Below are 144,179 nucleotides of genomic sequence, written 5' to 3'. Positions count from 1 at the left end.
ATCTGAAAATTGTGATGAAGTACTTTATGAAGCGATTCACGATAGATCTTTGAATAAAAAGCATGATTGCAATGATTTTATTATAAATTCTATTGGTTTAAATTATGCTAATAATATGCAAAACCCTAAGCTTGGGGATTCTAGTTTACCTATGTCCTCTACTTGTTGCAATGATCATGATTGGGGTGATTCTTCTTACGATCTTGAAAATTTACTTAAGCCCCATGATGTATATGAGATTGATAATAGGGTTTGCAATAGTATTGAAAGTGGGTTTGGAAGAGTGTCAACTTTAGATCCCAAATATTTGGAGAATGTTCAATCTTATGGTATTTTTGATAAAAGTGGGTTTGGAGAGGTCATGACTTTAGTTAATGATAATCCCACTATTTTGGAAGAGTGTCAACTTCGCATGCATGTGGATCGTGTTGAGAATATGTTATGTGATAGCTATATTGTTGAATTTGCTTATGATCCTACATGTAATTATTATGAGAGAGGAAAATATGGTTGTAGAAATTTTCATGTTACTAAATTACCTCTCGTAATGTTGAGATTGCTATTGTTTCTTTCCTCTTCCTTGCATATGCTAGTTTTTGCTTGCTATGATAATTTGTTTGCCTATAAGATGCCTATGCATAGGAAGTATGTTAGAATTAGATGTGTTTGTCACGTGTTTTATGATGCTCTCTTTGTGCTTCAATTCTTGTCTTTCATGTGAGCATCATTGAAATCTCTATGCCTAGCTAGGGGCGTTAAACGATAGCGCTTGTTGGGAGGCAACCCAATTTTATTTTTAGTTTTTTTCTTTTTGCTTCTGTTTAGGAATAAATATTTGATATAGACTCTTGTTAGATTTGTTTTTATGTTTTAATTAGTGTTTGTGCCAAGTTAAACCTATAGGATCTTCTTGGATGATAGTTATTTGATCTTGCTGAAAATTCCAGAAACTTTATGTTCATGAAAACAATTGTTAAAAATCACCAGAACGTGATAAAATATTGATTCCAATTGAAGAAGATCAATAAACAAATTGTCTAGGTCTTACTATTTTGGTAGATTTTTTGGAGTTCCAGAAGTTTGTGTTAGTTACAGATTACTACAGACTGTTCTGTTTCTGACAGATTCTGTTTTTCGTGTGTTGTTTGCTTATTTTGATGAATCTATGGCTAGTAAAATAGTTTATAAACCATAGAGAAGTTGGAATACAGTAGGTTTAACACCAATATAAATAAAGAATGAGTTCATTACAGTACCTTGAAGTGGTGTTTTCTTTTCTTTCGCTAACGGAGCTCACGAGATTTTCTGCTAAGTTTTGTGTTGTGAAGTTTTCAAGTTTTGGGTAAAAGATTTGATGGATTATGGAACAAGGAGTGGCAAGAGCCTAAGCTTTGGGATGCCCATGGCACCCCAAGATAATCTAAGAACACCAAAAAGCCAAAGCTTGGGGATGCCCCGGAAGGCATCCCCTCTTTCGTCTACTTCCATCGGTAACTTTACTTGGAGCTATATTTTTATTCACCACATGATATGTGTTTTGCTTGGAGCGTCTTGTATGATTTGAGTCTTTGCTTTTTAGTTTACCACAATCATCTTTTCTGTACACACCTTTTGAGAGACACACACATGATTCGTAATTTATTAGAATACTCTATGCGCTTCACTTATATCTTTTAGAGCACGGCGGTGGTTTTGTTTTATAGAAACTATTATTCTCTCATGCTTCACTTATATTATTTTGAGAGTCTTAAACAGCATGGTGATTTGCTTAAATTGGGAAATTAATCCTAATATGTTAGGTATTCAAAACTAGTAAAAACTTTCTTATGAGTGTGTTGAATACTAAGAGAAGTTTGATGCTTGATGATTGTTTTGAGATATGGAGGTAGTGATATTAAAGTTGTGCTAGTTGAGTAGTTGTGAAATTGAGAAATACTTGTGTTGAAGTTTGCAGGTCCCGTAGCATGCACGTATGGTAAATGTTATGTAAAAAATTTGAAACATGAGGTATTCTTTGATTGTCTTCCTTATGAGTGGCGGTCGGGGACGAGCGATGGTCTTTTCCTACCAATCTATCCCCCTAGGAGCATGCGCGTAGTGCTTGGTTTTTGATGACTTGTAGATTTTTGCAATAAGTATGTGAGTTCTTTATGACTAATGTTGAGTCCATGGATTATACGCACTCTTACCCTTCCATCATTGCTAGCCTCTTCGGTACCGTGCATTGTGTTGGGGAACGTAGTAATTTCAAAAAAATTCCTACGCACACGCAAGATCATGGTGATGCATAGCAACGAGAGGGGAGAGTGTTGTCCACGTACCCTCGTAGACCGACAGCGGAAGCGTTATCACAACGCGGTTGATGTAGTCGTACGTCTTCACGATCCGACCGATCAAGTACCGAACGCACGGCACCTCCGAGTTCTACACACGTTCAGCTCGATGACGTCCCTCGAACTCCGATCCAGATGAGTGTTGAGGGAGAGTTTCGTCAGCACGACGGCGTGGTGACGATGATGATGTTACACCGACGCAGGGCTTCGCCTAAGCTCCGCAACGGTATTATCGAGGTGTAATATGGTGGAGGGGGGCACCGCACACGGCTAAGAGATCTCAAGGATCAATTGTTGTGTCTCTGGGATGCCCCCCTGCCCCCGTATATAAAGGAGCAAGGGGGAGGCAGCCGGCCAAGGGGAGAGGCGCGCCATAGGGGGGAGTCCTACTCCCACCGGGAGTAGGACTCCTCCTTTCCTTGTAGGAGTAGGAGAAGGGAAGGGGGAAGGAGAAAGAAGGAAGGGTGCGCCCCCCTTCCCTAGTCCAATTCGGACCAGACCATGGGGAGGGGTGCGGCCACCTTTTGAGGCCTTTCTCTCCTTTCCCGTATGGCCCATTAAGGCCCAATACAAATTCCCGTAACTCTCCGGTACTCCGAAAAATACCCGAATCACTCGGAACCTTTCCGAAGTCCGAATATAGTCGTCCAATATATTGATTTTTACGTCTCGGCCATTTAGAGACTCCTCGTCATATCCCCGATCTCATCCGGGACTCCGAACTCCTTCGGTACATCAAAACTCAATAAAACTGTCATCGTAACGTTAAGCGTGCGGACCCTTCGGGTTCGAGAACTATGTAGACATGACCGAGACACCTCTCCGGTCAATAACCAATAGCGGGACCTGGATGCCCATATTGGCTCCCACATATTCTACGAAGATCTTTATCGGTCAGACCGCATAACAACATACGTTGTTCCCTTTGTCATCGGTATGTTACTTGCCCGAGATTCGATCGTCGGTATCTCGATACCTAGTTCAATCTCGTTACCGGCAAGTCTCTTTACTCGTTCCGTAATACATCATCCCGTAACTAACTCATTAGTCACAATGCTTGCAAGGCTTATAGTGATGTGCATTACCGAGTGGGCCCAGAGATACCTCTTCGACAATCGGAGTGACAAATCCTAATCTCGAAATACGCCAACCCAACAAGTACCTTTGGAGACACCTGTAGAGCACCTTTATAATCACCCAGTTACGTTGTGAAGTTTGGTAGCACACAAAGTGTTCCTCCGGTAAACGGGAGTTGCATAATCTCATAGTCATAGGAACATGTATAAGTCATGAAGAAAGCAATAGCAACATACTAAACGATCGGGTGCTAAGCTAATGTAATGGGTCATGTCAATCACGTCATTCTCCTAATGAGGTGATCCCGTTAATCAAATGACAACTCATGTCTATGGCTAGGAAACATAACCATCTTTGATTAACGAGCTAGTCAAGTAGAGGCATACTAGTGACACTTTGTTTGTCTATGTATTCACACATGTATTATGTTTCCGGTTAATACAATTCTAGCATGAATAATAAACATTTATCATGATATAAGGAAATATATAATACTTTATTATTGCCTCTAGGGCATATTTCCTTCAGTCTCCCACTTGCACTAGAGTCAATAATCTAGTTCACATCGCCATGTGATTTAACATCAATAATTCACATCACCATGTGATTAACACCCATAGTTCACATCTCTATGTGACCAACACTCAAAGGGTTTACTAGAGTCAATAATCTAGTTCACATCGCTATGTGATTAACACCCAAAGAGTACTAAGGTGTGATCATGTTTTGATTGTGAGATAATTTTAGTCAACGGGTCTGTCACATCCAGATCCGTAAGTATTTTGCAAATTTCTATGTCTACAATGCTCTGCACGGAGCTACTCTAGCTAATTGCTCCCACTTTCAATATGTATCTAGACCGAGACTTAGAGTCATCTAGATTAGTGTCAAAACTTGCATCGACGTAACCCTTTACGACGAACCTTTTATCACTTCCATAATCGAGAAACATATCCTTATTCCACTAAGGATAATTTTGACCGCTGTCCAGTGATCTACTCCTAGATCACTATTGTACTCCCTTGCCAAAATCAGTGTAGGGTATACAATAGATCTGGTACACAGCATGGCATACTTTATAGAACCTATGGCCAAGGCATAGGGAATGACTTTCATTCTCTTTCTATCTTCTGCCGTGGTCGGGCTTTGAGTCTTACTCAATTTCACACCTTGTAACACAGGCAAGAACTTTTTCTTTGACTGTTCTATTTTGAACTACTTCAAAATCTTGTTAAGGTATGTACTCATTGAAAAAACTTATCAAGCGTTTTGATCTATCTCTATAGATCTTGATGCTCAATATGTAAGCAGCTTCACCGAGGTCTATCTTTGAAAAACTTCTTTCAAACACTCCTTTATGCTTTGCAGAATAATTCTACATTATTTCTGATCAACAATATGTCATTCACATATACTTATCAGAAATGCTGTAGTGCTCCCACTCACTTTCTTGTAAATACAGGCTTCACCGCAAGTCTGTATAACACTATATTCTTTGATAAACTTATCAAAGTATATATTCCAACTCCGAGATGCTTGCACCAGTCCATAGATGGATCGGTGGAGCTTGCATATTTTGTTAGCACCTTTAGGATTGACAAAACCTTCTGGTTGCATCATATACAACTCTTCTTTAATAAATCCATTAAGAAATGTAGTTTTGTTTATCCATTTGCCATATTTCATAAAATGCGGCAATTGCTAACATGATTCAGACAGACTTAAGCATAGATACGAGTGAGAAACTCCCATCGTAGTCAACATCTTGAACTTGTCGAAAACCTTTTTTGCGACATTTCTAGCTTTGTAGATAGTGACACTACTATCAACATCCGTCTTCCTCTTGAAGATCCATTTATTCTCAATGACTCGCCGATCATTGGGCAAGTCAATCAAAGTCCATACTTTGTTCTTGTACATGGATCTCATCTCAGATTTCATGGCCTCAAGCCATTTTGCGGAATCTGGGCTCATCATCGCTTCCTCATAGTTCGTAGGTTCGACATGGTCTAGTAACATAACCTCCAGAAGAGGATTACTGTACCACTCTGGTGCGGATCTTACTCTGCTTTACCTACGAGGTTTGGTAGTAACTTGATCTGAAGTTACATGATCATCATCATTAACTTCCTCACTAATTGGTGTAGGAGTCACAGGAACAGATTTCTGTGATGAACTACTTTCCAATAAGGGAGCAGGTACAGTTACCTCATCAAGTTCTACTTTCCTCCCACTCACATCTTTCGAGAGAAACTCCTTCTCCAGAAAGGATCCATACTAAGCAACGAATGTCTTGCCTTCGGATCTGTGATAGAAGGTGTACCCAATTGTCTCCTTTGGGTATCCTATGAAGATACATTTCTCCGATTTGGGTTTGAGCTTATCAGGATGAAACTTTTTCACATAAGCATCACAACCCCAAACTTTAAGAAACGACAACTTTGGTTTCTTGCCAAACCACAGTTCATAAGGCGTCGTCTCAACGGATTTTGATGGTGCCCTATTTAACGTGAATGTAGCTGTCTCTAATGCATAACCCCAAAACGATAGTGGTAAATTGGTAAGAGACATCATAGATTGCACTATATCCAATAAAGTACGGTTATGACGTTTCGGACACACCATTATGCTGTGGTGTTCCAGGTGGCGTGAGTAGTGAAACTATTTCACATTGTTTTAACTGAAGGCCAAACTCGTAACTAAGATACTCTTCTCCACGATCAAATCGTAGAAACTTTATTTTCTTGTTACGATGATTTTCGCTTCACTCTGAAATTATATGAACTTTTCAAATGTTTCAGACTTCTGTTTCATTAAGTAGATATACCCATATCTGCTCAAATCATCTGTGAAGGTCAGAAAATAATGATACCTGCTACGAGCCTCAATATTCATCGGACCACATACATCCGTATGTATGATTTCCAACAAATCTGTTGCTCTCTCCATAGTTCCGGAGAACGGCGTTTTAGTCATCTTGCCCATGAGGCACGGTTCGCAAGCATCAAGTGATTCATAATCAAGTGATTCCAAAATCCCATCAGTATGGAGTTTCTTCATGCGCTTTACACCAATATGACCTAAACGACAGTGCCACAAATAAGCTGCACTATCATTATTAACTTTGCATCTTTTGGCTTCAATATTATGAATGTGTGTATCACTACGATCGAGATCCAACAAACCATTTTCGTTGGTGTGTATGACCATAGAAGGTTTTATTCATGTAAACAGAACAACAATTGTTCTCTAACTTAAATGAATAACCGTATTGCAATAAACATGATCAAATCATATTCATGCTCAACGCAAACACCAAATAACACTTATTTAGTTTCAACACTAATCCCGAAAGTACAGGGAGTGTGCGATGATGATCATATCAATTTTGGAACTAGTTCCAACACATATCGTCACCTCGCCTTTTACTAGTCTCTGTTTATTCTGCAACCCCCATTTTCGAGTTACTACTCTTTAGCAACTGAACCAGTATCAATTACCGAGGGGTTGCTATAAACACTAGTAAAGTACACATCAATAATCTGTATATCAAATATACCTTTGTTCACTTTGCCCATCCTTCTTATCCACCAAATAGTTGGGGTAGTTCCGCTTCCAGTGACCAGTTCCTTTGCAGTACAAGCACTTAGTCTCAGGCTTAGGACCAGACTTAGGCTTCTTCACTTGAGCAGCAACTTGCTTGCCGTTCTTCTTGATGTTCCCTTTCTTCCCTTTGCCCTTTTCTTGAAACTAGTGGTCTCGTCAACCATCAACACTTGATGTTTTTCTTGATTTCTACCTTCGTCGATTTCAGCATCACGAAGAGCTCGGGAATTACTTTCGTCATCCCTTGCATACTATAGTTCATCACGAAGTTCTACTAACTTGGTGATGGTGACTAGAGAATTCTGTCAATCACTATTTTATCTGGAAGATTAACTCCCACTTGATTCAAGCGATTGTAGTACCCAGACAATCTGAGCACATGCTCACTAGTTGAGCGATTCTCCTCCATCTTTTAGCTATAGAACTTGTTGGAGACTTCATATCTCTCAACTCGGGTATTTGCTTGAAATATTAACTTCAACTCCTGGAACATCTCATATGGTCCAGGACGTTCAAAACGTCTTTGAAGTCCCGATTCTAAGCCGTTAAGCATGGTGCACTAAACTATCAAGTAGTCATCATATTGAGCTAGCCAAACGTTCATAACGTCTGCATCTGCTCCTGCAATAGGTCTGTCACCTAGCGGTGCATCAAGGACATAATTTTTTCTGTGCAGCAATGAGGATAATCCTCAGATCACGGATCCAATCCGCATCATTGCTACTAACATCTTTCAACATAATTTTTCTCTAGGAACATATCAAAAATAAACACAGGGAAGCAACAACGCGAGCTATTGATCTATAACATAATTTGCAAAATACTATCAGGACTAAGTTCATGATAAATTTAAGTTCAATTAATCATATTACTTAAGAACTCCCACTTAGATAGACATCTCTCTAATCATCTAAGTGATTACGTGATCCAAAGCAACTAAACCATGTCCGATTAACACGTGAGATGGAGTAGTTTCAATGGTGAACATCACTATGTTGATCATATCTACTATATGATTCACGCTCGACCTTTCGGTCTCTGTGTTCCGAGGCCATATCTGTACATATGCTAGGCTCGTCAAGTTTAACCTGAGTATTCCGCGTGTGCAACTGTTTTGCACCCGTTGTATTTGAACGTAGAGCCTATCACACCCGATTAACACGTAGTGTCTCAGCATGAAGAACTTTCACAACGGTGCATACTCAGGGAGAACACTTTTGTCTTGAAATTTTAGTGAGAGATCATCTTATAATGCTACCGTCAAACAAAGCAAGATAAGATGCATAAAGGATTAACATCACATGCAATCAATATAAGTGATATGATATGGCCATCATCATCTTGTGCTTGTGATCTCCATCTCCGAAGCACCGTCATGATCACCATCGTCACCGGCGCGACACCTTGATCTCCATCGTAGCATCTTTGTCGTCTCGCCAACTTATTGCTTTTACGACTATCGCTACCGCTTAGTGATAAAGTAAAACTATTACATGGCGATTGCATTTCATACAATAAAGCGACAACCATATGGCTCCTGCCAGTTGCCGATAACTCGGTTACAAAACATGATCATCTCATACAACACATTTTATCACATCATGTCTTGACCATATCACATCACAACATGCCCTGCAAAAACAAGTTAGACGTCCTCTACTTTGTTGTTGCATGTTTTACGTGGCTGCTACGGGCTTAGCAAGAACCGTTCTTACCTACGCATCAAAACCACAACGATAGTTTGTCAAGTTGGTGCTGTTTTAACCTTCGCAAGGACCGGGCGTAGCCACACTCGGTTCAACTAAAGTGAGAGAGACAGACACCCGCCAGTCACCTTTAAGCAACGAGTGCTCCGAACGGTGAAACCAGTCTCGCGTAAGCGTACGCGTAATGTCGGTCCGGGCCGCTTCATCTCACAATACCGCTGAACCAAAGTATGACATGCTGGTAAGCAGTATGACTTATATCGCCCACAACTCACTTGTGTTCTACTCGTGCATAGCATCAACGCATAAAACCAGGCTCGGATGCCACTGTTGGGGAACGTAGTAATTTCAAAAAAATTCCTGCGCACACACAAGATCATGGTGATGCATAGCAACGAGAGGGGAGAGTATTGTCCACGTACCCTCGTAGACCGACAGCGGAAGCGTTATCACAACGCGGTTGATGTAGTCGTACGTCTTCACGATCCGACCGATCAAGTACCGAACGCACGGCACCTCCGAGTTCTACACACGTTCAGCTCGATGACGTCCCTCGAACTCCGATCCAGCCGAGTGTTGAGGGAGAGTTTCGTCAGCACGACGGCGTGGTGACGATGATGATGTTCCACCGACGCAGGGCTTCGCCTAAGCTCCGCAATGGTATTATCGAGGTGTAATATGGTGGAGGGGGGCACCGCACACGGCTAAGAGATCTCAAGGATCAATTGTTGTGTCTATGGGGTGCCCCCCTGCCCCCGTATATAAAGGAGCAAGGAGGAGGCAGCCGGCCAAGGGAGAGGCGCGCCAAAGGGGGGAGTCCTACTCCCACTGGGAGTAGGACTCCTCCTTTCCTTGTGGGAGTAGGAGAAGGGAAGGGGGAAGGAGAAAGAAGGAAGGGGGCGCCCCCCTTCCCTAGTCCAATTCGGACTAGCCCATGGGGAGGGGTGCGGCCACCCTTTGGGGTCTTTCTCTCCTTTCCCGTATGGCCCATTAAGGCCCAATACGAATTCCCGTAACTCTCCGGTACTCCGAAAAATACCCGAATCACTCGGAACCTTTCCGAAGTCCGAATATAGTCGTCCAATATATCGATCTTTACGTCTCGGCTATTTCGAGACTCCTCGTCATGTCCCCGATCTCATCCGGGACTCCGAACTCCTTCGGTACATCAAAACTCAATAAAACTGTCATCGTAACGTTAAGCGTGCGGACCCTTCGGGTTCGAGAACTATGTAGACATGACCGAGACACCTCTCCGGTCAATAACCAATAGCGGGACCTGGATGCCCATACTGGCTCCCACATATTCTACGAAGATCTTTATCGGTCAGACCGCATAACAACATACGTTGTTCCCTTTGTCATCGGTATGTTACTTGCCCGAGATTCGATCGTCGGTATCTCGATACCTAGTTCAATCTCGTTACCGGCAAGTCTCTTTACTCGTTCCGTAATACATCATCCCGTAACTAACTCATTAGTCACAATGCTTGCAAGGCTTATAGTGATGTGCATTACCGAGTGGGCCCAGAGATACCTCTCCGACAATCGGAGTGACAAATCCTAATCTCGAAATACGCCAACCCAACAAGTACCTTTGGAGACACCTGTAGAGCACCTTTATAATCACCCAGTTATGTTGTGACGTTTGGTAGCACACAGAGTGTTCCTCCGGTAAACGGGAGTTGCATAATCTCATAGTCATAGGAACATGTATAAGTCATGAAGAAAGCAATAGCAACATACTAAACGATCGGGTGCTAAGCTAATGTAATGGGTCATGTCAATCACGTCATTCTCCTAATGAGGTGATCCCGTTAATCAAATGACAACTCATGTCTATGGCTAGGAAACATAACCATCTTTGATTAACGAGCTAGTCAAGTAGAGGCATACTAGTGACACTTTGTTTGTCTATGTATTCACACATGTATTATGTTTCCGGTTAATACAATTCTAGCATGAATAATAAACATTTATCATGATATAAGGAAATATATAATACTTTATTATTGCCTCTAGGGCATATTTCCTTTACATTGCCCTTTCTCACATTGAGAGTTGGTGCAAACTTCGCCGGTGCATCCAAACCCCATGATATGATACGCTCTATCACACATAAACCTCCTTATATCTTCCTAAAAATAGCCACCATACCTACCTATTATGGCATTTCCATAGCCATTCTGAGATATATTGCCATGCAACTTTCCACCGTTCCGTTTATCATGACACGTTCATCATTGTCATATTGCTTTGCATGATCATGTAGTTGACATCGTATTTGTGGCAAAGCCACCATTCATAATTTTTCATACATGTCACTCTTGATTCATTGCCTATCCTGGTATACCGCCGGAGGCATTCATATAGAGTCGTACTTTGTTCTAGTATCGAGTTGTAATCATTGAGTTGTAAATAAATAGAAGTGTGATGATCATCATTCATAGAGCATTGTCCCAATAAGAAAAAGAGAAAGGCCAAAAAAAAGAGAAGGCCCCCAAAAAAAGGGACAATGCTACTATCCTTTTTTCCACACTTATGCTTCAAAGTAGCACCATGATCTTCGTGATAGAGAGTCTCTTGTTTTGTCACTTTCATATACTAGTGCGAATTTTTCATTATAGAACTTGGCTTGTATATTCCAACAATGGGCTTCCTCAAATGCCCTAGGTCTTCGTGAGCAAGCAAGTTGGATGCACACCCACTTAGCTTCTTTTGTTGAGCTTTCATGCATTTATAGCTCTAGTGCATCCGTTGCATGGCAATCCCTACTCCTTGCATTAACATCAATCGATGGGCATCTCCATAGCTCATTGATTAGCCGCGTTGATGTGAGGCTTTCTCCTTTTTGTCTTCTCCACATAACCCCCATCGTTATATTCTATTCCACCCATAGTGCTATATCCATGGCTCACGCTCATGTATTGCGTGAAGGTTGAAAAAGTTTGAGATTACTAAAGTATGAAAAAATTGCTTGGCTTGTCATCGGGGTTGTGCATGATGAGAGCATTCTTGTGTGACGAAAATGGAGCATGACTAAACTATATGATTTTGTAGGGATGAACTTTCTTTGGCCATGTTATTTTGAGAAGACATAATTGCTTAGTTAGTATGCTTGAAGTATTATTACTTCTATGTCAATATTAAACTTTTATCTTGAATCTTTCGGATCTGAATATTCATACCACAATTAAGAGGGTTACATTAAAAATTATGCCAAGTAGCATTCCGCATCAAAAATTCTGTTTTTATCATTTACCTACTCGAGGACGAGCAGGAAATAAGCTTGGGGATGCTTGATACGTCTCCAACGTATCTATAATTTTTGATTGCTTCATGCTATATTATATTCTGTTTTGGATGATTAATGGGCTTTGTTATACACTTTTATATTATTTTTGGGACTAACCTTTTAAATGGAGGCTCAACCCAGAATTGCTATTTTTTGCCTATTTCAGAGTTTCGCAAAAAAGAATATCAAACGGAGTCCAAATGGAATGAAACCTTCGGGAACGTGATTTTCGGAACGAACGTGATCCAGAGGACTTGGACCCTACGTCAAGAAAGCAACCAGGAGAGCACGAGGTAGGGGGCGCGCCTACCCCCCTAGGCGCGCCCTCCACCCTCGTGGGACCCACGTTGCTCCACCGACATACTTCTTCCTCCTATATATACCTACGTACCCCCAAACCAACAGAAGCATCCACGAAAACCTAATTCCACCGCCGCAACCTTCTATACCCGTGAGATCCCATCTTGGGGCCTTTTCCGGCGTCCTGCCGGAGGGGGCATTGATCATGGAGGGCTTCTACATCAACACCATAGCCTCTCCGATGATGTGTGAGTAGTTTACCTCAGACCTTCGGGTCCATAGTTATTAGCTAGATGGCTTCTTCTCTCTCTTTGGATCTCAATACAAAGTTCTCCATGATTCTCGTGGAGATCTATTCGATGTAATCTTCTTTTGCGGTGTGTTTGTTGAGACCGACGAATTGTGGGTTTATGATCAAGTTTATCTATGAACAATATTTGAATCTTCTCTGAATTCTTTTATGTATGATTGGTTATCTTTGCAAGTCTCTTCGAATTATCAGTTTGGTTTGGCCTACTAGATTGATCTTTCTTGCGATGGGAGAAGTGCTTAGCTTTGGGTTCAATCTTGCGGTGTCCTTTCCCAGTGACAGCAGGGGCAGCATGGCAAGTATTGTATTGTTGCCATCGAGGATAACAAGATGGGGTTTATATCATATTGCATGAGTTTATCCCTCTACATCATGTCATCTTGCTTAAAGCGTTACTCCGTTCTTATAAACTTAATACTCTAGATGCATGCTGGATAGCGTTCAATGTATGGAGTAATAGTAGTAGATGCAGGCAGGAGTCGGTCTACTTGTCACAGACGTGATGCCTATATACATGAGCATACCTAGATATTCTCATAACTATGCTCAATTCTATCAATTGCTCAACAGTAATTTGTTCACGCACCATAATACTTATGCTCTTGAGAGAAGCCACTAGTGAAACCTATGGCCCCCGGGTCTATTTTCCATCATATTAATCTTGCAACACTTAGCTATTTTTATTGCCTTTTCTTTTACTTTGCGTCTTTATTATAAAAATACCAAAAATATTATCTTATCATATCTATCAGATCTCACTTTCGTAAGTGACCGTGAAGGGATTGACAACCCCTTTATTGCGTTGGTTGCAAGGTTTTTATTTGTTTGTGTAGGTGCGAGGGACTCTTGCGTGACCTCCTACTGGATTGATACCTTGGTTCTCAAAAACTAAGGTAAATACTTACGCTACTTTGCTGCATCACCCTTTCCTCTTCAAGGGAAAACCAACGCAGTGCTCAAGAGGTAGCAGTGCACCGTGCGTGCACCTCTTCTCTTCGTGCACGTCCCCCACCTACGTGGGTGTGTGTGAGATATACAAACCTAGACAAATGGCTTGTGCGTTCGTGAGTGTTTTTTTGTTTTGGGGGGGGGGAGGTTGATTTTGTGAATGTATTTGTGGGAATATGTGTCGATGACATCTCAAACAAAATTTTGCATGCAATGTGTGTGAAATGGAGGCTTATCCATATCATATATAGAGGGTCGGGCGATCCACGAGAAGAGAGGGAGGGGTCATAGATATCGATAGAGTCGAAGAGAGGATCAAGTGGGTGGGTGCGAGATCGATGAAGAGAGCCATCAAAATTGTGTGTGTGTGCAAGTCAAAGATATAGGGCGACTGACCTAGCTACCGGAACGTCAGAGGGCATAGGTCAAGTTTGTGTGTGGCAGGGAGACATGACTAGAGCGCTCGATGTATCTCTGTGTGTGTGTGGGAGGAGGTGGGGGGAGGGGTAGGCAGAGGCCTAATATAGAGGTAGAACGACTCGTATATGTGTTGAGAAGGAGAGACCTAGCTATGTCTTGAGGGAGATCGGTCGACATCCATACATAACTGAAGGACGGGAAATAGGATGGGACAGAGAGAGAGAGAGAGAGAGAGGAGAGAGAGAGGGAGGGAGAGGGGTAGAGTGCTAGATGGGTGATGGAGTTGCTTCTCGAAGATGGTGGGAGAGGCCTACTAGACAAACCGAGGGTGGTACTGCAATATTATGAATAAGAGCGGGGATGTGTTTCTGTGTGTGCCTGTGCGTGATAGATCTGTCGGGACACATCCATGGATGATGAAGGGGAACCATGTGTTTGGTAAGCAAACCTATCTAGATCGGTAGATCAATTGTTGTTTGTCGGAGGAAGGGAGAGACATAACTAATGAGGTAGATCTATCGACGCGTGGGGAAAAACGAGTTATAAGGACCTAGCTAGCTATATGTATAGCGGGAGATCGATCGGTGTACATACATTTGTTAGAGGCAAATAAGGCCCGGCGAGACGGATAGACAGAGAGAATGGAGCTAGGAGGTGGTGCGAGAGGCCCAGCTACTAGCTAGATAGGGGGAGGAGTGTGCGGTTGTGAGATTGATGAAAAGAGGGACGAGAGTTTACACATGTGTGGGACCGTATGAGAGACACGAGGCAAGGACACATAAAGGAGGAGATTGAAGGTGCGTGTGTATGTTGTAGGCAGACATCGCTGGAGAGGTTTATCAATCGATGTGTGTCGGAAAGGAGTTGTGGAGACTATGGGAGAACGACCTAAAGAAAAAAATGAATGTGCGCGATGGATAGAATGATGAGGGAGGGGGAGGGCGAGGAGGGCATGTGCATGCACGAGAGAAAGTTAGTGGTAGCTACAAAGGTTAGAGGATTGTGTGGGTGTAAGAGACTAACAAAGATCATAATTTGATATGAAAGTGGATTCATATATTTGAATAGGAGATCATAGTGTTTTAAACATATGCATGCATGAATATAGCGGTGATACGCGTGTTGTGGTTTTGCACATGTTATACCATAATGTGATAATGCATGGCGTTTGCAACTCACAACTAAATGTCGAACAATCTAAACCATACTATACATCGAACAATCTCACATTTTATTTGAATTTGTGATAATGTGTGGCGTTTGCAGCTTACAACTAAATATCGAACAATCTAAACAATACTAAATATCGAACATTCTCACATTTTATTTGAATTTGTGGTAATGTGTGGTGTTTGCAACTCACATCTAAATACTTGTAGGCATAGGGGGCGGGGCACCATACATAATGTGATAAACACATTATACATATGAGACATGGTTTAGTTTGTGAAGATCTAGCTAGAGCTTGAAATGTACTATGATTTGAAATCAACATAAAGTGGATTCAAAAAATCGAGTTCGAGTTCATATAGTACACATAGTTCATATGTAACTCGAGACTAATCATGTGGTGTGCTGTGAAGATAATACACAAATGATGGTTTAACTTGACAATAATGACGATTGTAGATCTTATTAAAACAGAGAAACGAATTCAAATGCTTTGACTTCACAACAATCATTATTGTAGATCTTATTCAAATAGAGAAACAAATTCAAATTTAGTTCATATTGAAGCGGTAGTATATACGTTTGGAATGCACTAAAACGTTCATTTGAGTACTAGGTTGCATGCATTATACACGTAGCGAAATATTTTAATTGAACATAACATGAATTCAAAGTTTTGAATGACATTTGTAGTGCAAATTGATTTGGTACAGTACATGTTAGGCTTGTCCGGAAATTTCAACCCGCGCCTTGTTAGCCCGAAATATTTAAGATATATCTTTGTCTCGTTGTGCTCCAACAACTCCCTCCATCTCAACCCGCGCCTTGCTATTCCAAAATTACAACGCGCGCGAAAACTCCCACCTCCTGTGAAATCCCGACACGTGAAATGCCCGTGATACCCCTGAACCGAAAGAACCGCCTCAAATCGGTGGGGGTACTTTCATAACTTACCCCACATTTCGGACAAGCGCGTCCCTAAGCCATGGTTCCCCACTCCCATCCCATCCGCCCACCCATTCATACACCGAGGCCGAGAAAACCCGCGAAGCCCCACACCCTCCTCTGTCCGCCACCCAGCCGGAGCCTCTTCCCCGATGACGTCGTCCACAGCAACACCTCGACGTCCCTCATCCACCGTACTAGATGAGGATCCGTCATCGATCTAGTCGTCCCGCCGGTTCAGCCACTCCGTCCTCCACCTCCAAGGAGCTGCCCCGACGTTCCCCTCGTCTTTCGCGCCACCTCCATTCCCACACTGCCGTCTTCACCTGCACTACCGGAAGAGCATCATCATCATCGTTTCCTCGGATGAAGATGCGGCCCAATTGGTGCCACCAAAGAGGTTGTACACTAATCGCCACATTTTCTTCTTGATTCGATCTCACGGTGCTGCCGGCGCTCGGACCCGAGCCGACACGGCGCGGCTCCATCCACGGCGGCATCGCCGGCCACTTCCTCCACGGCATCGCTCCCTCAGCGGTGACGTCCACATCAGTAGGAGCTGCTGCTGCTTTAGCTCTCACTCGCGCTACTGCTCTGCTCTTGCTCTCAGTCCCCTGCCTGGTCTGCTCTTGCTCGCGCTGCTGCTCTCGCTCTTGCTTGCGATGCTGCTCCGATTTAGCTACACTTCAGTCGACTCAATCAAATTTTGGGTCAGTCGATTTTCAGGGGGTGTGGGGGGGGGGCTCGCCGGAGTTAAGGAAGAACCAGCCGCAGCGGGGAGGGGGCTCGCCTGAGAGGTACCCCACTATCTATCTTAGGGTTCAGGGTGGGGGCGGTGGTCGCCGGCGGTGGTGGGGCGGTGGCGTGGGGATCGCCGGAGAAAAAGCTCGGCACGGGGGGGGGGGGGGGGCTAGAGGGATGGCCGGGGCAGCGGCGGACCGGCGGTGGGGAGTGTTTTTGGGGCGGGCGGGGCGGCGCACCACCGGCCGCGGGCGGCGGGGGGGGGGTTGTTTGGCCGGTGGTGGCTGGCGGCTCAGGGGGGTGGAGGTTGAAGATGAACTGCAGGCCCTTGATTTCGTATCCAACGGCTGCAAAATCGACTGGCCAAAGATGAAAAAGTCAGTCAACTGACGTGTAGCCTCACCTCTGGTGCGTTCAGTTTCGACAGTAAAATTTAGTTTTGACAGGAAAATTCAGTTTCGACAGTTAAGTTCAGAAATGAGCGGCTGATGTATACATCTAGCACTTTGTGGTTATGTATTTTACGTCATCTATTGGAGATGCTATTAGAATTCCACTCAGGTTAACGTTGTCTCTCTTGTCCCGCTTCAGCCCCGGCGTCGTACAACTCACCGGAGCTGCTCCAACGACGAAACCCTCCATCACAGCGGAGCAGTACCTCGGGCTCCATCTCCAGACACCTAAGATCTTCTTCCCCTCCTCCGACAGCCAAGTTAGCCGGAGCATCCTCACCGGCCAACCCAATCACGCTGAGATCGACATGGCTTTGCCAAAGAGGTTGTACAGTTCTTGTGGTTTGACTTAATCTCACCATGCTTCTTTGCATCCTGTGATCTTCCAATTCTTGTGAACCAAACACCCAGATTGGCAGAAATCCTGTGTTTTTAAATTCTCTGTTTTGCACGTGCATTCCTATCCTATTCCTGTCTATTTCCTATCCCTGCATTGTTAGAATCCTCAAATTCAAACAAGCCCTTACACAATTAATTCTGTTACAGATATGTGTCAAAGAAAACCTTGTGTGGTTTGTCCTGCTCCTGCGGTGCTGTGTTCCACCCCAGCTCAGCTGCTCCAACGACGGAAGGGTTCACCACAGCAGGGATCCGCTCTCCAGACTGTCTTTGCCGCCTCAGATCTTCTTCCCCGCCGCCGGCAGCCATGACAACTGGATTACCATCATCAACTAAGCAGATGACCTTGAGGATTACACGGGTCCGCAAGAGAGGTCGCACTTTTCCGTGTCTGCTTACGTTATGCATCACTTAATATGATGACATGCTACTTTATCGTCGTGTTCACCTATTAGACTCCGAGTCAGGTCCAAACTTATGTTGAAACTTGAGTTTTTAAATGGTTGTGGGGTACATATTGGGGAAGCAATCAGTACTATCTGTCTACTATCTGGTTAATCTCGGGTGTCCACTATGAGTTTCATGTTGGGTGCAAACAAACATTAAAGGAGCCATTATCTGTATTTTTTAACTAAAGCTATTATCTGCCTGCTATCATTGGTTTTGGGTCTATCCATAGTTTGCTACCTTCACTTTGGATTTGTGCATGCACTCCTTACATAATCTCACTATGTTTTATTCCTATGCATGTCAGTTATTATACACAATGGAACTGAACATGTAGAGCAAAAGAGATGAGCCTTGCGTGGCAATAAAATTTCATGCAGACGTCGCTCCATTTCAGATCGTAATCAAGAGGAAGATAAATGTTCTGAGGGGGATTCAGAAGCAGAAGACCACTCCTATTTACCCCATGATGTCTTCGCTCTAACTTGGCATGCTGATGTTGTTAATATCATGCATATGGTGCCTTGCATTGCTTACTGTATACATCAAAGATGTCATCTGCTTAGTTTAGACATGCTTTGTGTCAATGCCATCTGTTTAGTTTCTTTATCGTATATGTGAATCATGCAATGCCATCTTGTTTAGCCAGGCATCATATATGTGAATTTTGCAATGCCACCCTGGTTAGCCAGTCATCTTATATGTGAATTATATCATGACATCATTTTTATATTACGTGTTAAATTTGTCAACAATTTTAGTACATTCAATTACTCTTCTTGTGCATCAGCCATTCGGCATGGTCATGGAAAAATCTGGAGTGGAAACAAGGTCTTCCGAGCAGACAATGCTATCTGACGAAGCGCATGTCTTGCTGGTTACAGATAGCTCCTCAGAGGAGGATTCAGAGACAGATGACCAGTCCTATTCCCCCCCGAGGTGCATGCTCTAACTTGGCAGGGTTATGTTGCTCATATCATGCGTATGGTATCTTGCATTGCTATGTCATTTGCTTAGTTTAGACATGATTTGTGTGAATGCCACCTGTTTAGTGTCTAATTACCATATATGTGAATTATGCAATGCCATCTTGTTGCAAGACTGTCGGAGTAAATGGCCACGGGTAGCCTAACCGACTACCCCTAGCTCTTCAGAAAATTTATCAGGCCTTTGGGCCTTCAAGAACTCCAAGCATTTGGGCCGCCTTCCCTGGCCGGCTACCTCTAAAGCCGACTCCCGGAAGGCGACCCAGCCTCACCGACTCCTCCCCAGGACGACTACAGGGTGGCCGACTCCAAGAAGCCGACCAGGAAGGACGCCGACTCCTAGGGGCCGGCCAAGATCACAACCACCCCTCCATAACGGTGACGTGACCGGGTGTGGCCACAGTGCGGCCCATGACCCCCGAAGCCCGAGGCGGGCATGGCTACAGGAGGCCGTACGGGAGGGACGTCTCCCGTGCGGCTCGGCACTGTAGCCACGCTAGCCTCGACGTCATCCGCGACCCACTCCTGTACGGCCTGAGGACTGCGGGCCCCTTCAGCCAGAGAGAGGCGCGAGGGGGGCCCGGCTTTTCCTAGTCGGCCAAGAGTATAGCCGGCCTCCAGAAGCCGGCTACTCCCTTCCTCGAAGCGGGAGCCCCGTTAAGGAGACAAGACGAGGTGAGGCTACCGTGATAGCCCCCGAGGCGGCCCATTGTAGCCATGCTTGCCTCGACAAAGCCCTCATCATCAGAGGCGCGGCTACAGTAAGCAGCCGCCGACAAGACCCTAGGCGGTGGGACCGGCCTGTCGACCAAGTAGCCGGCAGCCGGCGGGACCCAGCAGCCGGCGGAGAAGCCGGCGAGCGTAGACACTGACGGCTGGGACCAGTTCCTAGTCGGATTACCGTTGTACCCCCGGGGGTAGGCTTATATAAACCCCCCGGGGCACCCATGCAAAGGGTGGGCTTCTGGGTTGGCCACTGAGCATAGTTGGCTTCTAGGTTAACACCCACGCATAGCACACACACCATAGATAGAGAGAAGCAAGAGCTAGCCTTGTTCTTCTTCTCCCTTGATCTCAACAGCTCTAGGAGCGATTGTAGCTACCCCTTATCGATCTAGTGATCATGCGGAGACCCCGCAGAGCAGGACTAGGGGTGTTATCTCCTTGGAGAGCCCCGAACCTGGGTAAGATTCGCCGGCGTGCATGTCTTCGCCTCATCCCGTTTCCGGGCACCGGCGACGTTTTATTGGCTCCCACAATGATAAGCCATCCCTTGGCATATGTCGCACCAACCACCCGACATTTGGCGCCCACCATGGGGCCAGGTGCACCGTCGTCCGGAGACCTGTTCTGGACAGGAACCCTCTTCCTTCCCCGTGAGCGCAGCCAGCCTGCTGCGCCCGATGGCGTTTGCCCCGACGCGCTGCAAGGCATCGACGACGCCTGCGCAGCGAGCCGCCTCGCCGATCTGCTCGGCGAGACTCGCATCTCCGACGAGCCTGCGTCCGACGCAGGCATCGATTACCCCGAGAGCCGCCTCGTCAGCCTCCTCGACCAACTTCACGTCTCCAGCAAGCCTGCTGCGGACATGGAGTCTGTCGGCTCCACCGACCCGATGCTCATCGACTCCGACACCGCGTCGCTCGACGCCTACCCCTCCGACGTGGTGGTCTTCGACGACCCCCTCCCTCGAGCTGACAGCGGCAGCAGCGCTGTCACCGAAGTGCTGGTCATCAGCCACGTCTCCAACTCGGGCGAGAATGCCCGCGACGCTCAGCAAGCGGCGATGCACGACCTCTCTGTCCCCATCCCGGCCGACGCCGACGCCGAGACCCTGGAGGCACGCCGCCTTGCCCTCATCGCGGAGGGCAAGAAGATAGCCTCGATGAGATGCCTCACCGAGGCCCACCAGCGCGAAGTCGACCACGCCGCCTTCGGCACGCCGCCGCCTAGCGGCCCGAGCCGAGCCGGCTTCGTCCAGAAGCGCGGCGCAGCCGTTGCCAGCATGCTGAGCGCAGATCGCCCCGTCTACGCCACCCCGCTCGAGAATCTGCGAGCCGCTCAGGCGGCTGCAGAGGAACTCAATAGGCTGGGAGCCGACGAGCTCCCCTACATGACAAGACGGATCCAGCAGCTGATCGACGCGGCTACAGAACGACACGAAGCCGGCGCCCGAGCTGATAGCCATCCCCCGCGCCGGGAGCACGCCTCGACATCCCGCTCGCCGACTGCGAGCGGCGCGCGCCAAAAGAAAGACAAGGAGTCGGCTGCCAGCCGCAGCCGGACTCGCATTACCATCGAGCGCGACGCGGATGGCCGCCCTCGAGCTGTAGAGCACCAGGGAAGCCTGCCTCCTCGCCCACCTCGAAGAGAAAGACGCCTCACTCCACCGCCTATCACCCATCCGACTCTTGGCGACCGACTCGGCCGCCGAGAAGGAGTCGGCAAGAACGACGCCCGCCACAGGATCGACCGCCTTGCTCGATCCTTGGCGCTAGAAGAAGAAGACGATGTCGGCCCGCCATGCTTTGGCCCCCGCATCCGCGACGAGCCCTTCCCCAAAGGGTTCTCGCTCCCCAGAGACACGCCCAAGTACAACGGCTCGGTGAAGCCGGAAGATTGGCTCATCGACTACTCCACAGCCGTCAGCATCGCCAACGGCAATCGGCGCGTCGCTGTGAAGTACGTCCCCTTGATGCTGCAAGGCACGGCGCGCACGTGGCTCAACAGCCTCAAGCCCTACAGCATCAACAGCTGGCTGGACTTCACCGAAGTTTTCGTCCGCAACTTCACCAGCACCTACAAGCGGCCTCCCAAGCCTCGCCAACTCTCCCTCTGCGTCCAAGGGCCCAACGAGTCGACCCGCGACTACCTCACGCGATGGGCCGAGCTCCGCAACTCCTGCGAGGGAGTGCACGAGGTCCAGTCCATCGAGTATTTCACCGCCGGGTGCCGAGAGGGCACCCTCCTCAAGCACCGACTCCTCTGCGACGAGCCGGCTATCCTCGATGAGTTGCTGATCACCGCCGACAAGTATGCCACTGTCGACTCCTCCATGAAGACCGAGCTCCGAGTGGACGCCTCGGGGAAAGTAGTTGCTCCGGCTCCAAAGACGCCGGCTGGCGACCCTAACCGGCGCCCCTACCAGAACGACCACAAGCGCAAGGGCCCCATGCCGACTTCCTCCAGTTGGCAGGTGGCCACCATTGAAGACGAGCAGCCCGAAGAGCGGCCCGCTCCCAAGAAGAAGGGTGGCCGGCCGCCTTGGCAGCCGTCTTTCTCCTATGAACAAGCACTCGATGCTCCCTGCAAGTTCCACAGCGGCGCGAAGCCGTCCAACCATACGACACGGAAATGCCACTGGCTCACCCGCATCACCAAGGGCGAAGGGATGGTGCCGCCTCCGCCTCCTGGCCCGCCGCCTCCAGCTCCCCAGCAGCCGGCGGCCCGGCCGGCAGTCGGCGCCATCCAAGACGAGTTCCCCGAAGCGCACGACGCCTACGTCGTCTTCACAAGTCAAGTCGACGACAAGCACAGCCGACGCCGGCAGCACCAAGAAGTAAACGCAGTCGCCTCTGGCACCGCCGAGTTCATGCACTGGTCGGAAAAGCCCATCAGTTGGAGCCAGGCAGACCACCCAGAGGTGATGCCTTCGCCAGGCTCCTATGCTATGGTCTTGGACGTCACCCTTGCGACGGAGAGGCGAGCTGCCAGATTTTCCCGCGTCCTGATAGACGGCGGAAGCAGTATCAACATACTGTACCGCGATACCATGGACAAGCTGAACATCAAAGCAAAGCAGCTCTGGCCGAGCCACACCGTCTTCCATGGTATCGTACCCGGCCTATCTTGCTCTCCAATCGGCAAGATCAAAATGGATGTTCTCTTCGGAGACAAAGATCACTTTCGCCGGGAAGCAATATGGTTCGAGGTGGTGGATCTGGAGAGCCCCTATCATGCACTACTTGGCCGACCTGCTTTGGCCAAGTTCATGGCTGCGCCCCACTATGCCTACCTGAAGATGAAGATGCCTAGCTCGAAGGGGATCATCACGGTAGCCGGCGACTACAAGAAGTCCATCGAGTGTGCCATGGCCAGCAGCCGGCTGGCCGAGTCCCTCGTGGTGGCAGAAGAGAAGAAGATGTTGGAACGGGTTGTAGCCATGGCCGGCAAGCAGCCGGCCTTGTCCCCCAACCCCAAGGACTGTGATGCGCAAGGCTCCTTCCAGCCTGCCAAAGAGACGAAGAAGATACCTCTAGACCCGGAGCACCCGGAGAGGTTCGACGTGATTGGGGCGAACTTGGACAGTAAATAGGAAGGCGAGCTCGCCGACTTCCTCCGTGAGAATTGAGACATCTTTGCATGGTCCCCAAAGGACATGCCGGGTGTCCCGAAGGATTTCGCCGAGCACAAATTACATGTCCAAGCTGATGCGAAGCCGGTCAAGCAACCCCTCCGCCGACTATCAGAAGAGAAGCGAAGAATCGTGGGAGAAGAGATAGCCCGACTCCTTGCAGCCGGCTTCATCATGGAAGTGTTCTTTCCAGAATGGCTTGCCAATCCAGTTCTGGTTTTGAAGAAGAATAACAAGTGGCGCATGTGTATAGACTACACAAGTTTGAACAAGGCCTGCCCAAAGGATCCGTTTGCTTTGCCATGGATTGACCAAGTGATAGACTCCACAGCCGGATGCGAGCTGTTAAGTTTTTTGGATGCATACTCAGGGTATCATCAGATCAAGTTGGACCCGGCTGACCGCCTGAAGACTGCCTTCATCACACCCTTTGGAGCTTTCTGCTACCTGACAATGACATTCGGCTTGAGAAACGCCGGTGCCACTTTTCAGCGTTGCATGCAGAAATGTCTCTTGAAACAACTCGGCAGAAATGCCCACGTCTACGTAGACGACATTGTGGTGAAGACAGAGAAGTGCGGTACCTTGCTGGAAGACCTGAAGGAAACATTTGCCAACTTGCGCCGATTCCAGATCAAGCTCAACCCCGAGAAGTGCGTGTTCGGAGTGCCAGCCGGCCAGCTGCTAGGCTTCCTGGTCTCCGAACGCGGCATTGAGTGCAACCCTGTCAAGATCAAAGCCATCGAGAGGATGGAGATTCCCACCAAGCTGCGAGATGTGCAGAAGTTCACTGGCTGCTTAGCCTCCCTGAACCGTTTTATCAGCCGACTAGGAGAGAAGGCTCTCCCCCTGTACCGACTCATGAAGAAGTCCACTCACTTTGAGTGGAATGATCAAGCCGACCAAGCCTTCCATGAGTTGAAGAAAATGTTGACCACTCCGCCTGTCCTGGCTGCGCCGACTGAGAAGGAGCCCATGCTCCTCTACATCGCCGCGACAAGCCAAGTCGTCAGCACTGTTGTTGTGGTCCAGCGCCCGGAGGAAGGCCGGGCCCAGCTGGTCCAGAGGCCGGTCTACTATCTCAGCGAAGTACTGTCCAGCTCAAAGCAAAACTACCCGCACTACCAGAAGATGTGCTATGGGGTGTACTTCGCTGCCAAGAAATTGAAGCCCTACTTCCAAGAGCACCCCATCACGGTCGTGTGCACTGCCCCGCTCGCCGAGATCATAGGCAGCCGGGATGCATCCGGCCGGGTGGCCAAATGGGCCATTGCCTTGGCGCCCTACACGATTTTCTATCAACCCCGCACCACCATCAAGTCGCAAGCATTGGCCGACTTCCTCGTCGACTGGGCCGAGACCCAGTACTTACCGCCGGCTCCCGACTCTACCCATTGGCGGATGCACTTTGACGGGTCCAAGATGCGCACCGGCTTGGGAGCCGGCATCGTCCTCACCTCTCCCAAAGGCGACAAGCTCAAGTACACGCTGCAGATCCACTTCGCCGCCTCCAACAACGTGGCCGAGTACGAGGCGCTCGTACATGGGCTCCGGCTAGCCAAAGAACTCGGCATACGCCGGATCCTGTGCTACGGCGACTCAGACTTGGTGGTCCAGCAATCATCTGGCGACTGGGACGCCAAGGACGCAAACATGGCAAGCTACCGTTTCCTCGTCCAGCAGATGAGCGGATACTTCGAAGGGTGCGAGTTCCTTCACGTGCCAAGGGCCGACAACGACCAAGCGGATGCCCTAGCACTGATCGGCTCCACCCGACAAACCATACCGACTGGCGTCTCCCTCCAGCGCCTCCCCAAGCCGTCCATCAAGCCGTCTCCAGAGTCGGATTCCATCTTCGTACCGCCTGCGCCAGAAACAGCCGGATCCGGCTCAAGAAATCCCGTAGGTGGCACGGGGACTTCGACGACTGCCCCGGGGACTGACGTAGTCGCACCCGGCCCAGGGACTTCAGAACCCGGCCCGGGGACTGCAGCAGTCGGCCCGGGGACTGCAACGACACAAGAAGCGGTGGTCGACTCCAATGCAACACCCAACCCACCCACCCGAGTCATGGTGGCCACATTAACAGCAGAAGAAGTCACAGCTCCCTCATGGGCCCAGCCCATCCTCAAGTTCCTAGTCAGCAGAGAGCTGCCGGCTGATGAGATCGCAGCAAGACTAGTGCAACGACGAGCCGCAGCATACACAATAATCAACAGGGAGCTTGTGAAGCGCAGCGTCACTGGAGTCTTCCAGCGTTGCGTCGAGCCAGAAAAAGGAGTGGCAATCCTCAAATACATCCACCAAGGCGAATGCGGCCATCACGCCGCCTCAAGATCCCTCGTGGCCAAGGATTTCCGCCATGGGTTCTTCTGGCCGACTGCCTTGGAGGATGCTAAAGAAATAGTCAAGAGCTGCAGAGGATGTCAAGTCTTCAGTTCCAAACAACACCTGCCGGCTTCTGCCCTCAAGACCATTCCCCTCACCTGGCCTTTTGCCGTCTGGGGACTGGACATGGTGGGCCCTTTCAAGACAGCCCGCGGTGGCTTGACACATCTACTCGTTGCTGTGGACAAGTTCACAAAGTGGATTGAAGCCAAGCCAATTAAGAAGCTGAACGGGCCGACTGCCGTGACATTCATCACCGACATCACTACTCGGTACGGCGTGCCGCACAGCATCATCACCGACAACGGCACGAACTTCGCCAAAGGCGCACTGGCACGTTTCTGCGCGACACAGGGCATCCGACTGGACTTAGCATCCGTTGCCCACCCGCAGTCAAATGGCCAGGTCGAGCGAGCAAATGGACTTATCCTCTCCGGCATCAAGCCCCGACTGGTTGTACCACTGGAGCGATCGGCCGGCTGCTGGCTCGAAGAGCTGCCGGCTGTCCTCTGGAGTCTGCGCACTACACCCAACAAGTCAACCGGCTTCACTCCATTCTTCCTTGTGTACGGTGCCGAGGCTGTCATCCCAACAGACATCGAGTTCGACTCGCCTCGGATCACCATGTACACGGAGGAGGAAGCCAAAGAAGCAAGAGAAGACGGCGTCGACCTACTGGAAGAAGGCCGGCTGTTAGCCCTCAGCCGGTCCGCCATCTACCAGCAAGGCCTGCGCCGCTACTACAACCGCAAGGTCAAGCCAAGATCCTTCCAAGAGGGCGACCTTGTGCTCCGGCCGATCCAGCGAACAGCCGGCCAGCACAAGCTCTCGGCCCCTTGGGAAGGCCCCTTCGTCGTCAGCAAGGCACTCGGCAATGACTCCTACTACTTGATCGACGCGCAAAAGCCAAGAGCACGCAAGAGAGACGACTCCGGCAAGGAGTCGGAGCGACCATGGAACGCAAACCTCCTAAGACGATTTTACAGCTGAAAAGCAGTATGTATCACGCTACCCCTTTTGTATTAAGTTACAAACCAACAGGCCCCCCGAACAGTACTCGGGGACTGCCTTTTATTTATCTATGAATGACAAGTGTCATATCCATGAATGTATTATTACATTTTGAATTCTTGTCCGGCACCGGGTCCGACTAGTCGGCCCGGGGACTGGCCGCCTTGAGCTATATTCTAAGTTCTTCCCGAAGTCAGCAAAGTAGTGCGCCGGCTCCCAAGTCCTCTCTTGTTGAAAGTCGCAGCTCAAAGAACTGACTGTCCGACTAGCAAGAGAGAAGACAGAAAGGACGCCCACACGAAAAACGGCTAAGGAACAACTAACCTATATAGCAAAAAGACGGCCTCCATATATGCCTGCCGGCTGTCATAGCAGCCGGCTGGCCGGCTTCCTAAAAAACTTAGCTTAAGTCCGGCAGAGCTAAAAGTACTTCCCCCTCCCCAATCGGCCAGGCACTCCCCGGCTACAGATTGCAGAGCAACTGTTTGACTAGGGAGGCGGCAACCAAGGGAGGGCGGCAAAGGAAAAAAGCAGAAGGACAAAAAGCGAAAGTACAAGGAAAGACCGATTGCATAACTTATATACATAAAGCCGCCCACAGGCCGGCAACAGACTTAAGTTTGAATACACCCAGTGGGTGGAATTGTGCAGACTTAACCAAACATTGTTCAAAAGTAACAAGACAGGAAAACAAAAGAAAGAAGACTAAGGCGCGACTTGGAGGCCGAGCTGGTCGGTGAAGGCAGCTCGCCGGCTGAAGGAGTGGCCGCCTAGCTGGTCCCGGCTTGACCACCTCCCGCGGCAGGAGACGCACTCGCACGCGACGTAGTGCTGGAGGCGCGGTCAGGCTGGCTGGCTACTCCACCAGCCGGCTCGGCGTCTTCACCCTCCTCCTCCTCCTCTTCGCCCTCATCGCTGGAGTCGATCTCCTCCGCCGAGTCCTCGCCGTACGCGGGGTCCAGCCCGAACTAATCTTTCGGCTGGGCGACTCCATTGTCGTCCACCTCGGGGGCGAAGACGTTGGTGTCGGTGTAGTCGGCGATCGCTGAAGCCCGCCGAATGATGGCCGGCCGCGCCGGCTCCAGCTCCGTGTCGGCTTGCTGCCGCCAGGTCGCCAGCTGGTCCAGGTTCAGGCCAGGATACCAGGCCTTGACGAACTCCAGCGCCCGCCTGGCGCCGGAGCGAGCCGCTGACGCCTTCCAAGCCTCGAAGCGGCCGACTGCCACCTCCAGCCAGTCGGCGGTCTGACTGGGGGTGCGAGGGACCACTTGGCCGGGCCAGAGGGTGGCCAAGACCTGCGATCCCGCGCGCTGAAGCCGGCGGAGCAGCCTGTGAGCCGGCTGGATGCGAGCCTGGATCTCCAGGAGCTGTTCCTCCAGCGAGCGGCCGGCGGTTGGCGAGATCTCGAAGCCGGCTTGCCTCTTCGCCTGGCGACGGGCTTCGATGGCCTGGTTGGCAGCAGTGGAATAGCCGGGGAAGTACTCTGCGCGAAGAAGAAAAGGAAAGAAAAACACCAAAATCAGAAAGACAAGTCAAAATGGCAGATGGCAAGAAAGGACGAAGGGGTAGACGACTTACCGTCAACCAGATCCTCGATCTGGCCATAGCCGGAGACCAGAGTCTGCCTGGCCTCTGCCCAGCCGGCCGCCTCCGTCTCGAACTCGGCCTGGAGGGTGGCTTCGCGATCCTGCGCAGCCTTCAGCGCCGCCTGGTGGCCTTCCTCCTGGTCGGCCAACTTCTTGACCAGGCGGTCGCGCTCCTGCCCCAAGGCGGCGAGCTCCGCGTCCTTGGCACGAAGAGCAGTCTGGGACTCCCCCAGCTGTGCCCTCAGACTGGCGTTGGCCGCTGCAGAGATAGAAGAAGAAGAAGAACAATGAGAAATCATCAAGGAAGATCCGAGCCGACTGCTCAGCAGTCGGCCCGAATCTCGGGGACTACACCCAGTGGGTGCGCTGACGCGCCCCCACATGACATAAAGATCAAGTCACATACCTCGGCTTTCAGTGAGATCGGCGGTCTTCTGAGTCAGCTCCCGAGCCTAGGAGTTGAAGGCGGCCGCTCGGAGGTTGTGGTAGTCCTGCAAGACGGACAGAAGACCGAAGTGAGAACAAAAGCAGCAAAAACAAAATCTCCAAGAAGTTCCAAGCCGCCTGCTCAGCAGCCGACTCGGAACTCGGGGACTACACCCAGTGGGTGCGCTGACGCGCCCCCACGAGAGAAATCAAGATCAAGAAAGAACAAGATGAGAATACTAACCCGGATGGCTGCCCGCGTGGCGAGGAATTCGTCGGTGAACTGCCTGAGCGCCGCGGCTTGGCTTTGCAGCCGGGTCCGGACGTCTTGTGCAGCGACGTTCACCACGGCTGTCCCTCCGCCCGGCGTCCACCCCGAGGTAGCGCTGGCCGCCTCCGCGTCTCGGGCCGACGAGCTGGAGCCCACGGCCGGCTGTGGCTCCGACGCAGCCTTCTGCGGTTCAGACGCGGCCTTCCCTGCACGCCGGCTTGGCGGAACCCGGACCGCCACCTCAGCCCCCGCGGCCGGCTCGCCCTCCGCCGATTGTGCGGGCGCAGGCTCAGGCTGGCAGCCTTGGGTCGCCCTAGTCGGAGGAGTCGGCCCCGGCGCCTCCCCCAAGATGACGACGTCGTCGCCGCTTCCTCCCAGCCCCGGCTAGGAACCGCTGGCTCCCCCTGGCGAGGGATCCACGTCCCCGGGCGCCATGGTGCGCAGGGGGGTGACCATCAAAGCCTCCCCTGCTGCCGCTTTGGCCTCGGCCTCTGCCTGGGCCTTGGCTGCGGCCTCGGCGAGCGCCTTCGCCGCCTCCTCCTCCCGAGCTGCTTGGGCGGCGGCTGCCCTCCGTGCCTCTGCCTCCCGCGCTTCCTGCTCCTCCCGCACCTCCCGCACATTCCTTTCCGTCGCCTCCAGGAGGGCGGCGCGGGGATCTACGCGGCGGGTGGTGCTCCCAGAGCCCCCTGGCGACTCGACGACGGAGCCGGCAGCCGCCCGCTCAAGTGACAGCGGAGCTCTGACCATTGAAAAAGAAGACGAAGGTTCAAGAACCACCAAAGGAAAGAAAGAAGGACAGTACATAGAAAGAGAGAACTTACGCCGACACAGTCTGCGGCTGCTTCACCACTTTGCGGAAGCGAGCCGCCTTCGCGGCCGCCTCTTCCCGCCTGGTGGCTGCCGCCCCACCCCTGGGCTTCTTCGTCCGGCTACCGAACATGCCCTGGGTGGCGCGACGTTTCTGGCCTCTACCCCAAGCAGGCTGCGCGCCGGAGGAGCCCGCGCCGCGTCCGGATGCCGGCTGGCGATGCGGGACGGCTTCGGCTTCGTCCTCGTCCGGCCAGTCGTCGAAGGTAGCGGTGAACCCGGAGCCGCCTGCTTCGCCGCCGGCTTGGCCACCGGCCGGCTCGACGGCATCCTCCATATGGACCGCCCCCAGGTCGGGGTCCTCCTGGTCGTGTTCGGTCCGGTCGGGGACGAAGCGGCGCTCCACGTCTGCCCCGCCGGCCGGCCGAAGCAGAGGACTCTGTCAAAAGAGCAAGCCGACTGGGTTAGAGTCGGCCCAGAGGAACTCGGCGACAAAGCCGAGAGAGAGAGAGAGAAAAAGAGACGAGGGGAGCGTACCGTAGGCGGAGGATTGGCATAGCTGTATGGCTCCTTGCCGAATTGCCAGTCTTCGGAAAGTTGGCAGTTGGCGAGGTAATTCACCATGTCGGCGGCGTCGGGCTGCGGCATCTCCTTGGTGCACATCCGGCTCGGATCGAGCTGGCCGCTCATCTGACAGATCAGATGAGGCCGGCTCTGGAGCGGAAGGACCCGGCGCGTGACGAACGCGGCTAGGAGGTCGGGCCCCGTCAGGCCCTCCGACTGGACCATCACCCGCAGGCGGGCGATGGTGGCGTTTCCTCCCTGCGACAGCGTCACGGCCCGGAAGGACCACTGGGGCAGCCTGCCCGCCGGTGGGCCGGCTATGTAGGCCGGCAGGTTGAGGTAGTCGCCCCGGGGAGCGATGCTCCGCACGTAGAAGTATGACTTCTGCCACTTCTTCACCGATTGGATCAGCGTGATGATGGGGAAGGGGTTGTCGGCGCCTGATCTCCGCGACGCGATGAAGGCGCCGGTCTGAGCCGGCACGCCCCGCACGCGCGTGCCCAGCTTCGACTGGAAGAACTCCCCCCAGAGCTCGAGGGTGGGGAGGATGCCAAGATAGCCCTCGCACAGGGTGACGAAGGCCGACAGCAGCACCACCGCGTTGGGGGTGAGGTGGTGTGGCTGGAGCTGATAGAATTCCAGCCAGGAGCGGAAGAAGGAGCTCACTGGCAAGCCGAAGCCGCGCAGGAAGTGCGAGCGGAAGACCACCCGCTCGCCCTCCCGCGGCGCCGGCCTGACTTCCTTCTCCGGCGCGAGGCGGACCTCCACTTTGTCCACGCTGGGCAGACGCCGGGTGTCGCGGAGGAAGTCGATGTGGTCGTTATGGACGATGGAGCCATCCCAATCCCCGCCAAGCTGCTCTACGTGGGGAGGCATAGCGGAAGCTAGCACAGCGGCGGACGAGCGTGCGGAGGAAGCGCGTGGCGGCGAGGCGCTGTCGCGAGAACGAGCAAGGCAAGAAGACGGTGGAAGTAGGAGGAGCGTGCGAGGGCCTGCCGCCCTCCACCTCCCCCTACTTATAGCCTCACGCGGCCGAAGAGGCCGGACATGGGGGGAGACGTGGGATTAACTGTGCCCACTCCCCCCACGTCTCGCGTTTATTACGCATAAGTGCGAGCCGAAACTGCCGCACGGAACGTGCGGGCGGTTTCGGGATACAAAGGATCCGCGCCTGGGCCGGGGCGCGGACGTGGCGGGCCCCCTCCCTGCGGCGACGTCCCGTCACGCGTGTGGGCTGGCAGGCTTTTCCGGCCACGTGGCACGCCAACGGCCCGAGGCCGGCCCGCGGCCCGGTGCACGTACCTGCGGGTTCCGGCCCCCGACTCCAGAAGAATTCGACTAAGGCGGCGCGCCTGACCAAGGCCGGCTCCCAGCTGCCGGCTTGTCACGATAGGAAGCCGATCGAGCTTCTTGAACCCCACTCCACCTCGAAGCCCAATCAGCTTCGGGGACTACTGTCGGAGTAAATGGCCACGGGTAGCCTAAACGACTACCCCTGGCTTTTCAGAAAATTTATCAGGCCTTTGGGCCTTCAAGCACTCCAAGCATTTGGGCCGCCTTCCCCGGCCGGCTACCTCTAAAGCCGACTCCCGGAAGGCGACCCAGCCTCACCGACTCCTCCCCAGGACGACTACGGGGTGGCCGACTCGAAGAAGCCGACCAGGAAGGACGTCGACTCCTAGGGGCCGGCCAAGATCACAACCACCCCTCCATAACGGCGACGTGACCGGGTGTGGCCACAGTGCGGCCCATGACCCCCGAAGCCCGAGGCGGGCATGGCTACAGGAGGCCGTACGGGAGGGACGTCTCCCGTGCGGCTCGGCACTGTAGCCACGCTAGCCTCGACGTCATCCGCGACCCACTCCTGTACGGCCTGAGGACTGCGGGCCCCTTCAGCCAGAGAGAGGCGCGAGGGGGGCCCGGCTTTTCCTAGTCGGCCAAGAGTATAGCCGGCCTCCAGAAGCCGGCTACTCCCTTCCTCGAAGCGGGAGCCCCGTTAAGGAGACAAGACGAGGTGAGGCTACCGTGATAGCCCCCGAGGCGGCCCACTATAGCCATGCTTGCCTCGACAAAGCCCTCATCATCAGAGGCGCGGCTACAGTAAGCAGCCGCCGACAAGACCCTAGGCGGTGGGACCGGCCTGTCGACCAAGTAGCCAGCAGCCGGCGGGACCCACCAGCCGGCGGGACCCAGCAGCCGGCGGAGAAGCCGGCGAGCGTAGACACTGACGTCTGGGACCAGTTCCCAGTCGGATTACCGTCGTACCCCCGGGGGGTAGGCCTATATAAACCCCCCCGGGCACCCATGCAAAGGGTGGGCTTCTGGGTTGGCCACTGAGCATAGTTGGCTTCTAGGTTAACACCCACGCATAGCACACACACCATAGATAGAGAGAAGCAAGAGCTAGCCTTGTTCTTCTTCTCCCTTGATCTCAACAGCTCTAGGAGCGATTGTAGCTACCCCTTATCGATCTAGTGATCATGCGGAGACCCCGCAGAGCAGGACTAGGGGTGTTATCTCCTCGGAGAGCCCCGAACCTGGGTAAGATTCGCCGGCGTGCATGTCTTCGCCTCATCCCGTTTCCGGGCACCGGCGACGTTTTATTGGCTCCCACAATGATAAGCCATCCCTTGGCATATGTCGCACCAATCACCCGACAAAGACATTATATATGTGAATTATGCAATGCTATCTTGTTGCAAGGCATTATATATGTGAATTATGCAATGCCATGCTGTTTAGCCAAGTGTCATATATGTGAATTATATCATGTCGTCCTTTTTTTGTATTTCTCATTGCTTTTGTCGACAATGTTTGTATATTCAACTGCTCTTCTTGTGCATCAGCCATTTGAATTGGTGATGGAGAATTCTGGAGTGAAAACAAGGTCTTCAGAGCAGACAATGCTACCTGCTGAAGCAGATATCTTGCTGGTTACACATAGCTCTTCAGAGGAGGATTCAGAGGCAGATGACCAGTCCTATTATCCGCCTGAGGTGTATGCTCAAACTTGGCAGGGTTATATTACTCATATCATGCATATGTTGTATTGCAATGCTTAGTTTTTACATCATATACACGATATTGAATGCCATCTCCTTAGTTGACACATCATATATGCGATTGCCCTCTGCTCACTTCCTTAGTATATAAATCATATATTTGAATTATATCATGCCATGATGTTTACATCGACAGCATGTATCTGAATTATGGCATGCCAACCCATTTTCTAAAGACATAATATAGTTATATCATCTCATCATGTTTACATAGTCATCATATTTTGAATTATGTCATTCTATCCGTGAATTATATCATGCCATCATGTTTCCATCGACGGCATGTTTGTGATTTATGGCATGCCAACCACTTTAATAGATACATCGTATAGTTATATCATGTCATCCTGTTTACATAGTCATCATATTTTGAAGTATGTCATTCTATCCTGTTTAGTTAGCCATCATACATGTGAAATTGCGTCATGCTATCCTGTTTAATTAGCCATCATATATGTGAAATTATGTCCTGCTATTCTGTTTGGTTAGACAACATAAATGTGAATTATTTCATGCCCTATTTTCTTCCCTACTATCCATTGCACCTGTCTATCTTACAATGTCTGTACATTCAATTACTTTTCTTGTTTATCAGCCATTTCAATTGGAGGGGGTGATGGCAGTATCTGTGGGAGTAAAAACACGGTCTTCAGAAAAGATCGTGCTACCTGTCGATGGAGATAGAACCACGGTTGTACTTGCCCAAGAACCAGCCCCACCACACATAACCCAGACTCACGCAGATTGTACCCCTACCCAGTTGGACAGAGAACCAGCTACACCTCTTCTAACCCCAACCCCAGCAGATAGTAAACCAGTTCCCGTTGACACAACACCGTCTCCACCACAGAGCACCCAAACACGATCAGTTAGTAAGGCAACTGCAGTGCCCAAAGCACGAGGACCACCACTCCGAACCCCAAGTCAACGCTTAAAGCAGAATAAGAATTGTTCTCAGGTCAGGTTCCGTAGCTATGGTTCATACTACTTTGCTCTTGCATCACTATATTTACTCATACCAACTAATTTCAAATTTGAAGGATGCAATTGAAACTCCAATGGCGCAACAGGTATGTTTTAATCCTGTTTCTTTAACGTGTTTGCTGTTGTAACTTGCTCTATGTTGATTTCAGTTTCAATTGAATAAACAATTATGTTCTCATGCCATGCACATTACAAGTGTTGTTATTGCTGTGTAGTTTCCCACACTTATATTCTGTCTATGCTGCTTTGTCTTAAATAGATATGATTCGAACTGTATCTATCTTGATTTGGCAACATAAACTAGAATGATATAGACCATACAGTGACCATACTACATACATATATGTTTATTTCATGCTGTTATCCTGTCCACCTTACTATTGAACTGGTTTACCAAAATGAGTTTCATATACTACATTGTAAACCTGTGATGTGTTTGTTTGTTTCTCTTTTAGAACGCAGATAAAATATTGGAGAAGAGTACCCCGTTATGCAATGGTAAAGGAAGTAATGCAGATAAGGTTCAAGATAGTGAGACATCCCTGTTGTTCTCCAAGAAAGCTGATAAAAACTATATTGAAGACACTGAGACAACCCCAAAGTCATGTCTTGATGTAGTGTTCGAGTTACTGGCTACTACTGCTGGCACCAGCTCTTTGAACTCTGCCTAAATCAGTTCGACTTCTTGAGTCTCAACTTCAAGTTGAAAGACATCGATCAGATGTTATGCGACAGGAAGCCGAAGGACTGAGGAAGTCCCTGCAGAATTCATATGCATATTTTATGGTGCAATAGCAAGTGCTGGAGGATTTAAGCGCCAAACAAGAGAAAGTTAATAAGCTTGCTAAGCATCTTGCCAGCATTATGGGTACCCAGGATATTGTTCCTTGAGCTCTTCTGAAGTGGTTTTCAGTTCTGGACTTGTTTTGCTGCGGCGTTTATATGCTGCTTTGTTCCCTATATTTGCACTTGTGGCGAACTTTGATGCACAATGGATGTAATATGTGTAATAGCCGTGATAGCCTAGCGTAAGTTGCTTGCTTATTTATTTCCTTATTGTCTTGTTTATTTGTTTTCTTGTAGTTAGTGCAGTTCTTTTTCCGCGGTTTGCTAGTGGCCGCAATAACCTATTTTTTAAGACTAGGCCACATTAACAATGGGCTACATATTTACTATAGTTAACATGGGCCTCCTACGGGCCGTAGAAACAATGGGCCTTCTAAGGGCCGTAGAAACAATGGGCCTTCTATGGGCGTAGACATAATGGACCTTCTACGGGCCGTATCATCAATGGGCCTTCTATGGGCCGTATGATCGGTTGGCCAAACATGGGCCAATAACAGTTCACATTATGGCTGTAAATGGGCTAGAGTTGAAATCGTCGGTTCATGGGCCGACCATAACGGGCCGTCGTTAATCGGCCATATTTGATGACGCTATGAAAATGGCCCAACGTATTAACGGGCCACAAACGGGCCGACTGTAACCACGGGCTGAATTTGGCCCACAAGCAGAAAATGATAGTAACGGGCCGAAAGTAAACGAATGCTGGAAATGAGCCCAAGAATAAATGGGCCCTGAGAAGGCCGAAAGATAACATGGGCTGGAAACGGCCCAACGGAATAAATGGTTGTTAATGGTTATAAAGTGATACACTGTTCATTACGGGCCAGTTTTACCACGGGCCGTTAATGGGCCGAGGGTTACTAAGGGCCTCATATGTGCCAAAAGACGTCATGGGCCATACATGGGCCGGAAGTTAAAACGGGCTGGAATTATATTGGACGGCCCAGATGACGCTACTGGGCCTAATTCGGATAGGCCGTAAACGGGCCCTGGGTTAGCGGGCTGTAAATGGGCTATATGCGAACAGGCCGTTAACAGGCTTGCCGTGGGCCGGCCCGCCACCTTTTGACCAAGTCAAACGGGCCGGCCTTTTCACAGGAATGGGCCTCTGTTGGGCCATGCCACGTGTTGACGTATCGGTCACCCTTGACGAAAGCACTTCTGTGACGCGCGATTTATCGTCATGGAAGTGGACACTCCCGTGATGATAATTATGGTAATGTCATGGAACACTTCTACGACAACACAGGTATGACTATCTTGATTCTATCATAAACTTGTCATGGATGTACATGCATGACAGAAAACGTGACCTACTGTGACAAACACGTATCATCACGGAAGTGTATTTTTTTGTAGTGCTTGGAACGACGCGGCAATAACTTTCACCGCGGGCGACGAACCAAGGGCCCAATCAGTCCGTGCACCAGCCGCCTTGGTCTTAAACCCAATTGTGGATGGGTTTCGACTCACCAGAGTGCTCATGGACGGCGGCATCAGACTTAACCTCATCTACGAGGACATGCTCGACAAAATACAAATTGACAAGGCCCGCATTGAGCAAAGCCGTACCACCTTTCGAGGAATCATCCCCAGTCGAGAAGCATGCTGTTCGGGGAAAATCGAACTCGATGTAGTGTTCGGCACGCCGGAGAATTATAGGTCCGAAGAGTTGCTCTTCCACGTGCCCCCCTTCAACAGCGGACACCACGCCCTTTTGGGGCGGGACGCCTTCTCACGCTTCCAAGCCATACCCCATTACGGGTACATGAAGCTTAAAATGCCGGGGCCTAATTGAATAATCACAGTTACAAGTGATCCAGATAAAGAAGTCCGCGCCAAAAACAAAACTGCATCCTTAGCCCTCGAGGCACTATCCAAAGCCCTTGCGGCCGAAGAACTAACCACCCTGCGATCCACGGTGGATAAAGATGATGTGATCCTCGATAAGAGGTCCAAATCAACCTCTTTCAAACCAGCAGATGAAATAGTTAAATTTCAAGTGCACCCGACGGATCCCAACAAAACAGCATCCATTGGAGCATAGCTGGATCCGACAGTCGATGGCGCCCTACGAGTGTTCCTGCGCCAAAATTTGGACATCTTCGCCTGGCACCCTTCGAACATGCCCGGGATCCCACACAGTCTGGCCAAACATAGCCTCAACATAATCAAGGGGTTCAAACTAATCAAGCAAACGCTACGGCGATTTTCCGAACCCAAAAGACAAGCTATGGGGGAGGAGCTAGCTAAACTACTCGAGGTCGGGTTCATTAGAGAAATCAAGCACCCGGACTGGCTAGCCAACTTGGTCATGGTACCAAAGAGGATAAATCCTGGCGCCTTTGTGTCAATTTCAAAGACCTCAATAAGGCTTGCCCCAAGGACCCTTTCCCTTTGCCCCGCATTGACTAGATTATCGACACAACCGCGGGACACGACTCATTATGTGTCCTCGATGCTTACTCCGGATACCATCAGATTAAGATGAAGGAGTCCGACCAGGCCCAACGGCGTTTATTACACCGTACGACCCCTTTTGTTTCAACACTATGCCTTTCGGGCTTAAGAACGCGGGTGCCACTTACCAACGCATGATTCAAACATGTTTGGAAAAACAAATCGGCAAGATAGTGGAAGCATATGTGGACGACATGGTCATCAAGACTAAACACGTCGAAACATTGGTGGACGATCTCCGCCTCACATTTGACAACCTCCGAACATATGACATATGGCTTAATCTAGAAAAATGTGTTTTCAGCATTCAGCCAAACAACTGCTAGGGTTCATTGTCTCCAATAGAGGAATTGAAGCGAACCCATCCAAAATCCGAGCCTTGTCACAATTGGCCATGCCAACAGACTTAAAGCAGGTCCAAAACTAGCAGGGTGCGTGGCAGCTTTGAGCCGCTTCATCTCCAGATTAGGAGAAAAGGCATTACCACTTTATCGACTGCTCTGACGCACTGACCATTTTGAATGGACGGATGCGGCTACAGCCGGATTGGAAGAAATAAAAACCTTACTAGCAGGCAACCCAATCCTAGCCGCCCCAAGTGTTGGCGAGCCTATGTTGCTTTATATATCCGCGACTCACCCGGCAGTGAGCGTCGTACTTGTCGTCGAGCGAGAGGAAGAGGGACATAAATTCCCCATCCAGAAACCAGTATACTATGTATCGGCGGTCCTTACACCATGCAAATCCCGATACCCTGACTATCAAAAGATAGCTTACGCGGTCTTTATGGCATCCCGCAAGCTCCGGCACTATTTTTAAGAGTGTTCGATCACTGTGGCATCTGAAGTACCACTCAATGACGTTATAAACAACAGGGATGCCACCAGCCGCATAGCTAAATGAGCCATTGAGCTCTTACCATTTGAAATAACATACAAGCCGCGCCGAGCTATCAAATCTCAGGTGCTGGCCAATTTCATCCCTGAGTGGATGGAAGCCGAGCTCCCTAAAGAGTACAGTTCGTATTCCAATTAGATCATGTACTTTGACGGCTCTAAAATGCTAGCCGGACTGGGGGCTGGTGTCATCTTGACATCTCCTACAGGGGACACAGTCCGCTACGTGCTGCAAATCATGTATACGGACTCCAATAACACAGCCGAATACGAGGCACTTCTACATGGTCTCCGAATGGTTGTCTCCATGGGCATACAATGCCTAGAGGCGCGTGGTGATTCAGATCTCGCAATTCCCAAATAAATGGAGAGTTTGATGCAAAAGATCCAAAAATGGCGGCGTATTGAAACGCCGTACTAAAATTATCGGCTCGATTTGAGGGGCTCGAGTTTCATCATATTGCTCGAGACAGCAACCAGAAAGCAGACATCCTTGCTCGAATGGGCGCCAGGCGCGACCCCGTCCCGCCCAATACCTTTGTGGAAAGGCTCTTCAAGCCATCCGTGGTGTGGCAGGACGAGAGCGGAAACATTAGTCCAGAACTGACCATGCCCCCAGCATTCGAACACGATACGGATATCATCGGGGGTTCGGGTACCGCAATAACACCCTCCGCCCATGAAATCATGGCCGTTATTGCTCCATGGACCGAGCCTTTCTTGGCCTACCTTAATAGGCAGGAGCTCCCTGATGATCAAAATGAGGCCCGTCGCATAGTTCGACGTTCTAAAGCCTATAAAGTTCAAGAAGGTGAGTTGTACAAGAAAAGCACTACTGGAGTCCTCCAAAGGTGCTTCTCTGAAAAGGAGGGACGACAACTCCTGGCTAAAATACATGCTGGTCTAGGCGGCCATCACGCTGCAGCTCGAGCCCTCGTAAGCAAGGCTTTCCGTACATGTTTCTTTTGGCCAACGGCCCGAGCAGACGCACAAGCCCTTGTGCAACGCTGCGTGGGATGTCAGCTTTTCGCCAATCAAAGTCATATGCCTCCCACGGCCTTAAAAACAATCCCCATCACTTGGCTTTTCGCGGTCTGGGGGCTAGATATGGTCGGACCCCTTAAAGGGGGAAGCCACAAGAATAAGTATTTACTGGTTATGGTGGATAAATTCACTAAGTGGATAGAGGCCAAACCAGTAAAAACAGCTGAAGCAGGGCCACTGATCGCCTTTATATTCGGCGTGGTACACTATTATGGTGTCCTGCACAGCATCTGATACGTCTCCAACTTATCTATAATTTTTGATTGTTCCATGCTATTATATTATCTGTTTTGGATGTTTTATATGCATTAATATGCTATTTTATATGTTTTTTGGGACTAACCTATTAACCTAGAGCCCAGTGCAAGTTTCTGTTTTTTCCTTGTTCTAGTGTTTCGCAGAAAAGGAATACCAAACGGAGTCCAAACGGAATAAAACTTTCACGATGATTTTTCTTGGACCAGAAGACACCCAGGAGACTTGGAGTGCAAGTCAGAAGAGCCACGAGGTGGCCACAAGGGCGGAGGGCGCGCCCCCCGACCTTGTGGGCCCCTCGTAGACCCCCTGGCCTAGTTCTTCCTCCTATATATACTCTTACCTCCTAAAAACATCCAGGGGAGCCACAAAACCACTTTTCCATCGCCGCAACCTTATGTACCCGTGAGATCCCATCTTGGCCTTTTTCGGCATCCTGCCGGAGGGGGAATCGATCACGGAGAGCTTCTACATCAACACTATTGCCTCTCCGATGAAGCGTGAGTAGTTTACTTCAGACCTACAGGTCCATAGCTAGTAGCTAGATGGCTTCTTCTCTCTCTTTGATTCTCAATACAAAGTTCTCCTCGATGTTCTTGGAGATCTATTCGATGTAATACTCTTTTGTGGTGTGTTTGCCGAGATCCTATGAATTTTGGATTTATGATCAGCTTATCTGTGAATATTATTTGATATCTTATATGCATGATTTGATATCTTTGCAAGTCTCTTCGAACTATCGATTTGGTTTGGCCAACTAGATTGGTTTTTCTTGCAATGGGAGAAGTGCTTAGCTTTGGGTTCAATCTTGCGGTGCTCGATCCTAGTGATAGAAGGGGAACCGACACGTATTGTAGTGTTGCCATCAAGGATAAAAAGATGGGGTTTTCATCATATTGCTTGAGTTAATTCCTCTACATCATGTCATCTTGCTTAAGGCGTTACTCCGTTCTTTATGAACTTAATGCTCTAGATGCATGCTGGATAGCGGTCGATGTGTGGAGTAATAGTAGTAGATGTAGAATCATTTCGGTCTACTTGACACGGACGTGATGCCTATGTTCATGATCATTGCCTTAGATATCGTCATAACTTTGCGCTTTTCTATCAATTGCTCGACAGTAATTTGTTCACCCACCATAATAATTTCTATCTCGAGAGAAGCCTCTAGTGAAACCTATGGCCCCCGGGTCTATTTTCCATCATATAAGTTTCCGATCTACAATTCTAGTTTCCTATTTACTTTCTTTTGCAATTTTTACTATCCGTTCCATAAACCAAAAATACCAAAAATATTACTTTACCATTTATCCATCTCTATCAGATCTCACTTTGCGAATAACCGTGAAGGGATTGACAACCCCTTTGTCGCGTTGGTGTTTGTTTGTGCAGGTATTTGGTGGCTTGTTGCGTTGTCTCCTACTGGATTGATACCTTGGTTCTCAAAACTGAGGGAAATACTTACGCTAATTTGCTGCATCACCCTTTCCTCTACAAGGGAAAAACCAACGCAAGCTCAAGAGGTAGCAAGAAGGATTTCTCCACCGTTGCCGGGGAGATCTTCGCCAAGCCAAGACATACCAAGTACCCATCATAAACTCTCATCCCTCGCATTACATTATTCGCCATTCGCCTCTCATTTTCCTCTCCCCCACTTCTAAAATGATTTTCGAAAAGATTCTCCTTTTCTTTGCCCCTCTTCCGTTCTTCTTCTTTGCTTGCTTTTTGTGTGCTCATGTGTTGGATTGCTTGCTTTGTCGCGATGGCTCAAGATAATACCAAATTGTGTGACTTTTGCAGTACCAACAACAATGATTTTATTAGTACTCCTATTGCTCCCGATGCTAATGCGGAATCTTGTGAGATTAATACTACTTTGCTGAATCTTGTTATGAAAGATCAATTTTCCGGCCTTCCCAATGAAGATGCCGCATCCCATCTAATAATTTCGTTGATTTGTGCGATATGCAAAAGAAAAAAGATGTGGATAATGATATTGTTAAGTTGAAGCTATTTCCGTTCTCGCATAGGGATCACGCTAAAACTTGGTTTTCATCTTTGCCTAAAAGTAGTATTGATTCATGGAATAAGTGTAAAGATGCTTTTATTTCCAAGTATTTTCCTCCCACTAAGATCATCTCCCTTAGGAATGATATTATGAATTTTAAGCAACTTGATCATGTACATGTTGCACAATCTTGGGAGAGGATGAAATTGATGATCAGAAATTGCCCTACTCATGGTTTGAATTTGTGGATGTTATACAAAAATTTTATGCGGGGTTGAATTTTGCTTCTAGAAATCTTTTAGATTCAGTCGCGGGAGGCACTTTTATGGAAATTACTTTAGGATAAGCTACTAAACTCCTAGATAATATTATGGTTAATTATTCTCAATGGCATACCGAAAGATCTTCCAGTAGTAAAAAAAGTGCATGCAATTGAAGAAATAAATGTTTTGAGTGGAAAGATGGATGAGCTTATGAAATTGTTTGCTAATAAGAGTGCTCCTATTGATCCCAATGATATTCCTTTGTCTACTTTGATTGAAAACAATAATGAATCTATGGATGTGAATTTTGTTGGTAGGAACAATTTTGGTAATAACGCGTATAGAGGTAATTTTAATCCTAGGCCGTTTCCTAGTAATTCCTCTAATGATTATGGTAATTCCTACAACAATTCTTATGGAAATTATAATAATATGCCCTCTGAATTTTAGAATAGTGTTAAAGAATTTATTAGTTCGCAAAATAATTTCAATGCTTTGATTGAAGAAAAATTGCTCAAGATTGATGATTTGGCTAGGAACGTGCATAGAATTTCTCTTGATGTTGATCTTTGAAACTTAGATCTATCCCACATAAACATGATATCAATGAGTCTCTCAAAGCCATGAGAATTTCCATTGATGAGTGCAAAGAATGAACCGCTAAGATGCGTGCTAAGAAAGATTGGTTTATAAAAGCGTGTTCTTCTAGTTTCCATGAAAATAATGATGATCTAAAAGTGATTGATGTGACTCCTATTGAATCTTTGTTTTCCAATGTGAATCCTGATAAGGATGGGACTGGAGATGATTCAACTTTAGTTAGAAGTCATCCCAATGATTCAGAGTTTTTAGATCTTGATGCAAAAATTGATAAAAGTGGGATTGGAGAGGTCAAAACTTTAAGTAGCAATGAACCCACTCTTTTGGATTTCAAGGAATTTAATTATGATAATTGCTCTTTAATTGATTTTATTTCCTTGTTGCAATCCATGTTAAATTCTCCTCATGTTTATAATCAAAACAAAGCTTTTACTAAACATATCGTTGATGCTATGATGCAATCTTTTGAAGAAAAGCTTGAATTGGAAGTTTCTATCCCTAGAAAACTTTATGATGAGTGGGAACCTACTATTAAGATTAAGTTTAAAGATTATGAGTGCTATGCTTAGTGTGATTTGGGTGCTAGTGTTTCCATGATTCCGAAAACTTTATGTGATGTGTTAGGTTTCCGTGAATTTGATGATTGTTCCTTAAATTTGCATCTTGCGGATTCCACTATTAAGAAACCAATGGGAAGAATTAATGATGCCCTTAGATTTAATTGTTCTTGATATAGATTGCAATCCTACATGTCCTATTATTCTTGGTAGACCTTTCCTTAGAACGATTGGGGCAATTATTGGTATGAAAGAAGGAAACATTAGATTTCAATTTCTGTTAAGGAAAGACATGGAACACTTTCCAAGAAAGAAAATTAAATTGCCTTATGAATCTATTATGAGATCCACCTATGGATTTCATGCCAAAGATGATAATACTTAGATCTATTCATGTTTTTATGCCTAGCTAAGGGCGTTAAACAATAGCGCTAGTTGGGAGGCAACCCAATTTTATTTTTGTTCTTGCTTTTTAGGTCCTGTTTAGCAATAAATAAATCATCTAGCCTCTTGTTAGATGTGGTTTTGTGTTTTAATTAGTGTTTGTGCCACGTAAGACCTATGGGATAACCTACGGTGATAGTTAATTTGATCTTGCTAAAAAACAGAAACTTTTGCGCTCACGAAAACAATTCTTATTTCTAGCTGGAGTGTGATTTTAGTTGATTGTTTTTTGCAGAAGATTAATAAAAAAATTATCTAGGACTTCCAATTTTCTCAGGATTTTTGGAGTTACAAATATATTCAAAATATCCAGATTGCTACAGACTGTTCTGTTTTTGACAGATTCTATTTTTCACGTGTTGTTTGCTTATTTTTGGAGTTACAGAAGTATTCAAAATATCCAGATTGCTACAGACTGTTCTGTTTTTGACAGATTCTGTTTTTCACGTGTTGTTTGCTTATTTTGATGTATCTATGGCTAGTATCGGGCGGTATGAACCATGGAAAAGTTGGAATATAGTAGACATTACACCAATATAAATAAAGAATGAGTTCACAATAGTACCAAAAGTGGTGATTTATTTTCTTATACTAACGGAGCTTACGAGATTTTCTGTTGGAGTTTTGTGTTGTGAAGTTTTCAAGTTTTGGGTAAGGATTTGATGGATTATGGAATAAGGAGCGGCAAAAACCTAAGCTTGGGGATGCCCAAGGCACCCCAAGGTAATATTCAAGGATGTCAAAAAGCCTAAGCTTGGGGATGCCCCGGGAAGGCATCCCCTCTTTCGTCTTCGTCTATCGGTAACTTTACTTGAGGCTATATTTTTATTCACCACATGATATGTGTTTTGCTTGGAGCGTCCTGTATGATTTGAGTCTTTGCTTTTTAGTTTGCCACAATCATCCTTGTTGTACACACCTTTTGAGAGAGACACGCATGAATCGTGATTTATCATAATGCTCTATGTGCTTCACTTATATCTTTTGAGCTAGGTAATTTTGCTCTAGTCATTCACTTATATCTTTTTAGAGAACGGCCGTGGTTTTATTTTATAGAAATTGATGAAATCTCGTACTTCACTTATATTATTTTGACAGTCTTTAGAACAGCATGGTAATTTGCTCTGGTTATAAAATTAGTCCTAATATGATAGGCATCCAAGAGGGATATGATAAAAACTTTCATATAAAGTGCATTGAATACTATGGGAAGTTTGATTCTGTATGTTTGTTTTGAGATATGAAGATGGTGATATTAGAGTCATGCTAGTAAGTAGTTGTGAATTTGAGAAATACTTGTGTCAAGGTTTGTGAGTCCTGTAGCATGCACGTATGGTGAACCGTTATGTAACGAAGTTGGAGCATGAGATGTTTTTTGATTGTCTTCCTTATGAGTGGCGGTCGGGGACGAGCGATGGTCTTTTCCTACCAATCTATCCCCCTAGGAGCATGCGCTTAGTACTTTGTTTCGATGACTAATAGATTTTTGCGATATGTATGCGAGTTCTTTATGACTAATGTTGAGTCCATGGATTATACGCACTCTCACCTTTCCGCCATTGCTAGCCTCTCTAGTACCACACAACTTTCGAGGGCCGTCGTTTTCAGCAAGCTCACGAAACATATCCTTGTCTCTGGTCATATGATCAATACATCCACTATCAAGGCCCATTCCTTTCCTCCAGCCATGTAGCCACGAAGACTGGCCATAAGACCAAAGTGTCTCATCGCATCATCAAGATCATAGTCACTATCATCATCCTCATCATAGTATCCATATTCAACATCGTCTTGTGATTGATCAATTCCTAGAGAGGGTAATTCATTAGATAAATGATCATCACAATGGTCATCTTTATGAATTCTAATAGCTTCGGAGATGATATTGCTAATGATTCCAACATCTCCTTTGGCACGCATGAGATCGCGAAGCTCAAATAGACAATCATCAAACTTAGGATCACTAGTACTCATCTTACTCAAGGCAATAGACTTATGAAGAATTTCGTCTAGATTTTTCAAGGAATAATTTGGGAATAGTTCCTCAAGAAATCTCCATATAGTGTAGGCACAATCAAGAGTAGGTAAGCTAGCAATCAAATTTTTGGGCAATCCTCTAATGATAAGATTGATAGTTCTAAGATTGCGAATCATGTCAAGATTCTCATCGGGAGAGGGATGCAAGGGATCACTAGGGGAAATGCAAGGACTAGTAATGTACTTTTCAAATGATATTCATTGAAAATCTCAAGCATCTCATTTTTTCACTCATGAAAGTAGTCTCCATCAAGTATAGGCACTCTATGTCTAAGACTCCCTAATGTCGACACATCCATCTTCCTCCAATGGTGATTAAACCAAAGCAATGGAGACCAAAGCTCTGTTACCAATTGAAAGGATCGAGAAGAGGTGTCTAGAGGGGGGTCAATAGACTCTTAGCAAGAAAAGTTGCAGTTTTTAAATTCTTTAAGTTGATGTGGAGTTTTAGCGCAAGTTCAAACATTCACAATACATATCAAGCAAGCATGACAAGAGTATATGAGCAGCGGAAAGTAAATCATGCATGTTGCAAGAATGTAAAGGGATGGGATTGGAGTGTGCAAAAGCAATAGGAGACACAGATGTTTTTGTCGTGGTTCCGATAGGTGGTGCTATCGTACATGCACGTTGATGGAGACTTCAACCCACGAAGGGTAACGGTTGCGCGAGTCCACAGAGGTCTTGAGGGAGTCCTGGATTAGGGGGTCCTCGGACTGCCGGACTATATACTTTGGCCGGACTGTTGGACTATGAAGATACAAGATTGAAGACTTTGTCCCGTGTCCGGATGGGACTCTCCTTTGCATGGAAGGCAAGCTTGGCAATTCGGATATGTAGATCTCCTCCCTTGGAACCGACTCTATGTAACCCTAGCCCCCTCCGGTGTCTATATAAACCGGAGGGTTTAGTCCGCAGGAGACAACCAATCATAATCATAGGCTAGCTTCTAGGGTTTAGCCTCTACGATCTCGTGGTAGATCAACTCTTGTAATACTCATATCATCAAGATGAATCAAGAAGGAAGTAGGGTATTACCTCCATCGAGAGGGCCCGAACCTGGGTAAACATTGTGTCCCCGCCTCCTGTTACCATCCGCCTTAGACGCACAGTTCGGGACCCCCTACCCGAGATCCACCGGTTTTGACACCGACATTGGTGCTTTCATTGAGAGTTCCACTGTGCCATCACCATAAGGCTTGATGGCTCCTTCGATCATCGACAACGATGCGATCCAGGGTGAGGTTTTTCTCCCCAGACAAATCTTCGTATTCGGCGGCTTCGTACTGCGGGCCAACTCGCTTGGCCATCTGGAGCAGATCGAAAGCTACGCCCCTGGCCGTCAGGTCAGGTTTGGAAGCTTAAATTTACTGCCGACATCCGCGGAGACTCGATCTTCGACGGATTAGAGCCCATGTCAGGTGCGCCGCACAGTCACGACGAGCATGACTTAGCTCCGCCGTCGGACGGTGTTCGGAAGATCACACCTGTGGCTACTCCGGCCCTCGATCCGGAGCCGATTGCGCCATCCGAGGACGGGTGGATGGACCCCGCCTCGGAGGCCGCACACTCAGTGGCGATAGAGCCAAATACTAACTTCACCTCCTATGAGACCTGTGTTGCCGGATCCTTGGATTCGTCCCCGGCCACAGGCTCCGAACCGCCTGCGTCCATGCCTATCGAATCTGATTGGGCGCCGATCATGGAGTTTACCTCCGTGGATATCTTTCAGCACTCGCCCTTGGGTGATGTGCTAAATTCATTAAGGTCTCTCTCCTTGTTAGGAGGCCCTTGGCCGAACTATGTCCGGCTCGAGCGGGAAGCGGACGACGAAGAAATTCGTTCCCTACCCACCACCCACTTAATTGCCACTGTCGACGACTTAACCGACATGCTCGATTTTGACTCCGAAGACATCGACGCTATGGACGACGATGCAGGAGAGGAACAGGAATCACCGCCCACAGGGCGCTGGACAGCCACTTCATCACACGATATATATATGGTGGATACACCTGTCGGATGTGGGGTTCCGGCAAACCCTTAAGGTTCGAACACTGGGGTGCGTGCGAAGTGTTTCCCCCCTACCGATCTACGCTCTAGCTTGCTAAGATCTCGCGGACGAACTCGACAAACTCGCAACACAGAAAGACACAAGGTTTATACTGGTTCGGGCCACCGTTGTGGTGTAATACCCTACTCTAGTGTGGTGGTGGTGGATTGCCTCTTGGGCTGATGATGAACAGTACAAGGGAAGAATAGCCTCCTGAGGTTGAGGTGTTCTTGTGGGTAGGCTCTCGATCGGGTTGGATCAAGCTAAGATGAGATGCCTCTATTATGGTGGCTAGCTCTACTTATATATGCCCTGGTCCTCTTCACAAATATCGAGCGGGAAGGGAGCCAACAACGGCTGGCAAATTTGAAGGGGGACAGCTAGTACAAGCTATCCTGACAAAAGCGGTCTTCGCCTGCGAAAAGCTCTGGTGGTGACGTTGCCTTGGGCTCCACCATGACCTCCATCTTGCCGTCCTCCTGGTCTTGGTCTCGTTGCACCAATATAGCAACCTTTGCCTGATGCCTCGGTACTCTTCGCCTGCGCTGGCCTCCTTAGCACCAAAGAGGAAATAAGGACGCTGCGCGCGCTGGCGCCCGCCTGGCACCTGCCTGGTGTTGTTTGTCATGGCTCACGTCACGAGAGCCTCGTGAGGTTTGCCCTGCCTTGATATCTCCGCTCTTTGTGAGCCTGCCTGGCTAGGCCACTCCAGAGGAGGTCTTGCGTCGTCCCCCTCGCGAGGCTTGGACCCTCGCGAGGGTCTTGGATGCCTTGTTGATGAAGATGGGCCATACGGCCTGCTGGCTTAGCCACGCTGTGGGCCGCAGGCAGGCAAGTCTGGGGACCCCCGTTCCCAGAATGCCGACAGTAGCCCCCGGGCCCAAGGTGCTCTCGGGCTTGGCTTCGCGGCGAAGCCAAGGGTCATGTTTGGAGCACCGCGAGCCCCAAAAGCCTGCGGCCTCGGTTGATGCGTGGCGGTTGATTGGACGTGGGCGTCTCCGCTTCCCCACGCTGCCTTTGAATCTGCCTAGCTATGCGGCCCCCGCGGCCTACACAGTTATTCCTCCGTCGCCTGCGCCTCGCTTCCCCAATCCCCCTGCTTCCTTGAGACTCTGCTTCCCTTCTCCGATCTGACCTGCCCTCCCCCTGCCTTGTTGCCATGGCGCCAAAACAAGCGGACAAGGGGAAGAAGCCGATGTCTCCGTCAGGCGCACCTCCAGCTGTTGAGCCGGCGCTAGGCCGATCCCGGGTGCTCAACTATGAGGCCATGGACAAGGTGCGTCCGATGCTCGCTTCCAGCTTCAGCGAGTGGGGGGAGACGGTGGCTTGGCCTGCGTCTCGCACTGCATGGCTCGGGCAGCCACCGAGATCCCAATCTTCATAGATGCCCTCTGGGCTGGCCTGATTCCTCCCTTCTCTGCCTTCCTCAACGCGGTGCTGGAGCATTACCAGATCCACATGCTGCATCTTGACCCCCAATCGGTGACTCTTCCTGATGTCTTCGCCTTCATGTGCGAAGCCATGGTGGGCATCGCTCCTTCCGTGGCCCTCCTCCGTCACTTCTTCTCATTGCACCTGGCCGACCCTCAGCAATGCTCGGGGTGCGTGAGCTTCCAGGCCGTAGCTGCGACCGCGGGCGCGGGGATTGACTTCGAGCTCCCTTCATCCACGAGCGAGTTTCGTACGCGATGGGTGTTTGTCGATGCTGGCGTGCTCAGCCCCCCTGCTTCATCTCCCGACGGGGCCTGCTGTTCCAAACTCTGGCTGGAGCCACCAGAAGCTCTCGAGCCCCCGCCTTGCTCTCGTCTGGGCCAGGTTGAGGCTGCTGAAGGACCGCGGCGAGACCGCGCCGATGGTGGTGAAGGAGTTCGTCAAACGCCGGGTTGCTCCGCTTCAGCGCCACTCTCGCCCAATGTGGACCTTGCTCAACAGTCAAGACCACATGAGGTTCTAGGAGTCTGGGCTCCCTCTTGGGATGCGGCAAACAGTGCTCAAGGTCTTGACGGGTGTCCCCTTGCCGGCCGAAATGCCTGGGAAGAATTGTCTGTTGTATCGCTGCAAGAACAAGGATGAGTTTGCAGCGAGCATGCCTTCCTTCGACGAATGGGGGTTGCGGCCGATTGGACTGGTGGGGCCTCGCGAGAACCCTGTCGTCGTGGTTCCCTTCTTCGCCGCCGGCGCCGAGCTCGCCCCAGGTGAAGGTGCGGGAGAGCGAGCTCCGACGGGGGCCGGTGGCCCAAGTCCTGAGGAACACATGCCGAATGGTGATCCTGGGGCGTCGTCTTCGGGGGCCTGCGACCCCCCTCTTGAGGTGCCGATTATTGAAGAGGCGCACCATGCGGCTCCCGAGGCCAAGGCTCCAGGGGCCTCGGGAGGTTGTGGTGAGACGGTGCCCGGCTGTTTGCCGCAACCGGGCACCCCTGAGGATATCCTTCCAGGCTCTTCTTCGGCCCCTCTGCGCACCAGCCGTCACGTCCAGCGTTTCGGTCGTCTTTGTGTGGACTTCGGGGAGCTCCGCAAGAGGAAAGGATCCCCTAGCGGTAGCAGCATCTTCGGGCCGTTGAAGCGGCGAAAGTACATCGCCATTGACGCGTAAGTACCTTGTTGTCACGGCTTCCTACGTGTCGCCTTCTTGTCCTGACGTCAGTTCTCCAGGGCTCCTTCCATTGAAGCTGTTGCGTCTCCCGAGAAGCGGCCTCCTCCTTCATCAACTCCCCCATCCGCCTTGAGCGTTTCTGGTCTTCCTACCGCCCTTGGAGCTGGGTCGGTCGGGGGAGCATCTTTGCCTCCGCGGCGCGCTGAGCCCGCTGCTTGGCCATCCCTCCCCCATGGTCTGGTGTGGAGCTTATCGGGCGTGCCCAAGGCTCCTCCTTCGCTCATAGGCAGCAGCTGGCTGGCTTCGATCTTTGGTTCCTCTTCAAGCAGCGAACCTCAGCCAGCTTGGGATTCTAGCAAGGACGGGCTGGCGTTAGGTGCGGCGTCAGCCCCCAACCCCCTGCCGGGGGGTGGTGCGCCGCTTGGCGTCCCGCCCGCAGCCCCCGTGGTGGAGGACAAGGAGGGTCGAGCGTTCGAGCTCGAGCGCGGGCGGAGCGTGGTTCGCCACAAGCTCTTCCAGGAGGCGATGGGCGCGATGAGCCGACTTGGTGAAGAGCTCGCGGGTGTTGACTCGCGCCTTGAGGCTGAGGGTCTCCGGCTGGTGGAGGAGCGGCGCAAGCTGAGGGTGGCCATTAACCTCGGTCGCTACCAGCGCGACCTTGAGAATGCGAAGGCCGAGGCGTCCCTCAAGGTTGCCCATGAAGCCCGCTCGCGAGCCTTGGAAGAGGCTCGCGAGGCTGACCGCCATCGCGAGGCTGCGGAGGAACGCGCGTGGGAGCTTCAGGCCTGGAGCACATCCCTTGAGCAGCAGGTGGAGGCGTGCAGGGCCGCTCTTGCATCGCTGAGGGGGACGCCCGCGGAGGATGAGGAGGTCCGGAAGCACGGTGAGACACTGGCCCTGGAAGTCGTGGAGTGCAGCCTCGAGCTCGAGCGACTGGAGACGAGGGAACGTCAAGTTGCTCAAGCAGAAGATGCCGTCGGGGCTCGCGAGGCCAGAGTCGAGGAGGAGGTGAACCGCCGGGTGGCCGAGGTTCGCGCGGACCTGGAGGGTAGGTACGACCTGAAGCTGAAGCTCGCGGGTACGGAGGATGCGGGCAGGGCCGCTGCCCTCAGGCCCAGGCTGGATGAGGCTGGGAGGCGCGCGGAGGCCATGACCGCCGCCCTGGTTACGGCGCAGGCGGACTTGGCCTCCGCCCGCGCCGAGCTAAACTCCCTTCGCAGGCGGGTTCATGACGCTGAGGCGTTGCACGGCAGAGCACGGAGGAAGTGCTCCAACGACGAACGCTGGAGCGCGAGCATGCTCCTATGCTTCAGGATCTTCGGAACAGGGCCAACACCGCCCTGGGCCATATTTGCGATGTGGAGGTGCCGGCCCCTCACTCGAATGACTATGCCAGCCATCTGATCTTCTTCACTGAGGTGGTGACGCGCCTGGAGGCTCGATCTGCCAGAGCTCGCCAGCTTGTGGAGGAAAGGGGGCGTGGCCTGCTTGAGCGCGCTTTCTCCCGTGTCTTCAGCCACCTTCTGAATGCCGACCCCAACTTTGATTTCGACGCCGCCATCGCCCCCGTTCCAACGGTCGTCCGGGGTGACCTGGCGCGTTGGGTTGAAGACAACATGGACGCGTTGGTCAGGGCCTTCACTACGGAAGATGACGGGGTAGTGGTCGCCGCAGACGAAGGCGACGTGGTTGACGACGGTGTTGGGGGCGTTGCCGGCGGTGGCGACGTTGCCGATGAAGATGATGATGATGCGAGTGACACATCCGCGGGTGATGTAGCGAGTGACATTTCTGGCTGATCCATGTTCTCCTATTGTTTCATCCTGCACACGAAGCTCGGGCATGGCCCTTGGGAAACTTGTAAGAGCATTTTGGGAGGGGGAGCCCCTCATGTAAGCAAATTGCAGTTTTTACTCTCCTATGCGATGTGAGTTTGTGTTCTCGTGAACCCGTGAATCCGGATGCGAGTTCTCTGTCGTGATTTACCTTTGCCAGCGCCAGCTTTGAGCTGGGTCGTGATGCGTCGAGTTTCTGAGAACCCTGCGGAGCTCATCGCCCTGTCAGAAGGGGCCCCACAAGAGGTGAGCACCAGTTGTAGTGCTAGTGCGCACTGGGCGTGCACGCTTCGCGCTGTCCCGCTCGCGAGGAGCTCGTGAGGGGAAGGCGACGGACATGAGCCCCAGGCAAAACGAGATCCAGAAGTCAAGAAATTGCTCGAACGAGAAAAGGCTCCCCCCGCGCGCATCGATAAAAACTCAGCTTCAACTCAAATCCAGATCCAGAAAGCAAAGCTACAAAGAGAGAGATCCAAAGCAAAAGGCCGCGTCCGACACCTAATCTAGTCTTCTGGTCTTCTAGTCTTCTCACCAGCGCGGAGCTAGGTGCTACCACTAGGTGTGGGAGGGAGCCCCAGGGCCTGAGCCCGGCACCCCTGAGACTCCGGGGCGTGTACAGCCCCAACTCATTATTACGTGAGAGTGTCACGGGCGGCGAGCTTCACAGGCACTGGGCCTTCTTCATAGGTACCGGCCTTGCTTCATATCGCCAGACGAGGGCCCTGCCTTGCGCCACCCTTGACCTCCTTTGAGCCAACAGGTCACCGGGACGACACAAAGGAGGGAAAGAGGACGCCAGCGGTGCCCCCGGCGACCACAGGTCCTCTGCCGGGAGAAGGGTCGTCGAGGCCTCCCCGGTAGAGGGCCTACCTCCGGGTGTCGCCAGGCGTCGCGCGCTGCGGGGAGGGGTCTTGCTCCTGACCCCCTCCCGGCGGCCCCCAGCGTGTCTCCCTTGTTGGAACGGGTGCCGCCGTGCCAGGGTCGTCGATCGACGCTGCAACCCGATTCATCTGCAGCCCATGGTTAGCATAAGCCTGTTCCTGAGAGATTAGCGGTACCCTGTAGTTGTCGTTGCCGGCGCGACCGTCGTGGTTCTCCGTTGGTTCTTGGAAGGCTTCGGCTCCTAGCGCCCCCTCTCCCCAATCTTCTCCAATGAATGAGCCGAGGTCGTCCTCTGGTGCGTACTCTTGGTCCATCATGCGGGGCACGTAGGCTTCCGGGGCCGTCACCCCAAGCACCTCACCGTGGTGCCCCACACTCCATGTTGCTCGGCCCAGGGTGGCGTCCTGAGGATGATAGCGTGGCATCCGGCTGGGACCATGGAGGGCGACGGTTGTGCTCGTGGTTGTCGCGGGCGGCATGGGGGAGTCGGAGCCCCCTACGCCGCTGGCCGTGCTGATGTTGATGAAGCCCCCTGGCGTAGTTGATGGCGCGCGGATGTGGTGAGGTTCACCGCGCGGCCCTGCTGTGGCCTGAGGAGGAAGTCGATAGCAGAAGGGTGGTGCTCCCGACGCCGCTGCATCCAGCAGCTCAGCAACATGCTCCAGCAGTGTATCCCGGCCGCTTTCCATCAGCCTGCATCGCAGCAGCTCCCTTGCCATGGTGAGCGTTGCCCGTATGTTTGCTTGCTCCCGTCGTGAGTGCAGCGCCGTTGCTGCAGCGTGGCTCGCTGCTCTTGCGGCGGCCCGTACTTGCTGTGGGGTGAGGGTGGACGACGCCTGGCCGCGCTGCCCGCGTCCGGTGGAGTTTGGCGGCGCTCGCGCCGCCTGGAGTGCAGGGTCAAGATCTTCATGGGCAGGCGGCGCTGCCCGGGCTGGCCAGGCTGCCCAGCGGTCAGAGCCGACCCTTGAGTCGCCGGACATCGTGGCTGGGGAGCGTCGGCGAGCTGGTTGGTGGAGGAGAAGCTCCGGCGCACCCCTACCTAGTGCGCCAAATGTCGGATGTGGGGTTCCGGCAAACCCTTATGGTTCGAACACTGGGGCGCGCGCGAAGTCTTTCCCCCTACCGATCTACGCTCTAGCTCGCTAAGATCTCGCGGACGAACTCGACGAACTCGCAAGACAGAAAGACACGAGGTTTATACTGGTTCGGGCCACCGTTGTGGTGTAATACCCTACTCCACTGTGGTGGTGGTGCATTGCCTCTTGGGCTGATGATGAACAGTACAAGGGAAGAACAACCTCCTGAGGTTGAGGTGTTCTTGTGGGTAGGCTCTCGATCGGGTTGGATCAAGCTAAGATGAGATGCCTCTACTATGGTGGCTAGCTCTACTTATATAGGCCCTGGTCCTCTTCCCAAATATCGAGCGGGAAGGGAGCCAACAACGGCGGGCAAATTTGAGGGGGGACAGCTAGTACAAGCTATCCTGACAAAAGCGGTCTTCGCCTGCGAAAAGCTCTGGTGGTGACGCTGCCTTGGGCTCCACGATGACCTCCGTCTTGCCGTCCTCCTGGTCTTGGTCTCGTTGCACCAATATAGCAACCTTTGCCTGATGCCTCAGTACTCTTCGCCTGTGCTGGCCTCCTTAGCACCAAAGAGGAAATAAGGATGCTGCGCGCACTGGCGCCCGCCTGGCGCATGCCTGGTGTTGTTCGTCATGGCTCACGTCACGAGAGCCTCGTGAGGTTTGCCCTGCCTTGATATCTCCGCTCCTCGTGAACCTGCCTGGCTAGGCCACTCCAGAGGAGATCTTGCATCGTCCCCCTCACGAGGGTTGGACCCTCGCGAGGGTCTTGCATGCCTTGTTGATGAAGATGGGCCGTACGGCCTGCTGGCTTAGCCACGTTGTGGGCCGCAGGCAGGCAAGTCTGGGGACCCCCGTTCCCAGAACGCCGACAACACCCAAAGAAAACAATGACGAGGAACGGAAGGATGCAACAAAGGATAGTTCCCTCGAGAAGCAACCAAGGCGACGTCGTAGGCACCGCTCCAAATCCCGCCTCGGCAAAAACAGCGATAACAGCGCAAGAAAAAACAATACCCCTGTCGACTCTAGAGGAAACAACGACCACATGGACCCAGCGACAGAGCAGGACGAGCCAGCGGACGGCAAACATAGTACGGAGCCGCTGTCCGACAACGGTGACGCCGAGGGTAAAGCTAATCAACCCGTCTCCGGAGAGGAGAACAGTCCGGACGACGATGCACACATCATCCTGGAAAGGCACTTGGAGCAAGAGAACTTCCATAGAAGGCTTCTTGGCACCGCGAGGAGTCTAAAGAAGCAGAAGCAAAGGCTTAAGGCCGCGCAAAATACACTCAACAGTAGATGGAACAAAGTGCTCGACACTGTAGAAAAGTACGGTGGCAGCCGCCACACAAAGAGCTATCCAAAGCGCAAGCTGTTGCCTGAATTCGATGACGAGGCTTTAGAGCCTATACAGCCAAAAAATAAAACGGCTGATCAGCCGGATCGACCACACGTGGCCGCGATAGGGCGGCTAACAATGTCGGTATTACCAGGTCCATCTACGGACCTAGGAAGCGCGCTCCGACACAGAATCAAAACCGAACACTACAACCGTCAGAATGCCACGACACATCCAAATACAGGGGTGCCGCGCACCCCCTATGCTTCACCGATGAGGTGCTGTATCACGAATTTCCAGAGGGATTCAAACCTGTGAACATAGAGGCATACGGCGGAACGATAGACCCTGGGGTCTGGATCGAGGACTTTATCTCCATATCCATATGGCTCGCGGAGATGACCTCCACGCCATCAAATACTTGCCCCTCAAGTTGAAAGGACCAGCCATGCACTGGCTGAAGAGCCTCCCCGAAAATTCAATCGGAAGTTGGGAAGAGCTTAAGGATGCTTTTAGGGCTAATTTTCAAGGGACCTATGTCCGACCTCCGGATGCAGATGATTTAAGTCATATAATTCAACAGCCCGGAGAGTCAGCCCGAAAGCTTTGGAACAGATTCCTCACTAAGAAGAATCAGATTGTCGATTGTCCGGACGCTGAAGCCTTAGCAGCTTTCAAACACAGTGTCCGGGACGAATGGCTCGCCAGGCACCTCGGCCAGAAAAACCGAGGACAATGGCAGCCTTAACAAGCCTTATGGCCCGCTTTTGCGCGGGCGGAGATAGTTGGCTGGCCCGTAGCAGCACCAGCGACCCAGGCACATCCGAAGTCAGGGATGGTAATGGAAAACCACGACGCAATAAAAGTAAGCGTCGAAACAATGAAGACAGCCCAGACAACACGGCGGTAAACGCCGGATTCAGGGGCTCTCGACCCGGTCAACGGAAAAAGCCATTTAAAGGCAGTAGAGATGGACTGTCCAGCCTAAACAAAATTCTAGACAGATTATGTCAGATTCATGGCACCTCCGACAAACCTGCGAATCACACCAACAGAGAATGTTGGGTTTTTAAGAAGGCCGGTAAGCTAAACGCCAAACACAGGGGGAGGGAGACACCAAGTGAAGACGAGGATGAGCCTCGCCAGCAAAACACTGGGGGACAGAAAAAATTCCCACCAGAGGTCAAAACAGTGAACATGATTCACGTAACGAAGAGGAGGAGCAAACACGCACTCCGAGACGTATGCGCCGTAGAGCCCGTCACCCCCAAGTTCAACCGTTGGTCGGCCTGCCCGATCACTTTTGATCGCAGGGATAACCCGACCAGTATCCGGCACGGAGGATCGGCTGCCTTGGTACTAGACCCAATAATCAACGGATACCATCTCACCCGAGTCCTTATGGACGGCGGCAGTAGTCTTAATCTTTTATATCAGGACACAGTTCGCAAAATGGGGATAGACCCAATGAGAATTAGCCAAAGCAATACTACCTTTAAAGGAGTAATACCAGGCCCAGAGGCCCGCTGCACGAGCTCTCTCGTACTAGAGGTTGTATTCGGTTCTCCCGACAACTTCCGAAGTGAAAAGTTAACCTTCCACATCGCTCCATTCCGAAGTGGCTATCAAGCACTACTCGGAAGAACGGCCTTCACTCGTTTTAATGCAGTACCGCATTATGCTTATCTTAAGCTTAAGATGCCCGGTCCACGCGACATCATCATAGTTAGCGGAAACACTGAGCATTCCTTACGCGCGGAAGAATGTGTGGTGGCTTTAGAAGCCGAGCACTAAACGGCCTCTCCAACTAGAATAAACGATCAGTCGTCAAGACCGCGGACACGGCTAGACGAGTCCGGCGCACCACTAGCTGTAACAGCTTAGATAAACCTGAGATGGGGTTTTTAAATATACCCCCATGGATGGTGCTAGGGGCTTCCCGCATGTAAAAAAGGCTACAGTTCGGCTTGACCTTATTTAGATTGAATTTTAATGATGTATTTAGATTAATTAATTTTTTGCATGAAGACTTTCACCTAAGGTTTTCTCTTTTACAGATGAAAATCGTGCTACACCCTTCCAGGATACGGCACAACAGAGACACATGCGCAGATGTGCAGTAGGGCCCCGCTCAAAGGTTTCTTTTTAGATTAAGACCCTGTGTAAACCTTTCTTACTATCTCTTGTTGCTTTACACCCCCCGGATACTCAGCACAACCGAGAGGGATGCTGGCATTATTGGCATTTCGCCACGTCAGGCTAATGCACGTACTTGGAACTTCAGGGTTCATTATCAAAGGCGTTACTCCGCCCGGTATACTTGGTAAAGTCCGAATACCTTAGGGAGTGTTCGGCGTCGCGAATTTGGCCTTATATGCATCAGCTCCGAATCATGTCTTTGGTCAATAGTTGGGTTTGCCCGGCTCCCGTGTTTTGCTAGCTTATGTTCCGCTCTATCAGCTAAGGAGGCACCGGGAGAACTACTGCGATTGTGCCCTGGTTCATCCGGATGAGCACCTCAGTAGAGAAAGCCGAAAACTGACTGTCATGATAAAGCGCGAGACTGGTCAACCACTCGATGACTCAGCGGAATCTTCGCGATTCCTCCACATTAACGAAGGGCCGGTTTCCCCGGTCAGGTATGTACGCGCCCCGTACTCGGACGAGCGCGGAAGTACCAGGGGCTATATAGTAGCCCCACTGTCAAACTCCTATGGCTAAGTGAAAGTGTTAAAGCAATATAGTCTGATTGCCTTGTTCGCCGTGCTATCACCTCCTTAATGGACCAAGACGTTGGATCAAGTGTGAACACGCGCTTTTCCCAACACCCCCGCATTATATGCGTGGGGGCTGAAGCCGACGACTGCAAACTTTCAGGTTATATACATACATAAACAACCACACAGGAGGCATCATAATACTTTCAGGCAAAAGTATAAACACAACCTTTATAATCATAATAGCATTGTTTTTACAATTTGGATACATGTCACTAGAACATGGTACTCTTCGAGCACTGAGCCTCTATTAAACGAGCGCCTTCTAGGACTTCTTCAAAACAGTGCTCGGCTGATACCCGGCCTACGGCTGAACTCTGGGTTGCAATAGCGGTGTCCTCCATCTCTGCCCAGTATGTCTTAACACGGGCGAGAGCCATCCGCGCACCCTCTATGCACGCTGACCTCTTTGCAGCGTCGATATGCGGCACAGCACCAAGGAATCGTTGCACTAAACCAAAATAACTATTCGGCGTTGGTCCTTTTGGCCAAAGATGATCCACAACAGACCTCATGGCAAGCCCGGACAACCTATGGAGCTCAGCCCACTCGGCCATTTGCTCATTTAACAACATCGGACGCGTTGGAGCACTGAACTGCGACCAGAACAACTTTTCCACTTCGTGATCTTTGAAAAACTCGGTCGCATCAGCAGCACTCGCTGCCAAATCCAAGTACGCATCTGCAGAACTCCATAATTGATCCAGAAGGGCATACTTAGGATCTCCAAACTTCGTCTGCAACAAAAAGGGCTTCCCAGCCGTGATATCTCCGGCTTGACGTAGCTCCTCCTTCGCCGCTCTAACTTTAGAGTGGGTTTCCTTGGTGGCTTCCTTAGCTTTCTTCAAGTCCGCCGCTTGTGCTTCGCTTTCCTTTTCAAGAAGCTCATATCGGTCGGCGGCATCCTTCAGCTCAACAGCCATCTTGGCTATTTTTTCTTCGCTCTGGCGATGAGCAGCCTGTTCGGCTCCTAACTCTTCGGCCGCCTTTAGCGCGGCCGCATCACTTCTCCTGGCTTGTTCCTTGGCTAGGGCAAGTTCCGCCCGAAGGGTCTCCACGGCAGCAGCTCCATCTGCAGTAACACCATATTATAGATACTAGCATTATGCTCCTCTTAATATCTGTTGACCACCAGAGAATACATACCCTGTGCCTCGTCAAGCCGCTTGTCTACAAGCACGATGTCGGCATCTGCCGCATCAAGTTGCCGCCTCAGTTCGGCAAATTCACCAGTCCGGCTAGCCACCGGACCCTCAGCCGCCTGCACATGAAAGCAGCATTATCATTACCTAGGACTATGATCCTCTGTTTGCCGCCTTTCGACAGCAACCAGAGTCTCAGGGGTTACTATCTGCATAGGGCACACCTAGCGTGTGCGGGACCGCCAAAAAAATATATTACTTTGCGTACCTCAAAGCCCCTCAGCAGGCTCATAAAAGCTTCATGCAACCTGCTTTCGGCGGACGACATCCTCTCAACCACCGTACCCATTAAAGTACGATGCGCTTCTGAGATAGCCGGTTGCTCCAAAAGACTCATCAGTGCGTCCGGTCATGCACCGGACAGTCCCGGACTCTTTCTGTTGCTCTCCTTAGGAGCCGAATACTCCAGACTTCGGGTGGCTGAAGGGTTACCTTCTGGCCTTGGTGGATCAGGAGAAATCCTCTGTGACGATACCTCAGGGTCGTCCACCTCATGAGGCGGGGAGGCACGGGGAGGCATTTCGCTCTCCATCATCTCTGAAAGAAGATCCCCCAAAGAAGAACTATGTCGAGAAGGGCTACGATCCGAACTGCAAGACATACGTCTCGGTTATTGTCCTCAGAGATGAAGCAGGATATATTTACTATAAAGTACTTTTGTTTACTTACAACTCGGTGGAGGGCTGAGCCCCTTGTGGGCACTGTGTGGTAAGGATGCCCTCAGGGGCAGGGCCCCCTGGCGAAGGTTTCTTCCCTTGTCTGGAAACCATTGTTTCCAAGTCTTCAGAGGCGGTCCTCTTCCTTCCTTGGGGAGAGGGAATTTTAGATTCTTCTCCCCGGTTATACTCCTTCGCGGAGGCACTAATTCCCCTGGTTTGGATGAGTAATGCGTGAGGCCCGCTTTCGGCTTCTTTATTCCTCCCTTTATCTTCCCCTGATGGTGCTTGATAAGGCGCAAGCTCAAGCATTCTGGCTAGTACAGGATCCAGTGAGCCTTCGGGAAGGGGGGCAGAACACCTGATCATCTTCGCCTTTTTTATCCAGTCCTGGTCAAAGAGCGATTTTTCAGAACGATGTTGTGACAAATTAAAAGACGGCGTGTTCGGCCGTAGAATTACTTACCTGGGTATCTGGACGGTTGCAGTTTAGACCCGCATCCTCGGTGGTGTCCGGACACTTTATTCGTGGTCTGAAGAACAATCCATACATCCCTTCGAGCGTCACACCAAAGAATTGCTGAATAGTTCGCGGTCCTTCCGGGTTGAACTCCCACATACGGAGAGGTCGACGTTGGCATGGCAGGACCCGACGAACTAGCATGACTTGCATTACCTTGACAAGGCTGACATCTCTCTCGAGGAGATCTCGGATGCGACTCTGCAGTGTCGGCACGTCATTAACTGGCCCCCAGTCCAGCCCCTTGTTGACCCACGACGCCAGTTGGGGCGGGGGGCCCGAACGGAAGGCAGGGGCAGCTGCCCACTTAGTACTTCGGGGAGCCGTGATGTAAAACCACTCCCGCTTCCATAAGTTGGACATCTCCGGGAAGGAACCCTCTGGCCATGGAGCATCGGCGCCTTTGCTTATTATGGCACCTCCGCACTCTGTGTGTCGCCCATCGATCATCCTCGGCTTCACATTGAAGGTCTTGAGCCATAAGCCGAAGTGTGGGGTGACGCGGAGGAAGGCTTCACACACGACGATGAACGACGAGATGTGAATGATGGAATCCGGAGCCAGATCATGGAAATCGAGCCCGTAGTAGAACATAAGCCCTCTAACAAAGGGATCAAGACTAAAACCTAGCCCTCGGAGGAAGTGGGAAACAAATATGACACTCTCGTTGGGTTCGCGAGTATGGATGACCTGCCCTTTAGCAGGCAGCCTGTGCGAGATTTCGGCGGTCAGATACCTGGCTTCTCTTAGCTTCTTGATGTCCTCCTCTGTGACGAAGGAGGCCATCCACCGGCCTTGAAGGTTGGATCCGGACATGATTGAAGGTCCGAAGTGCTTAGCCTCCTCCTTGGGTGTTGGAATTTGGGGTGGGGGAAGGGAAGGATCGAGCGCGAGAAGAAAAGGACAGGCCTTGGCCCCTTTATAAAGAGGGTGAATATCAAGCGTCCTCCGCGCGGCCGTCTGGAACTTGCCTAAAATCGAGGAGTCATACCAGCGGGCACGATTGGCTTACCCACACCCGTATTGATGAGAATCCCGTGATAAGAGGAACACGATCTCTGCTTTGACAAAGACGTGCCAATAAAACCGCGTCGCAACAAGTGCAGTGGCAGGCTGGGAAAAAGGGTTCGTCATGACCAAACCACGGCAGAACGTCACGCTATGAAAAGTTGTCAGCATATTGGATTTGTGGAAATATTATACTCCCTATGATGGTATGTGGAATTTGTTTTGCAGAGCCGGACACGATCCTCCTGTTCAAAATCTTCTACGGAGTATTCAGAGGAAGAACCCGCCTTGCAATGCCGAAGACAATCTGCGTGTCGGACTCGTCGTCATTGAAGCCTGGTTCAGGGGCAACTGAGGGAGTCCTGGATTAGGGGGTCCTCGGACTGCCGGACTATATACTTTGGCTGGACTGTTGGACTATGAAGATACAAGATTGAAGACTTCATCCCGTGTCCGGATGGGACTCTCGTTTGCGTGGAAGGCAAGCTTGGCAATTCGGATATGTAGATCTCCTCCCTTGTAACCGACTCTGTGTAACCCTAGCCCCCTCCGGTGTCTATATAAACCAGAGGGTTTAGTCCGCACGAGACAAAAAATCATAATCATAGGTTAGCTTCTAGGGTTTAGCCTCTACGATCTCGTGGTAGATCAACTCTTGTAATACTCATATCATCAAGATCAATCAAGCAGGAAGTAGGGTATTACCTCCATCGAGAGGGCCCGAACCTGGGTAAACATTGTGTCCCCCGCCTCCTGTTACCATCCGCCTTAGACGCACAGTTCGGGACCCCCTACCCGAGATCCGCCGGTTTTGACACCGACAGGGCTCCACCCACGAAGGTTCCACGAAGAAGCAACCTTGTCTATCCCACCATGGCCATCGCCCACGAAGGACTTGCCTCACTAGGGTAGATCTTCACGAAGTAGGCGATCTCCTTGCCCGTACAAACTCCTTGGTTCAACTCCACAATCTTGACAGAGGCTCCCAAGTGACACCTAACCAATCTAGGAGACACCACTCTCCAAGAGGTAATAGATGGTGTGTTGATGATGAACTCCTTGCTCTTGTGCTTCAAATGATAGTCTCCCCAACACTCAACTCACTCTCATAGGATTGGATTTGGTGGAAGGATGATTTGAGTGGAAAGCAACTTGGGGAAGGCTAGAGATCAAGATTTATGTGGTTGGAATGGAATATCTTGGTCTCAACACATGAGTAGGTGGCTCTCTCAGAAAATGGGTAATGGAAGTGTAGGCACGTTCTGATGGCTCTCTCCACGAATGAAGAGTGGGTGGAGGGGTATATATAGCCTCCACACAAAATCTAACCATTACACACAAATCACCAAACTCGGTGTGACCGAATCCGAAAACTCGGTCAGACCGATTTTGGTTCAAAATGTGAACGGTAGGATTTTCGGTGGGACCGACATGATCAACTCAGTGGGACCGATGTGCTAGGGTTAGGGTAAAGCCTTATCTCGGTTGGACCGATTACACAAACTCGGTGGGACCGATTTGGGTAATAAGCATAACAGAGAGTTGGCCAAGAAAACTCGGTGGTACCGATTTCATATTTCGGTGAGACCGAAATTAATGCAATAGGCAACAGAGAGTTTGCAAGCCCATCTCGGTGAGACCGAGATCCCATCGGTGAGACCGAATTGATTAGGGTTTCTGGCAGTGGCTATGTCAATGTAATGCCCACGATGCGGCTATATCTCCCACGTGTCGAGGCACGACTTAGAGGCATAACCGCATTGTGGTTTTGTCGCAAGAAGGGTCATCTTCACTCAATCCCATGTAATGAACAAGAATGGGATAACGAGAGTTGGCTTACAATCGCCACTTCAGACAATACATAAATATAATCCATACATCATCCAAAATACACACATAGACCGACTACGGTCAAAAACCATATGAAAATAAGATAACCCCAAATGCTAGATCCCCGATCGTCCCAACTGGGCTCCGCTACTGATCATCAGGAAAAGACACATAGTAACGACCACGTTCCTCATCGAACTCCCACTTGAGGTCGATCCCATCATCTGCAATGGCATCGTCAGCACCTGCAACTGTTTTGGTAGAATATGTGAGTCACGAGGACTCAGCAATCTCACACCCGTGAGATCAAGACTATTTAAGCTTATAGGAAAGGATGGTGTAATGAGGTGGAGCTGCAGCAGGCACTAAGCATATTTAGTGGCTAACATACGCAAATGAGAGCGAGACGAGAAGCAACGGAACGGTCGTCAACTAGTAATGACCAAGAAGTGATCTTGAACTCCTACTTACGTCAATGCATAACTCAAACCGTGTTCGCTTCCCGGACTCCGCCGAGAAGAGACCATCACGGCTACACACACAATTGATGTATTTTAATTGGGTCAAGTGACAAGTTCTCTACAACCGGGCATTAACAAATTCCCATCTGCCTCATAACCGCGGGCACGGCTTTCGAAAGATAATACCCTGCAGGGGTGTCCCAACTTAGCCCATTATAAGCTCTCACGGTCAACGAAGGATAAACCTTCTCCCGGAAAGACCCGATCAGTCTCGGAATCCCGGTTTACAAGACATTTTGACAATGGTAAAACAAGACCAGCAAAGCCGCCCGAATGTGCCGACAAATCCCGACAGGAGCTGCACATATCTCGTTCTCAGGGCACACCGGATGAACACTACGTACAACTAAAACCAATCCTCGAGTTTCCCCAAGGTGGCGCTGCAAGTGGCTCTAGTTTGGACCAGCACTCAGAGGAACACTGGCCCGGGGGTTTAAATAAAGATGACCCTCGGGCTCGCGAAAACCCGGGGGAAAAGGCTTAGGTGGCAAATGGTAAAACCAAGGTTCGGCCTTGCTGGAGGAGTTTTATTCAAGGCGAACTGTCAAGGGGGTCCCATAAATCACCCAACTGCGTAAGAGATGCAAACTCAAGGAACATAAAACCGGTATGATGGGAACTAGGGCGGTAAGAGTGGAACAAAACACCAGGCATAAGGCCGAGCCTTCCACCCTTTACCAAATATATAGATGCATTAATTAAATAAGAGATATTGTGATATCCCAACATATCTGTCGTGGAATTGTCACGGCAGATGTCCTCATGCAAGGACTTAGTCATGGAGACATCGTAGCTAGGAAGCTTAAAGGGGTTAAACAGGACAAGGAACACGAGGGTTATACTGGTTCGGCCCCTTACGGTGAAGGCAAAAGCCTACGTCCAGTTGAGGTGGTATTACTTAGGGTTTCGATGACCAGGGAGCTTAATCGCTATGCCCGGCTCTCGATCTGTTGTCCCTCGTCCTGAACCGCCGCCGGGTCGTCCCTTTATATAGAGAGGTTGACGCCCCGCGGCTCTCAGATTCCTGGCCGGCTTATAACAGTATCCGGCTCGGACTCTTAACTACTCTTGCCTTACATTACAAGTCTTGCCATAACGATGGTTTATCACTACGGGCCTTAAGCCGCCTCCGGGTCTTAAGCCCACTATTGATCCGCCATCTTCTGGCCTAGTACTGGGCTTCACGTGATGATCATTATAACGTAACCCGGCCCCTCCTGGGCGGGTGACTCTAATGGTTATATCCTCAACATTAGGCCCCAGATTGATTTGAACCGGTTCATGTCAATCTTCAATCCTTTTAAGAGAAAATCTTCCGGCTTCTGCTCGTGCGAAGGCTATAACCCGCCGTGACGTCATCTTCTGGGTTCCTGGTAACCCGCCATGACGTCATCTTCCACTAAATTCATTTTTTATTCTGTCATATCCCAACGGATCTTATCTTTTAATGACCATCCCGAAAATCAAGGCGCTTCTGTGGCAAGATAATCATGTCTTCGGTCTCCTCGTTTCTCGCGCCCATTTATCAGCCGCCCCCTATAAATAGGCCCGGCTCATAAGCCTTCGTCACTCTCCCCTTCCATCGTCTTCCTCCTCTGACGCTCCAGAGCCCGAGCTCCAGCCGCCGCCGCCGCGCCCCTTGTCTTCCTCGACCTCGGCCGCTGCATCACCCTGAACTGGTCCAGAGAAACGGCGGCCACCTCCGCATCTCATCAGCGCCAGTAAGTACTCGCCACTCCATACAGTAGGTTTGCATTAGGGTTCTGTCGTTCTTCCCTTGTTCTTCGTAGTTCATCCCGAGTTCTTCACAGTTCTTCCACCGCGGCCTTTTTTGATCCGGAAAGTAGGATAAAGCTCCTGCGGTAGTGGTTTCGCACGCATTTCTAGTACTAGCAGATCCCTCCTGCTTGCAAAAAGGCCTATTGGAACTTATGAACTTCTCTGTGCCAGTTTTTAGGTCTAGAAAAATTTCCTTTCTAGACGACCGTTTGATCCAAAATAATTACTGCAATCTGTGAAACCTGTTTGTGCCACACTTAGTCAAAAATTGCATCTGTTAGCTATGGCGGCTCATATCGCCGGCTTAAAGGAGGCCATACGCTGTGAAATTTCTGGCTCATTCATGATAGAGTTTTAAACAACTTGAATTACTTATGACATCCACAGCGGCTTAGATAACCCGACACAATTAGCCATATATCATTAGTCCCCTTCATAAGCCGCCATCTTGAATGCTAAACTGGAAACTTCCTCCGGCTTTTATTTGAACCGGACATTTTCTTTTGTCATAGGCTTTCGTCTTTCACAATGCCTCCCAAGGCTCCTAAGGCACCCATTACGTGCAACTGGGTGAGATCCAACGTTACTGATGATACCTTAGATGATTTCGTGAAGATGGGTTACCTGCCTAAGAAGGAGGTTATGTCCTATCGTGCCCCTGACCCGTCCGAAGAAAGACCTCAACCAAGAGATGGAGAGGTTGTGATATTTGCTGATCACATGAGCCGGGGCTTTGCTCCCCCTGGCTCAAAATTCTTCAGAGATGTTCTAAACTTTTTTGATCTGCGACCTCAAGACATCAAACCCAATTCCGTGTCGAATATTTGTAACTTTCAAGTATTCTGTGAGGTATATCTCGGAGAAGAGCCCAACCTACTGCTCTTTAGGGAGCTATTTTATCTGAACCGCCAGAACGAGTGTGCCAACGGGCCTAGCTTGGAACTTGGCGGAATTTCAATCCAACGACGAAGAGATTGCCTCTTTCCTTATGCTGAGCCGCCAAGCCACCCAAAGGACTGGAATCAAACATGGTTCTACTGCCAGGATACTTCTCCGGCTGATGAGAACCCTCTGCCCGGCTTTCGCGCCCTGCGTCTGGAGTCAAATCACCCCCTACCAGACAAATTATCTCAAGCTGAGCGACAACCGCTTATCCCCACCATCAACAAGATTAAAGCTCTTCTGGGAAACAGCCTTAACAGTGTTGATCTAGTCCGGGTCTGGATTGCTTGGCGGGTGATTCCCTTGAGCCGCCGCTCCGGCTTAATGTGTGATTACACGGGCCGGAAGGATGATCCTCTTCGGCACAGCCCCAATGACTTACCTGAAGACGTCATTGATGACATGACCAAGTCCCTTCTGAACGAGAGCTTAGCAGACTGCGGGAGGACCGGCTTAAATCCCTTCTGCAAAGCTAACCCGGCTCCGGCGGTAAGCTACTGATCTCAGCACTTTACTTTCCATTTTAACAATTTTCGTCTTAACTTCAAGAAATCTTTGTTGTATTTTTCAGGCTAATGATAAGTTCTGGAAGGTCAGGTATGACCATGAGGCCGCCAAAAAAGCCAGGAAGGCTAAAAAGGCCGCCAGGAGAGCCGCTCCCCGCAAGAAGGGGAGTAAGCCTAGTGCCTCAGAGCTGCTTCAGCTGGATGACTCCTCCGAGTTAGAGGTAACCCTTCATTCTTACGCTCTTCTCTTGTTTTTTGTTTGTTCTTAACCACCTTATTGACATTGATTATCAGCAGGAGGACACCGGAGCAAGTAACCCGGTGATTGAAGAGGTAACTATACTTTCCTCCGACTCGGACCCCTTGCCAAGGCTGAAAGTCCGAAGAGTAACCCGGAAAGTAAGATTTTCCCATCCTTTAGCTTATCAAGATCCTCAATTTCTTTTGAAGCAACAGATTCATGAGAGCCGGAGGCAAACCCGGGCCAGCAAGGATGCAGACCTCTCCTCCGGCTTACCCGAAGCATCAAGGAAGTGCCGGACCGAGGTTATCTCCAACTTATATCCTTTTCATCCTTTGGCGGGCATCACTCGTCAACTGCTCAATTCTTCTAATTCAGACTATCAGGAAACCTCACCTTCCTCTGGGGACATCATGCAATCTAACTTGCCGGCTTTCAAGACCGCACCCGGGTAATGATGATCAGCTTATGTTATGCTTATCTTTCTCATGTTTTTGCACTAACCTTTTGACTTTCAGTGCCCAAGCAAAGCTCAGCAAGAGGGAAAAGAAAAGTAACCAGGTCGAAGACCCGGTCTTGACTGAACCCAACGCCTCTGCTTCTGAGCCGCTGTCTGTACCAGCTCCAGAAACCACCGCTCCAAATGAACAACAAGCCACGGAAAGTTCTGACAACCCAGAGATCCCCAGCTCAGCTCAACCGGCCGATGACCCGGATGTGGTGATTACCCGGACCGAATATGTTGAGCCGGGAAGACCCACTGTGCTGGCCAGATGCTCTGCTAAAGAAGAGCTGCTGGAGCGCCGCAGGGCCAGACTGGATATCACTGACTATGCTAATTTGATCATTGGAGACATTGTTTCTGGTTATATTGGTCAAGTGCACAACAGCCGGGACCTGGAGATTGACATGGTGAAGCAGATACCGCAAAAATCTGAGGTACAACTCTCTTGCTTACTCCATAGTCATCCTTACCATGCTAGCCCCCAAGTCTATTACTTATGATAGAATATGTTGTAGACTTAACTTCCGGCTTACCTTCATGAACCGGTACTTATAAATAGAATCTTTCAGCATACATTAGCCCCCAAGTGCCAAGTGTCTTTGCTTGCAAAGTGTTGGGACTTTAATGTTGCATGATAACCACTCAAACTGTAACCCGGAATTTGTACAGGCTGCCTGCAAGAAGTTTGAATCGGAAATCTCTGAGCTAAAGAACCGCCTGAAGACTCAGGAAACTGAGACCCGGAAGGCCAATGCCAAGTTTGAGTTCAGTGTTGCTGCACAAGAAAAACTGAAGAAAAAAATTTGAAACAGAAAGAAAAACTTGGGCCGACGAGAAGACTGCCTTGCTCAGCCGGGCCGAACAAGCGGAGGCTGCCCTTACTGAAAGAACCGCCGAACTCTCCGCCTTAAAACACCATGTGTCACAGATGGTCTCCGCAATCTTCGGTAAGTTATTCTGTAAGCTTTTAACAAGTTCACATTCTTTATGTCTCATAAGTCCCATCGTTGCCATCAGCTCACCTGACGTTATTATGCAGGTCCCAGAAGCTCCAATCTGAATCAGAACGTGCTGACCAAGCTGAAAGCGGTTTACACCTTGGTGGAGCAACTCTACACCGGGTCACAACGTGCTTTAGCCGTTGTGGCCCTGTCCAATGAGGTTCCCACTCACCTGGCAGACGTACTCAGGCGGCTTGCCGTACTTCCTCAGCGCTTCCAAGAGCTGAGACGGGCTTCTGCAAGAGCCGGAGCTATAGCTGCTCTGAGCCGGGCCAAGGCGTTTCTCCCGAAGCTAGACCCGGCCGACATCGCTCTCGGATACCCCAGCCTGAAGGAAGACGGTACTCCCTTTGACCAAAAAGACTTCGCCGCCTGTGTGAAGAGCGTGCGCCCAGTGGCTACCTTGATCGGGAATGACACAGACCTTACCAAGTATCAGCCGGGCTATGACGCGGAAAATCAGAGGATCCCAACTCCACGCAATGAAGCAATCAGCCTGATCCCTCCGACTCGTAAGCACACCTTCGCCCCAGAAGTTGACCCGGCCGGGTTAATTGATGATGAGGCTCAATTCGAAGCTTTGAGCGGCATTGACTAGAAATCATCAACCTTCCAGGTCATGGAAACAGCCGGAGGAGCGGAGAGGGATGAGCCGGGAGCTTCAACCCAACAAGCACCTTGATTTCTTAGGCGGCTCATGGTTGTACCTTAAAAACAATGCCTCACCTTTTGGACTCGGGGAGTCCTATAATAGAGTAGGACAAACACTTAATTTTGTCGTGCCATCGTGCACGTTCAGAGTGCTTAACTCCTTTGAAGCTGCTCCTTTATATTCCTCCGGGTTATGTGCGATCATCTACTTTCCTTAAGTTAAAAAGTTGTCTTTAACTGTCCTGCATAGAAAACAAATCACAAGTTTCTGAGCGCTTACCGCACTGAGAGTCATATACTTTACATATAACCTGAAATATGAACCAAAGTCACCAAAGACCGGCCCTCAATTATATCCTCGAGGTAACCATAATAGCATACTTAAAGCCTTCCAGTATACTTCCGGTTTATGTAACCCGAATAATGAGGTTGAGAACTCAACTCCGGTTCACCAGCATCGATAATGCTTATTGTGTGTTATCAACATTGTTAATCAAAATAAGCCGGCGGAGTAAGAACCGCCCTTGCACACTGTTGATATGATCAAAACAACTTGTTGCAAACCAAAAGATCAAAACATAGGGGCTTCTGATTCGAATACGACCAGAGAACCGTCCCAAAGGGGTTAAGCTAAGATCCGAATGCGATCATATAGCCCCCAGTGGCTTTGGTGTTGCCGATCAAGAGGGTACCGACAGCTATGTTCTCTTTGGTTCGAATACGACCTATGTTTGAACAGGAAGCCCCCAAATGACCTTGAGAGTTGTTTAACGACGCTGATTCGAATACATTCCACGTCGGTTCCCAAAGGGGGTTGAGCTATGATTCAAATATGATCAAGAAAAACTCCCCAATGAGCTCAACAATTTGCCAATCAAGTGGGTATCGACAGCTATGTTCTCTTTGGTTCGAATACGACCTATGTTTGAACAGGAAGCCCCCAGGTGATCATATTGTTAACGGCTAGATTCGAATACGATCGTAAGCCGGATCCACCTCCAAGTGATCATGTAATGTTGTAATGGAAATAACACATTTACCTTTGGAGGAGAAAAGGACAGAGGTCCTGCTTTATTATTTATCAGAATATATACATGGCTATAGAAATATGTACATTCTGAGAGCCGGTGGCTCAAGTGTAATAAGGCCGAAGCTGAGCTATGTTCCACGGCCGACGGGTCTCTTCCTCCGACTTACGTGAATCTTTGTGCTCCCGAACATCGATAAGGTAGTATGACCCGTTGTGCAAGTTCTTGCTGACCACAAAGGGCCCTTCCCAAGGCGGGGATAACTTGTGTGCATCTGTTTGATCTTGGATGAGCCGGAGCACCAGATCACCTTCCTGGAAGACCCTGGACTTAACCCGACGGCTGTGATAGCGGCGCAGGTCTTGTTGGTAAATTGCCGAACGAGCTGCTGCCACATCACGCTGTTCGTCCAACAAGTCAAGAGCATCTTGGCGCGCCCGCTCATTATCCGCCTCAACATAAGCCGCCACTCGAGGCGAGTCATGACGGATGTCGCTAGGGAGGACTGCTTCCGCTCCATAAACCATGAAGAAAGGCATGTAACCCGTAGACCTGTTAGGAGTAGTATTGATGCTCCATAACACGGAGGGTAACTCCTCCACCCAACAACCCAGCGTCCGTTGCAAAGGGACCAAAAGCCGGGGCTTGATGCCCTTCAAAATCTCCTGATTAGCTCTCTCAGCTTGACCATTGGATTGAGGGTGAGCCACTGATGAAACACCAAGTCGAATATGCTCTCGTTGACAAAACTCCTCCATGGCACCTTTAGACAGATTGGTACCATTGTCAGTTATAATGCTATGTGGAAAACCAAAGCGAAATATCACCCTTTTCATGAACTGAACTGCTGTGGTTGCATCACACTTACTAACTGGCTCTGCTTCAACCCACTTTGTGAACTTGTCGACCGCCACCAAGAGGTGAGTCTTCTTATCCTTGGATCTTTTAAAAGGCCCAACCATATCAAGCCCCCAGACCGCAAATGGCCAAGTAATTGGAATCATCCTCAGCTCCTGAGCCGGCACATGAGCCCGTCGCGAGAACCTCTGACAACCGTCACATTTACTGACCAAGTCCTCCGCATCAGCATGAGCCGTCAGCCAATAAAAACCATGACGAAAATCCTTGGCCACAAGGGATTTTGAGCCGACATGATGGCCACAATCCCCCTCGTGAATCTCACGTAAAATTTCTTGACCTTCCTCAGGGGAAACACAACGCTGGAAAGTTCCAGTGACACTGCGACGATGCAGCTCGCCATTGATTTATCATTGACTTAGACCGCCGGGTTATTTGTCTGGCCAAAGTTTCATCCTCAGGCAATTCTCCCCAGGTCATGTAAGCCAAGTATGGTACTGTCCAGTCTGGGGTAATGTGGAGAGCCGCCACCAACTGTGCCTCCGGGTCAGGAACAACTAGGTCTTCCTCTGTAGGCAACTTGACAGAAGGGTTATGAAAGACGTCCAGGAAAGTATTAGGCGGCACCGGCTTTCGCTGGGAGCCCAGCCGGCTTAATGCATCAGCCGCCTCGTTCTTCCTACGATCGATGTGCTCTACTTGGTAACCCTGAAAATGTCCAGCAATGGCATCGACTTCGCGACGATAAGCCGCCATGAGAGGGTCCTTGGAATCCCACTTGCCTGACACTTGTTGGGCCACTAAGTCTGAGTCGCCAAAGCACCTTACCCGGCTTAAGCTCATCTCTTTAGCCATCCGAAGACCATGGAGCAAGGCCTCGTACTCAGCTGCATTGTTAGTACAGGGAAACATCAACCGTAGCACATAGCAAAACTTGTCACCTCGAGGGGAAGCTAATACAACTCCAGCCCCCGAGCCCTCCAATTGCCTAGACCCGTCGAAGTGAATAGTCCAGTATGTATTATCTGGTTTCTCTTCAGGCACCTGCAGCTCTGTCCAATCGTTGATGAAATCCACCAATGCTTGAGATTTGATAGCTGTGCGTGGCACGTATTTCAGACCATGAGGCCCAAGTTCTATAGCCCACTTAGCCACTCTCCCTGTGGCTTCCCTGTTTTGGATGATATCTCCTAGGGGAGCAGAACTAACCACAGTGATAGGGTGACCTTGGAAGTAGTGCTTAAGCTTCCAGCTTGCCATGAATACCCCATAAACAAGCTTCTGCCAATGTGGATACCGTTGTTTGGACTCAATGAGTACTTCGCTGACATAGTAAACCGGCCACTGAACCGGATACTCCTTACCCTCTTCCTTGCGCTCCACCACCACAGCCACACTGACGGCTCGTGTGTTAGCGGCTACATACAGCAATAAGGGCTCCTTGTCAACAGGAGCAGCAAGAACTGGGGGCTCAGCCAGCTGTCTCTTCAAATCCTCAAAAGCAGCATTAGCAGCATCATTCCAGACAAAGTCATCTGTTTTCTTCATCAATTGGTACAGTGGCATGCCCTTTTCACCCAAACGGCTTATAAATCGGCTCAAAGCTGCAATGCGGCCCGCCAGATGCTGTACGTCGTTTATGCACGCCGGCTTAGCCAGAGAGGTGATTGCCTTGATCTTTTCCGGGTTAGCCTCAATGCCTCTGTGAGAAACTAGAAAACCCAAGAGCTTGCCTGCGGGAACACCAAAAACACACTTGGCCGGGTTAAGCATCATCTTGTAAACCCGGAGATTATCAAAGGTTTCTCTAAGATCATCTACCAGGGTCTCCTTCTCCTTGGATTTAACCACGATATCATCCACATAGGCATGAACATTGCGCCCAATCTGGTTATGAAGACAATTCTGCACACAACGCTGGTAAGTCGCCTGTGCACTCTTGAGCCCAAAAGGCATAGACACATAACAGAAGGCCCCAAAGGGAGTGATGAACGCCGTCTTCTCCTGGTCCTTCACTGCCATTTTAATCTGATGGTATCCAGAATAAGCATCCAAAAAACTCAAGCATTCACAACCCGCCGTAGCATCAATAATTTGATCAATACGGGGGAGAGCAAAAGGATCAGCCGGACAAGCTTTGTTTAAATCCGTGTAGTCCACACACATCCGCCAGGTGCCGTTCTTCTTGAGCACGAGCACCGGGTTAGCTAACCATTCTGGATGAAAAACTTCAACAATAAACCCAGCCGCCAAGAGCCGGGCTACCTCCTCACCAATGGCTTTCCGCCTCTCCTCATTAAACCGCCGAAGGAATTGCCTGACCGGCTTAAATTTTGGATCAATATTGAGAGTGTGCTCAGCGAGTTCTCTAGGTACACCTGGCATGTCAGAAGGTTTCTGTCGTGGAATTGTCACGGCAGATGTCCTCGAGCTAGGACTTAGTCGTGGAGCCATCGCAGCTAGGAAGCTTGAAGGGGTTAAACGGGACAAGGAACACGAGGGTTATACTGGTTCGGCCCCTTACGGTGAAGGTAAAAGCCTACGTCGAGTTGAGGTGGTATTGATTAGGGTTTCGATGACCAGGGAGCTTAATTGCTATGCCTGGCTCTCGACGAGATCTTTCTTGCCCCTAAACCGCTTCCGGGTCGTCCCTTTATATAGAGAGGTTGACGCCCAGCAGCTCTCAGAGTCCCGGCCGGCTCATAAAAGTGTCCGGCTCGGACTCTCAACTATTCTTGCCTTACACTACAAGTTCTACCATAACGGCGGTTGTAACTACGGGCCTTAAGCCATCTCCGGGTCTTAAGCCCATCTGTGGCCCGCCGTCTTCAAGCTTGGCGCCGGGCTTCAGGCGATGACCTTTATGAGTAACCCGGCCCCTCAGGGCGGGTGACTCTAAGGTTTATATCCTCAACATTAGGCCCCAGATTGATTTGAGCCGGCTCATGTCAATCTTCAATCCTTTCAACAGAAAATCTCCGGCTTACAATTGTGTGAAGGCTATAACCCGTCGTGACGTCATCTTCTAGATTCCGGGTAACCCGCCGTGATGTCATCTTCCATTAAGTCCATTTTTTACTCCATCATATCCGCGACGGATCTTATCTTTACTGCCATCCCAAAAATCGAGGCGTTTTATGGTGAGATAACCGCGCCATGGCCTCCTTGTTTCTCGCGCCCACTTATGAGTCTCACCCTTATAAATAGCCCGGCCCAATGAGCCTCCAGCCACTTCGCCACCTCCATCTTCTTACTCTCGCCACTGTGCTGCGCTCGAGCTCCACAGCCGCCGCCGCCGCGGGTCTTCTTGTCTTCACCAACTCCGGCTGCTGCATCAACCTGACGTGACCAGATAAACGGCGGCGATCTCCGCAGCTCTCCAACACCCGTAAGTCCCTGTTACTCTGTAGAATAGATCCGCATTAGGGTTCTTGCTGTTCTTCCCGTGTTCGTCGCCATTCCTTGCGAGTTCTTGGTAGATTTCATTTTTACCACCTTTCTTGATCTTTAGACTATAGAACTGTTGCGGTAGTTGTTTCTCGCCCGTTTCCAATGGACATAAGTCCCTTCTCATTGCATAAAGGCTCCGTTCAAACTTATGAACTTCTTCTGCCTCTGTTTTAGGTCTAGAAACTTTTCCTTTTAGTCGACCATTTTGATCCAAAATATTCACTGTGATCTGTGAAACCTGTTTTCACCACACTTAGTAAAAAACTGCATCTGCTGAGCTATGGCGGCTTACACTTCCGGCTCAAAAGAAGCCATGCGCCGTAAAAAAATTCCGGCTCATTTATGATAAAGCCGTAGACAATTGAATTACTCTCAATTCCTCCAGCGGCTTAGATAACCCGATGCACTTAGCTATATGTCATTAGGCCCCTTCATAAGCCGCCATTTTAAACATTGAACTGTAAACTTCCTCCGGCTTATAATTGAACCGTACATTTCCTTTTATCATAAGCTTCCGACTTTCACCATGCCTCCCAAAGCTCCCAAAGCACCCATCACGTGCAACTGGATGAGGTCCAACGTCACTGATGACACCTTAGCGGATTTTGTTAAGACGGGTTACCTGCCCAAGAAGGATGTCATGTCTTACCGCGCCCCTGACCCGTCAGAGGAGAGACCACAGCCAAGGGACGGGGAGGTGGTAATATTTGCGGACCACATGAGCCGGGGCTTCACACCACCCGGCTCAAAGTTCTTTAGAGATGTGCTGAATTTCTTTGATCTGCGGCCACAAGACATAGGACCCAATTCCGTGTCAAACATATGCAACTTCCAAGTATTCTGCGAAGTCTACCTTGGAGAGGAGCCCAACCTTCTTCTCTTTAGAGAGCTATTCTACTTGAACCTCCAGAATGAGTGCGCCAATGGACCAAGCCTGGAACTTGGTGGAATCTCCATTCAACGCCGGAGAGACTGCCTTTTTCCTTACTCCGAGCCGCCAAGCCACCCAAAAGACTGGAACCAGACGTGGTTCTACTGCCAGGACACTTCACCGGCTGACGAGAGCCCGCTGCCCGGCTTTTGTCCCTCGCGTCTGGAGCCAACTCACCCTCTGTCAGACAAGTTATCTCAGGCGGAGCGCCAACCTCTGATCCCCACCATCAACAAAATCAAGGCTCTTCTGGGAAATGGCCTCAACGGCATTGATCTGGTCCGGGTCTGGATCTTGTGGCAGGTGATCCCCTTATGCCGCCGCCCCGGCTTAATGTGTGATTACACGGGCCGGAAAGATGACCCCCTGCGACACAGCCGCAACGATCTTCCTGAAGACGTTGCTGAAGACATGACCAAGGCCCTCTTGAATGAGAGCTTGGCAGACTGTGGGAGGACCGGCTTAAGCCCCTTCTGCAAGACCAACCCGGCCCCAGCGGTAAGCCGCTGATCTAAACATCTTATTTTTCCTTAGATAGTTTTCATCTGAACCTTAAGAGGGTTTCATTGTATTTTTCAGGCTGATGATAAATTCTGGAAGGTCAAGTATGACCACGAGGCGGCCAAGAAGGCCGGGAAGGCTAAGAAAGCCGCCAAGAGAGCCGCTCCCCGCAAGAAGGGAAGCAGGCCTACTGCTTCAGAGTTGCTGCAACTAAGCGATAGCTCCGAGTCAGAGGTAACCCCTGAACCTGTAAGCTCTTGTTGTATTTCTTGTTTACTCCTGTCCACCTTATTGACACTGATCATCAGCAGGATGACACCGGAGCAAGTAACCCGATGATTGAAGAGGTAATGACACTTTCCTCCGACTCGCAGCCCTTGCCAAGGCTGAAAGTCCGAAGAGTAACCCGGAAAGTAAGATTTTCACATCCTTTAGCTTATCAAGATCCTCAATTTCTTTTGAAGCAACAGATTCATGAGAGCCAGCAGCACACTCGGACCAACAAGAATGCTGATCTCTCCTCCGGTTTACCTGAGGCGTCAAGGAAGCGCCGGACCGAGGTTATCTCCAACTTGTATCCTTTTCATCCTTTGGCGGGTGTTATACGTCAACCGCTCAATTCTTCTGATTCGATTTATCAGGAAACTTCACCCTCCTTTGGCGACTCTATGCAATCGAACCTGCCGGCTTTCAAGACCGTACCCGGGTAATGATGATCTTCTCTTGTTGCGCTTATCTTTACTCATACTTTTGTACTAACCTCGTGTCCTTTCAGCGCTCAAGCAAAGCTCAGTAAAAGAGAAAAGAAGAATAAGCCGGTTGAAGAGACGGTCTTACCTGAGCTGGAGGTTTCAGCTCAAGAGCCGCAAGCTGCTTCTGCTCCTGAAGCCACCACTCCAACTGATGAGCCAATCATAGAAACTTCTGCTAATCCGGAGACCTCCAGCCCGGCTCAGCCGGCCGATGAACCGGACGTGGTAATCACCCGGACGGAGTTTGTTGAGCCGGGGAGACCCACTGCACTGGCCAAGTGCACCGCCAAGGAGGAGTTGCTAGAGCGCCGCCGGGCCAAGCTGGACCTCACCAACTATGCCAACTTGAGCATCGGAGAGATCGTCTCCGGTTATGTCAGCTAGGTGCACAGCAGCCGGGACTTGGAGATCGACATGGTGAATCAGATACAGCAGAAATCTGAGGTACCACTCTATTACTTACTGCATAGTTATCTTTACCATACTCTAGCCCCCAAGTCTACTGCTTATGATAGAATATGTTGTAGACTTATCTTCCGGCTTACTCTCATGAACCGGTAATTTTGTAGACAGAAACTTTCAACATGCATTAGCCCCCAAGTGCCAAGTGCCTTTGCTTGGAAAGCGCTTGGGACTTTAAAATTGCATAGTAACTGTTCATACTATAACCCGGAAATTGTGCAGGCTGCGTGCAAGAAGTTTGAGGCTGACATCTCTGATCTGAAGAGCCGCCTGAAGACTCAGGAAACTGAGACCTGGAAGGCCAATGCCAAATTTGAATCCAGCATTGCTGCTCAAGAGACGCTAAAGAAAAAGTTTGAAGCTGAAAGGAAGACTTGGGCCGAAGAGAAGGCTGCTCTTGTAAGCCGGGCCGAACAGGCGGAGAAGGCTCTGTCGGAGAGAACCGCCAAACTCTCCGGCTTAAAACGCCATGTGTCACAAATGGTCGCCGCAATCTTCGGTAAGTCCTTCTGCCGGCTTTGAGCTAGTTACAGTCTTTATTTCTCATAACTCCCATCATCGCCAGCGGCTTATCTTACTTTGTTAAACAGGTCCAAGAAGCGCCAACCTCAATCAAAATGCGCTGACCAAGTTGAAGGCCGTGTACACTCTGGTGGAGCAGCTCTACACTAGGTCACAGCGCGCCTTGGCCGTGGTGGCCCGATCCAATGAGGTTCCGACTCACCTGGCGAAAGTACTGCGCCGGCTGGCCGTTCTTCCTCAGCGTGTCCAAGAGCTGCGATGGGCCTCTGCAAGAGCCGGAGCCATCGCTGCTCTGAGCCGGGCCAAGGCTTTCCTTCCAGAGCTAGACCCGGCGGACATTGTGTCGGGTGGTTGGTGCGACATATGCCAGGGGATGGCTTATCATTGTGGGAGCCAATAAAACGTCGCCGGTGCCCGGAAACGGGATGAGGCGAAGACATGCACGCCGGTGAATCTTACCCAGGTTCGGGGCTCTCCGAGGAGATAACACCCCTAGTCCTGCTCTGCGGGGTCTCCGCATGATCACTAGATCGATAAGGGGTAGCTACAATCGCTCCTAGAGCTGTTGAGATCAAGGGAGAAGAAGAACAAGGCTAGCTCTTGCTTCTCTCTATCTATGGTGTGTGTGCTATGCGTGGGTGTTAACCTAGAAGCCAACTATGCTCAGTGGCCAACCCAGAAGCGAACCCTTTGCATGGGTGCTCCGGGGGGTTTATATAGGCCTACCCCCGGGGGTACAATGGTAATCCGACTGGGAACTGGTCCCAGCCGTCAGTATCTATGCTCGCCGGCTTCTCCGCCGGCTGGTGGGTCCCGCCGGCTGCCGGCTACTTGGTCGACAGGCCGGTCCCACCGCCTAGGGTCTTGTCGACGGCTGCTCACTGTAGCCGCGCCTCTGATGATGAGGGCTTTGTCGAGGTGAGCGTGGCTACAGTGGGCCGCCTCGGGGGCTATCACTGTAGCCTCACCTCGTCTTGTCTCCTTAATGGGGCTCCTGCTTCGAGGAAGGGAGTAGCCGGCTTCTGGAGGCCGACTATACTCTTGGCCGACTAGGAAAAGCCGGGCCGCCTTCACGCCTCTCTCTGGCTGAAGGGGCCCGCAGTCCTTGGGCCATACAGGAGTGGGTCGTGGACGACGTCGAGGCTAGCGTGGCTACAGTGCCGAGCCGCACGGGAGACGTCCCTCCCGTACGGCCTCCTGTAGCCATGCCCGCCTCGGGCTTCGGGGGTCATGGGCCGCACTGTGGTCACACCCGGTCACGTCGCCGTTATGGAGGGGTGGTTGTGATCTTGGCAGGCCCCTAGGAGTCGGCGTCCTTCCTGGTCGGCTTCTTGGAGTCGGCCACCCCGTAGTCGTCCTGGGGAGGAGTCGGTGAGGCTGGGTCGCCTTCCGGGAGTCGGCTTTAGTGGTAGCCGGCCGGGGAAGGCGGCCCAAATGCTTGGAGTGCTTGAAGGCCCAAAGGCCTGATAAATTTTCTGAAGAGCCAGGGGTAGTTGGTTAGGCTATCCGTGGCCATTTACTCCGACAGTAGTCCCCGAAGCTGATTGGGCTTCGAGGTGGAGTGGGGTTCAAGAAGCTCGATCAGCTTCCTATCGTGACAAGCCGGCAGCTGGGAGCCGGCCTTGGTCAGGCGCGCCGCCTTAGTCGAATTCTTCTGGAGTCGGGGGGCGGGAACCCGCAGGTACGTGCACCGGGCCGCGGGCCGGCCTCGAGCCGTTGGCGTGCCACGTGGCCGGAAAGCCTGCCAGCCCACGCGCGTGACGGGACGTCGCCGCAGGGAGGGGGCCCGCCACGTCCGCGCCCCGGCCTAGGCGCGGATCCTTTGTATCCCGAAACCGCCCGCACGTTCCGTGCGGCAGTTTCAGCTCGCACTTATGCGTAATAAACGCGAGATGTGGGGGGAGTGGGCGCAGTTAATCCCACGTCTCCCCCCACGTCCGGCCTCTTCGGCCGCGTGAGGCTATAAGTAGGGGGAGGTGGAGGGCGGCAGGCCCTCGCACGCTCCTCCTACTTCCACCGTCTTCTTGCCTTGCTCGTTCTCGCGACAGCGCCTCGCTGCCGCGCTCTTCCTCCGCACGCTCCTCCGCTGCCGTGCTAGCTTCCGCTATGCCTCCCCACGTAGAGCAGCTTGGCGGGGATTGGGATGGCTCCATCGTCCATAACAACCACATCGACTTCCTCCGCGACACCCGGCGTCTGCCCAGCGCGGACAAAGTGGAGGTCCGCCTCGCGCCGGAGAAGGAAGTCAGGCCGGCGCCGCGGGAGGGCGAGCGGGTAGTCTTCTGCTCGCACTTCCTGCGCGGCTTCGGCCTGCCAGTGAGCGCCTTCTTCCGCTCCTGGCTGGAATTCTATCAGCTCCAGCCGCACCACCTCACCCCCAACGCGGTGGTGCTGCTGTCGGCCTTCGTCACCCTGTGCGAGGGCTATCTTGGCGTCCTCCCCACCCTCGAGCTCTGGGGGGAGTTCTTCCAGTCGAAGCTGGGCACGCGCGTGCGGGGCGTGCCGGCTCAGACCGGCGCCTTCATCGCGTCGCGGAGATCAGGCGCCGACAACCCCTTCCCCATCATCACGCTGATCCAATCGGTGAAGAAGTGGCAGAAGTCATACTTCTACGTGCGGAGCATCGCTCCCCGAGGCGACTACCTCAACCTGCCGGCCTACGTAGCCGGCCCACCGGCGGGCAGGCTGCCCCAGTGGTCCTTTCGGGCCGTGACGCTGTCGCAGGGAGGAAACGCCGCCATCGCCCGCCTACGGGTGATGGTCCAGTCGGAGGGCCTGACGGGGCCCGACCTCCTGGCTGTGTTCGTCACACGCCGGGTCCTTCCGCTCCAGAGCCGGCCTCATCTGATCTGTCAGATGAGCGGCCAGCTCGATCCGAGCCGGATGTGCACCAAGGAGATGCCGTAGCCCGACGCCGCCGACATGGTGAATTACCTCGCCAACTGCCAACTTTCCGAAGACTGGCAATTTGGCAAGGAGCCATACAGCCGTGCCAATCCCCTCGTCTCTTTTTTTTCTCTCTCTCTCTCTCTCGGCTTTGTCGCCGAGTTCCTCTGGGCCGACTCTAACCTAGTCGGCTTGCTCTTTTGACAGAGTCCTCTGCTTCGGCCGGCCGGCGGGGCAAACGTGGAGCGGCGCTTCGTCCCCGACCGGACCGAACACGACCAGGAGGACCCCGACCTGGGGGCGGTCCATATGGAGGATGCCGCCGAGCCGGCCGGCGGCCAAGCCGGCGGCGAAGCAGGCGGCTCCGGGTTCACCGCTACCTTTGACGACTGGCCAGACGAGGAAGAAGCCGAAGCCGTCCCGCATCGCCAGCCGGCATCCGGACGCGGCGTGGGCTCCTCTGGTGCGCAGCCTGCTCGGGGTAGAGGCCAGAAACGTCGCGCCACCCAGGGCATGTTTGGTAGCCGGACGAAGAAGCCCAGGGGTGGGGCGGCGGCCATCAGGCGGGAAGAGGCGGCCGCGAAGGCGGCTCGCTTCCGCGAAGTGGTGAAGCAGCCGCAGACTGTGTCGGCGTAAGTTCACTCTTTCTATGTACTGTCCTTCTTTCTTTCCTTTGGTGGTTGTTGAACCTTCGTCTTCTTTTTCAATGATCAGAGCTCCGCTGTCACTTGAGCGGGCGGCTGCCGGCTCTGTCGTCGAGTCGCCAGGGGGCTCTGGGAGCACCACCCGCCGCGTAGATCCCCGCGCCGCCCTCCTGGAGGCGACGGAAAGGAACGCACGGGAGGTGCGGGAGGAGCAGGAAGCGCGGGAGTCGGAGGCACGGAGGGCAGCCGCCGCCCAGGCAGCTCGGGAGGAGGAGGCGGCGAAGGCGCTCGCCGAGGCCGCAGCCAAGGCCCAGGCAGAGGCCGAGGCCGAAGCGGCGGCAGGGGAGGCTTTGATGGTCACCCCCCTGCGCACGATGGCGCCCGGGGACGTGGATCCCTCGCCAGGGGGAGCCAGCGGTTCCCAGCCGGGGCTGGGAGGAAGCGGCGACGACGTCGTCATCTTGGGGGAGGCGCCGGGGCCGACTCCTCCGACTAGGGCGACCCAAGGCCGCCAGCCTGAGCCTGCGCCTGCACAGTCGGCGGAGGGCGAGCCGGCCGCGGGGGCTGAGGTGGCGGTCCGGGTTCCGCCAAGCCGGCGTGCAGGGAGGGCCGCGTCTGAACCGCAGAAGGCTGCGTCGGAGCCACAGCCGGCCCTGGGCTCCAGCTCGTCGTCCCGAGATGCGGAGGCGGCCAGCGCTACCTTGGGGTGGACGCCAGGCGGAGGGACAGCCGTGGTGAACGTCGCTGCACAAGACGTCCGGACCCGGCTGCAAAGCCAAGCCGCGGCGCTGAGGCAGTTCACCGACGAATTCCTCGCCACGCGGGCAGCCATCCGGGTTAGTATTCTCATCTTGTTCTTTCTTGATCTTGATTTCTCTCGCGGGGGCGCGTCAGCACACCCACTGGGTGTAGTCCCCGAGTTCCGAGTCGGCTGCTGAGCAGGCGGCTTAGAACTTATTGGAGATTTTGTTTTTGCTGCTTTTGTTCTCACTTCGGTCTTCTGTCCGTCTTGCAGGACTACCACAACCTCCGAGCAGCTGCCTTCAACTCCCAGGCTCGGGAGCTGACTCAGAAGACCGCCAATCTCACTGAAAGCCGAGGTATGTGACTTGATCTTTATCTCATGTGGGGGCGCGTCAGTGCACCCACTGGGTGTAGTCCCCGAGATTTGGGCCGACTGCTGAGCAGTCGGCTCGGATCTTCCTTGATGATTTCTCATTGTTCTTCTTCTTCTTCTATCTCTGCAGCGGCCAACGCCAGTCTGAGGGCACAGCTGGGGGAGTCCCAGACTGCTCTTCGTGCCAAGGACGCGGAGCTCGCCGCCTTGGTGCAGGAGCGCGACCGCCTGGTCAAGAAGTTGGCCGACCAGGAGGAAGGCCACCAGGCGGCGCTGAAGGCTGCGCAGGATCGCGAAGCCACCCTCCAGGCCGAGTTCGAGACGGAGGCGGCCGGCTGGGCAAAGGCCAGGCAGACTCTGGTCTCCGGCTATGGCCAGATCGAGGATCTGGTTGACGGTAAGTCGTCTACCCCTTCGTCCTTTCTTGCCATCTGCCATTTTGACTTGTTTTTTTTCTGATTTTGATGTTTTTCTTTCCTTTTCTTCTTCGCGCAGAGTACTTCCCCGGCTATTCCACTGCCGCCAACCAGGCCATCGAAGCCCGTCGCCAGGCGAAGAGGCAAGCCGGCTTCGAGATCTCGCCAACCGCCGGCCGCTCGCTGGAGGAACAGCTCCTGGCGATCCAGGCTCGCATCCAGCCGGCTCACAGGCTGCTCCGTCAGCTTCAGCGCGCGGGATCGCAGGTCTTGGCCACCCTCTGGCCCGGCCAAGTGGTCCCTCGCACCCCCAGTCAGACCGCCGACTGGCTGGAGGTGGCAGTCGGCAGCTTCGAGGCTTGGAAGGCGTCAGCGGCTCGCTCCGGCGCCAGGCGGGCGCTGGAGTTCGTCAAGGCCTGGTATCCCGGCCTGAACCTGGACCAGCTGGCGACCTGGCGGCAGCAAGCCGACACGGAGCTGGAGCCGGCGCGGCCGGCCATCATTCGGCGGGCTTCAGCGATCGCCGATTACACCGACACCAACGTCTTCGCCCCGAGGTGGACGACAATGGAGTCGCCCAGCCGGAAGATTGGTTCGGGCTGGACCCGGCGTATGGCGAGGACTCGGCGGAGGAGATCGACTCCAGCGACGAGGGCAAAGAGGAGGAGGAGGAGGGTGAAGACGCCGAGCCGGCTGGTGGAGTAGCCGGCCAGCCTGACCGCGCCTCCAGCACTACGTCGCGTGCGAGTGCGTCTCCTACCGCTGGAGGTGGTCAAGCCGGGACCAGCTAGGCGGCCACTCCTTCAGCCGGCGAGCTGCCTTCACCGACCAGCTCGGCCTCCAAGTCGCGCCTTAGTCTTCTTTCTTTTGTTTTCCTGTCTTGTTACTTTTGAACAATGTTTGGTTAAGTCTGCACAATTCCACCCACTGGGTGTATTCAAACTTAAGTCTGTTGCCGGCCTGTGGGCGGCTTTATGTATATAAGTTATGCAATCGGTCTTTCCTTGTACTTTCGCTTTTTGTCCTTCTACTTTTTTCCTTTGCCGCCCTCCCTTGGTTGCCGCCTCCCTAGTCAAACAGTTGCTCTGCAATCTGTAGCCGGGGAGTGCCTGGCCGATTGGGGAGGGGGAAGTACTTTTAGCTCTGCCGGACTTAAGCTAAGTTTTTTAGGAAGCCGGCCAGCCGGCTGCTGTGACAGCCGGCAGGCATATATGGAGGCCATCTTTTTGCTATATAGGTTAGTTGTTCCTTAGCCGTTTTTCGTGTGGGCGTCCTTTCTGTCTTCTCTCTTGCTAGTCGGACAGTCAGTTCTTTGAGCTGCGACATTCAACAAGAGAGGACTTGGGAGCCGGCGCACTACTTTGCTGACTTCGGGAAGAACTTAGAATATAGCTCAAGGCGGCCAGTCCCCGGGCCGACTAGTCAGACCCGGTGCCGGACAAGAATTCAAAATGTAATAATACATTCATGGATATGACACTCGTCATTCATAGATAAATAAAAGGCAGTCCCCGAGTACTGTTCGGGGGCCTGTTGGTTTGTAACTTAATACAAAAGGGGTAGCGTGATACATACTGCTTTTCAGCTGTAAAATCGTCTTAGGAGGTTTGCGTTCCATGGTCGCTCCGACTCCTTGCCGGAGTCGTCTCTCTTGCGTGCTCTTGGCTTTTGCGCGTTGATCAAGTAGTAGGAGTCGTTGCCGAGTGCCTTGCTGACGACGAAGGGGCCTTCCCAAGGGGCCGAGAGCTTGTGCTGGCCGGCTGTTCGCTGGATCAGCCGGAGCACAAGGTCGCCCTCTTGGAAGGATCTTGGCTTGACCTTGCGGTTGTAGTAGCGGCGCAGGCCTTGCTGGTAGATGGCGGACCGGCTGAGGGCTAACAGCCGGCCTTCTTCCAGTAGGTCGACGCCGTCTTCTCTTGCTTCTTTGGCTTCCTCCTCCGTGTACATGGTGATCCGAGGCGAGTCGAACTCGATGTCTGTTGGGATGACAGCCTCGGCACCATACACAAGGAAGAATGGAGTGAAGCCGGTTGACTTGTTGGGTGTAGTGCGCAGACTCCAGAGGACAGCCGGCAGCTCTACGAGCCAGCAGCCGGCCGATCGCTCCAGTGGTACAACCAGTCGGGGCTTGATGCTGGAGAGGATAAGTCCATTTGCTCGCTCGACCTGGCCGTTTGACTGCGGGTGGGCAACGGACGCTAAGTCCAGTCGGATGCCCTGTGTCGCGCAGAAACGTGCCAGTGCGCCTTTGGCGAAGTTCGTGCCGTTGTCGGTGATGATGCTGTGCGGCACGCCGTACCGACTAGTGATGTCGGTGATGAATGTCACGGCAGTCGGCCCGTTCAGCTTCTTAATTGGCTTGGCTTCAATCCACTTTGTGAACTTGTCCACAGCAACGAGTAGATGTGTCAAGCCACCGCGGGCTGTCTTGAAAGGGCCCACCATGTCCAGTCCCCAGACGGCAAAAGGCCAAGTGAGGGGAATGGTCTTGAGGGCAGAAGCCGGCAGGTGTTGTTTGGAACTGAAGACTTGACATCCTCTGCAGCTCTTGACTATTTCTTTAGCATCCTCCAAGGCAGTCGGCCAGAAGAACCCATGGCGGAAAGCCTTGGCCACGAGGGATCTTGAGGCGGCGTGATGGCCGCATTCGCCTTGGTGGATGTATTTGAGGATTGCCACTCCTTTTTCTGGCTCGACGCAACGCTGGAAGACTCCAGTGACGCTGCGCTTCACAAGCTCCCTGTTGATTATTGTGTATGCTGCGGCTCGTCGTTGCACTAGTCTTGCTGCGATCTCATCAGCCGGCAGCTCTCTGCTGACTAGGAACTTGAGGATGGGCTGGGCCCATGAGGGAGCTGTGACTTCTTCTGCTGTTAATGTGGCCACCATGACTCGGGTGGGTGGGTTGGGTGTTGCATTGGAGTCGACCACCGCTTCTTGTGTCGTTGCAGTCCCCGGGCCGACTGCTGCAGTCCCCGGGCCGGGTTCTGAAGTCCCTGGGCCGGGTGCGACTACGTCAGTCCCCGGGGCAGTCGTCGAAGTCCCCGTGCCACCTACGGGATTTCTTGAGCCGGATCCGGCTGTTTCTGGCGCAGGCGGTACGAAGATGGAATCCGACTCTGGAGACGGCTTGATGGACGGCTTGGGGAGGCGCTGGAGGGAGACGCCAGTCGGTATGGTTTGTCGGGTGGAGCCGATCAGTGCTAGGGCATCCGCTTGGTCGTTGTCGGCCCTTGGCACGTGAAGGAACTCGCACCCTTCGAAGTATCCGCTCATCTGCTGGACGAGGAAACGGTAGCTTGCCATGTTTGCGTCCTTGGCGTCCCAGTCGCCAGATGATTGCTGGACCACCAAGTCTGAGTCGCCGTAGCACAGGATCCGGCGTATGCCGAGTTCTTTGGCTAGCCGGAGCCCATGTACGAGCGCCTCGTACTCGGCCACGTTGTTGGAGGCGGCGAAGTGGATCTGCAGCGTGTACTTGAGCTTGTCACCTTTGGGAGAGGTGAGGACGATGCCGGCTCCCAAGCCGGTGCGCATCTTGGACCCGTCAAAGTGCATCGGCCAATGGGTAGAGTCGGGAGCCGGCGGTAAGTACTGGGTCTCGGCCCAGTCGACGAGGAAGTCGGCCAATGCTTGCGACTTGATGGCGGTGCGGGGTTGATAGAAAATCGTGTAGGGCGCCAAGGCAATGGCCCATTTGGCCACCCGGCCGGATGCATCCCGGCTGCCTATGATCTCGGCGAGCGGGGCAGTGCACACGACCGTGATGGGGTGCTCTTGGAAGTAGGGCTTCAATTTCTTGGCAGCGAAGTACACCCCATAGCACATCTTCTGGTAGTGCGGGTAGTTTTGCTTTGAGCTGGACAGTACTTCGCTGAGATAGTAGACCGGCCTCTGGACCAGCTGGGCTCGGCCTTCCTCCGGGCGCTGGACCACAACAACAGTGCTGACGACTCGGCTTGTCGCGGCGATGTAGAGGAGCATGGGGTCCTTCTCAGTCGGCGCAGCCAGGACAGGCGGAGTGGTCAACATTTTCTTCAACTCATAGAAGGCTTGGTCGGCTTGATCATTCCACTCAAAGTGAGTGGACTTCTTCATGAGTCGGTACAGGGGGAGAGCCTTCTCTCCTAGTCGGCTGATAAAACGGTTCAGGGAGGCTAAGCAGCCAGTGAACTTCTGCACATCTCGCAGCTTGGTGGGAATCTCCATCCTCTCGATGGCTTTGATCTTGACAGGGTTGCACTCAATGCCGCGTTCGGAGACCAGGAAGCCTAGCAGCTGGCCGGCTGGCACTCCGAACACGCACTTCTCGGGGTTGAGCTTGATCTGGAATCGGCGCAAGTTGGCAAATGTTTCCTTCAAGTCTTCCAGCAAGGTACCGCGCTTCTCTGTCTTCACCACAATGTCGTCTACGTAGACGTGGGCATTTCTGCCAAGTTGTTTCAAGAGACATTTCTGCATGCAACGCTGAAAAGTGGCACCGACGTTTCTCAAGCCGAATGTCATTGTCAGGTAGCAGAAAGCTCCAAAGGGTGTGATGTAGGCAGTCTTCAGGCGGTCAGCCGGGTCCAACTTGATCTTATGATACCCTGAGTATGCATCCAAAAAACTTAACAGCTCGCATCCGGCTGTGGAGTCTATCACTTGGTCAATCCGTGGCAAAGCAAACGGATCCTTTGGGCAGGCCTTGTTCAAACTTGTGTAGTCTATACACATGCGCCACTTGTTATTCTTCTTCAAAACCAGAACTGGATTGGCGAGCCATTCTGGAAAGAACACTTCCATGATGAAGCCGGCTGCAAGGAGCCGGGCTATCTCTTCTCCCACGATTCTTTGCTTCTCTTGTGATAGTCGGCGGAGGGGTTGCTTGACCGGCTTCGCATCAGCTCGGACATGTAATTTGTGCTCGGCGAAATCCTTCGGGACACCCGGCATGTCCTTTGGGGACCATGCAAAGATGTCTCGATTCTCACGGAGGAAGTCGGCGAGCTCGCCTTCCTATTTACTGTCCAAGTTCGCCCCAATCACGGCGAACCTCTCCGGGTGCTCCGGGTCTAGAGGTATCTTCTTCGTCTCTTTGGCAGGCTGGAAGGAGCCCTGCGCATCACAGTCCTTGGGGTTGGGGGACAAGGCCGGTTGCTTGCCGGCCATGGCCACAACCCGTTCCAACATCTTCTTCTCTTCTGCCACCACGAGGGACTCGGCCAGCCGGCTGCTGGCCATGGCACACTCGATGGACTTCTTGTAGTCGCCGGCTACCGTGATGATCCCCTTCGAGCTAGGCATCTTCATCTTCAGGTAGGCATAGTGGGGCACAGCCATGAACTTGGCCAAAGCAGGTCGGCCAAGTAGTGCATGATAGGGGCTCTCCAAATCCACCACCTCGAACCATATTGCTTCCCAGCGAAAGTGATCTTTGTCTCCGAAGAGAACATCCATTTTGATCTTGCCGATTGGAGAGCAAGATAGGCCGGGTACGATACCATGGAAGACGGTGCGGCTCGGCATGAGCTGCTTTGCTTTGATGTTCAGCTTGTCCATGGTATCGCGGTACAGTATGTTGATACTGCTTCCGCCGTCTATCAGGACGCGGGAAAATCTGGCAGCTCGCCTCTCCGTCGCAAGGGTGACGTCCAAGACCATAGCATAGGAGCCAGGCGAAGGCATCACCTCTGGGTGGTCGGCCTGGCTCCAGCTGATGGGCTTTTCCGACCAGTGCATGAACTCGGCGGTGCTAGAGGCGACTGCGCTTGTCGTCGACTTGACTTGTGAAGACGACGTAGGCGTCGTCCGCTTCGGGGAACTCGTCTTGGATGGCACCGACTGCCGGCCGGGCCGCCGGCTGCTGGGGAGCTGGAGGCGGCGGGCCGGGAGGCGGAGGCGGCACCATCCCTTCGCCCTTGGTGATGCGGGTGAGCCAGTGGCATTTCCGTGTCGTATGGTTGGACGGCTTCGCGCCGCTGTGGAACTTGCAGGGAGCATCAAGTGCTTGTTCGTAGGAGAAAGACGGCTGCCAAGGCGGCCGGCCACCCTTCTTCTTGGGAGCGGGCCGCTCTTCGGGCTGCTCGTCTTCAATGGTGGCCACCTGCCGATTGGAGGAAGTCGGCATGGGGCCCTTGCGCTTGTGGTCGTTCTGGTAGGGGCGCCGGTTAGGGTCGCCAGCCGGCGTCTTGGGAGCCGGAGCAACTACTTTCCCCGAGGCGTCCACTCGGAGCTCGGTCTTCATGGAGGAGTCGGCAGTGGCATACTTGTCGGCGGTGATCAGCAACTCATCGAGGGTAGCCGGCTCGTCGCAAAGGAGTCGGTGCTTGAGGAGGGTGCCCTCTCGGCACCCGGCGGTGAAATACTCGATGGCCTGGACCTCGTGCACTCCCTCGCAGGAGTTGCGGAGCTCGGCCCATCGCGTGAGGTAGTCGCAGGTCGACTCGTTGGGCCCTTGGACGCAGAGAGAGAGCTGGCGAGGCTTGGGAGGCCGCTTGTAGGTGCTGGTGAAGTTGCGGACGAAAACTTCGGTGAAGTCCAGCCAGCTGTTGATGCTGTAGGCTTGAGGCTGTTGAGCCACGTGCGCGCCGTGCCTTGCAGCATCAAGGGGACGTACTTCACGGCGACGCGCCGATTGCCGTTGGCGATGCTGACGGCTGTGGAGTAGTTGATGAGCCAATCTTCCGGCTTCACTGAGCTGTTGTACTTGGGTGTGTCTCTGGGGAGCGAGAACCCCTTGGGGAAGGGCTCGTCGCAGATGCGGGGGCCAAAGCATGGCGGGCCGACATCGTCTTCTTCTTCTAACGCCAAGGATCGAGCAAGGCGGTCGATCCTGTGGCGGGCGTCATTCTCGCCGACTCCCTCTCAGCGGCCGAGTCGGTCGCCAAGAGTCGGATGGGTGACAGGCGGTGGAGTGAGGCGTCTTTCTCTTCGAGGCGGGGGGGGGGAGGTAGGTTTCCCTGGTGCTCTACAGCTCGAGGGTGGCCATCCGCGGCGCGCTCGATGGTAATGCGAGTCCGGCTGCGGCTGGCAGCCGGCTCCTTGTCTTTCTTCTGGCGTGCACCGCTCGCGGTCGGCGAGCGGGACGTCGCAGCATGCTCCCGGTGCGGGGGATGGCTATCAGCTCGGGCGCCGGCTTCGTGCCGTTCTGCAGCCGAGTCGATCAGCTGCTGGATCCGTCTTGTCATGTAGGGGAGCTCATCGGCTCCCAGCCCATTGAGCTCCTCTGCAGCCGCCTGAGCGGCTCGCAGATTCTCGAGCGGGGTGGCGTAGACGGGGCGATCTGCGCCCAGCATGCTGGCAACGGCTGCGCCGCGCTTCTGGACGAAGCCGGCTCGGCTCGGGCCGCTAGGCGGCGGCGTCCCGAAGGCGGCGCGGTCGACTTCGCGCTGGTGGGCCTCGGTGAGGCGTCTCATCGAGGCTATCTTCTTGCCCTCCGCTATGAGGGCAAGGCGGCATGCTTCCAGGGTCTCGGCGTCGGCGTCGGCCGGGATGGGGACGGAGAGGTCGTGCATCGCCGCTTGCTGAGCGTCGCGGGCGTTCTCGCCCGAGTTGGAGACGTGGCTGATGACCAACACTTCAGTGACAGCGCTGCTGCCACTGTCCGCACGAGGGAGGGGGTCGTCGAAGACCACCACGTCGGAGGGGTAGGCGTCGAGCGACGCGGTGTGGGAGTCGATGATCATCGGGTCGGTGGAGCCGACCGACTCCATGTCCGCAGCGGGCTCGCTGGAGACGTGAAGTTGGTCGAGGAGGCTGACTTGGCGGCTCTCGGGGTAGTCGGTGCCTGCGTCGGACGCAGGCTCGTCGGAGATGCGAGTCTCGCCGAGCAGATCGGCGAGGCGGCTCGCTGCGCAGGCGTCGTCGACGCCGTGCAACGCGTCGGGGCAAACGCCATCGGGCGCAGCAGGCTGGCTGCGCTCGTGGGGAAGGAAGAGGGTTCCCGTCCAGAACAGGTCTCCGGACGACGGTGCACCTGGCCCCACGGTGGGCGCCAAATGTCGGGTGGTTGGTGCGACATATGCCAGGGGATGGCTTATCATTGTGGGAGCCAATAGAACGTCGCCGGTGCCCGGAAACGGGATGAGGCGAAGACATGCACGCCGGCGAATCATACCCAGGTTCGGGGCTCTCCGAGGAGATAACACCCCTAGTCCTGCTCTGCGGGGTCTCCGCATGATCACTAGATCGATAAGGGGTAGCTACAATCGCTCCTAGAGCTGTTGAGATCAAGGGAGAAGAAGAACAAGGCTAGCTCTTGCTTCTCTCTATCTATGGTGTGTGTGATATGCGTGGGTGTTAACCTAGAAGCCAACTATGCTCAGTGGCCAACCCAGAAGCGAACCCTTTGCATGGGTGCTCCGGGGGGTTTATATAGGCCTACCCCCCGGGGGTACAATGGTAATCCGACTGGGAACTGGTCCCAGCCGTCAGTGTCTATGCTCGCCGGCTTCTCCGCCGGCTGCTGGGTCCCGCCGGCTGCCGGCTACTTGGTCGACAGGCCGGTCCCACCGCCTAGGGTCTTGTCGGCGGCTGCTCACTGTAGCCGCGCCTCTGATGATGAGGGCTTTGTCGAGGTGAGCGTGGCTACAGTGGGCCGCCTCGGGGGCTATCACTGTAGCCTCACCTCGTCTTGTCTCCTTAATGGGGCTCCTGCTTCGAGGAAGGGAGTACCCGGCTTCTGGAGGCCAACTATAGTCTTGGCCGACTAGGAAAAGCCGGGCCGCCTTCACGCCTCTCTCTGGCTGAAGGGGCCCACAGTCCTTGGGCCGTACAGGAGTGGGTCGTGGACGACGTCGAGGCTAGCGTGGCTACAGTGCCGAGCCGCACGGGAGACGTCCCTCCCGTACGGCCTCCTGTAGCCATGCCCGCCTCGGGCTTCGGGGGTCATGGGCCGCACTGTGGTCACACCCGGTCACGTCGCCGTTATAGAGGGGTGGTTGTGATCTTGGCCGGCCCCTAGGAGTCGGCGTCCTTCCTGGTCGGCTTCTTGGAGTCGGCCACCCCGTAGTCGTCCTGGGGAGGAGTCGGTGAGGCTGGGTCGCCTTTCGGGAGTCGGCTTTAGTGATAGCCGGCCGGGGAAGGCGGCCCAAATGCTTGGAGTGCTTGAAGGCCCAAAGGCCTGATAAATTTTCTGAAGAGCCAGGGGTAGTTGGTTAGGCTACCCATGGCCATTTACTCCGACACATTGCACTTGGTTACCCCAGCTTGAAGGAAGACGGCACCCCGTTCGACCAAAAGGACTTCGCTGCCTGTGTGAAGATCGTACGCCCGGTGGCCACCCTGATTGGGAATGACACTGATCTGACCAAGTACCAGCCGGGCTATGATGCAGAGAGTCAGAGGATCCCTACTCCGCGTTACGAAGCCGTCAGCCTGGTCCCGCTGACTCGTAAGCACACTTTTGCCCCAGACATTAACCCGGCCGGGTTAATTGACGAGGAGGCTCAATTCGAAGCTTTGAGCGGCATTGACTGGAAATCGTCAACATTCTAGGTCATGGGAACAGCCGGAGGAGCGGAGAGGGATAAGCCAGAAGCTGCAACTCAACAAGCATCTTAACTTGTAGGCGGCTCATGACTACATCTGAAAACAATGCCTCATCTTTTGGACTCTGGGAGGCTTGTAATAGAGTAGGATCAACATTTTAACCTTGTCGTGCCATCGTGCACATGCTGAATGCTTAATTCCATTGAAGTTGCTTCCTTATACTCCTCCGGGTCATAATTGATCATTCATTTTCCTTAAGCTCAAATAGTTGTCTTTAACTATCCTGCATAGAAGAACAAATCACAAGTCTCTAGGCAGCTTACCGCACTAAGGATCATAGTCTGACACATATAACCCGGAATATAAATCTAAGTCATGAAAGACTGGTCCTCAATTATGTCCTTGATATAACCCGGATAAGAAGGTTGGTACTTCAACTCCGGTTTACCAGTCTTGATAATGCTGATTGTGTGTAATTAACACTGTGAATCAAAGTTAAGCCGGCAAAGTGAGACCCGCCGTGCAAACTATTGAAACAATCAGAAGAACTCGTTGTAAATCAGAAAAGCTTAGGGGCTTCCGGTTCGAATACGACCAGAGACCCATCCCAAAGGGGTTATGCTAAGATTCGAATGCGATCATATAGCCCCCAGTGGGTTTGGCGATGCCAGTCAAGAGGGTACCGACAGCTATGTTCTCTTTGGTTCGAATACGACCCATGTTTGAACAGGAAGCCCCCAAACGACCTTAGGAGTTGTTTAACGACGCTGATTCGAAGAGGATCCACGTCGGTTCCCAAAGGGGGTTGAGCTATGATTCAAATATGATCAAAGAAAACTTCCCAATGAGCTCGGCACTTTGCCAATCAAGTGGGTATCGACAGCTATGTTCTCTTTGGTTCGAATACGACCTATGTTTGAACAGGAAGCCCCCAAGTGATTATATTGCGTATGGCTAGATTCGAATACGATCATAAGCCGGATCCACCTCCAAGTTACCATGTGATCTTGTAATGGAAACAACACATTTACCTTTGGAGGAGAAAAAGGACAGAGGTCCTGCTTTATTACGTATCATAATATATACATGGCTTATAGAAATATGTACATCAGGAGAGCCGGTGGCTCAAGTGTAATAAGTCCGAAGCTGAGCTATGTTCCATGGCCGACGGGTCTCCTCCTCCGACTTTCGTGAATCTTTGCGCTCCCGAATGCCAATGAGGTAATATGACCCGTTGTGCAAGTTTTTGCTGACCACAAAGGGTCCTTCCCAAGGCGGGGATAGCTTGTGCGTATCTGTTTGATCTTGGATGAGCCGGAGCACCAGATCTCCTTCCTGGAAGACCTGGGAATTAACCCGGCGACTGTGATAACGACGCAGGTCTTGTTGGTAAATCGCTGATCGAGCTGCCGCCGCATCACGCTGTTCGTCCAACAAGTCAAGAGCATCTTGGCGCGCCTGCTCATTATCCGCCTCAACATAAGCCGCCACTCGAGGCGAGTCATGACGGATGTCACTGGGGAGGACTGCTTCCGCTCCATAAACCATGAAGAAAGGCGTGAAACCCGTAGACCTGTTAGGAGTAGTGTTGATGCTCCACAACACGGAGGGTAACTCCTCCACCCAACAACCCGGCGTCCGTTGCAAAGGGACCAAAAGCCGGGGCTTGATGCCTTTCAGAATCTCCTGATTAGCCCTCTCAGCTTGACCATTGGATTGAGGGTGAGCCACTGATGAAAAATCAAGTCGAATATGCTCTTGTTGACAAAACTCCTCCATGGCGCCTTTGGACAGATTGGTACCATTGTCAGTTATAATGCTGTGTGGAAAGCCAAAGCGAAATATCACCCTTTTCATGAACTGAACCGCCGTGGCCGCGTCACACTTGCTAACTGGCTCTGCCTCAACCCACTTTGTGAATTTGTCAACCGCCACCAAGAGGTGGGTCTTCTTATCCTTGGACCTTTTAAAAGGCCCAACCATATCAAGCCCCCAGACCGCAAACGGCCAAGTTATTGGTATCATCCTCAGCTCCTGAGCCGGCACATGAGCCCGTCGCGAGAACCTTTGGCAACCATCACATTACTGACCAAGTCCTCCGCATCAGCATGAGCCGTCAGCCAATAAAAACCATGACGAAAAGCCTTGGCCACAAGGGATTTTGAGCCGGCATGATGGCCACAATCCCCTTCATGAATCTCACGCAAGATCTCTTGACCTTCCTCAGGGGAGACACAACGCTGGAACGCTCCCGTAACACTGCGGCGATGCAACTCACCATTGATAACAACCATTGACTTAGACCGCCGGGTTATTTGTCTGGCCAAAGTTTCATCCTCAGGCAAATCTCCCCGGGTCATTTAAGCCAGATAGGGCACTGTCCAGTCCGAGATGATGTGGAGAGCCGCCACCAATTGTGCCTCCGGGTCAGGACAACCAAGTCTTCCTCTGTAGGCAACTTAACAGAAGGGTTATGCAAGACGTCCAGAAAAGTATTAGGCGGCACCGGTTTTCGCTGAGAGCCCAGCCGGCTTAAAGCATCAGCCGCCCCATTCTTCCTGCGATCGATGTGCTCTACTTGGTAACCCTGAAAATGTCCAGCAATGGCATCAACCTCACGACAATAAGCCACCATGAGAGGGTCCTTGGAATCCCACTTGCCTGATACTTGTTGAGCCACTAAGACTGAGTCACCGAAGCACCTTACCCGGCTCAAGCTCATCTCCTTAGCCATCCGAAGACCATGGAGCAAGGCCTCGTACTCAGCCGCATTGTTAGTGCAAGGAAACATCAACCGTAGCACATAATGGAACTTGTCTCCTTTAGGGGAAGCCAATACAACTCCAGCCCCTGAGCCCTCCAATTGTGTGGACCCATCGAAGTGAATAGTCCAATATGTGTTATCCGGCTTTTCTTCGGGCACTTGTAGCTCTGTCCAATCGTTGATGAAATCCACCAAGGCTTGTGATTTAACAGCAGTGCGTGGTACGTATTTTAGACCATGAGGCCCGAGCTCTATAGCCCACTTAGCCACTCTCCCCGTAGCTTCTCTGTTTTGGATGATATCTCCAAGGGGAGCAGAACTAACCACAGTGATAGGGTGACCCTAGAAGTAACGCTTAAGCTTCCGGCTTGCCATGAACACACCATAAACAAGCTTCTGCCAATGCGGATACCACTGCTTGGACTCGATGAGCACTTCGCTGACGTAATAAACCGGCCGCTGAACCGGATGCTCCTTACCCTCTTCCTTGCGCTCCACCACCACAGCCACACTGACGGCTCGTGTGTTAGCAGCCACATACAGCAATAAAGGCTCCTTGTCAATCGGAGCAGCAAGGTCTGGGGGCGCTGCCAGCTGCCTCTTCAAATCCTCAAAAGCAGTATTAGCTGCATCATTCCAGACAAAGTCATCAGCTTTCTTCATCAACTGATATAATGGCATGGCCTTCTCACCCAAACGGCTTATAAACCGGCTTAAAGCAGCGATACGACCCGCCAGGCGCTGGACGTTGTTTATACACGCCGGCTTAGCCAGGGAGGTGATGGCCTTGATCTTCTCCGGGTTAGCTTCAATGCCTCTGTTAGAAACCAAGAAACCCAAGAGCTTGCCTGCAGGAACACCAAAAACACACTTGGCCGGGTTAAGCATTATCTTGTAGACCCGGAGATTATCAAAGGTTTCCCTCAGATCATCTATCAAGGTTTCCTCCTTCCTGGATTTAACCACAATATCATCCACGTAAGCATGAACATTGCGCCCAATCTGGTTATGAAGACAGTTCTGCACGCAACGCTGATAAGTCGCCTGTGCACTCTTGAGTCCAAAGGGCATAGACACATAGCAGAAGGCTCCAAAGGGAGTGATGAACGTCGTCTTCTCCTGGTCCTTAACTGCCATTTTAATCTGATGATATCCAGAATAAGCATCCAAGAAACTTAAGCGCTCACAACCCGCCGTAGCATCAATGATTTGATCAATACGGGGAAGGGCAAAAGGATCAGCCGGACACGCCTTGTTTAAGTCCGTGTAGTCCACACACATCCGCCAGGTGCCGTTCTTCTTGAGCACGAGCACCAGGTTAGCTAACCACTCTGGGTGAAAGACTTCAACAATAAACCCGGCCGCCAAGAGCCGGGCCACCTCTTCACCAATGGCTTTCCGCCTCTCTTCATTAAACCGCCGAAGGAATTGCCTGACCGGCTTAAATTTCGGATCAACATTGAGAGTGTGCTCAGCGAGTTCTCTAGGTACACCTGGCATGTCAGAAGGTTTCCATGCAAAAATGTCCCTATTCTCATGGATGAACTCGATGAGCGCGCTTTCCTACTTAGGATCCAGATTGGCACTGATGCTAAACTGCTGAGATGAATCACCTGGAACGAAATCGACAAGTTTAGTCTCATCAGCCGACTTAAATTTCATTGCCGGCTCATGCTCCGTAGTCGGCTTTTTCAGAGAGGTCATATCTGTTGGGTCAACATTGTCCTTGTAAAATTTCAACTCCTCTGTTGCACAAACAGATTCTGCATAGGCTGCATCACCTTCCTCACACTCCAAGGCCACCTTTCGGCTGCCATGAACCGTAATGGTCCCATTGTGACCCGGCATCTTGAGCTGTAAATACACGTAACACGGCCGTGCCATGAACTTGGCGTAAGCCGGCCGCCCAAATATGGCATGATACGGACATCTTATCTTGACCACCTCAAAGGTCAATTTTTCCACCCTGTAGTTGTGCTCGTCTCCAAAGGCCACCTCCAACTCGATCTTGCCAACTGGATAAGCCGACTTACCAGGCACCACCCCATGGAAAATAGTGTTTGACTGGCTGAGGTTCTTATCAATCAACCCCATACGACGGAAAGTCTCATAATAGAGGATGTTTATGGTGCTGCCTCCATCCATGAGCACCTTAGTGAACTTATATCCTCCCACCTGAGGAGCCACCACCAAGGCCAAGTGACCCGGATTATCAACCCGGGGAGGGTGATCCTCCCTACTCCACACGATAGGCTGCTCAGACCATCTTAAATAGCGTGGAACCGCCGGCTCAACAGTATTCACAGCCCTCTTATGAAGTTTCTGATCTCGCTTACACAGACTGGTGGTAAATACATGATACTGTCCACCACTAAGCTGCTTTGGATTGGTCTGATAACCCCCCTGCTGCTGTTGATGACCCTGGCCAGACTGCTGATTAAAGCCCCCTTGACCGTTTTGAGGATTAGAATTTGAACTGCTGCCCGGACCATGAAAACCGCCGGCGCCAGAGCCGCCGCCCGGGCCATTGTTGCCATTAAAGGCATTGGAATTCTTAAAGGACTTCATGATCGCGCAATCCTTCCATAGATGAGTAGCTGGCTTCTCCCTAGAGCCGTGCCTCGGACAGGGCTCATTCAACAGCTGCTCCAGCATCGGGCCTGACCCGCCGGCTCGGGGAGGCGGCCTCCCCTTGCGTCGCTGGTTATTACCTTGTGAGCTAGCGTTGGCCACGAACTCTAGGCTGCCGTCGGCCTTACGCTTACCACCTCCTTGGTTCCCCGGGTTATGCTGAGGACCCTTGCCATTGTCGTTCTTCTTTCCCTTCCCTGTCCTTTCATCATCTGAAGCGGGGTCCTTGGTACTATCAGAATCGGCGTACTTGACGAGAGCCGCCATCAGCGTACCCATATCACTCCAGTCGCGCTTAAGCTGCCCGAGTTTCATCTTCAGGGGAAGAAAACGACAATTCTGCTCCAACATTAAGACTGCAGAGCCGGCATCCATCTTATCCGATGAATGTATGATCTCTTTGACCCGGCGAACCCAATGTGTCGTAGACTCACCCTCCTGCTGTTTACAGTTAGTCAAATCCACGATTGAGATAGACTGCCTACAGGTATCCTTGAAGTTTTGGATGAACCGGGCTTTCAGCTCAGCCCAAGACCCGATGGAGTTCGGTGGTAACCCTTTCAACCAAGTGCGGGCAGTCCCATCTAACATCATGGTGAAGTACTTGGCCATCGCTGCTTCACTGACCTCCAGCAATTCCATGGCCATCTCGTAACTCTCAATCCAGGCTCTGGGTTTTAAATCAGCCGTGTAATTAGGCACCTTCCTAGGTCCTTTGAAGTCCTTGGGTAGATGTTCATTGCGGAGAGCCGGTACTAAACAAGGGACACCTCCAGTCCTCGTAGGGATACCTATGTCGACGGAAGTCGTCAGATAAGCCGGGGGTGTTTGGTAAGCCGTCAACTGAGGCACCTGTTCCGCCTCTTGCCGCGCTCTGTCTTGGTCTGCTACGTGAAAGGCTCCGTTATGAGCCGGGCCATGGCCAGGGGGCGGGTCATGGCGTCGGACATTACTTGAGTCGGTCGCTGAGACCATGTGTCTGCTATAACTCGGGCTCCGGCCTGGACGAGGGGTCGAGTGGATCCTGTCCCTGCTGTAAGAGTACGCCTCTTGCTGCGCCAGCGCTGTCTGAAGGAGTTCTCTGACCCAGCGGGTTTCAATAGCCGTTGGAGAGTCGCCGTCAATTGGGAGAGCCGCCAGCCGTGCTGCTGCGGCGACCATGTTCTCCAGCGGGTTAGTATAATGACCCGGTGGTATTGGCACATCCTGAGGCGGGGCAGGGTTCACCCGGGGAGGCCCCATCACTTGTGGCTGGACAGGGGTCCCAGACCCGGGCACTATGATCCCTGGCGGGTTACTAGACCCTGCACCTGGCGTGTTGAAGAGGTTTCGAGGATCGTAGACCGGAGGGAGTTAAGTTTGGGCCTTTTGGTGCCTCCTTCTCAGGACCTCATTGGACGCGTTCTGATCCATCGTGAGCCGGAAGGACTGCACCTGAATCAACTGAGTTTGGGCGTCGAGAGCCGCCCTCTCCGCAGCCATCCTGATCCCTTCCGCTGCCAGATCCTCCTTGGCTTTCACTAGATCTAACTTTAACTGCGCCACCTCCGCGTCATGCTGAGCTTGATCCGCCGGGTCAACCGCGGCGGTCAACAGGGCCGTCATCTTGTCCGTGAGGTCCATCAGCACCTGAGCCGGCAAGGGCACCGGGTTTCCCGCCCCAGCAGCAGGGTTCTGAACAGGCTGTGCACCGGCCATGAAGATTCGAACCCGGCTCGGCGGCTCAAACGGGTCCGGAATACTGTGACCATCGGAACAACCCATGAGCCTGCCATCTTGAAGTTGATACAACGAGTTTGACTCATCTGTGGACGACTCGCCGTCAGAGCCGGCGGTCGTCTCATCACCAGATCCAGATCCATCAGAGAGCCCTCCATGGATACATCACACAAAAGCATGCTTGAAGGCAGGCGGGGCCCAGGCGGGTCGTGCGCGCTGAGCCGTCTCGATGAGATCGGCGCAGAGATCCGACTCAGGGCCCGGCTCACCAATCTTGCCAATGAAAACATGAATTCCGCCGAAGGGGACCCGGTATCCGTACTCAATTGAGCCGGCGCCGGGGCCCCAGTTTGCATCGTCGATGTAGAGCTTGCCGCGACGACTCTTGGTCATCTGGCCCACAGCGTATCCCTTGAGCCCTTCGAAGCTACCCTTCAAGAACTCAAATCCACCGTGCGTTGGCCCCACGGTGGGCGCCAACTGTCGTGGAATTGTCACGAGAGATGTCCTCGAGCTAGGACTTAGTCGTGGAGCCATCACAGCTAGGAAGCTTGAAGGGGTTAAACGGGAGAAGGAACACGAGGGTTATACTAGTTCGGCCCCTTACGGTGAACGTAAAAGCCTACGTCTAGTAGAGGTGGTATTGATTAGGGTTTCGATGACCAGGGAGCTTAATTGCTATGCCTGGCTCTCGACGAGATCTTTCTTGGCCCTAAACCGCTGCCGGGTCGTCCCTTTATATAGAGAGGTTGACGCCCAGCAGCTCTCAGAGTCCCGGCCGGCTCATAAAAGTGTCCAGCTCGGACTCTCAACTATTCTTGCCTTACACTACAAGTTCTACCATAACGGCGGTTGTAACTACGGGCCTTAAGCCATCTCCGGGTCTTAAGCCCATCTGTGGCCCGCCGTCTTCAAGCTTGTCGCCGGGCTTCAGGCGATGACCTTTATGAGTAACCCGGCCCCTCAGGGCGGGTGACTCTAAGGTTTATATCCTCAACAGTTTCCATGCAAAAATGTCCTTGTTCTCACGGATGAACTCGATGAGCGCGCCTTCCTATTTTGGATCCAGATTGGCACTGATGCTGAACTGCTGAGATGAGTCACCTGGAACAAAGTCAACAAGTTTAGTCTCATCGGCTGACCTAAATTTCATTGCCGGCTCATGCTCCGTGGTTGGCTTTTTCAGAGAGGTCATATCTGTTGGGTCAACATTGTCCTTGTAAAACTTCAACTCCTCTGTTGCACAAACAGATTCAGCGTAAGCCGCGTCACCTTCCTCACACTCCAAGGCTATCTTTCGGCTGCCATGAACCGTAATGGTCCCATTGTGACCCGGCATCTTGAGCTGCAAATACACGTAACAGGGTCATGCCATGAACTTGGCGTAAGCCGGCCGCCCAAATAAAGCGTGATACTGATTCTTATCTTAACCACCTCAAAGGTTAATTTTTCCGCCCTGTAGTTGTACTCATCTCCAAAAGCCACTTCCAGCTCAATCTTACCAATTGGATATGCCGACTTACCAGGCACCACACCATGGAAAACAGTATTGGACTGGCTGAGGTTCTTATCAATCAACCCCATACGACGGAAGGTCTCATAATAGAGGATGTTGATGCTACTGCCTCCGTCCATGAGCACTTTAGTGAATTTATATCCCCCCACCCGAGGAGCCACCACCAGGGCCAGGTGACCTGGATTATCAACCCGGGGAGGGTGATCTTCCCTACTGCACACAATAGGCTGCTCAGACCATCTTAAATAGCGTGGAACCGCCGGCTCAACAGCATTCACAGCCCTTTTATGAAGCTTCTGATCTCGCTTGCACAGACTGGTGGTAAACACATGATACTGTCCACCATTGAGCTGCTTTGGATTGGTCTGGTATCCCCCCTGCTGCTGCTGCTGATGACCCTGGCCGGACTGCTGATTAAAGCCCCCTTGAACATTCTGAGAATTGGAATTTGAACCGTCGCCCGGGCCATGAAAGCCGCTAGTGCCTGAGCCGCCGCCCGGGCCACTGTTGCCATTGAAACCATTGGAATTTTTAAAAGCCTTCATGATTGCGCAGTCCTTCCACAGATGAGTGGCCGGCTATTCCCTAGAGCCATGCCTTGGACAAGGCTCATTCAACAACTGCTCAAGCGTTGGGCCTGACCCGCCGGCGCGGGGAGGTGGTCTCCCCTTGCGCCGGTGGTTGTTACCCTGTGAACTGGCATTGGCCACAAACTCCATACTGCCATCAGCCTTACGCTTGTTACCTCCCTGGTTCGTCGGGTTATGCTGGGGGCCCTTGCCATTGCCATTCCGTTTTCCCTTCCCTGTCCTTTCATAATCCGGCGTGGGATCCTTGGTACTATCAGAGTCGGCGTACTTAACCAGAGCCGCCATCAGCGTACCCATATCATTGCAATCGCGCTTGAGCCGCCCGAGCTTCATCTTCAGGGGCACAAAGCGACAATTCTGCTCTAACATTAAGACTGCAGAGCTGGCATCCATCTTATCAGATGAATGTATTATCTCTTTGACCCGGCGAACCTAATGGGTTGTAGACTCACCCTCCTGCTGCTTACAGTTAGTCAAATCCACAATTGACATAGACTGCCTACAGGTATCTTTGAAGTTTTGGATGAACTGGGCCTTCAGTTCAGCCCAAGACCCGATAGAGTTCGGTGGCAGTCCTTTCAACCAAGTGCGGGCAGTTCCATCTAACATCATGGTGAAGTACTTGGCCATTGCTGCTTCACTGACCTCCAGCAACTCCATGGCCATCTTGTAACTCTCGATCCAGGATCCGGGTTTTAAATCAGCCGTGTAATTAGGCACCTTCCTAGGCCCTTTGAAATCCTTGGGCAGACGTTCATTGCGGAGAGCCGGCACCAGACAAGGGACACCTCCGGTCCTCGTAGGTATACCCGCATCAATAGAAGCCGTCGGATAAGCCGGGGGTGGCTGGTAAGCCGTCAACTGAGGCACCTGCTCCGCCTCTTGCCGTGCTCTGTCTTGGTCTACTGCGTGAAAGGCTCCGTTATGAGCCGGGCCGTGGCCAGGAGGCAAGTCATGGCGTCGGACATTGCTTGAGCCGGTCGCTGAGACCATGTGTCTGCTATAACTCGGGCTCCGTCCTGGACGAGGGGTTGAATGAATCCTGTCCCGGCTATAAGAATATGCCTCCTGCTGTGCCAGAGCCGTCTGAAGGAGTTCTCTGACCCGGCGGGTTTCGACCTCCGTTGGAGAGTCGCCATCGATTGGGAGAGCCGCCAGTCGCGCCGCCGCGGCGACCATGTTTTCCAACGGGTTGGCATAATGACCCGGTGGTATTGGCACATACTGAGGCGGGGCAGCGTTCACCCGGGGAGGCCCCATCACTTGGGGCTGAATTGACGTTCCAGCCCCGGGCGTCGTGATCTCTGGCGGGTACTGGGCCCTGTACCAAGCGTGTTGAAGAGGTTTCGAGGATTGTAAACCGGAGGGAGTCGAGATTGGGCCTTTTGATGCCTCCTTCTCATGACCTCATTGGACGCATTCTGATCCATCGTGAGTCGAAAGGACTGCGCCTGAATCAGCTGAGTCTGGGCGTCGAGAGCCGCCCTCTCCGCAGCCATCCTGATCCCTTCCGCCGCCAGATCCTCCTTGGCTTTTGCTAGATCCAACTTTAACTGTGCCACCTCCGCGTCATGCTGAGCTTGATCCGCTGGGGCGACCGTAGCGGTTAACAGGGCCGTCATCTTGTCTGTGAGATCCATCAGCACTTGAGCCGGCGAGGGCACAGGGCTTCCTGCCCCGGCGGTGCGGTTTTGAACAGGTTGTGCGCCAGCCATGAAGATTCCAACCCGGCTCGGCGGCTCAAAGGGATCCGAAAAATACTGTCGCCATCGGAACAACCCCTGAGCCTGCCATCTTGAAGTTGGTACAACGAATCGGTCTCCTCTGTGGATGACTCGCCGTCAGAGCGAGCGGCCGTCTCATCACCAGATCCAGATCCTTCAGAGAGCCCTCCATGGACGCATCCCACGAAAGCACGCTTCAAGGAAGGCAAAGTCCGGGCGGGTCGTGCACGTTGAGCCGTCTCGATGAGATCGGCGCAGAGGTCCGGCTCAGGGCCCGGCTTACCAATCTCGCCAATAAAGACATGGATTCCGCCGAAGGGGACCCGGTACCCGTACTCAATTGAGCCGGTGTCGGGGCCCCAGTTTGCATCGTCGATGTAGAGCTTGCCGCGACGACTCTTGGTCATCCGGCCCACAACGTATCCCTTGAGCCCTTCGAAGCTGCCCTTTAAGAACTCAAATCCACCGTGCGCTGGCCCCACGGTGGGCGCCAACTGTCGTGGAATTGTCACGGCAGATGTCCTCGTGCAAGGACTTAGTCGTGGAGACATCGCAGCTAGGAAGCTTAAAGGGGTTAAACAGGACAAGGAACACGAGGGTTATACTGGTTCGGCCCCTTACGGTGAAGGCAAAAGCCTACGTCCAGTTGAGGTGGTATTACTTAGGGTTTCGATGACCAGGGAGCCTAATCGCTATGCCCGGCTCTCGATCTGTTGTCCCTCGTCCTGAACCGCCGCCGGGTCGTCCCTTTATATAGAGAGGTTGACGCCCCGCGGCTCTCAGAGTCCCGGCCGGCTTATAACAGTATCTGGCTCGGACTCTTAACTACTCTTGCCTTACATTACAAGTCTTGCCATAACGGCGGTTTATCACTACGGGCCTTAAGCCGCCTCCGGGTCTTCAGCCCACTATTGATTCGCCATCTTCTGGCCTAGTACTGGGCTTCACGTGATGATCATTATAACGTAACCCGACCCCTCCTGGGCAGGTGACTCTAATAGTTATATCCTCAACAATATCCATGTTCCAACATGGAACCAACTTCAACTTCACCTGCAACTAGCAACGCTATAAGAAGGGCTGAGCAAAAGCGGTAACTTAGCCAAACAACAGTTTGCTAGGAAAGGATGGTTAGAGGCTGACATGGCAATATGGGAGGCATGATATAGCAAGTGGTAGGTAGCGCCGCATGGCAATAGAACGAACAACTAGCAAAGCAAAGATAGAAGTGATTTCGAGGGTATGGTCATCTTGCCTGCAAGGTTCTCAGAGTTGTCGAAAGCTTGATCCTCGTAAGCGTACTCAACTGGTTCCTCGTTCACGAACTCGTCTCCCGGCTCTACCCAAGACAAGAACACAACCAAAGGAACCACAATCAACCACGGTGTCATGGAATTGTCACGGCAGATGTCCTCGAGCTAGGACTTAGTCGTAGAGCCATCGCAGCTAGGAAGCTTAAAGGGGTTAAGTGGGACAAGGAATACGAGGGTTTATACTGGTTCGGCCCCTTACGGTGAAGGTAAAAGCCTACGTCCAGTTTGAGATGGTATTGATTAGGGTTTCGATAACCAGGGAGCTAAACCGCTATGCCTGGCTTTCGATCAGATTGTTCTCGTCCCTCAACCGCTGCCGGGTCCTCCCTTTATATAGGGAGGCTGACGCCCAGCAGCTCTCAGAGTCCCGGCCGGCTCATAAGAGTGTCCGGCTCGGACTCTCAACTATTCTTGCCTTACACTACAAGTTCTAGCATAATAATGATTGCAACTACGGGCTTTAAGCGATATCCGGGTCTTAAGCCCATCTTTGGCCCACCGTCTTCAGGCTTGGCACCGGGCTTCTGGCAATGACCATATGAGTAACCCGGCCCCTCCTGGCGGGTGACTCTAAGGTCTATATCCTCAACATTAGGCCCCAGATTGATTTGAGCCGGCTCATGTCAATCTTCAATTCCTTCGGCAGAAAATCGCCGGCTTACAATTGCGTGAAGACCATAACCCGGCGTGACGTCATCTTCTGGACTCCGGATAATCCGCCGTGACATCATCTTCCATTAAGCCCGTTTTTACTCCGCCAAATCCGCAACGGATCTTGCATTTACTGTCGTCTCGAAAATCGAGGCGTTTCGTGAGGAGATAACCACGTCGTGGACTCCTTGATCCTTGCGCCCACTCATGAGCTCGCCCTTATAAATAGGCCGGCCCGACGGGCTTCTCTGCCACCCTTCTTCCTCCTCGCGCCACTGCTCCTCTACCCGAGCTCGAACTCTGCTGTCGTCGCCTCGCCCCCGGTCTTCGTCAACCTTGGCCGCTGCATCACCCTGACTCGGACCAGACAAACGGCGGCAACCTCCGCTCCTCTTCAGCATCAGTGAGTCCTTGCTACTTCATGGGGCAGATCCGCACTAGGGTTTCATCATTATCCCTCTGTTCTTCGTAGTTCTTCGCGGGCCTCAGTTGATTTGATTTTTACTGCCTCCTTTTGATCTTAGACCTGCATAGAACTATTGCGGTGACTGTTTAGCACCCATTTCCCATGCAAATAGCCCTCTTTTTACAGCATAAGAGCCTTGTTCAAGCTCAAGAACCTCCTCGCGTCTGTTTCTAGGTCTAGAAGCTTTTCTTTTGCCCGACCATTTTGATCCAAAATTTTTACTGCGATGCGTGAAACTTGTTTTACCACACTTAGTAAAAAACCGCCCTCATTGAATCATGGCGGTTTACATTTCCGGTTTAAAGAAAACACGCGCCGTAGAGCCTTCCGACTTAAGAGAAGCTACGCACCGTATAACTTCCCCGCTTACTTATAACAAGGCTGTAGACGATTTGAATTACCCTCAAGCACACCATCGGCTTAGATAACCTGATGTACTTAGACATATATCATTAGTCCCCTTCATAAGCCGCCACCTTGACATTGAACTGTAGATTTCTTCCGGCTCATAATTAACCCGGACGTTTTTCCTTTTATCATAGACTGCCGACTTTCACCATGCCTCCCAAAGCTCCCAAGGCCTCCATCACTTGCAACTGGATGAGATCCAATGTCACCAGTGATACACTAACAGATTTTGTTAAGTCTGGATATTTGCCCAAGAAAGACGTCATGTCCTACCGTGCCCCTGACCCGTCAGAAGAGAGACCACAGCCAAAGGATGGGGATGTAGTGATTTTTGCGGATCACATGAGCCGGGGCTTCGCACCGCCTGGCTCAAAGTTTTTTAGAGACGTTCTAAACTTCTTCGATTTGCAGCCTCAAGACATAGGACCCAACTCAGTGTCCAACATCTGCAACTTCCAAGTATTCTGCGAGGTTTACCTTGGAGAAGAACCTAGTCTGCTGCTCTTCAGAGAGCTTTTTTACTTGAACCGTCAGAATGAGTGCGCCAATGGGCCAAGTCTGGAGTTAGGTGGCATCTCCATCCAGCGGCGTAGGGACTGCCTTTTCCCTTACGCAGAGCCACCCAGCCACCCCAAGGACTGGAATCTGATGTGGTTTTACTGCCAAGACACGTCGCCGGCTGACGAGAGTCCGTTGCCCGGCTTTCGCCCCTCGCGTCTGGAGCCAACTCACCCACTGTCAGACAAGCTGACTCAAGCGGAGCGCCAACCTCTGCTCCCCACTATCAACAAGATCAAGGCTCTCCTGGGCAATGGTCTGAATGGAATCGACCTGGTCCGGGTCTGGATCTCATGGCGGGTGATCCCATTGAGCCGCCGCCCCGGCTTAATGTGTGAGTACACGGGCCGAAAAGATGACCCTCAGAGACACAGCCGCAACGATCTTCCTGAAGATGTTGCAGAAGATATGACCAAGGCTCTTTTGAACGAGAGCCTGGCAGACTGCGGAAGGACCGGGCTAGCCCCCTTCTGCAAGACCAACCTAGCCCCAGCGGTAAGCCGCTCATCTGAACATCTTATCTGTACATGACTTTCATCTGAATTGTTTTAGGAAAACCTCATTGCATTTTTCAGGCTGATGATAAGTTCTGGCGGGTCAAATACGACCATGAGGCGGCCAAGAAGGCCAGGAAGGCGAAGAAAGCCGCCAAGAAAGCCGCCCCTCGCAAGAAAGGAAGCAGGCCTATTGCTTCAGAGCTGATGCAATTAAGCGACAGCTCCGAGTCAGAGGTAACCCCTGAACCTGTAAGCTCTTTGTTATGTTTTATTGTTTATCTCTGTCCGCCTTACCAACACTTGTTCATCAACAGGATGACACCGGAGCCAGTAACCCAGTGGTTGAAGAGGTAATGTCACTTTCCTCCGACTCGGAGCCCTTGCCAAGGCTGAAAGTCCGAAGGGTAACCCGGAAAGTAAGCTTTTCACATCCTTTAGCTTATCAAGATCCTCAATTTATTTTGAAGCGACAGGTTCATGAGAGCCGGCGTCACACCTGGACCAACAAGGACACCGACCTCTCCTCCGGGTTACCTGACACATCAAGGAAGCGCCGAACTGAGGTTATTTCCCACTTGTACCCTTTTCATCCGTTGGCGGGTGTTATACGTCAGCCACTCAATTCTTCTGACTCCAATTATCAGGAGACCTCCCCCTCTTCGGGCGACTCTATGCAGTCGAGTCTTCCAGCTTTCAAGACCGCGCCCGGGTAATGACAACCATCTCACGTTATACTTGTCTTTTACTTACTCTTTTTGTGCTTAACATTTCTGTCCTTTCAGTGCCCAAGCCAAACTCACCAAGAGGGCGAAGAAAGCCAAGCCAATCGAAGAGCCGGAGTTGCCTGAGCCGGAGGCAGCAGATCAAGAACCGCTAGCTGCCTCCGCTCCCAAAGCCGCCGCTCCAACTAATAAGGCAGCTGCCGAAGCGTCTGCTAACCCGGAGGCCTCCGGCTCGGCTCAACCAGCAAATGATCCGGACATGGTAATCACCCGGATGGCATTTGTTGAGCCGGGGAGACCTACCGCACTGGCTAAGTGCTCCGCTAAGGGGGAGTTGCTACAGCCCCACCGGGTGAACATGGACCTCTCCGACCACACCAACCTGAGCATTGGAGAGCTCGTCTCTGGCTACATCAGCCAAGTGCACAAGAGCAGGGACGCAGAGGTTGCCATGGTGAACCAGATCCAGCAAAAATCTGAGGTATCCTTCTGCTGTCCTCTTACTTACTGCATAGTTACCTTTATCATGCTAGCCCCCAAGTCGGCGACTTATGATTGAATATGTTGTAGACTTAGGTTCCGGCTTACTCAACTGAGCCGGCAGTTTGTAGATAGATACGTTCAATATGCATTAGCCCCCAAGTGCCAAGTGTCTTTGCTTGGAAAACGCTTGGGACTTAAAATTTATATAGTAACTGTTCATGTCATAACCCGGAGATGTATGCAGGCTGCTGGCAAGAAGCTAGAGGCTGACATGGCTGATCTCAAGAGCCGGCTGCAGATGCAAGAGATGGAGACCCGGAAGGCAAATGCCAAATTTGTGTTTAGCATCGCCGCTCAAGAGAAGCTGAAGACAGAGTTTGACGCTGAGCGGAAGGCGTGGGCCGAAGAGAAGGCCGCATTGGTGAACCGAGCTGAACAGGCGGAGAAGACTCTCTCCGAGAAGACCGCCGAGCTCTCCGGCCTAAAGCGCCAGGTGTCCCCGATGGTGGCCGCAATCTTTGGTAAGTCGCCTCACCGGCTTTCATCAAGTTTAGAATCTTTATATCTCATAATTCATCCTTGTCGGCGGCTTATCTGATTCTGTTAAACAGGTCCCAGAAGTGCCAACCTCAACCAGAGCGTGGTAACCAAGCTGAAGGCCGTGTATACCCTGGTGGAGCAGCTCTACACCGGGTCACAGCGTGCCTTAGCTGTGGTGGCCCTATCCAACGAGGTGCCGACTCACCTGGCAGAAGTCCTTCGCCGGCTCGCTGTACTGCCTCAACGGATCCAAGAGCTGCGACGGGCCTCTACAAGAGCCGGAGCAATCGCCGCGCTGAGCCGGGCCAAGGCGTTCCTGCCGGAGTTAGACCCGGCGGACATCGCCCTTGGCTATCCAAGCTTGAAGGAAGACGGCTCCGCTTTCGAGCAGAAGGACTTCACAGCTTGCGTGAAGGCCGTACGCCCGGTGGCCACTCTGATTGGCAATGATACAGATCTGACTAAGTATCAGCCGGGTTACGATGCAGAAAATCAGAGAATCCCTACTCCACGCTATGAAGCCCTCAACTTGATCCCGCCGGCTCGTCAGCACACCTTCGCCCCGGAAATTGATCCGGCGGGGTTAATTGACGAGGAAGCCCAATTCTAAGCTCTCAGCGGCATCGACTGGAAGTCATCAACTTTCCAGGTCTTGGGATCAGCCGGAGGAGGAGATAGGAACGAGCCGGAGACTTCAGCTCAGCAAGCGTCGTAACTCGGCTGGCCGTTTACCAAACAATGCCTCACCCTTTTGGACTCAACGAGTCTTGTAATAGAGTAGGATCAATACTTTATCTTTGTCGTGCCATCGCGCACGCCTTGAATTCTGAAGTCTGTTGAAATTGTCTCCTTTATGTTTCTCCGGGTCATAATTAATCATTTGTTTTCCTTACTCTCAAAATAGTTGCCTGTAACCATCCTGCAGAGAAAGAGAAATCACAAGCCTCGAGGTGGCTGACCGCCCTGAGAATCATAGGTTTTAGATAACCCGGAATATAAATCAAAAAAGGACTGGTCTTCAATAATATCCTGAATACAGCCGTAATAACATACTTAGCGGCCTGCAAGCATACTTCCGGCTTAGATAACCCGGAAAGGAAGGTTGGTACAGAAATTCCGGTTTACGTGTCTTAATAACACCCATTATGTTCAGCTAATACTATAAACCAAAGTTAAGCCGGCAAAGTGAGACCCGGCCGTATACACTTGGAAAGAAACAGACGGAACTTGCTATAAAGCAGAGGAACTTAGGGGCTTCCGGTTCGGATACGACCAGAGACCCGGCCCAAAGGGGTTATGCTAGGATTCGAATACGATCATGTAGCCCCCAGTGGGTGTGGCGATGCCAATCAAGAGGGTATCGACAGCTATGTTCTCTTTGGTTCGAATACGACCCATGTTTGAACAGGAAGCCCCCAAATGACTTGAAGAATTATTTAACGACGCTGATTCGAATACGATCCACGTCGGTTCTCAAAAGGGGTTAATCTAAGATTCAAATATGATCAAAGAAAACTCCCCAATGAGCTCGGCACTTTGCCAATCAAATGGGTATCGACAGCTGTGTTCTCTTTGGTTCGAATACGACCTATGTTTGAACAGGAAGCCCCCAAGTGACCTTATCGCCTACGGCTAGATTCGAATACGATCCTAAGCCGGATCCTCCTTCAAGTTATCATGTAATCTGGCGATGAAAACAACACGTGCACATTTGGAGGAGAAAAAAGGACAGAGGTCCTGCTTTATTACTTATCATAATATATACATAGTTTGGAGAAGTATGTACATCATGAGAGCCGGTGGCTCAAGTGTAGTAAGGCCGAAGCTGAGCTATGTTCCACGGCCGTCGGGTCTCTTCCTCCGACTTACATGAATCTTTGTGCTCCCGAATGTCAATGAGGTAATATGACCCGTTGTGCAAATTCTTGCTGACCACAAAGGGCCCTTCCCAAGGCGGGGATAGCTTGTGTGCATCCGTTTGATCCTGGATGAGCCGGAGCAAGAGATCACCTTCCTGGAAGACCCGGGATTTAACCCGGCGGCTATGATAATGGCGCAGGTCTTGTTGGTAAATTGCTGAACGGGCTGCTGCCACATCACGCTGTTCATCCAACAAGTCAAGAGCATCCTGGCGCTCCTGTTCATTATCCGCCTCAACGTAAGCCGCCACTCGAGGTGAGTCATGACGGATGTCACTGGGGAGGACTGCTTCTGCCCCATAAACCATGAAGAAAGGCGTAAAACCTGTAGACCTATTAGGAGTAGTGTTGATGCTCCATAACACGGAAGGCAACTCCTCCACCCAACAACCCGGCGTTCGTTGCAAAGGGACCAAAAGCCGGGGCTTGATGCCCTTCAGAATCTCCTGATTAGCTCTCTCAGCTTGACCATTGGATTGAGGATGAGCCATTGAGGAAACATCAAGTCGGATACGCTCTCGTTGACAAAACTCCTCCATGGCGCCTTTGGACAGATTGGTGCCATTGTCAGTTATAATGCTGTGTGGAAAACCAAAGCGAAAGATCACCTTTTTCATAAATTGAACCGCCGTGGCTGCATCGCACTTGCTAACTGGCTCCGCTTCAACCCACTTGGTAAACTTGTCAACTGCCACCAAAAGGTGGGTCTTCTTATCCTTGGATCTTTTGAAAGGCCCAACCATATCAAGCCCCCAGACCGCAAAAGGCCAAGTAATTGGGATCATCCTCAGTTCTTGAGCCGGTACATGAGCCCGTCGCGAGAACCTTTGGCAACCATCACACTTACTGACCAAGTCCTCTGCATCAGCATGAGCCCTCAACCAATAAAAACCATCACGAAAAGCCTTGGCCACAAGGGACTTTGAGCCGGCGTGATGGCCACAATCCCCTTCATGAATCTCACGCAAGATCTCTTGCCCTTCCTCAGGGGAAACACAACGCTGAAACGCCCCTGTAACACTGCGATGATGCAACTCGCCATCGATAACAATCATTGACTTAGCCCGCCGGGTTATTTGCCTGGCCAAAGTTTCATCCTCAGGCAACTCGCCCCGGGTCATGTAAGCCAGATACGGCATTGTCCAGTCTGGTATGATATGGAGAGCCGCCACCAGTCGTGCCTCCGGGTCAGGGACAGCCAAATCTTCCTCTGTAGGCAACTTAACAGAAGGATTATACAGGACATCCAGGAAAGTATTAGGTGGCACCGGCTTTCGCTGAGAGCCTAGCCGGCTTAAACCATCAGCCGCCTCGTTCTTCCTGCGATCAATGTGCTCTACCTGGTAGCCCTGAAAGTGTCCTGCAATGGCATCAACTTCGCGGCGATAAGCCGCCATGAGAGGGTCCTTAGAGTCCCACTTGCCTGATACTTGTTGAGCCACCAAGTCTGAGTCACGAAACACCTCACCCGGCTCAAGCTCATCTCCCTAGCCATCCGAAGGCCGTGGAGCAAGGCCTCGTACTCAGCCGCATTTTAGTGCAAGGAAACATCAATTGTAGCACATAATGGAACTTGTCACCCTTAGGGGAAGCCAATACAACTCCAGCCCCCGAGCCCTCCAACTGCGTGGACCCATCGAAGTGAATAGTCCAATATGTGTTATCCGGCTTTTGCTCGGGCACTTGTGACTCTGTCCAATCATTGATGAAATCCACCAGGGCCTGAGATTTAACAGCAGTGCGTGGCACATATTTGAGACCATGAGGTCCGAGCTCAATAGCCCACTTAGCCACTCTCCCTATGGCCTCTCTATTTTGAATGATATCACCAAGAGGAGCAGAACTGACCACGGTTATGGGATGACCCTGGAAATAATGCTTAAGCTTCCGGCTTGCCATGAACACACCATAAACAAGCTTCTGCCAATGTGGATACCGCTGTTTGGACTCGATAAGCACTTCGTTGACATAATAAACCGGCCGCTGAACTGGATGCTCCTTACCCTCTTCCTTGCGTTCCACCACCACAACCACACTGACGGCTCGTGTGTTTGCCGCCACGTACAGTAATAAGGGCTCCTTATCAACCGGAGCAGCAAGGACTGGGGGCTCTGCCAGCTGCTTCTTCAAATCCTCAAAAGCGGTATTAGCTGCATCATTCCAGACAAAGTTATCAGTTTTCTTCATCAACTGATATAATGGCATGGCCTTCTCACCCAAACGGCTTATAAACCGGCTTAAAGCAGCGATGCGACCCACCAAACGCTGAACGTCATTTATACACGCCGGCTTAGCCAGGGAGGTGATGGCCTTGATCTTCTCCGGGTTAGCCTCAATGCCTCTGTCAGAAACCAAAAAACCCAAGAGCTTGCCTGCAGGGACACCAAAGACACACTTGGCCGGGTTAAGCATCATCTTGTAGACCCGGAGATTATCAAAGGTTTCTCTCAAATCATCTATCAGGGTTTCCTCTTTTATGGACTTAACCACAATATCGTCCACATAAGCATGAACATTACGCCCAATCTGTTTATGAAGACAGTTCTGCACACAACGCTGATAAGTCGCCTGTGCACATTTGAGTCCAAAGGGCATGGATACGTAGCAGAAGGCTCCAACGGGAGTGATGAACGCCGTCTTCTCCTGGTCCTTAACTGCCATTTTAATCTGATGATATCTAGAATAAGCGTCCAGGAAACTTAAGCGCGCACAACCGGCCGTAGCATCAATAATTTGATCAATACGAGGAAGGGCAAAAGGATTAGCTGGACACGCCTTATTTAAGTCCGTGTAGTCCACACACATCCGCCAAGTGCCGTTTTTCTTGAGTACGGTCACCGGGTTAGCTAACCATTCTGGGTGGAAGACTTCAACAATAAACCCAGCCGCCAAGAGCCGGGCCACCTCTTCGCCAATGGCTTTCCGCCTCTCTTCATTAAACCGCCGAAGAAACTGTCTAACCGGCTTAAATTTCGGATCAACATTGAGAGTGTGCTCAGCGAGTTCTCTAGGTACACCTGGCATGTCAGAAGGTTTCCACGCGAAGATGTCCCTATTCTCACGGATGAACTCGATGAGCGCGCTTTCCTATTTTGGATCCAGATTGGCACTGATGCTGAATTGCTGAGAAGAATCTCCTGGAACGAAATCAACAAGTTTAGTCTCATCAGCCGACTTAAATTTCATTTCCGGCTCATGCTCCGTAGTAGGCTTTTTCAGAGAGGTCATATCTGTTGGGTCAATGTTGTCCTTGTAAAACTTCAAATCCTCTGTTGCACAAACAGATTCTGCATAAGCTGCATCGCCTTCCTCACATTCCAAGGCCACCTTCCGGCTGCCATGAACCGAGATGGTCCCATTATGACCCGGCATCTTGAGCTGTAAGTAAACATAACACGGCCGTGGCATGAATTTGGCGTACGCCGGCCGCCCAAATATAGCGTGGTACGGACTTCTTATCTTGACCACCTCAAAGGTCAATTTTTCCACCCTGTAGTTGTTCTCATCCCCAAAGGCCACTTCCAACTCGATCTTGCCGACTGGATAAGCCGACTTACTAGGTACCACACCATGGAAGATAGTGTTTGACTGGCTGAGGTTCTTATCAACCAACCCCATACGGCAAAAAGTCTCATAATAGAGGATGTTGATGCTGCTGCCTCCATCCATGAGCACCTTTGTGAACTTATATCCTCCCACTTGAGGAGCCACCACTAAGGCCAAGTGGCCCGGGTTATCCACCCGGGGAGGGTGATCCTCCCTACTCCACACTATAGGCTGCTCAGACCACCGCAAGTAGCGTGGGACCGCCGGCTCAACAGCATTCACAGCCCTCTTATGAAGCTTCTGATCTCGCTTACACAGACTGGTGGTAAACACATGATACTGTCCACCGCTAAGCTGCTTTGGATTGGTCTGATAACCCCCCTGCTGCTGTTGATGACCCTGGCCAGACTGCTGATTAAAGCCCCCTTGCCCGTTCTAAGGATTAGAATTTGAGCCGCCGCCCGGGCCATGAAAGCCGCCGGCACCTGAGGCGCTGCCCGGGCCATTGTAATTCTTAAAGGCCTTCATGATTGCACAATCCTTCCACAGATGAGTCGCTGGCTTCTCTCTAGAGCCATGCCTTGGACAAGGCTCATTCAACAGCTGCTCCAACGTCGGACCTGACCCGCCGCCTCGGGGAGGGGGCCTCCCCTTACGTCGCTGGTTATTCCCTTGTGAGCTGGCGTTGGCCACAAACTCTAGGGTGCCGTCGGCCTTGCGCTTGCCTCCTCCTTGGTTCTCCGGGTTATGCTGAGGACCCTTGCCGTTGCCGTTCTTCTTTCCCTTCCCTGTCCTTTCATCATCTGAAGCGGGGTCCTTGGTACCATCGGAATCGGCATACTTGACAAGAGCCGCCATCAGTGTACCCATATCATTGCAGTCGCGCTTAAGCCGCCCGAGTTTCATCTTTAGGGGCACAAAACGACAATTCTGCTCCAACATTAAGACTGCAGAGCCGACGTCCATCTTATCCGAGGAGTGTATTATCTCCTTAACCCGGCGAACCCAATGTGTTGTAGACTCCCCTTCTTGCTGCTTGCAGTTAGTCAAATCCATAATTGACATAGATTGCCTACAGGTATCCTTGAAGTTTTGGATGAACCGGGCTTTCAGCTCAGCCCAAGACCCAATGGAATTCGGTGGTAGCCCTTTCAACCAAGTGCGGGCAGTCCCATCTAACATCATGGTAAAATACTTAGCCATGGCCGCCTCACTGACCTCCAGCAGCTCCATAGCCATCTCATAACTCTCGATCCAGGCTGCAGGCTGTAAGTCTGCTGTGTAATTAGGCACCTTCCTAGGGCCTTTGAAGTCCTTGGGTAGACGCTCATTGCGGATAGTTGGCACTAAACAAGGGACACCCCCAGTCCTGCTAGGGATACCCACGTCGACGGAAGTCGTCGGATAAGCCGGGGGGGTCTGGTAAGCCGTCAATTGAGGCACCTGCTCCGCCTCTTGCCTCGCTCTGTCCTGGTCTGCTGCGTGGAAAGCTCCGTTATGAACCGGGCCATGGCCAGGGGGCGGGTCATGGCGTCGGACGTTACTTGAGCCGGTCGCTGAGACCATGTGCCTGCTGTAACTCGGGCTCCGGCCTGGGCGAGGGGTCGAGTGGATCCTATCCCGGCTATAGGAGTACGCCTCTTGCTGCGCTAGTGCTGTCTGAAGGAGTTCCCTGACCCGGCGGGTTTCAATAGCCGTCGCAGAGTCGCCGTCAACCGGGAGAGCCGCCAGCCGTGCCGCCGTGGCGACCATGTTCTCCAGCGGGTTATTATAATGACCCGGGGGTATTGGCATGTACTGAGGCGGGGCAAGGGGCGCCTGGGGAGGCCCCATCACTATTGGCTGAATAGGGGTTCCAGACCCGGGCACTATGACCCCTGGCGGGTTACTAGACCCTGCACCTGGCGTGTTGAAGAGGTTTCGCGGATCGTAAACCGGAGGGAGTCGAGATTGGCCATTTTGATGCCTCCTTCTCAGGACCTCATTGGACGCGTTTTGATCCATCGTTAGCCGGAAGGACTGCGCTTGAATCAACTGGGTTTGGGCGTCGAGAGCCGCCCTTTCCGCAGCCATCCTGATCCCCTCTGCTGCCAGATCCTCCTTGGCTTTCACTAGATCCAATTTTAACTGCGCCACCTCCGCATCATGCTGAGCTTGATCCGCCGGGTCAACCGTAGCGGTTAACAGCGCCGTCATCTTGTCCGTGAGATCCATTAGCACCTGAGCCGGAGAAGGCACCGGGTTTCCCGCTCCAGCAGAACAGGCTGTGCACCGGTCATGAAGACCCCAACCTGACTTGGCGGCTCAAACGGGTCTGGAGCACTGTCACCATCGGAATAACCCATGAGCCGGCCATCTTGAAGTTGATACAACGAGTTTGACTCATCGGTGGACGACTCGCCGTCAGAGCCGGCGAACGTCTCATCACCAGACCCAGATCGATCAGAGATCCCTCCATGGACGCATCCCACAAAAACATGCCTTACGGCAGGCCGGGCCCGGGCGGGTCGTGCACGCTGAGCCGTCTCGATGAAATCGGCGCAGAGATCCGGCTCAGGGCCCGGCTCACCAATCTTGCCAATGAAAACATGAATTCCACTGAAGGGGACCCGGTACCCGTACTCAATTGAGCCGGCATCGGGGCCCCAGTTTGCATCGTCGATGTAGAGCTTGCCGCGACGACTCTTGGTCATCCGGCCCACAGCATATCCCTTGAGCCCATCAAAGCTGCCCTTCAAGAACTCAAATCCACCATGCGCTGGCCCCACGGTGGGCGCCAACTGTCGTGGAATTGTCACGACAGAAGTCCTCGAGCTAGGACTTAGTCGTAGAGCCATCGCAGCTAGGAAGCTTAAAGGGGTTAAGCGGGACAAGGAATACGAGGGTTTATACTGGTTCGGCCCCTTACGGTGAAGGTAAAAGCCTACGTCCAGTTTGAGATGGTATTGATTAGGGTTTCGATAACCAGGTAGCTAAACCGCTATGCCTGGCTTTCGATCAGATTGTTCTCGTCCCTCAACCGCTGCCGGGTCCTCCCTTTATATAGGGAGGCTGACGCCCAGCAGCTCTCAGAGTCCCGGCCGGCTCATAAGAGTGTCTGGCTCGGACTCTCAACTATTCTTGCCTTACACTACAAGTTCTAGCATAATAATGATTGCAACTACGGGCTTTAAGCAATATCCGGGTCTTAAGACCATCTTTGGCCCACCGTCTTCAGGCTTGGCACCGGGCTTCTGGCAATGACCATATGAGTAACCCGGCCCCTCCTGGCGGGTGACTCTAAGGTCTATATCCTCAACACACGGGAAATGCACAAGCAACATGATGCAATACTTGAATGATATGCAAGACATGATATGCGATGCATATGCGTGCTCCGGAAGAAAAAATGATGAACAATGCAGTAACTTGGCAAACCAAGCATGCCACTGGAAAGATGAGATGATTTCGGTCGAAATCGATATAAAGATCACCGGAAACGGATGCACGGTTTGCAAATGGCAAGCAAAAGAAGAATGACACGAATCTGCAATAAACAGCATGATAGCACTTCAAACACATCAATAAACTATGCTACATCACTCCAACATAGCAACAAAGCATATGGTAGTGATACACAGGAGATGCTTGACAAAAGATGAGTACTGAGCTACGGCTAGATCACAACATAACAGGTTCAAACAAGCATGGCAAAAGTGCAAAAGATAACAGGATCACAGACTTGGTGAAATTACTGGACATGCCTGAAACAGCATCAGGTAGCAATATTCAGAGCAAGCAAACGAAATGCTATAGGAACTTAACATGGCAAAATAAGGCATGGCAGTATTCTACTAAATGCATATGACAAAAGTCCCTTAATGACCATAAACCAAAAAGGAACAAAAGATATGATGGCAACCATGTAAACATAGCAAGTTTCGTTAACAGGTTTCAGACTTGGCAGAAAACAGAGCATGGCAGAAACAATAATATGAAGGCATCTTGGTGAGCTTGATGCACTCACCACAAAGCAATGAATGACAAAACAAGCATACCTACAGCAATAAGGCATGTTTATGAAGCTATCCATGGCAAGAGTAAAGTACATAGCATGTATGAAACAACTACAACAAGCTTGGCAAAATTGAATAACGCGTAAACAATCTGCCAGAAATATTTCATAGCAAAAGTAGAGCAAACTTGAGTCATGTTATGGCACTCCATAATTGCAAACAAGGGCAGGAATGGATCAATTACAACAATATCTACAAAACATCCTTACTGAACATCTCCAAAATATGCATGGATCTCTCTGTAGCATCAAGTTTACATGACAACAAAATAACAGCAGACAAAGACTTGGAGAAAATACTAAGTCCCTGAAATCAGAAACATTACGGGGCCTAGTTTGCATGCTTGTGCTAGTCACCACAGAGATCAAAAAAATACAAGGCATACACCTCTAGAAAGATGGCATGGCATGCAACAAAACACATGTAGAGCTCATACTCCTAAGATGCACAGATTAAATGCAACAAAAATAACAAATCACCAAGTTCTGCTAAGTAACAGCAGATAACAGCAACTAGCACTCTTGCACCAGAGATTTGGGCATCAAGATGGACTCAAATGAACATGGTGCAATGGAACAAAATGAATAGCATCACGAGGCGAACATTTCGATATATCACACGCGCGAAATGGAGCTATATGCAGAAAGTTACGATGCTATGAACATGGGCACACACTGTAAAATAAAATGACAGAGAACTTCGGGAAACGGGAAAAGTCAACCTCCAGCGATTTTGGATCGGGATCTGGAGGTTGCTCGCAGGAGAAAAGCTGCTCGAGCTCGGGCCGGCCGGAGATCGGGGGGTGACGGCGGCCGGCGACGTGGAGAGGAGGAGGCGGCGGCGCGTCAGAGGACGGTGGCGGCCGGCGACGAGGAGCCGCGGCGGCGAGGGCGCATGACGGCGGCGGCCGGCGGAGCTCGGGCACCCGGCGGATGGCGGCGGGGGCGATGGCGGCGCGGAGCCCGGCGGGCGAGGAGGCGGGCGCGCGCGGGGGATCGGGGCCGGCGGCGGGCCTGGCGGGCCGCGGCGCGGAGGAGAGAGGGAGTGCCGGCGGAGCTGACGTGGCGCCCTCTGGTTGGTCGGGCGCGGCGGCGGATTTCGTCCGGCCGGACCGGACACGTCCGGCGGCGGAGAGGGAGCGGGGCTAGGGTTGATCTGTGCGAGAATTTCAGGAGAGACACATATTTATAGGTAGAGGGAGCTAGGAGAGTCCAAATGAGGTGCGGTTTTCGCCCACACGATCGTGATCGAACGACCTAGAGCATGGAGATGACTTGCAGGGGTTTTGGCCTGTTATAGAGGGGTTTTTGCTGCAACACACAAACGAACATTGCGGTTACCCGATTAACCGTTGGAGTACCAAACGACCTCCAAATGGAACGAAACTTGACCGGTGGTCTCCTGGTGGTATACCAAGGCCACTTGACAAGTCTCGGTCCATTCCGAGAACGTTCAACACCCGCTCACGAAAAGAAACAAGAGGGGTGCACCGGAGGAGGTGGGAGCGCCGGATTGCAAAACGGACAACGAGGAAAATGCTCGGATGCCTGAGACGAACACGTATGCAAATGCAATGCACATGATGACATGGTATGAGATGCATGACATGAACAAAATGCAAACGGAAAACAAAAGCCCGACCACGAAGGGAATATCATAACACATAGCCGAAAATGGCAAGAGTTGGAGTTACAAACATGGAAAGTTACATCCGGGGTGTTACAACACTCCACCACTACGAGAGGATCTCGTCCCGAGATCTAGGACTGAAAGAACTCCGGATATTCGGAACGGAGGTGGTCCTCACGTTCCCAGGTGGCTTCTCGGTCGGAATGGTGCGACCACTTCACTTTCAGGAATTTGATTGACTTGTTGCGAGTCTTGCGCTCAGTTTCTTCGAGAATAGCAACGGGGTGCTCATGATAAGACAAATCTTCTTGGAGGTCAATCTCTTCGAAGTTGACAGTGCGCTCAGGCGTCTTGAAGCACTTGCGGAGCTGTGACACGTGGAACACATCATGCACGTTCGCGAAGTTGGAAGGAAGCTCAAGTTGATAGGCGAGGTCGCCTCTTTTGCCAATGATCTTGAAAGGACCCACGTATCTAGGGGCAAGCTTCCCTTTGATACCGAAGCGACGAGTGCCTTTCATTGGAGAGACGCGGAGGTAGACATGGTCTCCGATCTCGAAAGCCACATCACGGTGCTTACTATCATAGTAACTCTTCTGGCGCGATTGCGCGGCTTTGAGATTTTCACGGATGACTTTACACATTTCTTCAGCTTCAGTGATTAAGTCATTGCCAAGAAGTTGGCGTTCACCAGTCTCTGACCAATTGAGAGGAGTACGGCACTTTCTGCCATAGAGAATCTCGAATGGGGCCTTGCCCGAACTTGCTTGGAAGCTGTTGTTGTAGGAGAATTCGGCATATGGAAGGCAATCTTCCCATTTCATGCCAAAGGAAATGACACAAGCCCTGAGCATATCTTCAAGAATTTGATTGACTCGCTCGACTTGGCCACTAGTTTGAGGATGGAAAGCTGTGCTGAAGCGAATGTTGGTGCCCATGGCCTTCTGGAAGGAGTCCCAGAACTTAGAAGTGAAGATGCTTCCACGATCTGAAGAAATCAATTCTGGAATGCCGTGCAAGGAGACAATCCTGGAGGTGTATAGCTCTGCCAACTGAGCTGCTGTGATAGATTCTTTGATTGGAAGGAAATGAGCCACTTTTGAAAGCTTGTCAATGACAACGAAGATAGCATCATTTCCGCACTTGGACTTAGGAAAACCAGTCACGAAGTCCATTTCGATATGATCAAACTTCCATTCTGGGATAGCAAGAGGTTGGAGGAGACCACCTGGTCGTTGGTGTTCTGCTTTCACCCTTCGACAGACATCACATTCATTCATGAATTGAGCGATTTCTCGCTTCATTCGAGTCCACCAATATGACTGCTTGAGGTCATGGTACATCTTCGTACTTCCAGGATGAATGGAAAGAAGACAATTGTGCGCCTCGTTCATTATGACTTTCCTTAGATCACCTTTAGGAACCACAATCCGGTCCTCGAAGAATAAAGTGTCTCTGTCATCAATGCGATAGCACTTGTATTTGGAAAGACCCTTGTCGATACCACGTTTCACCTTCTTCACCATGGTATCCAGGAGTTGTGCCTCACGAATTTGATCTTCCAAAGTAGGAGAGACTACGAGGTTGGCAAGAAAACCTTGAGGAACATCTTGGAAATTCAGCTTGCGGAAAGCTTCACAAAGATCCGGTTGGAATGGCTTGAGGATTAAGCTGTTGCAATAAGCCTTCCTGCTTAAAGCATCTGCAATGACATTGGCCTTGCCTGGAGTATATTCAATACTCGGATTGTACTCTTGAATCATTTCGACCCATCGAGTCTGCCTGAGGTTGAGGTTGGGCTGAGTGAAGATGTACTTGAGACTCTTGTGATCGGTGAAAATGTCCACTTTTCTTCCCAACAAGAGATGTCTCCACGTTATTAATGCATGGACAATTGCCGCCAACTCAAGATCGTGAGTTGGGTAGTAGTTCTCATTGGGCTTCCACTGACGAGAGGTATAGGCCACAACTTTCTTCTCTTGCATTAACACAGCACCGAGACCTTGAAGAGAAGCATCACAGAAGACTTCAAATGGCTTGGATTCATCAGGAGGAGTTAAGACAGGAGCTGTGACTAGTTTCTCTTTGAGAGTGTTGAAAGCAACGTCACACTCAGGAGACCAGACATACTTCACATGCTTCTGGAGGAGGTTGGAAAGAGGCTTTGCAATCTTAGAGAAATTCTCAACGAATCTTCGGCAATAGCTTGCAAGACCAAGAAAACTGCGGAGCTGCTTGACATTCTGAGGAGGTTCCCAATTCACAATTGCGGACACCTTCTCGGGATTAACAGCGATGCCCTTGGCAGAGATGATGTGACCAAGGTAAAGAACTGCATCAAGCCAAAACTCACATTTTGAAAACTTCGCATAGAATTGATACTCTCTGAGCTTGTCGAGCACCAATCGCAAATGTTTGGCATGATCCTTCTTATTCTTGGAGAAGACCAATATATCATCGAGATACACCAGGACGAATTCATTGGTATAGGGATTGAAGATGAAATTCATCATCCGAGAGAATGTTGGAGGAGCATTGACAAGGCCGAAAGACATGACAGCACATTCATAAGAACCAAAGCTTGTTCTGAATGCTGTCTTGGGAATATCCTCTTCACGAATGTGAATCTGATGATAACCCATACGAAGGTCAAGCTTGGAGAATACTTTGGCACCTTTGAGTTGCTCGAATAGCTCATTGATGTTGGGAAGCGGATACTTGTTCTTGATAGTCTTCTTGTTCAATGGACGGTAGTCGACACAAAGTCGGTCCGTGCCATCCTTCTTCTGGACAAAAAGAACACCACAACCCCATGGAGATGAACTCGGTCTGATCAAACCCAGACGCTCTTGTTCATCGAGCTGTTTCTTCAATTCCTTCAGCTCCTTGGGTCCAAGCTTGTATGGACGCTTGCAAACGGGTTCCGTGCCAGGCTCTAGATCGATAACGAACTCAACTGGCTGTTGGGGAACGTAGTAATTTCAAAAAAATTCCTGCGCACACACAAGATCATGGTGATGCATAGCAACGAGAGGGGAGAGTGTTGTCCACGTACCCTCGTAGACCGACAGCGGAAGCGTTATCACAACGCGGTTGATGTAGTCGTACGTCTTCACGATCCGACCGATCAAGTACCGAACGCACGGCACCTCCGAGTTCTACACACGTTCAGCTCGATGACGTCCCTCGAACTCCGATCCAGCCGAGTGTTGAGGGAGAGTTTCGTCAGCACGACGGCGTGGTGACGATGATGATGTTCCACCGACGCAGGGCTTCGCCTAAGCTCCGCAATGGTATTATCGAGGTGTAATATGGTGGAGGGGGGCACCGCACACGGCTAAGAGATCTCAAGGATCAATTGTTGTGTCTATGGGGTGCCCCCCTGCCCCCGTATATAAAGGAGCAAGGAGGAGGCAGCCGGCCAAGGGAGAGGCGCGCCAAAGGGGGGAGTCCTACTCCCACCGGGAGTAGGACTCCTCCTTTCCTTGTGGGAGTAGGAGAAGGGAAGGGGGAAGGAGAAAGAAGGAAGGGGGCGCCCCCCTTCCCTAGTCCAATTCGGACTAGCCCATGGGGAGGGGTGGGGCCACCCTTTGGGGTCTTTCTCTCCTTTCCCGTATGGCCCATTAAGGCCCAATACGAATTCCCGTAACTCTCCGGTACTCCGAAAAATACCCGAATCACTCGGAACCTTTCCGAAGTCCGAATATAGTCGTCCAATATATCGATCTTTACGTCTCGGCCATTTCGAGACTCCTCATCATGTCCCCGATCTCATCCGGGACTCCGAACTCCTTCGGTACATCAAAACTCAATAAAACTGTCATCGTAACGTTAAGCGTGCGGACCCTTCGGGTTCGAGAACTATGTAGACATGACCGAGACACCTCTCCGGTCAATAACCAATAGCGGGACCTGGATGCCCATATTGGCTCCCACATATTCTATGAAGATCTTTATCGGTCAGACCGCATAACAACATACGTTGTTCCCTTTGTCATCGGTATGTTACTTGCCCGAGATTCGATCGTCGGTATCTCGATACCTAGTTCAATCTCGTTACCGGCAAGTCTCTTTACTCGTTCCGTAATACATCATCCTGTAACTAACTCATTAGTCACAATGCTTGCAAGGCTTATAGTGATGTGCATTACCGAGTGGGCCCAGAGATACCTCTCCGACAATCGGAGTGACAAATCCTAATCTCGAAATACGCCAACCCAACAAGTACCTTTGGAGACACCTGTAGAGCACCTTTATAATCACCCAGTTACGTTGTGACGTTTGGTAGCACACAAAGTGTTCCTCCGGTAAACGGGAGTTGCATAATCTCATAGTCATAGGAACATGTATAAGTCATGAAGAAAGCAATAGCAACATACTAAACGATCGGGTGCTAAGCTAATGTAATGGGTCATGTCAATCACGTCATTCTCCTAATGAGGTGATCCCGTTAATCAAATGACAACTCATGTCTATGGCTAGGAAACATAACCATCTTTGATTAACGAGCTAGTCAAGTAGAGGCATACTAGTGACACTTTGTTTGTCTATGTATTCACACATGTATTATGTTTCCGGTTAATACAATTCTAGCATGAATAATAAACATTTATCATGATATAAGGAAATATATAATACTTTATTATTGCCTCTAGGGCATATTTCCTTCAGTCTCCCACTTGCACTAGAGTCAATAATCTAGTTCACATCGCCATGTGATTTAACATCAATAATTCACATCACCATGTGATTAACACCCATAGTTCACATCTCTATGTGACCAACACTCAAAGGGTTTACTAGAGTCAATAATCTAGTTCACATCGCTATGTGATTAACACCCAAAGAGTACTAAGGTGTGATCATGTTTTGATTGTGAGATAATTTTAGTCAACGGGTCTGTCACATCCAGATCCGTAAGTATTTTGCAAATTTCTATGTCTACAATGCTCTGCACGGAGCTACTCTAGCTAATTGCTCCCACTTTCAATATGTATCTAGACCGAGACTTAGAGTCATCTAGATTAGTGTCAAAACTTGCATCGACGTTTATCACTTCCATAATCGAGAAACATATCCTTATTCCACTAAGGATAATTTTGACCGCTGTCCAGTGATCTACTCCTAGATCACTATTGTACTCCCTTGCCAAAATCAGTGTAGGGTATACAATAGATCTGGTACACAGCATGGCATACTTTATAGAACCTATGGCCAAGGCATAGGGAATGACTTTCATTCTCTTTCTATCTTCTGCCGTGGTCGGGCTTTGAGTCTTACTCAATTTCACACCTTGTAACACAGGCAAGAACTCTTTCTTTGACTGTTCTATTTTGAACTACTTCAAAATCTTGTTAAGGTATGTACTCATTGAAAAAACTTATCAAGCGTTTTGATCTATCTCTATAGATCTTGATGCTCAATATGTAAGCAGCTTCACCGAGGTCTATCTTTGAAAAACTTCTTTCAAACACTCCTTTATGCTTTGCAGAATAATTCTACATTATTTCTGATCAACAATATGTCATTCACATATACTTATCAGAAATGCTGTAGTGCTCCCACTCACTTTCTTGTAAATACAGGCTTCACCGCAAGTCTGTATAACACTATATTCTTTGATAAACTTATCAAAGTATATATTCCAACTCCGAGATGCTTGCACCAGTCCATAGATGGATCGGTGGAGCTTGCATATTTTGTTAGCACCTTTAGGATTGACAAAACCTTCTGGTTGCATCATATACAACTCTTCTTTAATAAATCCATTAAGAAATGTAGTTTTGTTTATCCATTTGCCATATTTCATAAAATGCGGCAATTGCTAACATGATTCAGACAGACTTAAGCATAGATACGAGTGAGAAACTCCCATCGTAGTCAACATCTTGAACTTGTCGAAAACCTTTTTGCGACAATTCTAGCTTTGTTGATAGTGACACTACTATCAACATCCGTCTTCCTCTTGAAGATCCATTTATTCTCAATGACTCGCCGATCATTGGGCAAGTCAATCAAAGTCCATACTTTGTTCTTGTACATGGATCTCATCTCAGATTTCATGGCCTTAAGCCATTTTGCGGAATCTGGGCTCATCATCGCTTCCTCATAGTTCGTAGGTTCGACATGGTCTAGTAACATAACCACCAGAAGAGGATTACTGTACCACTCTGGTGCGGATCTTACTCTGCTTTACCTACGAGGTTTGGTAGTAACTTGATCTGAAGTTACATGATCATCATCATTAACTTCCTCACTAATTGGTGTAGGAGTCACAGGAACAGATTTCTGTGATGAACTACTTTCCAATAAGGGAGCAAGTACAGTTACCTCATCAAGTTCTACTTTCCTCCCACTCACATCTTTCGAGAGAAACTCCTTCTCCAGAAAGGATCCATACTAAGCAACGAATGTCTTGCCTTCGGATCTGTGATAGAAGGTGTACCCAACTGTCTCCTTTGGGTATCCTATGAAGATACATTTCTCCGATTTGGGTTTGAGCTTATCAGGATGAAACTTTTTCACATAAGCATCACAACCCCAAACTTTAAGAAACGACAACTTTGGTTTCTTGCCAAACCACAGTTCATAAGGCGTCGTCTCAACGGATTTTGATGGTGCCCTATTTAACGTGAATGTAGCTGTCTCTAATGCATAACCCCAAAACGATAGTGGTAAATTGGTAAGAGACATCATAGATTGCACTATATCCAATAAAGTACGGTTATGACGTTTCGGACACACCATTATGCTGTGGTGTTCCAGGTGGCGTGAGTAGTGAAACTATTTCACATTGTTTTAACTGAAGGCCAAACTCGTAACTAAGATACTCTTCTCCACGATCAAATCGTAGAAACTTTATTTTCTCGTTACGATGATTTTCGCTTCACTCTGAAATTATATGAACTTTTCAAATGTTTCAGACTTCTGTTTCATTAAGTAGATATACCCATATCTGCTCAAATCATCTGTGAAGGTCAGAAAATAATGATACCTGCTACGAGCCTCAATATTCATCGGACCACATACATCCGTATGTATGATTTCCAACAAATCTGTTGCTCTCTCCATAGTTCCGGAGAACGGCGTTTTAGTCATCTTGCCCATGAGGCATGGTTCGCAAGCATCAAGTGATTCATAATCAAGTGATTCCAAAATCCCATCAGTATGGAGTTTCTTCATGCGCTTTACACCAATATGACCTAAACGGCAGTGCCACAAATAAGTTGCACTATCATTATTAACTTTGCATCTTTTGGCTTCAATATTATGAATGTGTGTATCACTACGATCGAGATCCAACAAACCATTTTCGTTGGTGTGTATGACCATAGAAGGTTTTATTCATGTAAACAGAACAACAATTGTTCTCTAACTTAAATGAATAACCGTATTGCAATAAACATGATCAAATCATATTCATGCTCAACGCAAACACCAAATAACACTTATTTAGTTTCAACACTAATCCCGAAAGTACAGGGAGTGTGCGATGATGATCATATCAATTTTGGAACTACTTCCAACACATATCGTCACCTCGCCTTTTACTAGTCTCTGTTTATTCTGCAACTCCCATTTTCGAGTTACTACTCTTTAGCAACTGAACCAGTATCAATTACCGAGGGGTTGCTATAAACACTAGTAAAGTACACATCAATAATCTGTATATCAAATATACCTTTGTTCACTTTGCCATCCTTCTTATCCACCAAATAGTTGGGGGTAGTTCCGCTTCCAGTGACCAGTTCCTTTGCAGTACAAGCACTTAGTCTCAGGCTTAGGACCAGACTTAGGCTTCTTCACTTGAGCAGCAACTTGCTTGCCGTTCTTCTTGAAGTTCCCTTTCTTCCCTTTGCCCTTTTCTTGAAACTAGTGGTCTCGTCAACCATCAACACTTGATGTTTTTCTTGATTTCTACCTTCGTCGATTTCAGCATCACGAAGAGCTCGGGAATTACTTTCGTCATCCCTTGCATACTATAGTTCATCACGAAGTTCTACTAACTTGGTGATGGTGACTAGAGAATTCTGTCAATCACTATTTTATCTGGAAGATTAACTCCCACTTGATTCAAGCGATTGTAGTACCCAGACAATCTGAGCACATGCTCACTAATTGAGCGATTCTCCTCCATCTTTTAGCTATAGAACTTGTTGGAGACTTCATATCTCTCAACTCGGGTATTTGCTTGAAATATTAACTTCAACTCCTGGAACATCTCATATGGTCCATGACGTTCAAAACGTCTTTGAAGTCCCGATTCTAAGCCGTTAAGCATGGTGCACTAAACTATCAAGTAGTCATCATATTGAGCTAGCCAAACGTTCATAACGTCTGCATCTGCTCCTGCAATAGGTCTGTCACCTAGCGGTGCATCAAGGACATAATTTTTTCTGTGCAGCAATGAGGATAATCCTCAGATCACGGATCCAATCCGCATCATTGCTACTAACATCTTTCAACATAATTTTTCTCTAGGAACATATCAAAAATAAACACAGGGAAGCAACAACGCGAGCTATTGATCTATAACATAATTTGCAAAATACTATCAGGACTAAGTTCATGATAAATTTAAGTTCAATTAATCATATTACTTAAGAACTCCCACTTAGATTGACATCTCTCTAATCATCTAAGTGATTACGTGATCCAAAGCAACTAAACCATGTCCGATTAACACGTGAGATGGAGTAGTTTCAATGGTGAACATCACTATGTTGATCATATCTACTATATGATTCACGCTCGACCTTTCGGTCTCTGTGTTCCGAGGCCATATCTGTACATATGCTAGGCTCGTCAAGTTTAACCTGAGTATTCCGCGTGTGCAACTGTTTTGCACCCGTTGTATTTGAACGTAGAGCCTATCACACCCGATTAACACGTAGTGTCTCAGCACGAAGAACTTTCGCAACGGTGCATACTCAGGGAGAACACTTTTGTCTTGAAATTTTAGTGAGAGATCATCTTATAATGCTACCGTCAAACAAAGCAAGATAAGATGCATAAAGGATTAACATCACATGCAATCAATATAAGTGATATGATATGGCCATCATCATCTTGTGCTTGTGATCTCCATCTCCGAAGCACCGTCATGATCACCATCGTCACCGGCGTGACACCTTGATCTCCATCGTAGCATCGTTGTCGTCTCGCCAACTTATTGCTTTTATGACTATCGCTACCGCTTAGTGATAAAGTAAAACTATTACATGGCGATTGCATTTCATACAATAAAGCGACAACCATATGGCTCCTGCCAGTTGCCGATAACTCGGTTACAAAACATGATCATCTCATACAACACATCACATCATGTCTTGACCATATCACATCACAACATGCCCTGCAAAAACAAGTTAGACGTCCTCTACTTTGTTGTTGCATGTTTTACGTGGCTGCTACGGGCTTAGCAAGAACCGTTCTTACCTACGCATCAAAACCACAACGATAGTTTGTCAAGTTGGTGCTGTTTTAACCTTCGCAAGGACCGGGCGTAGCCACAGTCGGTTTAACTAAAGTGAGAGAGACAGACACCCGCCAGTCACCTTTAAGCAACGAGTGCTCCAAACGGTGAAACCAGTCTCGCGTAAGCGTACGCGTAATGTCGGTCCGGGCCGCTTCATCTCACAATACCGCTGAACCAAAGTATGACATGCTGGTAAGCAGTATGACTTATATCGCCCACAACTCACTTGTGTTCTACTCGTGCATAGCATCAACGCATAAAACCAGGCTCGGATGCCACTGTTGGGGAACGTAGTAATTTCAAAAAATTTCCTGCGCACACACAAGATCATGGTGATGCATAGCAACGAGAGGGGAGAGTGTTGTCCACGTACCCTCGTAGACCGACAGCGGAAGCGTTATCACAACGCGGTTGATGTAGTCGTACGTCTTCACGATCCGACCGATCAAGTACCGAACGCACGGCACCTCCGAGTTCTACACACGTTCAGCTCGATGACGTCCCTCGAACTCCGATCCAGCCGAGTGTTGAGGGAGAGTTTCGTCAGCACAACGGCGTGGTGACGATGATGATGTTCCACCGACGCAGGGCTTCGCCTAAGCTCCGCAATGGTATTATCGAGGTGTAATATGGTGGAGGGGGGCACCGCACACGGCTAAGAGATCTCAAGGATCAATTGTTGTGTCTATGGGGTGCCCCCTGCCCCCGTATATAAAGGAGCAAGGAGGAGGCAGCCGGCCAAGGGAGAGGCGCGCCAAAGGGGGGAGTCCTACTCCCACCGGGAGTAGGACTCCTCCTTTCCTTGTGGGAGTAGGAGAAGGGAAGGGGGAAGGAGAAAGAAGGAAGGGGGCGCCCCCCTTCCCTAGTCCAATTCGGACTAGCCCATGGGGAGGGGTGCGGCCACCCTTTGGGGTCTTTCTCTCCTTTCCCGTATGGCCCATTAAGGCCCAATACGAATTCCCGTAACTCTCCGGTACTCCGAAAAATACCCGAATCACTCGGAACCTTTCCGAAGTCCGAATATAGTCGTCCAATATATCGATCTTTACGTCTCGGCCATTTCGAGACTCCTCGTCATGTCCCCGATCTCATCCGGGACTCCGAACTCCTTCGGTACATCAAAACTCAATAAAACTGTCATCGTAACGTTAAGCGTGCGGACCCTTCGGGTTCGAGAACTATGTAGACATGACCGAGACACCTCTCCGGTCAATAACCAATAGCGGGACCTGGATGCCCATATTGGCTCCCACATATTCTACGAAGATCTTTATCGGTCAGACCGCATAACAACATACGTTGTTCCCTTTGTCATCGGTATGTTATTTGCCCGAGATTCGATCGTCGGTATCTCGATACCTAGTTCAATCTCGTTACCGGCAAGTCTCTTTACTCGTTCCGTAATACATCATCCTGTAACTAACTCATTAGTCACAATGCTTGCAAGGCTTATAGTGATGTGCATTACCGAGTGGGCCCAGAGATACCTCTCCGACAATCGGAGTGACAAATCCTAATCTCGAAATACGCCAACCCAACAAGTACCTTTGGAGACACCTGTAGAGCACCTTTATAATCACCCAGTTACGTTGTGACGTTTGGTAGCACACAAAGTGTTCCTCCGGTAAACGGGAGTTGCATAATCTCATAGTCATAGGAACATGTATAAGTCATGAAGAAAGCAATAGCAACATACTAAACGATTGGGTGCTAAGCTAATGTAATGGGTCATGTCAATCACGTCATTCTCCTAATGAGGTGATCCCGTTAATCAAATGACAACTCATGTCTATGGCTAGGAAACATAACCATCTTTGATTAACGAGCTAGTCAAGTAGAGGCATACTAGTGACACTTTGTTTGTCTATGTATTCACACATGTATTATGTTTCCGGTTAATACAATTCTAGCATGAATAATAAACATTTATCATGATATAAGGAAATATATAATACTTTATTATTGCCTCTAGGGCATATTTCCTTCACCCCGCACGCATGACCAGAGATGAAAAAGTCAGTCGACTGACGTGTAGCCTCACCCCGCACGTACACATGCACACACGCAAGACACGCATGCATGCAGGCATGCAAAACTGACACGTACACATAACGAACACACGCACACATGCAGGCGTGCAACACTGACGCGTACACATGCACTCACGAACACACGCACGTACGCACACATGCATGCAACACTGAAACGTACCCTTGCACGCACGCAACACTCGCACGCCTACAAGCACACAGCACACGACGCAAGACACACGCTCAACCTATACATGCATGCACCCTTTGTTAAGGACATGGATTGTTACGGGTATTAATCAATCTTATCTGTGATAAGCAGAACATTGATGTTTGTAGCGGTCTTTATGAATCACAACGTATCGAACAGGCTATCAACATAGTAGGCTTATCTACATGAAAAGGATGACGTCACACTCAATGAACAATCATCGGTTTATGAAATGCCCGCTTCTGACCGCCCTGGCCCACCAAAGGTTCCTCTATTGTGCGCTGCCTGCGTTGGGTCACTGACATGCAGGCCATGTACCCAAAGAGCCCACACGTCAGTGGAAGAACGACGCACTGTCCTACGTCAGAGTCGAGGGCGCCACTCGCTGCACGCCCGGCTGAACACGCCTCGTTGCCGCATTCAAACGCCTCCATGAAACCCGCCCGTGTGGAAGCTGAGAAACCCACTCTGGACACACGTCCGTTCATGACCGGGCCGGCATTAAACGCAACCCCGGCCGAGCTCCTCCTGTCCGCCGTCTATTTAATGTCCTATTTAAACGAGGCCAAACGCCGGCCAAGAAACCTCCGCCGCTGCCCTATCTCCTCCTTCACCATTTTGTCCACTCTTACAATGGCTTACGAAGTGTAGTTATTCCGCATCCAAGCCGGCGGGGTGGCCCGCCGAGCCCGCCGGATACGAGCTATGCAGCTTGCTGATCCACCTCCCTCCCCTCGCCCGACGGAGCCAGATGCCGCCCCATGCCGGCGCGCGGTTCAGCAACTCGCCACTCCAGGCCAGCTCGACGAGGAGCGGCGCACGGGTGTCGTTGCTGCCGGCCACGCCGCCGCCTCGTACCGCGTCTCACGTAGGTGGGGGACGTGCACGAAGAGAAGAGGTGCACGCACGGCGCACGTAATCCCGTCTCTTTCCCAACCACACCCGCGTGGGTACACGGTGGAGCTCATTTCTGTACGAAAAGGCAGCCCACGTGGTAACTTGACACGTGTACTGGTTGTCCACTAGATGGAGGGTGGATCGTCTACCACGGGTGATCAAACAAATTGCGACTTGACGCGTTATGTTAAAAAAGAGGCAAACCATGTGGGGCCTACCTTAGAGGCAAGGCTCTATACACTGGAGTACTTTTGATGTGTCCCGTCAACTCGTAGAATGAGGAGAAGCTTGCTTAGTATGCCGTCTCCCCCGCCCACGGGCGCGATGGCTCGCAGGATGAGGTGAAGCTTGCTTACTACGCCTTACGCCCGCTCCCTCGCCCACGCGCGCGGTGGCTCGCAGGACGAGGAGAAAATTTTACTAGTACTCCATCCATTTACTCCTCGTCCCTACTACCTTGGTTACAGAGATTATCATATTGTTTGGAATATATATGTCCTTTAGTACTCCCTCCATTTACTTATACAAGGCCACTATAAAAAATACATTTTGCATCTATACAAGGCCACAAATAGTAATCGAGACAAAAGTTACTACTCCCTCATTTCCAGTTTATGGCTCAATTTCAAAATCTCTCCAATCAAGGTAGACGGTGAGTGGTCGAATTAATTTCGTACTCCTAGTTTGCACAAGTAATTAGTACGCTTGTTTTTCTCAAGAAGTAATGTTTACCGTGGCATTAATTAGAATGAATACATGAATGACCACTAAATTTCCATGAACTTCTACATGCATTGGTGAGTTTTCAACATGTGATGGTACTACTACTAGTAGTAGAATTGAGACTTATAAAACGGAAAAACGAATGTTTTGTAGATGAGCCCTATAAACCCTAGTGGGTACGTACTCCGTAAAATCAGATTTTCCCAAAACTAAGTTGCTCAACCTTTATTTGCTTGTTTCCCTTCCTGCCTCCTTGCCTTGAACAGACTATGCCAAACTCCCTTGCCTGCCGCGTGGGAAAAGACCCGCAAAGCAGCAAAAACCCAAGCCATGTCTTGTACTCCTCCGTCGGCGCTCGCTTTCATGAATTCTGTACTTCCTGTCGCCGACATGTGGGACATATAGCAACCGGGTCGACGTGTCAAGCACCAAATAACAGTGCAGAACAGCAGGGGGACGCACCCCAGTCGTACCACCCCAGTAGTAGTAGTAATGAGCAATGAGACGTCAAATCACAATGCCGCACCTTCCTAGACGGACGAAGCAACCATTATTTCACACCCCAAACCACGTAGTATTGCTTCTACCTTAAGAGGGACACGCGCATCGCCTTGGTACATCATGACACGTGGGACCGCATGACAGGCCATGCTCCCCCGCCGATCGCTCGGTAAAATCACCTCATTTTTACTACTATACTTCCTCCGTATCGGTTTACATGGCATGCACGTCGTTCTAGGTTGAGAATTTAACTGGCTATATATGTGATGAACAGTATATGTTTAGAAACTACATCCGCTTAATAATCCAATGATATACTTTTTGTGACATAGTAACTCAGATTTAGTTAGTTAAATGGATGACCTAGAACTACGTGCACGCCCTATAAACCGAGACGTCTAAAAAAATGAGACGGAGAGGGTAGTTCAGTACGTATCTTTTTAGATCAATATAGTCGGGATTCACCAAGGAGCAAAACCAAGTGGTAGGCTGCACCTATCGTGTTGGCGTGGCGACTCAAGCAGGGTCAGTCCGCACACGAAATGGCGACACACTTAACAGGGCCGACATGTGGCTCATCCACCGTCTTGTTCCACGTGCGATGCACCAAATTACAGTTCGGAGCAGCAGTTGGAATGGGAGGCACCCCGGTCATAGCGCCACAGTAGTAGAAAATGAGCGATGAGGGGTCAAATCACAAAGCCCCACCTTTCCCGCATTAAGCTGGACGGACGAAGCAACCATCATTTCACTCTAGGGCGCAAGAGCATAAAGAAAAGAGAAAACCAATGATGCGTGCGGTAGCTACCTAGGGCACCCTAGGGTAGGGGTCTCCACTACAGATCATTTTTTTAAAGCGCCTCCACTACAAATCGGCTTCTCCCTCGCCCTCTTGAAGAAAACCGATGATGCGTGTGGCGGTTGGGTTTGTAGGAGTACTACTAGGGCGTGTGGGGCCACATCATAGTAAACGGGAGAGGGATTGAGTTCGAGTCGACGCCTTAAATATGTGTGGGCCGCTTGGTTTTAGGGGAACAAGGCAGCATTTTGGGTCCGGGGACCAGTGGAGATATAGTGCATACAAAAAATTGTGGACGTAGGTTTGACCGAAAGGCAATGATGCATGGGCCCTGCATCTTGATATACCCGGGGCCGTGTGAAATTTGCTACTCTACTCAAAACTAGTAAGGTACACATGCATTGAACGCATGAGATTTCGAAACCAAATTATGAATAAATATACACTATAGTATGTAAAGCTTTGAGTCATATATGCATGATGTAGATGTTCGTTTAGTTCTTATAGTTCATCTCATTCAAAATTAATTAGTTTTATAAAAATGTTAAGATTCATGGGGTTGTGCATTGTAAAGCATAAAGTAAAAAACAAATAATGGCATTTCATTTAGAAAAAATAAATCAATTATGATACGGAAGATTCTAGAACAAAGGAGAAGTGCATGTGTTTTGAGGTTTGTGCATTAGTCTTAAGTTCAACCATGGAGTCTTCTAAATTGTACATGTGGCAGATCTGGTGGAATGTTGATGATATCCAATGGCCAATAGTGCTCGGATTTGCCATCTCTGCACTGTCGGATTAGCTTCATCCAGCGACCATCTTTCAAGTTATTCGCACACTATATAGTTCTTGTGCCATAGTTGCATGTCTTGGAAAAAAGCTACTAGTGGGTTGTACTAGCTATTTAGGAATATAAGATGTATACATGGAAGTTGTAGGGAAAGAGATGACATGGAGTATCTCAATTCCTATGAGTAGGGATTGGAAAAGAGATGTCATTTGGTTGACATCATAGGAACTTTTCTATTGAATCTAGAGATGACATGTATCTCAATTCCTAAGAGGAGGGATTAGAAAAGAGATGTAATTTGGTTCATATCATAGGAAATTTTCTATTGAATATACGCTAATGTTTATTTTCCTTTGAAATTATGGGAGTATAGGAATCCATTCATATGAACCAAGTGGCTCTAAAGCTATAGAAATGATATCATGTTTATTTCCTTTGAAATGTGGAGTATATGAATCTATTCCTATGAACCAATTGGCTCTAAAGGAAAAAATCCTATAAAAATCATATCATATAGAGTTCCTATGATATTCCTCCACACCAAAGGATGGTTGAAATTGTTGCAGGTGATACGATGGTCTTTCTTTGTAGACTCCTCCCCCATCTTTATAGTTACCTCTCGAAGATGAATGAAATGATATATACAGGGTATTCTACATGTGCAATTTGGTACACGAAAACTCGGTAAAAGTTTGCGAGGTTCGAATTTTCAATAAAGCTATATGCACTGCATTTTGGAACAGAGGGAGCATACAGCAGTTGCTAACACTCACGTGGAAGATTTGTGTGTAGGAGGAGTGGCTATTCTGTTAAATGACATGGCAAAACTGACACTATCGGATGCCGATCTAACGGTTCTTGCGGCGTTCGTCAGGAAAAGGCTTGTGGCGAACGTTTGTGGATAATGATTTATGGACACATGCATTGCATTGATATGTGCCCCCCTCTCTCTCATGCACACGCACACTCCCGAGTCCTCTCGCACCCACCGTCTATCTGTAGGTAGACGTCACACACATATGTGCTCTTCACACCCTACCCTCAGAACTTCTAAAAAACAAAAGACGTCGCGCACATTTTATTTTAGCTCACACGTCACACACTTATACTATTACTCTTGTGGCGAACGTTCTTTGGGCATAGTATATTGTACTCTCACGAAGAGAAACGGTGCATGCACGCACTAGTTCTCTCACACCCACTCGCGGGTACACGTAGGAGCGCATTTTTTTGAAGCTAGTACAACAAAATCACTCCACTACATATATAAGCAGGAGCCTTAGCTCTTGCTTTAATAGGGTTCCTCTCGTACACTCTCTCATTCTCTCCATATCTAAGCAAGACATAGGTGGCCACACTCTCTCTGCTCACGGCTGGTCACAAATCCGGCCGGACAACCTCGACCACGGCAGGGGTGTAGGTGCATCGTTCACGCTGTCGTCGGCGGCGAGGGAGGAGACCAACGGCTGCCCGCGCGTCCCGATCGGCGGCCGTGCCGTTCTCTCCGAGAGAGCACCGGCTCCGGAGTGCCTCTGACCCCTTCTTCCTCCCTGCGGTATTGTGGCCAAGATGCGGCCTCCCGACGCCGTCTTTGCCACATGCCGACGACCCTCAGGTATATATTCCTTCGAAACCTGCCTTGCTCTACTGCCCCAGCTCCCCACTTGGCTTCGTGTGGATATTTTTCTACTTCCGTCCGCTGTTCCAAAGCCACCTAGACTTTTACTCTTATTAGAGGTAAAGCTCATTCATACAGTCGACTCTAAGAGTTGGTTCAAACAGCGAAGAAAGTGGGAAAGCTGTAGCATGAATCTAGGACTTGGTTCTAAGAGGAAACAGGGGAAAGTAGTAGATACTGGCTACCCAACCGGTCTCTTGTTTGAAAAGACGAAGAACGCATGGTGGATGGCGAAGGGTGGGGGGAAGTGGACCTATCTCTTGGTTGAAAAAGGAAAGAAAGTGACGGGTGTTGGGGGTCAACGCAAATGAGAATGAGCAGGTCTAGATTTCCTGTGCTCACATAGGAAAATGTCGCCGAGGAGATAAAAAATGGGACACATGCAGACATGCTTCCTGAGTATTTGCCGCTCTCGGCAACCACATCTGCCTCACCACTTTATGCTCTGCTGTCCCTACGCCCATATCGCTACCGTTAATTTAAAATCACATGAAGCATTAAGCAATGCCACCTAATGTCACTATAAGTAATGGTCTAGTGCCGTCGATAAATTGAAGCAATGCCACCACCATTTTATGAAGTGCTTCCGTCTTGCTTTATTTCCCATGAATTGTGTTTTTGCAGTTACACTTAAATCTCACACCGCTAACATTGCTTCATCCCAGTGGAACTGGACAAATTTGATTGCACATTTACTGACCATATGCTACTCTCATGACAGTAATACTAATGCTATTGTTCTACATGTTAATCTAGTGGCAGTGTTGATGTGATGTGATGCTACTTACTTAAGGACACATTTCGGTGGCGCCCTCTATGGCACGCCGTGCCCCTTAATCTCGACTGTCGTCAGCTATCTCTCTTCAATGATTTTGAAATCCCCAGAGCCATCATCTCCTCCCACCAGGGATCCTTTCAAAACCTCTGCATCCCGTCATGCTACCTGAGCAAGCATACCATGCCCTGCACGGTGGACGCCTGGCTGAAATCCCCTGAATTCACAGAACTACAGCTGCTTGAGTTCTACTATTCCCCTGGAAATCACCTACCAGATACCGAACGCCATCTACCTGTGCCCTATGCACCGATGTCCATCTCGCGGTTTTCCTCCTCTCTCCACACCGCCACCTTTGCATTGTGCGACCTACCAGACAATCTGGTACTAAACCTTCGACTCCCATTTCTGAAGAAACTTTCACTTGTGCAGGTTCGTATATCGGAGGCCTCATTGCACAGCATCATCCACTCCAGTTGCCCTACCCTGGAGTGCTTGGTGCTTGTTTTCACAGTTAGAATCGGTTGTCTCCAAATAAAGTCGCCTAACCTTGTAAGAATTGGAATTTGTTTTGACGGAAGGCAGCTCATCATCCAAGATGCCCCTTCACTTCAAAGGTTGATCATTGATTCTAGTTATTCACCGTTGCAAATAACCGTCCTCTATGCGCCTAAACTGGAGACCTTGGGTGTAATACATGATCTCTGTGCTCATTTCAATATGGTGTTTGGGTCCACAGTTCTTCAGGTACTTTACATTATCATCTACACTTGTAACCATAAGCTGCATTTTAAATTTATGCACATAAGTTATATGTCATCTTGGAGTACACATTTTGTACTAATATTATGTTCTATGCTCAATGAAGAGTTTCTCCATGGATGGCCTATCAATGGTGCTGGATTCTGTCAAGATCTTATATATCCAAATGAATAGTTTTGATCTGAACAAGATTATTGGCTTGCTGCAATGCTTTCCATGTCTGGAGAAGTTGTATATAAAGGTGATAATTTCACGCACATTGGAAGCCCGCATATAGTGTACTAGAATTAACCGTTCAGCTGTTGCTCTTTCGACACTCCTTTTTTAAGACCTTAACTGTTTTCAATCTTCATGTCTATTTAGGCAACAGGACGGGGTAAGAAAGTTATAACCAATCGGTGGATTCGTAAGCATCGGAATTTTCCCACTTCTCATGAGATTCGATTGAAGACAATAACGCTAGAACGATATGTAGCCAACCATGCAAACACTAGATTTGTCACATTCTTCCTGCTGAATGTGAGGTTACTATTGTCCATCAGGCTTAAGTTTATCAGCAGCATGGTTTTGACGGATGGGTATGTGGAAGAGCAAAAACAGGAGTTTCAGGTGGGCAAAGAGCTTCTGAACGTGCCGGGCTTCTATTTACAACATATTGTGGTCATAATCCAGTAAATTTTACGACCCAGGATGTTCATTCTATGGACCTGACCGATCCATTTGACAGTGACTGCCAAAAACAGTGCTGGAGTTAGATGTTGTTGCCCTTTTCAACCTGGGTTTTTTGTAAACCTGATGAACAATTAACCCTCGTGCTTTTGTACAGTTTGTAAGCTGGAGTTAGATGTTCTTGCCCTTTTTAACTCGGCTGTGACTGTCATATTTTCTTTGAAGCAAGGCAAATGGCTTGCCAGTCGTTTAATTTAGAGTGAAATATTGTAACAACTAACAAATCCCAACCAAGGGAAATAACATCACTCTTGCCGGCTGCTTGAGCTCACTGTGCATTACAGAAGCAAAGTGATTAGCCCCCACCAGCACCCACAAACTTATTTCCAACTAGCACATCAAATGGGTTGTAAATTTTCATAGGAACGGCTGCATGACTGTGACAGATTTGGATTCTGACATTTGGGACCCGCGAGGAAATAGCCTATCCAAGGTGGTGTCGACTTACTAGCCAGTCAACAAACGATTCTGCCTACCAGCCATTGGATTGACATCCAACATCTGTCGTGTATCTTCTATCTCTTGTCTTCTTCTTCCTCCAGCCACCCAAACCAAACCACCCTGTCGGCTCCGCCTGCTCCCGCCTCCCATGGCTGGTTGAGCCTCCGCCGCCCTACCGTATGTACCCTCCAATGTTGGCCAGTCCCTCCCTCTATTCCCCCACACGTCCTGTTATTCTCTGGCAACGTCAGCCCCAACACGCACCCGCACCCGAACCAGTCAACCCTCGTACTCCCCTACGCCTGCGACTGGACCGGCGCATCTTCCACGGCTCCTGTTCGTTCCGTCCGAGGCCTCGTCGTCGTCCTCCGCCTTGCGGCCTTGGTTCGCCCGCCGTGCGCGGTGTGCCGCCCTCTTGCGTTGTCAACATCGTCAACAACCGAGAGGAACTAGGAGATGACTGTACGTGGAGAGGATGACAGTAGGGACCCACCAGCGTCATGGCAGCACGCAAGCAAGTGCCTCTATATTACAAGCCCAAAAATATGGTCCCTCCTAATGGTTGGACATCTGGGGCTCACGCCATTGTCAACGTAGTCAATAAACGAGAGAATTACATTACGAGCGGCTGACACCAGGGACCCACCAGGTCGCGCAGTTTTTTTTGAGGAACAAGCAGTTGTTATTTATACTAGTTTTAGCGACGGATCAGGGTAACAACGGGGCCGTGCGGGGGCCGTGGCCCATCTAGCTAGGGTTTTATTTATGTTTACCACATCATGAGCCAAGTTGTGTTTTTTCTTGCTGAAAATGGCTAGCCCAGTTCTATTTTTTTAAAGAAATACCCAAACGAGGCCTACTTGCTTTATCAGCCCTGCTGGGCTGCAAATCTTTCAAGACGAGGGGTGTTTCATTCGGTTTTCCCAGAAATGGGCTGTACATTTTTAAAACACATCAAACCGGGAATTAGTTTCAATTTTTTTCATTACAAGATTTTAAATTCCATTGATTTTTATGCATGGACAATTATTTGGATTTTATATTTATATAAATTATTTTTCAAAATAGTTTGAATGTGAATTGATATTTTGGGATTAAAAATAGTTGACCGCATCGAAATATGCAAAAAATTCTTACTTTTTAACCGTGGCCACAATATGGGGTGTAATGCTAACAAAAAGAAGATGGGCTCCAAAAAACTTCTTAAGAATTAGCAAATGGGTTGTACATTATTAGAAATAATGCACATGAGAGCAGTGACTGTTGGATGTCCATCCAACGGCTGTTGCGCTTCTTTAATCTCTGCTTTTCCTGCTCCAGCTGCTCAAACAAGCGCCGGCGGGACTGCCTGCTCCCTCCTCCCGCGGCCGGCTATGCTGCCGCGCAGGCCTCACCGCCCCACCGTACTCCCATCGCTGGCCTAGCCATCCCTCTACTCACCCACACCTGCTGTTATTCTCCGGCGATGGCACGAACCAGTAAACCCTCGTACAGTCGTACTCCCCTTCGCGTGGGAAACAATTGCCGAGTCTTCCCTGGCTCTGTGTCGTTCCCTTCCTAGGCCTCGCTGTCGTCCACCGCCCTGGTGCTCTCGGCGCGGCCTGGTTAACGTGGTCAATGAACGACATCCATCGCAAGTGGACTATACGTCGAGAGGCTGATAGCTGGGTCCACGGCCGCACGCAAGGAAATGCCTCCTTATTACGCGCAAAATAATGATTCCTCCACCTGACAGCTAGGACCCACGGGAAGGGCTTCTGTATTTCGCGGAAAAAACGTTCCCCCCGCTGACAGGTCAGACCCACCAGCTATATCTTCACACGCAAGGAAGTGCCTCCTTATGACGCACAAAAAAATGAATACCCCCTGCTAGCCGGGACCCACCATAGTGGGTGGCTGACTTGTGGGCCTACTAAGTTGACGGGGACAGAGGGCTTTGTCAACTTGGTCAATATGAACGATTCTAGCTCCAGTGACCGTATGATGTCCATCCAACGGCGATAGTGCTTCTTCAACCTCTGGTCTTCTTGCTCCAGCCGCCCAAAGCAGCACCGGTCGTGTCACCTGCTCCTGCCTCCCGTGGCCGGCTGTGCTGCCGCGGAGGCCTCACCGCCCCCATACTACTCCCACCGCTGGCCAGGCCATCCCTCCACTCACCCACACCCCCTGTTATTCTACGGTGACGGCAGCCTCACACCGCAGCCGAACCAGTGAACCCTCATACTCCTCTCCACGTGGGCATCCACTGCCGCGTCTTCCCCGGCTCCGCGTCGTCCCCTTCCTAGGCCTCGCCGTCGTCCACTGGAAGAGTACTGTACGTGGAGAGGCTGACAGCTGGGTCCACGAACGCAGCCTGGTTTTTTCGTGATTTGCCAAGTAAGTCGCTTTGTCAGGCCTGTTGGGCTGCAAATTTTTCAAGACGAGGAGAGCTTCATTCGGGGCTGAGAAAATGCCCTATCAGTAATGAGAAATGGGTTGTACATTTTTAAAACACATCAAACCGGCAATTAGTTTCAAATTTCTTTTTTTCATTTCGAGATTTTAAATTGCATTGATTTTTATGCGTGGACAATTTGTTGGATTTTATATTGATATACATTTATTTTTAAAATCAGTTTGAATGTGACTCGAAATTTTGGGATTAAAAACAGTTCGGACCGCACCGAAATATGCAAAATTTCGTATAATTTTTTAACCGTGTCCACAATATGGGCTGTAATGCTAACAAAAAGAATATGGGCTCCAAAAAAACCTTAAGAATTAGCAAATGGGCTATAAATTATTAGAAATAATGGCAGATGGGTTGTATGTTGTTTTCCACAGATTTGAGGCTTTCCTAAAAAAAAGGTTGACGGACAAGCAATGACTGTTGGATTTCCATCCAACGGCCGTCGTGCTTCTTCAATCTCTGCTCTTCCTGCTCCAGCCGCTCAAACAAGTGCCGGCAGGACTGCCTGCTCCCTCCTCCCCGCGGCCGGCTATGCTGCCGCGCAGGCCTCACCGCCCCACCGTACTCCCATCGCTGGCTTAGCCATCCCTCTACTCACCCACACCTGTTGTTATTCTCCGGCGACGGCAGACGAATCAGTAAACCCTCGTACAGTCGTACTCCCTTCCGCGTGGGAAACAACTGCCGAGTCTTCCCTGCCTCCGTGTCGTTCCCTTCCTAGGCCTCGCCGTCGTCCACCGCCCTGGTGCTCTCGGCGCGGCCTGGTCAACGTGGTCAACGAACGACATGCATCTGAAGTGGACTGTACGTGGAGAGGCTGACAGCTGGGTCCACGGCCGCACGCAAGGAAATGCCTCCTCATTACGCGCAAAATAATGATTCTGTCGACGTTCTGGGAACGGTGGTCCCCAAACTTGCCTGCCTGCGGCCCACGGCGTGGCTAAGCCAGCAGGCCGTACGGCCCATCTTCATCAACAAGGCATCCAAGACCCTCGCGAGGGTCCAAGCCTCGCGAGGAGGACAACGCAAGACCTCGTCAGGAGTGGCCTAGCCAGGCAGGCTCACGAGGAGCGGAGATATCAAGGCGGGGCAAACCTCACGAGGCCCTCGTGACGTGAGCCATGACGATCGGTGCCAGGCGGGCGCCAGCGTGCGCAACGTCCTTGTTTCCTCTTTGGTGCTAAGGAGGCCAGCGCAGGCGAGGAGTACCGAGGCATC

This window comes from Aegilops tauschii, chromosome 4 (genome assembly GCF_002575655.3).
Source record: "Aegilops tauschii subsp. strangulata cultivar AL8/78 chromosome 4, Aet v6.0, whole genome shotgun sequence".
NCBI classification, from domain to species: domain Eukaryota; kingdom Viridiplantae; phylum Streptophyta; class Magnoliopsida; order Poales; family Poaceae; genus Aegilops; species Aegilops tauschii.
This window is presented reverse-complemented; position numbering follows the sequence as displayed.